Genomic DNA, 144,179 nt, shown 5'->3' on the forward strand with positions numbered 1-144,179 from the left:
TTTTATTTTGTATTTTTAATTTTTGTGACGTTTTAGCAGGTTTGTCATTTTTTTATCTTATTTTATTTTTTATTTATTTGGTTTAGTTTAGTTTTTATTTTCAGATCAACTTAAACTAAACAATAATTGAAAATGTTGCCTCAGTAATAAGTATATATATTTTTTTCCTTTATTTTCATGAAAAGTAAGCTGAGCTTTATTCACTCCTATTAAAATCTATTACAATGTCCTAAAATTACATTTCATGCAGCATGTGTGTGAATGTAAGCAGTCTGCCAAGTCGTAAAGCAGAAAGTGAACGAAAAACAAAGTTAATGGCTGGAAAAAAATGGAGTCGACTCTGAATCACACGAACGAGTCGTCCGTCGTTCTAATTTCAGTTCCGGGTCAGATTTGCATCACTAGGTGTAAGGGTGATAGAGCAATAGACTGGACCATCTGACCAATCAGGTCATAGTACACCTACAGAAAGGATGTCATTAGACAGATGAATCACCGAACGAATCATTTGAGAGTCAGTCAAGCAGCAATGTAAAAATAACTGTCTAGAATTAGAAAATGAAAGTGTTTTTACACCGTGTATGTACATAAACTTTTTGTTGGACACTCTATAAACCAAAGTAGGACATTCAAATTCACAAACTATTTACTCTCTAATCACAGAGTAGCAGTCCTCTCTAATCCATTTGGGTAGATGGTGATGGTGGCGGTGTGCTATCCCATTTTTGTCCAAACAATCACACAGTCATCTGGAAATTGAGGCTACCTATTGAGAGCCAAATCCTATTAGACGTTTGAGGAAAGATGTTTGACCTTCTTTCACGTCTCTCAAGCCCCTTTCATCAACTTGGCAGAAATCACCCTCTTCTCTTCCCCAGAGCAATTTCAAACTACATTTAATAGAACAATAACTTTCCTTATCTAATAACTTCTTTTTATTTTCTTATATGGAAATATGCTGATGTGGTCTACTTACTTTTATATACTGCATTTATTTGCCATGTCATTTAATAAATAATGCAATAAAACAACCGTTTTGGTTTTAATTGTCTGTAAATTACAACAAACGTTGCCTGTTTTTCGTGCTTATTATTCCCTTAGGAATTAGACATACTTTTTCATTGAAACTGCATTGAAACGCCATTCAACTCGCATTGAAACGGCAAATTTATTGAAACTGCAACATTACTGTGCTTAAAGGGATAGTTCACCCAAAAATGAAAATTATGTCATCATTTTCTCACTTTCCTGTCATTTCAAACCTGAATGACTTTCTTTCTTTTACCAGAACACAAAAGAAGATATTGAGAAGAATATTGAAAAACCGAACAGCCGTCACTGTTCGGTCAATAACAATTAAAAAAAAAAAAAAATTTGTGATCTGTGGAAGTAAGAAACTCATACAAGTTTGACATTACAGGAGGGTGAGTAAATCATGACAGAATTTTCATTTTTGGGTGAACAACAGTATCACATTAATACATGGGTGCCTTTTTATTAATAATTATGATCAGTATTTATTATACAAGTGTCCCTCATAAGTAAAAAGGATCAGAGATCCAGACTAGCTTACAATCGTAAATGCAGGCTCTATAATACATTCTTGCAATACAATTTTAATTTTCAGTACAGGAGAAAATAGATTCACATTGCAGAATATCTGTGTGTAGGTGGCTGATTAATGCTCTTCACACTTAAAAACTGAAGTGTGGAACTGGACAAGTTCATTCAATGACTGAATGGAGCTGTTCTGCAAATATTCTGTGATATTTGGCATACTGTAAGTTCACAAAACTTCATACCTCTGGTGGACTGTTGCATCTGAGGCCTACAGTTCTTAAGACATTGGCTTAATTCTTTGTCTGCTGTCTTTGACCATCATTTCTAAATAGTTATCATCTCAACATTTCTAAGATGACATTCCTAAATATACTAAGGGGTTTCCCACAATGCATGAAATCTTTGTTTTGTGCCGTGGAGCTCATAACCACCTCAAAAGAGCTTTTAATATGTGGGGTGAGTTGTCTGTGAGGACCGTCTCCGGAGCAGATGCATGGCCTAGGGCTGGCTGCTCTGGTATGCCCCCTTGTTGTCCCAGTGTGGATTGGACTAGTTTGGGATCTGGTCCAGGGATGGCTGAAAGGCCTGTATTGATCATGGAAGCCTGTGAGAGAAGGTCATTTCCCTGCCCTGCAGGCAAGTCCGCTCTCTGTACATCCCCAATCTCTCTTCTTAAGGCTTATTAAAGCCCTGTGGAATCTGGATTCATTCCTTTTTTCTTTTCTCTTTTTACATTTCTCGTCAGTTTTATTTCTGCAGGACACTGTCCTTTTTATTCTTCTGGCTCTTTGATTGTTTTCCAGATGTTGCATTGAAGTGTATTTTGGGGCCAAGTAAAGATATTTTTTATCTTTAGTGCAAAGTGATCGCTAAAATGTGTTAGTTTCATGTATTTAAAGGGATACGTCAGCCAAAAAAGACAATTCGGTCATAATTGACATCAATAAAATATCTTCTTCATTGTTCCGCAGACGAAAGAAAGTCATACAGGTTTGAAATGACACAAGGGTGAGTAAATGATGGCAGAATCTTTATTTTTGGGTGAGCTTTTCCTTTAACACAAATAATATGATTTGTTGTTTGTGAATTCGGTGTCATTTTCTTTCTAAAACAGCACTATTTTGTGCGTTTTCCACATCATTCATAACCTCATAACGCCTTTCTGAAATAGTCAATAGAGATAACTATGTTCCCCCAGACATATTCAACTGCTGTATTCAAAAGCTAAGCAATGAATTAACACGTGGCATCCAGCATTCAATTCATCAACGCTTTTGGATCTCGCAATGTCTGCCAATTCAGTTTTAAAGAATCAATGATTTCCATCCGTGCTATTTTACTGTAAGATCCTAGGATAAACATTCCCCCGCCTCTTGTGACCCCCTGCTCGCCCCCTTTGCGTCAAACCTATAAGGGAAAGGAAACACTTTGGCACGGCATCGTCTTCTGAAAAATATGCTTTCTAAAATGCAGGGTAAGTGTGCTGCGTTTCATTCACCAAAGAAAATATGGCACAATGCGGAAAGATGAGATCTAGTCACGTATTATTGATATTTGGAGCTTCTTTCTTCTCGAGTATTTACATATGCGTCATGTCACCATGAGCAGGGCTTTCTTTTCATACATGAAATATTGCACTCTATATCAGTTTATAAATCTGTTAAGTCACATGATTTTGAAATTTAATGTTTTAGTGAGTCAGCAAAGGTTCAATGTATTTAATTTGGTGCCAAACCAACATTTACGTTTATTCATTTGGCAGAAGATTTATCCAAAGTACTATACATTTCCTTCTAAGGTCGATTAAACCCATGACCTGCTCTAACCACTGCGCTACAGGAAAGCTTATGTACACATGAACATAAATAACCAAAAATTCTCATACTGAACAAAACTCAGGATCCATCGCTCACCTTTCTCTTTTTGTTTTAATACCAGTATCATGTGCCAAAAAATCCATGTGACTGTTTACGCCGTGGTTGTTGGAGCCTCTATTGTCCCGTTTTCCTCAGGAAAAACACATACCATACTGTGTCTATCGCTGGCAATAAAATAATACACATTGTCTGAGCTCCACTCATTGACTTGCTCTCCCTCACACACCCTGTCCTGGTGATTCATTTATTCATCGCTTCTTTCATATTATCCCATGTTCCCTATGGCGAGAGTCTCACATGTGAGTCACTGCGGCCTGCCAGCTTATTGTATCTGTCAGTGAGGACTCTGAAGTGACAATTAAACCGCCTGAAATAGCTGCGGCTCACTCTGTGGTTATGAATCGGGTTTACACTTAAGCTCACCTACTGCAGGGATCAAAGCCTCGTATTGATTTGAATGTGTTGGACAATAATAGTCTGTGTGTTTGAGGCTAATGGCTGAATGTATCTCTGCTTGTCTTCAGAACGGCAATGTTTTGTTATTACACAGTCGTAGTTTTTTAGTTTAAGGCTTTTGGATTGAATAAGGACGTGATGATAGAAGTTTACATACATAAGTTTGTTACGTTTACAATTGTGTAAACTATATTCAAATATATATTATATTACCCGCATATTTTAATACTGGACTGTGATTGGTTCAAATATTATATAGCTGCTCTATTCTCTCCTGTCATTGGTTGTAAATTCAGTGCCTCAGGTGATGTAAGATTTAGGTCGGCAGTGGGTTGTTTGCCGGTTTGTGTGGCATTCATGTACAGGATTTGGGTGCCGTGGGCCAAGTCTTACTTCGGCTGTTTGACACCGACTTGCCTGGATATCCCACCTCCACCCCCTCGCCGAGGCAGGCCATTGTGTTCCCTTTTTCTTTCTCTTTTTCTCCCTTTCTTGTTTCTCACTCTCTTGAGGCTTATAGTTCAAATATCCCTGGGAATCCCAAATTTCTCATTTATTCATGTGCCAACCCACTCTCCTTCTTGATTCATTTCTTTCTCCATCTTTTTCCCTTTTGCTCCCACACATTTTCACTTTCTCTTTCTTTCCTCTCGTAACCTCGTTGCAAAATTACAGTCTGTTATTGATGACTAAAGCACACTTTTAAAGCCAATGTTCCCCTTGGGTCACCCCCCTTTAGTTAAATCTATCAATCACGCAAACACAAACAAAGCTACAGCGTGACTTGCCAGAAGCAGAAGTTTTGAAGAGAAGGAGCAACCGTTTCAACTCGCAGAACACAAGCGCGGTGAAAGAAACAGCGAAGCACGCATGCAAAGAGAACAAAGCAATGATTAAAGAAAAGTCAGGAAGATCTCGCTGCGTACCTCAAACCCTTACACACCCCGAGGCTCATGTACTTACAGATATCTCTAACAGCTCAAATCTCTGCGAACGCTTTCCAATTGCCTGTCCTCATGAACTCATTTCACAAACAGAAGACAATCACTCATGTTTTTCCTTTATCCTCCGACTTCTCTTTGTTGGAGGGGCCCTGCTGAAATGAGATTACTGCGACCGGTGTTGGAGGATTTTGCCTGCAGGGGGTCTGGGTTCGTGAGGGTAAAAGATACAAGGAGAAAGATGTAGACGCAGAGGGACACTGAACAAAATCACATCGACGTACCGTACCCTCTGATTGGACTCTGCCTTTTTTAAGTGGGTACAATGACGACTTGAGGATCCAATTTTATTACACTTTTACAATCAAGCGGCAACACCCCTACCCACTATAACTGGCTTCACCGCAACATCAAGATGTCTTCATCTGCCTGGAGTTGCTGGAACCAATCCACAGACACTCCATATACCACCTTCATAAATAAACAAACGTACAAATAACACAGATACCATGAATTATTCAATGTTCTACCAGCGATACAAAGAGGCAACCTAACAGAATTTGACAGTGGACTCAAGATACAGATGTGGGTAGGGAAAAGTAATAAAGATTCAAATAACCTTGTTTCGGCTACAATCAGCTCAGCTAAACCAAAAAATGTTGTGCTTCTTTTCCAAGCGAACTGACACGTACTGTATGAGACTTTAAATTAGTGGCGTGCAGCAACCTAAATTGTTAAAAGTCATATAGCGTTAGCGTGGCAGGCCGCAAATTGATCCACTAAGGCTGCGGTAGTCTCCCTCAGCACTTTTAAATCACTTAACATTGCTCTGTCTTTTTATGACTGTGCTATAGGTGCTATTCATAAAGGATATATCAAAGGTGTCTTGTGCAAAGATGCATTAGAGCAGTAACCTCCCAGAGGTGCTTGCTTTGAATTTACAGTCAGGCATTATTAAGGGCACCCTTAAAGCTCTTGCACGCGATGATGTAATGAGGATGACGCAGAGACAGATGATCAGGCTAAATTGGTTCTGTCTAAAAATCTAATGAGCTCATGTCTGAATGATTGGACAGCCTGTCTTTCAGTGGTTATCGCATGTGGCTCCATTGTCACATTCAGGATTTATTGAAAGTACCTCTTGGATTATTGTTAGTGAAGTGAATTTTAGATGCAACTCCAAATGTATATATTTTAAGATGTTTTCTCAGTAGCTATTTATGTTTAATATGCATTTACAGAAAAAAAAAGATATCGTTTTAGAGACCGTTTTTCAGATTTTAATATCTTCTCTGTGTTTGGGTTAAATGATAATTTTTGTTTCATTCTGTAAACTACTAACAATATTTTTTTACCTAATTTCAAATAAAGAATACAGTATATTGTTTCTATTTGCTTTAAAAACAGATCAAAATAACAGAAAAGTTGATCTGTATTTTTTCAGATCTCAAATACTGCAAAGAAAACTATTTCATAATTTTTTTTTAAGCAGTACAACAATAATATTTGAACACATATTAACGAAAAGCTCAAATTTTTTTATATGATAAACTCGATTTGTATCAAAGTTTTTATGCATCTTGTCATCCTGTCAGTCTTTCACATTGCTGTTGGATGACATTGTCACCCCTGAGGTTTGATTTTGTTGAAATTTTGGACTGGAATGACCACAATAGATCAAGAAATACTGATTTGAAATGAAAATTCGGAATGGTCTCTTATTTTTTTCTGTGGCTGTATATATACAGTAAATTGTTTTTTAAACATAGAAATGATCTGTTGTTGGCCGTCATATTCAGTTATAGAAACATTCAGAGAAAAAGAACAAAACAGAAGTTTTCTGGATAGATTTTCCTGCGTCACACTCATATAAAGAATGTCTTAAATAGTCACTTTTTGATCATTTCAACCACCAGTTCCCAATTTGCATATTTAAAAACAAACATTCTCATACTTTAAACACATAAGAATTGCATCCGCTCTTTCGTGTTGATGTCAAGTATTGCAGAATGGCTGCTTGCTTTAATGAAAGCTGGATGATGTGACAGTTAGTCGAGTATTTATGAGCGCAGGCAGTGATCCCAGTGGTGTCAATTACTGACCAAATGCAAAAGTTAACAAAATCTCAAAACAAAAGAGAGCAATTACAGTTTATCATAAATATTTCAGCCAATTTGCATTAGAAGGGAGATGGGCTGAATATGACCCCAGAGAGATAGAGAGAGGAAAAAAGAGGAGACGATTATAGCAAGCATGCAAAATAACAAGAAAGTAAACATTAATGTCTTAAAGAAGAAAAGAATAATGTTGGATGTCTGGTTTAATTAGTTGCACACACAGCATACAAACAGTTTTGAGTTTCTAATTCATTAGTCCCCCCATATTGGTCTTATTTAATTGTGTTACAATATAGAAATGTTATCTCTTGTCAAATCTTACACTGTATTGAAGTCTGATCTAGAATTAATTTTCTAAAATAAGCATCAGACAAGCTTACAAGTGTACATGCAGCAGACATGTAGAACATGCGGTTCTATGAATCATAACATTGTCCCCAAATATCATAAATAAAACTGTTGACAAAAATCTCAGCAGCGACACCTTTAAGATGAATAACAGACAACATTTGATTGCCAAAAATTAAACTATTCACACCAACGCTCAGAAGGAGTGAGGTCATGCTCCATTTTCCTATTTGTCGCATCACTTCTAGAACATTGCCACAGGCGACGATGACATGGTCTACCCTTGCTCACAGATGGGTAATTGTAAGTGGGTGAACTATGGAATGATGGGTAGAAATCAATAACACTAAAAGACTTGTTCAGGCGAGATACCAAGATACAAAAAAATCTTCTTTCAAGAGCGCTCTTGAGACATTCTTCTGCTTCAGCTCCTTCAGTGATGAGAAACCGAGATGTCGCTGACCCAGAGTTCTCCAGTCTCCTCCAGAGGAAGAGATTGTGTTGTGCATTCAGCACGGCATGACAATATTTTCACCGTATGTAGAGACCCTTAAACCAAATGCTGCTTTTTGAGCATGCCATCATCACACAACATTACCATTTAAATGCAGCATCTTTTATAATTCTTGGGAAATGTGTCCGGCTTGTTTGAAACCCCGCACACGGGGCCCTAACGCTTACCCATCGTACCTCTATAACTGAAAACAGCCATGTGTCTCATGCCCTCACTGCCCCTCTGTTCTTCACAGGCGCATTAGAATGGATGTGTTTTCACTAATGGCTCTCTCTACACCTCGCCCCCACAATGTGGAGAAACGCTTAAAAGCCACGCCGATTCAACTTGCATGTTGATGCCAACTGTGAACCACACGCTTTTGCCTTTTTTCCACCCCCTTTTATCAACTCTCAAAACCACGTGTCATCCAGTTAGATCGACAATTAGAGAAGTTAAAGGAATTTATGCATTTGTTCTGAGAGAAATTGGGTTGGCTACCTAATATTACTGAACTGCTCTTGTTATCATTTTCTGTTACGTTGTTTTACCGCACAACATGTGTATATTTATATCTGGGAAAAATAGAAACAAAAGGAACAAAGCTGCCCAAGGGAGTTTGCACTGGTGTTTTCATATTTTACATGAGCAGCAATAATGTTAAAATCAAATAAAAAGGTGTAAATGATAAAGTGATGTAAGATGTTCTTTTGTAAGTAACTATATTTTTAGTACCATGCATATTGCAACCTACTCGCACAGCATTTTAAACGTCTGAACAATTTGGCAATTTGATTTGCAAATTTAACTTGAGGATGCTTCTGGCTTAATTGGGAAGCACCAGTGTGATGATTTTTTTGAGTGTTTTGAAATGAACACTCCCAAAAAAGATTTAGCAGAATGTTACAGGCTAACATTTTTTGTAAAAATGTATGGAAAGGAAGAGCGTGAATGTTTTTTCTTTGTGTGTTACATGATCAAAAGAAAAGCAAACAGGTTTGAAATGACATGAGGGTATGCAAATGATGACAGAATTGATGTAACGTTCTGGTTGAAGCAAAATTGATGCATGAGGGACGACGAAATAAAAAATGAATTCTTGTTGTGGAAAAATTACAAGAGGGACAACAAAATAAAAAAATGATTCTTGTTGTGGAAAAGTTATACTTTACCAATTTAGGTGAGGCTGAAATGAAAATCACTCAGAGAAAAGTCTTTGATCATTTATTCTTGCAAGACGGTCACCTGACATAAAGAACGTTCTGCAGTAAGAAACAAAGGGAAGTGGAAGCACTACCTTCATACCCTATGAGACAGCCGGATGTCTGCACTTGATCTAGCCAAATCCAAAACATCAGATCATATGAATGAGGGCACCATGTTCAGACATTATGTACAGATACAATTCTGCGGACTTGTGCATGTACTCAGTAACTTTCCATCATCCACCAGTACACAGTACTTGTGCATTACAGAAACAAAAGTCATAGAAAAAAAGAATAACAAATAATAATTTTCATGAAAAGTTAATAAATAAATCAAATTTCCATCACAATTTCTAAACAACAAATGTCATTTCAAAGAACGTACAGAAGGAGGGTACAATGAAAGAAAGCAAAGCGACACCCACTGAACAACATCCCTGAGGAAAAATTATGTAGCAGTACTGCATGCATGTTATGTCATTCATCCAAGTTTGAAGACATACAGTATCTATTTCAAAGCGGGGTTGAAAATTGTATTTGCGGGTTTGTGTACACAGGTTACATTTAAATGTGTTTATGCAACATGGTTTATAAAGAAAATGTAGATTTTTTTTAAACACAGCATATCAGGGTGATGTCCTCTTATCATCTGTATCACTTTTGGCAAATGTGGACTGTCATGTACTAAGGGCAATGTCATAAGTACTGAACTTGGCTTAGATGACATGCCCATTATTATTGTAGGCAATACATATTTAAGCCCTCTGTGTCTTTTTGCACCAGGGGTGAAAATTAATGAAAGCCTCACTTTGCGAATCAGGGCGGAAACAAATTTACACTTAGCAAAGTTCAATTTGTTGCATGACAATAGAGGTTGTTGTGCTAAACCATTATCATAGATTATTATGCAGAATGTATCTTCCAGGGTTTTATGATCCATGCAAATGGTGGCATCAGCATATCCTTGCATATTTCTCTGCCAAATGGAAGCCTACACATCTATGCGAAAACAATAATTATAATGCAAACGTTTTCACCCTCTCAACTAAGACAACCTTTGGCACCTCACGTTTTAACCCAGTGTGCGTCAAATTGGCCAGACCCGGAAGCAGAGCGATCTGTATGCTTGTCGGAGGCGGAGGGATGGCCGTAAAAGCTGGTGGGGATCGCCTGTGGAGATGTTATACAGGGTGAGTGCTGGTGAACTATCTATTTAAAAACCATAGAAGAATAGCAAGGTTATTGAAAGAGAAACAAGTTATATATTATTTCATGTACTAAAATTGAACTCTGTCAGTTTGCACAAACAGCGAGCGCTGTATGTGTGTTTGATGAGCAAGAAATGTATTGAAAACATAATTACTCACTTGGAAAGGTCACTCGGGTGGACTTTGTAATTGGAAAACAGAGCGTTCTTTCGTGAAATTATATTAAGGTCAGTTATGCTGTCATGAATATCTTTGGCCGGCAAGCTGATTAACCATACAATATTTTCATAACCACCATGATATCGTGGAAAATTAATAGTTTGTATAAATATGTTTTAGTGGCCTTTGAGATGTATGCATTTTATTGATATAGATACTGCTTTGACAGAGCAGTGATACTAAAAATATGCATTAGGAGGGTATAATCGTAACTTTTTATATCTCAATAACTTAAAATAGAATGTTGAAAGTGGCTACTTTTTAATGTCACCTTTTAATGTGCCTTTAATCCGACGTGATCCTTTATTTCTCAATGCTTTTTTTAATGTCGTTTTTGATTATAGAGTTTAAGCAAATGGTACTTTGTTGTCTTCAGAGCCTGCTGATGAAAGAGCTACCTGCTGTAAAAGTATATCAGCAGCGTGGAGGGGAAAAAGGACGTTTTTTCTTCCTCTCTATGAGCACAGAAACATATCAGTCATTTAAATGAATGATCTCCCTCGCGGTGCACAGACAGGCAGGACCCAGCGGGAGACCCTAATGTGCCTGATTGAAAATGAACAGAGCAGGAAGCTTGCTACAGTGCAGAATCATAATACAATTAGCCAGGGAAGATTGCCACATTAGTCTTCCTGCCGTCATAGAGCACAAAAATAAGGGCCTCTTTGTTTCTCTCACTCTTCCTCCTTTATTGTTCGCATCCGCAGGCCATTATTGTGATCGGACAAGAGAAAAACTGATGGAAGTTGAGAGCTTACGGGTTTCATTGAATCAAGCAATAAGGTGCATATTCGGTGTGCGTCTATGAAAACAAACATGAATCTGTTCGCACCGATTTCTGTGCGCATCCTTTCCTTCGAGTTATTTGTCACTGCAATATTTATGTTTCTCTTTGTGCCTCAAATGTTTGTCTGGAAGCTAATTTCAATTATTGATGCGATCAGATTTGACTTGTGAAGAGGTAGCAGACAGTCTTTCTGGAGTTTTGAGGTTCTCTACTGCTGGGACTGAGGCATGAAAGATCGACTACGGATAATCATTATTCAACCTGCTGGCACAAGCAATAAAATTTGTTTCTTTCTTCACAATTTTTCATTCATCCGACTCATTTTTCCCCCTTCACTCCGAGATTTCAGTTCTTATCGGTTCAGAGGTTCTGGCTGGGAGCCAAGTGTGGAATTCTTATTAACTTCCTCTGCCATAGAGAACGGTTTGAAATCTCTTTGTCATTGAATGACACATGTTAAATTGTCCTAAGTGAAGGGAAAGATTAAAATGACGGAAATGAAGTATTTCTGGGCTGTCTTTTTTTGCAAGACACTTCATCTTAGAGCAGAGCCCGTAAAACATGGGATCTCTTTTTTGTATGATTCATATCAAGCTTTTGTGCTATGGTTATTTCTCCCTCTCATTGTGTTATAGTGTGTATACCATGACTGGGCCAAAATATTGGCCTTAACTGGTTAATCATCAGATGATGTCTTTTAAAAATAATGACAGTAGACATCTTTCTTTGTTCCTAAAGAATGTTTTGCTGTTGTAACTTTTGACAATTTTTAGCATAAATTCCCGCTGGTGATAGGTCAGCTCACAAATAAGACAGTTGGAGAAAGAGCAGTATAGAGAGGGACCCGCCCTCGGCTCCACTGCAGCTCCCTCTTTTGGTTGATACTCTAGTTTAAAGTAGCCTACAGTCAGCATGCTATCTATCATTTGCTATCTGAAAGATTGCCTTCCTATACTGTATGCATGCTTCAAAAATCGGTAACACTTCAGTATACAGGGAAATTCTCCCTATTATTTGAATGTTATTAGCATGCCTATTATTGGCATATTGACACCAGTTGTTTATCAGTACTTATAAAGCGCAAAATCTGAGTGACCATACTCTACATCCTTAATCCTACCCAATACCTAAATTTAATAACTACCTTACTAACCATTAATGAGCAACAATTTAAGAGTTAATTGGGGGGAAAATCATAGTTAATGTTTTTTTAACTCTTTCCCTCCCAGCCTTTTTTTAAGTTGCCAGCCAGAGCCAGCGTTTTTCACCAAACTTGAATGGCTCGCCGTACATTTTCTGTAACGAAAAGATGGACAAACAATACGTCCAATGAAAGAGTCAGAGTCTCTGCTTGTAAACAAAATAAACCGTATTCTTCTATCTTCAGAGAAGAGTTAATCGCCCCTTATACTGAAGTGTGAGCCTAAAATCTTTAGTTTGAGTGTTTGTTTTTGTAAATCTATGCATATAATAACACTGCATATTAGGGCTGCATGGTTTATGGTATTTTAACGGTGATAACGATGTGTGCTTCCCACAATTAACTCTTCCCTGCCATTGACCAGTAATATCGTCATTTAAAAATCAACCGTTCTCTGCCCAAGACGAGTTATTACGGCAATCAGTGTTTGTACTGTTGTAAAGTAGGTGGCGCTGTTACACACCTTTGGAAAAAGTACAGAAGCTCTGAACCTAGAATGTATATATGTTATCGGTTTTTAATAATTTTTCTGAGTGTAATCTGGGCGGAGTCTTTGACAAAAAATTATATTATCTCAGCTGTTTAATCAAAGTGATGCATTTTTGAAGAAACCTACCCACATCTTAGGAGTGATAAAAAAAGATAGAAGATAGAAGTAGGCCTTTATGGTTTCTTTTGTTTAAAAGCAAAGACTCTGTTCTTTCATTGGACATATTGTTTGCCCATATATTCATTACACAAAATGTTCTGTGAGCCATTAAAGTTTGGTGAATATATTAAAAAACGCTGGCGCTGGCTGGCAACTTAAAAAAAAAACGCTGTCGGGGAATGAGAAAGTCATTGCAAAGCTTGTCTTTTAAACTGCCACTTCACAGGAAATTAAAAACACTTTTTCACTGCATTGCTACTATTTTAATACTTTTGCTAAACCCACAAAGACAAACAAGAATGGCGTCCAATTCAGATCTATAAAAAAAACAAGACATCAAAAATGGAAAAGAAAGGTTTCATTCCGAAGGTCACAACATTTTTGGGCTGGATTGTTTAGATGATTTATTGCGTGCTTTGAAATACGATGTTGAAGAAGTTCACTGGCAGCAGGATATAACACATTCATTGACTTCAAACTATAGGCCCAATAAACATGCTTAAGATAAATTAAAAACAGAAGTTCCAAACTGACAAAATAAGCTTGTTTATTAACCGTGATAAAATGTTTGAGCAAAATAATCATGATTATCATTTTACCCATAATCGTGTAGCCCTGTATATGTTGTACATACAGTATGTATAAATTGATATTATACTGACAGATGTATACACAATCGTTATATTATGTTAGAGATATATTTATAGATTATGTTGTAGATCAATGCATTGTTCTTCTCTACAATGGGTGGTATGGTTCTTTTTTTTAAATACTAATGGAGCCAAGGTTTAATGAGTAGGCAATGCAATGGAAAACCCTCCCACTAACAACAGACAGTGAATGAGACCTTATAGTATTATTTTCCTAGAAAAAAATAGCGTTAGCATTAAACTAGATTTAACATAAACTTTTTAGAGTGAAATGTACAACAACACAGAGAACTGTTATATTTTTTTTAACAGAAGAAAATTAATTATGCCAGCTGGTGATTCTGAAACAGTTATTGTTGTTCACCATACAGTAATTAGCTAGCAAGTTCACAAAGCTCTGACTAGCTAGCTTTTAGTTATTCTGAGTTTTTCAATACTTCTGCAGTTGAATGGATATTCAAAATGCAGTATGCCAAACATGAAAGAGGTTAAGCTCTCAATGAAACTTAAAAAAGTACATCAGAAAATATAAACGTGTTTTTATTTTTTAATACTCTGGCTAGGAGCTCGTTCGAGACTCAAAAAACGAAAATATATGCTGTTTGCATGAGTATTGAGTTTACAGAAATGAAAAATAATTGCAGTACCAAGGACACAGCCAATTGCTGTATAATTGGCCATTCAGTCCCTATGTTGTCAGCCTTGTTAAAGAGTGCACAAGAGAGTGCTGTGATATGAAAAATGTCTCCAAAAAAGCTCCACAGCATGATTAAAAGAAATATATGGCGGTGACTATATTTCTGTTTGTATATGTAAACATATTGAAAATGGCAATGGCCCTGGGATATTAGACAGCCATTAGTGAATTGACGAGGGCATTGACATATTGATATTACTTTTAGAGTTGTCATATCTGCAATGTTACAGTCTAATGGTGAGGGATTTACAGAAATAGAAAAATAGTCAGTTGTATTAAAACATGAAATGTGTAGATGTGTTGAGGAATTAGTTTAATGTACATACAGCAACAAATGAAGAGGAATCATTTTCTCTTTTTTTCAATTTTACGAAGGGTGTTTCATTGTGTAAAGATTAAATTTTAGAGTCTATATGCAGTCTCTGTCTGTGAAGGTTAAAGAACAATTGTTTTTTTTTATTGAGATTAATATGGGTGTTTGTCAAAACCCATGATAACCTCTTGACATTTAGCCTATTGGGACTCTTAAAATGAATCAGACACAAGCTTTTTTTTACTTACACTTTTTTTCTTTAACGTTGTGATATTCTATGATCTTACTGTAAACACACATGCAGGTAATCATAACAGCAGTACGTGTTTTCTCCCTGTAAGCTATGTTCATAACAAATTTTCCACGGTCATGACATGGTCAGCTATTCCAATACTGAGGATTGAAAAAGTATCTTCAGGGCAGATGGAACCAAATGAGTTCATGAAAAACCTTTAGCTGAATCTTCCTGCTTCATGAATATGCATATCTTCAACCACCTCGATTGTTTTGGGAGACAAATAATAATGTTGTAGCATTACAAGAAATAATATTGTGTTGTAGCACATAAATTTCCGCAAGCATATATTGAAACCTGCTGCAGATAAACAAGGGAATACCACAGCAAATTGAAATAAGGATTTATTGTACTTTTGTGAGTAGCATGTAATTACTTTAGGTTGCTTGCCCACTGTGTTGGGCTCTTTGTGTTATAAGCATTTGGATTGTAATTTGCATAGCCAAAATGATTTTGTTTTTCTCTTGTTCCTCCTTTGGCTTTATTTTTCTCACATCATCATCACGCTTCCATTTTCTTCAGTTTTTCGACAATATTATTATCAAACAGGCATTATTACAAACAGACCTGAACAGTCTGCCGCTAACAACCCCTGTCCACTAACTGCCAGACAGCGAGACTGATGAATTAAACTTTCTGATGAATTCACAAAGGATTATGAGAGGCTTTTATATGAAGGCTTGACTGAGACTTGGCCCGGTCCCAGCAGCATCACTGACAAATTTGTTCAATCCTCTAGATTTATTGTCTTGTTGCGTTACGGATAATAGCCAGCGCTAGAAAGAACACATGGAGAGACTTGCGGCTCTTAATCACGACGTGAAACGCATTGATGGCGAGGTATTGTCCGAGGTCTATTCATCAAACTTGCATCTGATGATCAAATACCATTTCCACCTGCCTGGGGAATATTTCTTAGTTAATTTGCTTCCTATTCACATTCTATTGAGGGTCAGCGCAGAGGTGCCACTGCCACAGTAACACCATCATTAGACTTTAAAACCTGCCTCTCAAAGCCATTTCTGTTATGCTGGTCATACATTTAAAGCTGGAAAGAAATACTTTACAGGTTCATTCAATTCTGATCAGAAATTCTCGGCTTACGAGGTCAAATATTCGGGCACTAGGGTTGCTGGTGGAAGAATGACGGAAAGAATAACATTAAATGGCAAAGATAAAAAACCTTCATAGTTTATCATCACCTACTGTACAGTTAGAGCAATGTAATACCTGCCAAAACATAAATATTGCTTCAGCAATGAAACTTCAGCGAATTGGAGGAATTGGGAGGGTACAAGCATACAAACGATCATCTCGTTTTCTTAAACCCAGACACTCTTATTTTCTTTGATATTGCAAGGACGGAAAACATGCCCTTCAATGTAGTGAATGTGCTGCCGTTCGCTCGTTTCCCTCTGAGCCTTTGCAAACCTATTCAATCTGCCAGACGGAATCATAACAAGCTGTTTGTCTGCCAAGAACCATCCAAAAGAAAGACATAAAGATAGAACACCATTCTAAGACAGTGGCAGGATTGTGACACAGTGAAACGTGCATGTGAAGAAAAATGGAGAATGAGACGTTTAACCTATTTTCTGGCATCGGCCCGCAGACGGGCCGTCATGGCGTTTGTGGGCGTGTCTACGTTTTTTATTTTACTTTGTTTTACATTAATTTTCGATCAACTATCATAAACTATGCATCATTTTAAAGCTAAAACACTCAAGATTCGTGTTCTGAACTTGTTTTTGTAATCAAAACACCAGAGAGGAAAGGGTTAAATAAAAAGTGGAAGGACCGGCCTTTCAAACATAAACAAAATAAACGGCACTACTTATCTTTCAACTCCTTTGGTTCGGATCAGTTCGGACGAATCCAAAAAAAAACACCATACATCTCCTTATAAGGGTCGTCTTTGAATGTGCATACCACTGTTTCATCCAAAACAATGAACAAATTGAAAAAAACTCAAAAGATTCCACTTTGTTTGCATACGCGTTTCGAGTCAACGTCCATTTTCGTATAAATATTGATTTTGATCCGTTCAAAATCATTTTTTTCTCGTAATCTACTATCTTCTGAACAAAATACGCCCATTCACGTCTCTTTTCTTCAATCACAGACTTTGCGATCATTCAAAACACCCAGGGTGCCTTACCGGCCCACAGAGGTGTCAGTCAGGCCACCTTGGTTTTTGACTGGGTAAACCCATCCAATGCCTGGCCAGAAAAGTTTTGACGAATGGGTGTAATATCCAACTATTTGGGGATTACAATGATTGGCCATTTGTGAAGTTTACGTAAACAGATTTGGAGAATATCACGTGCGCAAACATACCGTGCATCGGTGCGCTACCACCGTGCATCGGTGCGCTCACAGCGCTATCGCCATTTTAGGCCCGCTAGTACAGAGAACAACATCGCTTCGCTGCACGGAGCACATTTTAGTGAACGGATTTCTTCAAAGTCTACACCTGAACCTCTCAACCATGGATCGTCGACCACAGACGATGTATTTTGATGTTGAAAGTGCTTTGGAGGAGATCATGAGGAGCAGCGACGAAGAGCAGCAGAAGGAAGCGGAGACATGCGTCTCCGACAGAGATAGTTCGGGGTCGAGCGTCGATTCCCTAGAAGACGCCATGTTTGGTGATGGACTTGATCCCGTGTTAGATCGGTAAGTTACAACATTTTTTCTCGATTGCTTATACATTTTTATTGTGGATTAGCAGTGTATGTGTCATCATGTCATAACGTTAGCTGTTTCGATAATGAAAATGTGCATGATAAACATGATAAACGAAGCGCAGAGATTAGTAAGCGTTTATTTATTCTAAACAGTATATGTATAATACATAAAGATATTCTATTATTCATAAATGGGTAAGATGCAAAGAGTTTATTGTATCTGTGACATGTATTATTATCTTATATCAAGTGTTATTATCTTTATCTATATTATGTGAAGATATGTAGCAAAAGTATTGGTTTTACAAATCATTTATAATGCTGAGCATTATAAGCGTAAAGTATTTGACAAACAGGCATTTGTAAATGTAATATTGATGCTATTTATGTTGCTAATATTGTTTTTTATTTTGACTGAATGCTGCTAATAGTTTTTTTGTTGTTGTTACTGTGCTGTAAAATAGGCCTTCAAATGACACAGATGAGGACTGGTGTCCAGAGTCTAGTGCTGAGCTCCGGAAGAGATCACGGCAGCCATCGTCATCATCTGGAACTACATCATCTGCATCTCCATCTGCTGCAGCTGCAAATGGTACAGGTAAAGGGAGGACGAGAGGGGGGCGGGAGAGAGGGGGGCGGGCGAGAGGGGGGCGGGCGAGAGGGAGGAGGGCGAGAGGAGGGCGGGCGAGAGGGGGGAGAGGGAGATGGAGCCAGTCAGTGCATGCTTTGTCCCCCAGCACCTCACAGGAGAAATGGCACAACGTGGATGAGGATGATAAAGAGCCTCCCCAACCTGTGTTTAGGCCTGCTCGTACTCCTGGGCCACAGCTGCTATTTACTGCATCATACACAGCACTGCAGTTGTTTCAGCTGTTCTTTTCTACATCTGTGCTGCAGACCCTCATTCACAACACGAATGCCTATGGTGCTAAACTGAATCAGGGAAGAGACAAGCCATGGCATAACATCTCCGGGGAAGATTTTAAGTCTTACTTGGCGCTTGTTGTATACATGGGTCTTGTTAAGGTCTTTACCTTGACTGATTATTGGAGGAGGTCCACGATATACAGTCTTCCCTTTCCTGCTCAGATCATGTCCTGCAGGAAGTTTCTGACCATCACATCTGCTCTTCATCTTAGCGATCCTCAGGATGATGAAGAAAATGAAGAGAGGAAGGGTACATCAGCCTACGACCGCTTGGGGAAGATCAAGCCTCTCTATAACAACATTAGGGATGCCTGCAAGACTTTCTTTCATCCACATCAAAACATCTCCATAGATGAGAGGATGGTGGCATCCAAGGCAAGGTCTGTACTCAAGCAGTACATGAAGAACAAACCCACCAAATGGGGTTACAAGCTTTTTGTTTTGGCAGACTCCCTGTGTGGCTATACTTGTGAGTTCTTCGTGTATGAGGGCAAGTCAATGCAGTCTCGGAATGGGCTGAGCTATGATTCAGTTATGGCACTTGTGGATGAAAAAAGGTTGGGCGCTGGTTACAAGTTGTATGTTGACAACTTTTACACCAGCCCCATTCTTTTCAGAGACCTCCTCTCTAAGAAGATTTGGGCATGTGGCACCATACGTCCGAACAGGATCGGTTTCCCAAAGACCATCAGAAACCGACTGCCACGGAATGCTTCACGAGGGTCCATTAGATGGCTTAGAGAAGATGAGCTGCTGTTTGTGGAATGGAAAGACACCCGGGAAGTGCTGATGTGCTCCACTTTCCACAAAGCATATGAAGGTGACACAGTGAAAAGGAGGGTGAAGGCTAACGATGGGCAGTGGTCTCAAGTGCATGTGCCTATTCCCGGTGCAGTGCTGGATTACAACAGGTTCATGGGGGGAGTGGACCTGTCTGATGCCCTCATTGGATACTACAAAGTGCTCCACAAGACACGGAAGTGGTACCGTACGTTCTTCTATCACTTTGTCGATATTGCTGTTGTCAACGCTTTCATTTTGCATCAGCATCTGGCCAGAGCAAGGAACGTAAAACCCTTGACACAGAAAGCATTTAGGGAAACGCTCGTTCTGGAACTTGCAGGCTTGAAATCACGCACTGCTGCCCCTCAGACATCTGATGTTGGTCGCCACAACCCAAAACACATCACGGACGACACCACTTCTGGACGACGAAAGTGCAGACTGTGTCATCAGAAGACACCAGTGATGTGTGCAACATGTGAGGTGCCACTGTGTTTTTTGCCTAAACGGGACTGTTTCAATGACTGGCATGTGCAGACTGGAAAATACTAACCATCATTGTTTGAATGATTCTTTTATTTTTACATTGTTCAGTTTATTCAAAACTAATACTTGTTCCAGAAATGTTTCCTAGTTTAGGTCAGAGCCTTGCATAATTTCCAGTTCCGAGGAGGAATGTGAAGGGATAGAAGCAATCGCTTCTTGAGACGGTAATGGTCGAGTACGCACTCACACGCACACTTAGATGACTTGTAAATTTTCATCCTGTTTGTGAGCTATTGTGTTTCCATTATTCCAAAATAAAATGTTTATAGATTTAATCTGTTAGGACTTTGTTGTTGGTTTTGGTTGTTTGCTCTCGCTCTCTTTTTCCCTCTGTCTCCCTCTTTTGCAGTATGAGTCCTTGGCCTTACTGAATCAAATGTGACATGCTGGTGTGAGGCAGTACACTCTGTAAGTACGTAACACACACACACACACACACACACACACACAGTGTTGCAAATTTAATTTGTTCTACTTACCCACAATCACTTTCTCTTTTTTCTGTCTTTTAGTGGCTTGGGTTTCCAGTTTGTTAGAGAAGAAACCTCCTTAGTGACTGCCTTGATCAACATGTCTCCCTGCACTTTGTAAATACTGTAAATATTTTAGTTTTTCAGTTATTGTATATTTTCTATATAATAACTAGAAGTTTACTGTAGATTTGAGTAAAAAATTATTGTTACAATTACAAATGTTCTGAAATATTTGTTATTATATATATATATATATATATATATATATATATATATATATGTATATATATAATATTTGTTCAAAATAAAGAGTTTTGTTAAAATGTACAAATGTTGTTCTGAAATAGTTTTTTCTTGTGTGTCTTGATGGGCCAAGTAGTGGTGAATTGATATAAAAAATGTAGTATGAAGTGTTGACTCCTGATGTCATTTGGTTACTTGGTGTCCCTTTGGAGTCTCCAAGTGGCCTTTTTGAAAGGACGCCTAGAGATCTCTTTAGAAAAAAGGTTACAGAAGCTACATTTTGGGGATTATCATCCTCAAATTTGAATCAAACAATGATCAGACATTCAATTTTATCTCTACTGTGTTTCGAACCCTTACCATCAAGTTTTCATCCATTTTCCTCTAAGTAAACTTCATTCAAAGTAAACGGAATTGCGTTTTTCATGTATGTTTTACCATGTTTTACCATGTTTTACCTTGTTTCTTTGAAACTTTAAGATATTATGACTCTTGTGCAACAAAATATGTAGTATGTAGTTAAAAAATATACCAGAATTATGAATATAGACCATATGGTTTAAGAGCGGCAGGCGTTTAAATTTGGGTATGTTGTTTTATCAGAAAAGTTAAAAAAAATAGGGGCGCAAGAGAAGAAGTTAACTTCTGTTTTGTGTGTTGTTTAGTCCTATTCGTGTCTATTCCTCTGTAAAAGAAGAATGGCTAGAATGAGGGAAGCGGCTTGTAAGCGAGATTGTAAACCCTTTTCCCCGGCTGTTTGCCAAGGTGTGATCAGAATGTCTGATGGAGTTCTGCACCTGCTTCTACAGGAAAGAATGGAACTAAAGGTTAAAGACCAGCACTGCAAACTCTGTCAGTGTGAACCGCACTACAAGTAGAGAAGCAGTGCACATAGGGCTGTATTGACTAAGATGGCCAAATCCGTTCTGTACAGTAAATCTATATTTACATTTTATTCGCATTAGCTCTATAGAACCGAACTGACATCAAGAGAAGTGCAAGCAATTCAAATGAAAAGGATATGTGTCATGTGATTCATGTCTCTCAACTTTAGAGTTTCTCAATTGTAGTTGCTTTGACCAGCTCTGTTGTCTTTGGGTAACAAAGTATTACGGGCCAGATAGCATAGACCTGCTGTTAAGAAGAAGATTTTTAGTATGCAAAAGGGACAGCAGCTTACTATCTAACCTCACTAACTTGCCAGCTGAATAAACATTGGTCAAAATGTAACTTGTGTTTTTGAAGTTCCGAAACCAAGCCTCCATTTGTAACGATATGAATCATTGCAGCGTCAGGAGGGAAATTTATGGCTGTCATTACAATTTGAACTTCAGCGGCTCCTCCCTCTCTTACTCTATCATCTATTTTTCTTCACATTCTCTTATTTTGTTTGATCAGCACAACTTGTGCCATGCGGTTATACATATGTTCTAATTTCATCAAATTTTCCAAAGCCGCTTTTATCATAAACCTTTTTTACTGTAATAGAAAATTTGTTTATAGCACATCATAAAGCCAAAAACATCCGCTTAACTCTTCTTTGCTGACTCTAAGCAGCTTGCTACTTAGCCAGCACTAAGCTCTGTATCCTGAAGAGTCGCAGCAAACATGTGGATCCAGATGCTGAAAGTTGGCAAACAGATTGCTTTACTAGGAAACCAATAGAAGGTTCTATGTCTAAAGACATCCCGTCGATTAATATGAATTTGAAATTCAACAGATGAATTACTTTAAAAACAATATCTAAGACATCTTCATTGGATTTCATCAATCACTGCAGAAATTGCTGAATGAACATGGGGAGGAAAAGGAAAACAAAACAATGGCGTTCCTTAATCCAACTACATTGATTTGTTAGACAGTTGAAACATATTTTTTCTTCCCTTATTGAATCTGCCGATCTCAACAGAGACAAACGGCTCCAGGCCAATTGTTCTCTTATTGCTTTGAAGTGAATTGAAAATGACCACGATTAATGGGGAAAATAAAAATGCTAATAAAAATCATCATTTACCAGGATATACTGTAGGATAATACAGAATGAAATGCTGAAATGGTTTATGCCTTGACATTAGGCCTAATGATATATAAAGTAAATATAAACGAACTAAATTTACTAAATCATTTATTCAAAAAACAAATTCTTTGTAATAGTTATACAAGTAGTGGTCAATAATGTCTGTAAGATTTTTTACATACATTTACATTTTACATACATCGTTTAACCTATAATGTTTGTCTGCTGTGAGTTCATACAAAACCATACATTTGAACTTAAATAGGTGTTTACCATATGTGTAAACACTTCTAAAGTAAACAACACATTTTACACATCATGCTGCCAGTTGCTTAACGTAATTTTCACCTGCCCCAATGTGAAGAGGTATTTTCCTCTATTTCCCCAGGGAGAAAATAGGTTGTTGGCCTTGCATCTCTAATCATATGTTGTTGCTTTAAGTGGACAGTTTTAAGTTTGTAAAAAGCCATGTACCTGAGGTAACACGTGAGTAAATGCTCATTTACAACAAACATGTTCTGTGGGTTTTACCCTGTGAGTGCTCGTGTTCTCCATCATTTACTCAGGCCAACATTGATTTTCAATGTTGAGCACATCGATGCCACACCCCCAAGAGAGACAAATCCAACTTCTGACTATAGAACCCATCACAAATAATATACAGGTCATGGATATTTTGGGGAGGAGAGAGATCATTGATCATAAAGGAAACACGGGGAGCGTGAAAGTGAAAAAACTTTAGAGTTCCTCAAAATTTCAAACTCATTCAACCCATAGAACATTTGTCAGTTTAAAGTGATAGTTCTCCCAAAAATCTAAATTGGGTCATCATTTACGCACCCTGAAGGTGTACAAAGCTATATACATTTCTATGTTCTGTTGAAAACAAAATAAAATTTTTGAAGAATGTGGGAAACCAATCAGTACTGGGGCACTATTGACTACCATAGTCATTTTTCTTCCTACTATGGTAGTCCATAGGTTACAAACAATCTTCAGAATATCTTCTTTGTTGTCAGCACAGTATAGGGACCAATTCTTACTATTAACTAGTTGCTTATAAGATGCCTATTTTTAACATATTGGCTGTTTATTAGAACATATCAACATGACCATATTCTACTTCACTAATCATGCCTTACACCTAAAATTAACAACTACCTTACTAACTATTAAAAAGCAGCAAATTAGTAGTTAACTGAGGCAAAAGTCATAGTTAATGGTTTATTAATACCGAGAATTGGACCTTAAAATAAAGTGTGACCGAAAATGTATATACTGTAGGTTTTGAACAACTGGTAAATGAGAACAGAATTTTTATTTTTGGATGAACTATTTCTTTAAGGAAGACTTAAAAAGTATTTTTTGGTGTTTAAATGTTTTAGGAAGTTTAACATAAACCTAAAATCTACAAATCCCAAAAAACATTTTTGTTGAACCAGTCTATCTAATAGAAAAAAGACCAATTTGCTTCTTAAAAAAGGACACAACACGTATAAAGAGTATCCAATGGGCAAACATGATAGAAAATGTTTGCACTTCACTGCAAATGTTCTGCTGAATTATAAACACATAGTGTTCTTGTTGCTATCAGCAAAGTTTTATAATCCAGTTTCAGACACGCTTGTCCGTATAATCTGATATCCGTGACCTGCTCCTAACGCTCGCTCAAAGAGACACAAACCCGCGGCACAAATCCACACTGAAAGGCCTTCACAATTGATGCGAGCAGATTTCTCGCTGAGACCGGGTTGATAGGATAACGTAGACCTCCTCGTCGCCAACTGCGAGGTCGATAGAATTAACCTCACAAGGCATCAACAAGCCGGTCCTCTTCCCATTATTGACATCTGTATTTGGAAAGGCAGTACTTTTTGAAGAAGAGTGAACATGAATATCGATTGTGGGGGAGAGTGGAACCGAGGATGCGTTAAAAAGCTTCCTGCGGTGAAGAGATTGGACTGAATGTTTGTTCAGTGGGCCTAAGATAGTCCAAGCCTCACTGAGTAAAGATGCACTTTTGGATGCGCTTGCCTTCACAAAGTAGCTCTTTTATGACCACGGGGACACTGACCTTTTTTTAGTCTGGAGTTGTGTGTTGACTTAACGGTTTTGTTGTTTTATCTGTTGCTTGAAAGTAGTGTTTATAGAGTGCGCTTTGACAGATTATGCTGGTGGCATATTTGGTATTTTTGGTACTGATTCTTAATATTAATGCTTTGGATTAACATACTGACCACATTTTTGAGAAAATGTCCCTTATCTTGAATATGTATTATGCATATGCAACCTGTAAATGCAGAATGAGTTTACTGAACCTGAAATCATATCACACCTACTAATTATTTCTAGCAAAATGAAATTGCTTGGTTTATTGCAGATTATATTAATGCATATTAATTAATTTGGTAGACGACGCATGCTGTGGGAGGATTCTTGGCTGATATCATAGTGCTAAATAATTAAACCAGCCTTATATTTTGATGCAATTTATAATTTTTCTTTCTTTATCTTTCTCGCTCTGATTTTTGTATGGGGAAATTTTCAAATCAGCCTTTCACGCAGCCACAATTAAATGTTTCATGACAAGAAAATTGAGTCACAATGTATCATTTGATTATAATGCAAAGCCCCACGACATGTCTGTTTACAAAAATAATGTACACATTTTCATTGCAAGCAGCAAAACACATGTCATTTTTAAAACAAGATTCACACATGATTATTACACAATCAATATTAAGAAGTAAACATTATTACATTTATTTGAGGTTGCAAATTGTAACCAACAGCTTAATCCACCACTCTCTGTCGAAGCACTACGGGGGCTGATATAGTACTTAGATGTTGTCATGTTTAGCTTCTTTGCCGGAAGAGGAAACGCATACACGAAACGTGCTTTGTAGAGCAGTTAGTCCGTTTAGGGGTACTATAGAAAAAAACATAATACATGCAAGAGGTCCCACGATGTATATAGATAGAAATAGCTCATTCTTAGGTTCAGTATGTAAAGTCTTCATACCTCTGAAGACATAGTTATGTATTTCATAAAAAAATTATATATATAATGTATGTAAATATATTATAGTCCAAAAAATTACACTTTGGACATTTTTATGGTTTTAAAAGTACAGAATCCATATATGGAAACACACATTGAAGACAGCATAACACACTCTTAACCTTCACATTCAACAGCCTTTTTCTGAAATCTGATTTGAGGATTTTAATCATGGACACACAAGGCAGACTGAATAATTAATTAATCCCTCTCCATAATTCTGGGAGGATTATTTCTTAGAGACTGGCAACAAAAAACATCTGGCACAGACCCGCCTTTCTCTGTAGTGAAGCAGATTGTGTGATTTTTGCTCTTCCTACCCTGTTTGTTACACTCACTGTGCTCTACTCTGTCACTGCCACAACAATTTGAGAATGACTTACAATTCCAGGAGCTGTTTGGAAAAAACCTTTCTATGCATTTAGCATTTTGCACATGTCCAACCTGGTCAAAAGTGTATGATTAGTGCTAGCAGAAATATGTTTTTTTAAATCTAAATTCTAAGGTTACAAATGCAGTGTAAATAACAGCAATATTTGAAATACTAATAATAATTATGAATAATTTATTTGATAAAGGTCTTGATTAGCAAACAGATTTGAGAGGAAAGAGTTCATTCGAAGTAGGTTGTAGCTGAATAACAGAGCTCAAAGATAGCATCATGTAGACATAAACACCTGCTCAGGCGGAGGAGTGTGAGAGTTCAACACAACACCTGCTCTGTTGGAACATGAATCATCAGATGGCAATGTGGAAAACTTGAGAGGCTTCACAGGGTTTAATATCAAATTACACAGAATTACATTTATATAACACATGCATGTATATGCATATAATATATTGGTAGTTGACATATTGCATAGCCAGACCTTTGTGTAGCGTTTTTTTGCAGTTTAATAAATTGAAATGACTTTGGACTTTACTTCAGTCATTTACAGTTTGGTGTTATATGCGTCAGATACAGTAGTTGTTGGAAAACAAACTGTGGGCGGTCTGTGCGGTACACATGTATAAGGAAAAAATGGATATCAAAGCAAAGCACTAGTTTGTTCTTTTTCCTATTGTCTTAACCGGTCCTGGAGTATGACACATGACATTTTTAAAAGTACAAATATTCTCTTTATTCTCCCAATGTATGAAACTTTGTAAAAATCTATGCAAAACATGTAAACTAATTTAAGTCAACAGGTGCACGCAGACATGTTTGTGTCCTTGTTTGGTGTAATTTTGTAATCCTTTGCAGCGCAGAACCTAATCCTTTCTTGCATTTTTTTTCAATCTGATGAAGTCATCCAGCCTGATCTTCCCTTCTTATTGTAATGATAATGATACCCAGTCTGTTTCCTTTCATCTTTCTCTTCATTACTATTGCATCTTCAGCCTTTCACCGGATCAGAAAAGCAGATGGCCTTTTTGGTTTTGCCTAAAGTAATCCCGCTTTAAATTGAATTTAAAGTCTTTAAGTGGGTGGTCTTACATTTAGAACCTCACGTTTTTAATCAAACCTTGGGTTTGCGTTTGTTCCACTAACTGATAGCTCATGTGATGTCAAATGTGCCACATTAAGTGATCGTTTTATACTAAATCTGCCTCAAAGAAATGGCCTAAAAATGCAATTAAGGCAATTTAATATTCCCTCTTAATCATTTGTTTTGGGAAGCCTGACTTGTTTTCATTTTTAAACCCCGAAATATTTTGATGAATGCCAACTTGAATGAATACATTAGATTTGGCTCGGTGAGTATTTTCAAGCTTCATGCTTATTCTCCTGTTAATTGACTTGTCTTCTCTTTCTAAGCTCTGGGAGCAGTTTCTCTCTCGAGCTCTCCAAAATCACTTGAAATGTCACAAATCAAAATCCTCGGGACATTAAGCTATTTTCCCCATTAAGGAGACTAACTTGGTTATCAGTTTAAAGAATTTAATTACAGGAATTTGTGTAAGATCTCTGCTTGTTCATTCAAATATTCTGTCTTTACCCGCAATCGGCCTATCTGCCCCACATAAACGACTTCGCTGGTGGAAAGGTCAGGCCTCAGCTAGGCGATGACCCACTGGAAGCGCTTTCATTAGAAATCAATTGCTGGGACCTTTTCATGGGGAGCGGTTTAGCTCAGGACACTCATGAAACGCCTAGAGCGAGAGAGAGAGAGAGAGAGAGAGAGAGAGAGGGAAGGAGAGAAAAAGAGTTGGCCTGAGGGTAGCTTAAATAGGAGGCTCAAATATGAACAAATATGTGTTTAATCTGTTGCTTTTAGTACTTCAGAAGTGCAGAAATTCACTCACACATACAGTTCAGCGCTACAAACTACACACACACACACATTGTAATTCTTTTTAACTTCCTGTTCAGGTGAGTTTTACACTTTAGGTTTACAGTTCCTCATCATAATTTGCATTAGTATGCTTGCTGAGTGTGTTACAGTAATGTGTGAGGGTGCTGATAATGTAGATATAACAGACTAGGGGAGAAAAAATGGTTGAAATAGATTCTCAGAAGTTCTCTGCTGGACAGTTCTTACACTACAGTATGTGGACATATGTACTGGGACTACCTATCTAATAAATGGATCTATTTTAATAATCAAGACAAAAAATGCAACACCAAACATTACCATATCAAAGAATTTTGTTTCCATATTTGTAGAAACAGTTTCTGTTGCGAAAGGACTGTACCTGTGTACAATGGGTTGGGATGATGGGTGTTTGGCTCAAAGTTGTTCAGCTGGATTCGTGTCTGGGCTTTATACAGACCAGTAAAAATTTTCTACACTAGACTAAATTTCTCATTTTACTCTTAAACCTTGCTTTGTGCACGGCAAGAATATTTTAGGTTACTATTAGGTCCTGTTCATTGAAATTAAATTAAATATTGACCTAATTTTTTTAAAACATAACTCAAGGAACAAATTTAATGTTGCCTAAAAAATGAACTGAAGTTAGTTTAAAGCAGTACAATTATAAAAATAAATTAAAACTAAAATAAAACATTATTTTTACATTAAAATAACATTAAAAATAAACCAATACATTTTAATCACAAACGGGATATACCATAATTGCTTTAACTAAAACTTTAACTAAAATTAACACAAAATCTAAAAATAAAAGCTAATTTAAAATATTAATAAAACTAAAATCAAAACTAAAATAACTCTGGTGCATTATATGCTACTATATACGTAGATTTGTTCTCACAGAAATGACTAAAGTACTCAAACCTGCTCATTAGAAGGGGATGTCCCAATACTTTTGTCAATATTGTGTATCTGTATTATTTTTAAATTGACACTCACTTACTCAAGTGAGTGTTAAGATGTTATGGAATCGAATAATGTATAGTAATAATAAGAATAAAAGATTATTTGGTGTGATTCATAGACACAAAAGAACAACAGAAAGACAGTGTGTCTGTGTGTATTTTGTGTCACTGATTATTATCATTACAAATTTCGTTGCTATATAAGTATCCAAATTTCAAAATACCTGAAGAAAGTCTGGGTCAAAAGTGCACCCGACTATGAACGTACGACTCTCTCTTTCTCGTAAATGAAAGCAGTTTGCTCATTAACTACTGAACACAAACATCTTCAGTAGCCCCTTTGTTATTGTTCCCCACCATGGCATTCTGCAATTACTGCAGGCAGTTTGTGATATTACAGCCCTGATTATAACTGCTATTCCACTTGTGGAAGAGCCTCTCGTCATAATGGACCGTCCGGCAAAACAGCTCAGCCAATTAGGTTTCATTTAGTTCCTTATTGCAAATGTCACATCGAGAGCGAGTGACCCCGGGTCCGCAGCCCCCCTTCACCCTCCCTCACACGAAACTGGTCTTGGCACGGTCTAATACCTCTGATGCTCATACAGATACCAGGCTTGTATTCCCGCCACAGTTTCCAAGGGCAACTAGGCCAGCGCTGCCTGTCTGATCTGGTTAATGTGGCTGTAATCAAATGAGGGAAATGGCTCTTATGCAGGTCAATTATGTATCTGCCGCCCTGCCGTGGAGACGTGGTCTGAGTGGTAACATGGGCTTGGAGAGGCCAGCAGGGATGGCATCCACCCACACCATCTCTCTTCCCGCAGTGCATCATTATTCAGGCCGGGCTGGGGCGACGGCAGAACAGAATGCAGTTTGCTGTCATTGTACATGAGAAGAATAGAGGATAGCATTCGTATTCATCTTTACTTTAGTAGGAGTTTATGATGATACACTTTCTTCCTTAAGGTATGCAGTTCCTTTTCTGTCGGTCTCTCCACAGATTGCCTAGGGATTGCCTAGACTTTTATTGTCCCCTGCCAGCGAGATCATGTTGGGGTCTCCACTTAACTCCTCCCTATGGTAGGAAGTGGTCTCCAAAGCGCGTTTCCTCAGTGAGGAAATAGCAGTTCCCCAGTGGCCCTTACAGTGCCGGGCGGGTTCTCTCTGTTAGAGAAACAAGGCCTCAGCCCGTGACAGCCGGTGGCAGGGGCGTCCCACCTTTCCAAAGCTCTGGGACCACCTACCTCTCCACTGGAAGCTTACAATTTCACGCTAGCACTCGTGTCTGACACGCCCAGGCCAGTCAGCATCGCTTCGCTGGAGATTGTGACGCGGCACAGTGCCGTGGTGTTTTAAATAGGAACCCCATCTGTCGGTTCGACACAACGTCTCCTTCATGCCACAACGTTGTGTCCTTCATGCCACAATGCTTTCCGCCCGCTTTAGCAGTCTTGAAATGCTCTCAGGCTCCTCAGCACAAAAGGTGAATGAATGAATGCGGCATGCCCTTTTATAGCCGGATAGCTGGGGCGGAGTCCTTCATGCAAAAATGTAATTCGCCAAATTGATTGGCCTTTTCAAAGTCAGTCAGAATACAATAGGTTATCAGGTCAAACGCCATCTGCCGGTTCGACATAACGTCTCGTTCACTCCATCAGGGAACAGAGGTTACATATGTAACCAAGATGTTTTCTGTTACTTACGTTTTTAGAATTGAAGGTGTTCCCAAAGACTGTGGTATAGAATCCCACCATATAAATGACCCATGAAGGAATAGCTCACCCAAAAATAAAAATGATTGAAATATTTCTCACCCTCATGTCATTACTAACCTGTATGACTTTCTATATTCAGGAATACACTAAAGAAGATATTTTGAAGAACTCATAACCCTGGCCCTCATTGACTTCCATTGTTTGCACACAACGCCACAGAGACATTTCTCAAAATATCCTCGGTTGTGTTCCACAAAAGAAAGAGTCAAATACAGGTTGTGGATGACATGAGGGTAAACAAGTGATGATGTTATTTGGGGGTAAACTACCCCCTTTAGTTGAGGTTGATATTGTGATAGCTTGCAGTTTCTTTCAGCTCCATCATTCTGTACATTTGGCTGTGGTTTTTTTTGTTTCCCTGCGATTTGTGTTTATTTATAAAACAATATGCAAATTAAGTTATGTTTTCATTTCATAAAAATGTCTAAGATAGTGTTTGACATCTGTGAATCATCACTTTGGAAAACGGCAGTGGGTTTAATCACACAAACCTTCAAAAAAGTGAATTACTGTTTCTGAATTCACAGTAAGTCAATTAGCGAATGCTAATGTTTCACAACATTTACTGTTGTGCGAACACATTTTAAAACATGTCTATTATAAAAAAGGGTCCCATGACACCTTTCACCACAAAAGCTTGAGCGGTTTCTTCAATCCACTTATATTATTTGTGTCTTCATCTCTTTGTACGTAAGTCCCACAGTGATACCTGCTGTTAGTACATTTGGTGCCTCAGCTAATGATCCCGAAAACTGACAGAGGTCTGATGATCGTCTGATCTGGCATCAGGTTTGGCAATGAAGCGTGTTTGGCAGATGACTGTGGTTTTGATGTAGCCAGGGGGTAAGACATCATCTCCTTGGCTATAACGTGATCCTGGAGAACAGAAAGCCACACACGAAAACAATATTAGTGTCATCTTCATCTTCCTGCCTTTCCAAACAAACCAACACATTTTGGCGAGCTGAGAATATTTCCCCGTGCCTCATGCGGCTCTCCCAACTGGCTTCTCTCTCACGATCATTACACAGTTAGCGATTTCAAGGCGCACATGTTAGCATGCACAGCGAGCATGTCGGAACCCTGGGGAAAGCTTTTAGGACTAATGTGACAGTGTTGAGCTGACGTCCTACAGGTGAAATGACATTTGTCTTCCTGCCTGGAGACTGGGTTTGACCCCAAGAGCTCGCTTGGGAGAAAGATTGAGTTTGTCTTTTTCATGAGATCATTTCATGCCCCTTAACCCTCTGGCTCCAGGGACGGTATTACGACCATGTCTGGAGAAGTCACTCTATATGTTGATATAAGAGCGGAGGGAAAAGGGAAAGTTTGTTCGGGTATGAAGAGCCAACAGTTCTGCATCGATCTGTTTAGCCTCCTGCTGATCTTGCCTCTTTCTGTCCTCCATTGGGAAGGACACATGTTTGGTTAGCAGGACGACACTAGCGTTCACCCAGGAGGGCTTTGTGTAGCACGCTAACCCCAAGTAGAGGTGTTTTCAAAAAACTAGAGAATGTGTTATTTAGAATTGGCTCAGCAAGAGGAACTCAAAGCGTTACCCTCCGCTGATTTGATCTTTTTTAGGCATTTGTAGCATAATTGAATAGAGGCGTATATGTGTGGTTTTAATGGAACGAGAATAGAGTTTTTCTTTGTTGGTCCGAATCCAACATGAATAGAATAATAATCACATAATGCTGTCTGGCGTTAAACATGTCTTCATATCATCTTGCATCATGCACACAAATGTGAATGCCTGCACAGCGAGGAATGCATTCGTCTTTGAAGACTTTGCGCTCAGTCGGTTTGAGGGTTTCATCATTTCCATTCTGCCGCCTCCAGCTCGGACGAGGCACTCGTGATTCCCAGAGAGAAGCTGGTGCGTCTTAAGGAAGCTCTAAACAACAATTTTGATACAACAATTCTGTTGTAAATGGATCATTTACAAATGCAAATTTAATAGCGACTCGCGGCTTTCAGCATAATGCCTTTTGACTTCCATCAGGCTGATCCACGCAGATAAAGTATTCCGGCTTGTCATTAAATGTGATTGTTCCCCGAACGCCATTTCATCTGCATGTAAACTATATAACGGCATCAGACAGATATGACCGTGCTCCATCAGAAATATGATTCGCCGATTTCCTAGCCAGATGGGTCGTGTATACGAGTTAACAGAATTTTATTGTTTAATTACGGCTTGATTGACACGTAATCAGCCGTTCAGAAGACATTCCGTGGTGAAACCGTTTGCTCTGAGTTTTTAAACAATATGACGCAGAAGCTTCGGAAATATAACCGGAGCCATTGTTAAGGCCTATTTCGTTACTTGGCTTTCATTAGCATAGCTACGCTGCGCCACACTACGTGGTAAATGGGAGATTAGGGAGGCAGCTGAAGGGGATATAAGAGAACAGAGCTGTAATGAGTGTTAACCATGTAGGCTGCCGGGTCTTATTGAATAAATAAATAAGAAGATTAGGGACTGCTTAAATATCTTTGTGCACCTGTGTGCCGTGCTGGCTGAGCACCTCATAAAGCAACAACCCCGCTAATAAAGCAGCGGCTCTCAAACACATAATATTTCTGCTTTCACCTTATTCACATTCAAATATTCCCCTTATTCCAGCTCTTATCTACAAAAGGGCTCTCAGATGTTTTTCATGGGGGTTTAACATTTTATTACAAAGCATACTGTTTGTTGTTATGGTCACTTCCATCCACGCATATTAGTAGTAATGTTTTTTTAAGGTTAGAACAACATTTCATTTTGATTGATGTTGGCACAGTTAGTATAGGCGTATAATAAAAAGGAAACCCAGAGGAAAATTGTATTACTCAGTGGTTGATCATAGCCAAATTGTATGAGTTAATTTAAGAATCAATCAGGATATTTCTCTTAAAATAGCTTAGAAGAAAATAAATAAATAACATAACATAGTGCATTTAAATGCATTAATAGTGTTATTTTTCAATAAAAATAGATTGTATTGGTAAAAATATGACAAAATATTTTTTTATTGAAATGTTACATTATATTGAATGAAGAAACAGTTTTAGTTTTCAGTAAAACTAAAATAGATCAAAATTACAATTTCTACTGTAAGTTTTTTGGTTACTGGTTAAATGTTTAAGGGTTGAGAGTTCATGAGCCAGAATAACAGAAGGAAAAAAATGCGTAAAATGTACATATACATATTAAGCTGTCCCTTAAAACAGACTGAAACGTGTTATTAAAATCAAATAAATTTTAAGATAAAATTAAAAATAATTGACATGTAGAAACGTGCTCTGGTATGATCAAGCAGTGGTCTAGAGCAGAGGTTTTCAAAGTGGGGTCCAGGGCCCCCCATTGGGCCGCACAGAATATTCTAAGAGGTCCCCAGAAATATTTGAGAAATAAGACAGCAAAAGTTGTAAAATTCTACAGAAGATTATTACAGTTTAATGTCTACAAACAATATGTTGTCTTGATAGTATAAACTTGCTTTTTAAATGGTCAAGTGAAAACCCTGGTCATGTGAACCGATACATAGATGTTAATTTAATATTTACTTTTAAATCACACATCAGTGATACTGTATCTGCAACAGTAATTACTTAAGTTTGAATAGTTTTGATCAGGAATATAACAAACGTTTCTGTTTGGCCTCGGTGATTCTCACTGAATATATTAAAATGTTCATATTAACAGTAGCAAAATAACTTGTGCTTATAGGCAAAATGTGCTGTGTGTTTATATTTATAGCACACAGAAGTGCCAATTTAAAAGACTTTTGACTCTTTATATTCTTTCATAGCTAAAAATAGTTTTTTGTTGTTCGAAGTATTGTATCCTATATATAAAATGTACAGAATAGTCCAAATGGATAGCTTAGTGTTTAAAGAGAATCTTTTTAGTGTCAAAAATGTGTCCTGCTAAGTTCTTGCATGTATCAGTATTGTAGTCTTTACATGTCTGTGATTTGTTACTGTTGGTTGACTGTGCCGTGGGAGCATTTTTTTCCTTTCATCGCCTCCTGCTGTGAGGATTGTTTGTTTGACTAGAGAATCCATACGATTCTTTCTCCTAAGCTAACTCGAAATGCTCCGCTCCATTCAAAGCCCATTTTCTGCATTCATTTCATGGTCTTGCTCCTGTCAAAGCTTGAATTTCCAGGATAAATCCATTCAGTTCTACCCAGGTTTACCAGATTTAGAGAAATTTCAACATGCTAGACTTGTCTACGTGTACAAATGTGTGTCTTTGCGTGTGTTTTAAAAGTATCTGGCATTCATCAAGCAGGTGATATTTTATCGGTGGCAGGGCTTTTACTGCCAAACAGACCCATCCATCTTTATTCATCTCCAATTTCTGCTGATTCCGCTTTGACCTTAATGACAGATGTATTGTAAGTCTAGAACGTTCAGAAAATACTTACTAAGGTAGAAAAAGGTATGTTAAATTTCACTATCATGCTGAAAATATAGACCTCTATCAGATTCTTATATATGTATCTGTGGACAAGGCAACCGAGTGGACTAATGATACCACGCACAGTCCAGTCAAGTAGGATTTTGTTTTCATTGGCTGGTTGTTTCACCTCTCGGTCAAACTTTTAACTTTTCAAGTCTCACTCCACACAACTTTTAATCTACTTTCCATGCACAATATTTTAAGATTCTGCACATTTTCCCCGAGTGAATGAAGCAGTCAGTAGCAATGCATAATAGGAACTTTGTGGCATTGTTGGTTGTGAGGTCAAGACGAGTTGACATCCATTATCCTCTTTCACTTCGCTTGTCCTTGTCTCATTCTGTCTCACATTTGATTAAGACAGGAGCTCTCACAGGAGGCTTATGGAAGGATTAGACTGCATTAAAACGCTTCTTTATTCTGCAATGTAACATTTTTGGTGGGCCTGTCTTTCATCTGCGTGAATCGTGACCTATCATTTGACCTTGTGATCTACAAATGGCATGTGACTAATCATTCAGTAGCTGTAGGAAACTGATTGGCTGATGCCAAAAGGCTGTCAGTCCTAAGACCTTCATGCTTCTGCTTTAACAGGGTAAAAGAGAGCAGACAAGGACTATTTCTAAAATCAAAACATTCATTTCATTCTTTTCAGAGCCTTTCCAAAAAAGTAAAAAAATCAAGCTGGCAAAACGTCTGCTAAAATAAATTAATTAATTTGTAGAGTACTTACAAAATATTTTATTTGAACAAAAATTCACTCCAACTTTTGTTGGCTGTCAAAGGAAAAAAACATCTCTGGCCCTGGGTGGTGTATCTACAGGACCTACCAGCAGGGGCTAACTGGTCCATGCAAATCTTACCAAACCAACTTGAGGTCTCGCTCCATGCTAAACCATTTCACATTTTTTAAATGTAGTTAAAAGTATTAATGGCTTTATTCTAAGATACCTGTATCTGTTGAATTCTGCCAAACCTAAAGTGATAGTTTATATATTCAGCCTTCAGTCACTTTGAATCTGTATGACTTTCTTTCTTCTGCAGAACACAAAATACAATATTTTTAGGAATATTGGAAACTGAACAACGCTGGTACCCCATCACTTTATTACATAGACACAATACCAATGCAAGTTAATTGTTCCCTCCTTTGTTCGATTGCCAACATTCTTTAAAATATCTTCGTTTGGGTTCCGCAGAAGAAAGAAAGTCAAACAGGCTTGAAATGAGTTTCTTTAAATAATTTCATAATTTCTTCAAAATATAATTTTTGCTTGAACTTTAACTTTAAGGAAGTATGCATTAGATATAAATTCCCTGCACATTTTCAATAATAATAATAACCACATGTCCACAAGTATTTCTAAGTTATGAACTGTTCCGGATGCAGAAAAATTGGAAATTCTATTCTTGCAATCCGTTACTTGCTCACTGGGAGATATTCTACTAATACTCTACTAATGAAATGACTCATCTTGAGCAAATATACTTTTGATATTACTACTCCTAAATAGCATTCAGTAATTATGTAAATGTTAAACAATGTCTTTGCATTACTCCCTGAGGAGACATTTTGTGCCCATTTATAGTATGATGTAATCACAAATGGCCTCACAAATATTTTAACATATGCATGAAAAGTTCTCTTCAATTGGATGAAAGCCTCTTGACTATGAGTTTATTTCCTCCACAGTAACTTCAGTGTTTGTTGGCATGTCATGCAAGTTCATTGAAAACAAAATGCATGGACCTTGTTTATTTCTAATATAAATGCTGTCAAGTTAAAACAAAACTGGTAAATAGATTATAAACTAAATCATATAAGCTTTGTGCTGGATGCTGATTAAAGTTTAGTTTTGCCACAGTATTGACACTGGTTTAATAAACAGGAGTACAGCAGATGTTTAAGGTTGACGTCTGTTCGTAAAATTAAATTGTGCATCCATTTCACTGGTGACATTTAAGGAAGCCTTGGCGGATTAGAACTAATATTCGTTTGCAACAATATTTTAACAAAAGCAGCAGATATTACTCCATTTACAAATCTCTTTTTCCTAGTAATGATGTGACCTCATTATTTTTGAACTGTACACCACATGGATGAAAAAAATGCTCAGTGAAGTGTGTCTTAAGCCAAATTTGCAAAGTGTACCGATGTGCAGCTGTATCTTTTTGGGCGCACAATAAACAGACTTTTCCAAGCATTTGACCTTACTTAACCACTAATATGAAACTAAATCCTGTTAGGAACAGACTTGCTTTTAGTTCTCTGTGTTTAATTGTCTCTTTTGCAAAATATACTTGTGGCATGTGCACCTCCTTTGACATTTGATGTGAAAACTTATCAGTGCAAGTTGTGAAGCCACTTCATTCTTGTTTTCTTGTTTTAAACTGATTTTAGAAGGAACTCTCTGTCAAATATCAACAGCACCTACTTTTAACTCTAGGTCATGACTGATGTGAGGTTACCTTTCTGTCGTGACCTGGTTCAGTATTGTCATTTTTGCTTTATTTGCAGTGCAACACATTTTATTGTTTTGTTTACTTTGGGAGGGAGAGTGAAAAGGGTTCAACAGAATATCAAATCAAACCACGTGTGAATGAGACTCTCTGTCTCCTATGATCTTCTATCTAGTTTGTCATCCTCTCTCTCGCTCTCTCTCTCTCTATCTCTCTCTCTCTTTCTCTCTCTGTGTCTCTATGTCTCTTCCTCCTTTGTCTCTCTTGACTGCTCGGTTACTGTCTGAGCTTTAAACATAGCTGATTGATCTGGCCCTGGGGGCCCGGTCTTCCAGTCTCCCTACGTGTGTTTCCATCTCTCACTCAACTTAAGCCTGCTGGTAAATCAGTGCTCTGTGTCGTTGCTTATGAATCTCCAACTCTGTCCAAGATCAGCTTTCTTTCTCCATATCTACCTTTCTGACCACAGGGGGAGGCAGGATAAATCAAAGCCCCCAAAGTCAGTCGCACACACCCTCCTAGCAACCATTCTCAACCTCTGTGATTTTATTAACTCCCTATGTGAACACTGGTATGGTTAAATTAGCAGATGCAAGTATATAACTGTGGACATAGAAGGCTGTGGTTTGAGAAGAGCTGAAATGTATAATAACAAATTAAAAAAATATTTTGTAAAAGTACAGATCTACAGGTGTGTGTGGTGAGAATGTTTATAATTGTTTTACTGCTTGATAATGGTGTGCTAGTTAAGGCTTTATATACCTATTTTTATATTTTTCTAAATGTGTTCTTTGCTGTAATAAAGAATCCTGTAACACGAAAGTCATATTAGCCTGTTTTGCTTAGCATGTGTGTTGTGGATTTTTTGAGTTATTCATCGAATGCCATTAATCTACTTATACAAATTAAACCCTTCTAATATCCCGACGAGGCAAAAAAATGCAGAGGTATCGATTTCCCGAGAAAGTTGACAAATGAAAGCTGTGGTGCGTGGTATCACTTTTACTCACTGAAGGAGCGAGAGGACATTTGTCAAGCTCTGTTGAGGCTGCAAAACTGTGATAGTATGGAGGAGAACATAGCCATAGGGACAGTTCCTTTGGCTAATTAACACACACACACACTTAGAGAGAAATCCCCAAATCCCCCCACCTTACACACACACCTTCACTGACATGTTGTTATCGTATGCCATTTCTAATCTGGACGGAAAAGAAGTTATCTTTGAAATTAATTACACCAATAACAGGAGCAGCCTGCAGGACCAATAAACAGGATAATTAGGAAAAGCAATCAAGCTCTTATTAGATTCCCAGGGAAAAGACAGGACCGCTTCAGTGTTTGAAAGCTGTAAAGAAGAAAAGAAACAAAAAAGAAAAAATTTAACCGAGAAATCCAATAGCTTTGCATGGATCGGATACCACAAGTTGTAATTTTTATTTCTTTTTTTCCACTCAGATCTTTATCATAAATTTAATCAAAAACTTTATATCATTAGTTAGAAGCAGTATACCATTACTTCTATATACTGTACCTCCTGTTCAGTTAAGCAATTTAAAAACATTTGTTTCTGAATAGAATCTTGAGAGACAAGATACAAGCAAACCTTTTTTGTTTCTGCTCTTCGCAGATTTTTGACTTCATTGAATTTTCTTTTCTATAGTATTTTAAAATATGGTAATATGGTAATGTTATGTAATTTTAAGAGACAAGATAAAGGTTCAAAATGGGAATCAACTTTAAAAATAAACAGAAATGGGTTTGTGCAATCCATGTTTGCTCCATACCAATTGAACACACCTTAATCTTTTAGCTTCCCCTTTTTACATTTTGACTGTGAGTTGCTTTTGCTAACTAATTATGCAAGTTAATCTTATAGAATTGTATAAAAACTGTTAAAATTGTATAAAAAACGTAGAATATGTTTCCTGTTCAGAACCAGAGAGAGAGAAGGTAACAGATTGAGCACCATGGACAGAAAATCCCATACACACAAACAGATGTATGTGCTGACCTGGCTTCAGAACCATGGACAGGGACACACACAGCGTAGTCAACATGCAGCACAGTGTGTTGTTTCAGCACCATGGACAGGGGCAGGGTTGCACCATCCTTTCTGCCAGACCTTATAAAACCCCTAAAAAAAACCTGAGATTTGATTGGTTTTATTAGATTGCATTCCTCTTTGTGAGTCCATAATACATATTTATAAAAAATACATTACATAAAATAATATTAAGTAATATAATATAATCTGACTCATTCACTCAGCAGATTTTGAATTGTCTCGTACAAAACCTTTAAAGCATTTGGACTAGATTTCACAGCCAGGCTGCCCATGGGGAGGAAATCATAGCAAAGAAATACACCAATTTGTGTCAAACTGTTTTCAATTACACCCAGCACACTAGTGTGCATAGATATAGCTTTATGTGCTCATTGCCAATTACCAATCCCTACAGTACGAGGATGCAGAGTGAATGGGAACAGCTGGTGGTGAGGAGGACAAAACACACACACACTTTATACCACAAACGGAGTCACATTTGTATGCAGAGTATATTGATATCAGCATGATGCTACGTGGTCTCACACCAAGCTTGTGCTGGTAATATCAAACTCATGGTGGCACATAATGAGGATTGATATTACACCACACTCAGAAAGAGAGAGATGGATTGATTGATTGGAGAAAAGGGGAAGGAAAGTGTAAACGAGATAATGTTGTTCAGTTGTTAGTTTGCCTTTCAGCTGTTGCTGAAGAGAGAGCTTGTCACTTTTAAAATAAACAGAAATTAATTTGCAGCAACCCATCTTTGCTTCTTAAAATCTTCTTTAATACATGAACAAACCTAAATCATTTTGGTTCTGCACTTTTTTGGCCTTTTTTACATTTTTGACATAAGTTGCTTTTGCTGAAACTATATTGATGTTATAGAATTGCATTATAAACTTTAAAGATTTACAGTAACCATGAAATAAAGTTGTAAACTCTGTTTGGACTTTTCAAGCAAATTTCTAAAAAAACTCTTCATCTCACTGTCAGAACCGGGCACACAGAGACCATCACATCACATCATGAGACCATCACATCATGATGTGATCACAAACACATAGCCTCATTCTTTTTGACACATGAATGAATACGTAAAAGGCTCGTGACAGGTAGGCATATTTCAGTAACAGAATCAAACTTTGAAAGCCATCAGACGGACAAAGAGTATGGTAGCCATGACTGCCTTTGATGGGTGCCTGTCTGAAGCGTGGGCTTTCTGTCTAGGCTCATTTTTTTAATGAGAAAGAAAGAATTTGCAGCATGTTGGCATTTTAAAAGGAAACGTAGGGGAAAAGCATGTCGCTGTTTAAATGAAAGGATCTTCAAAGCATTGAAAGCTTATCAGATAAATATTTGTGTTCTTTGTGTCTTTATACTTCTGATTTCAATTTGTGAAGAATTTTAAAAATGTATAGGGGACATATGCATACCTGCAGGCACATACTTGAGTGTAATTAATAGGAATTTTAATTAATTTCTGCTGTTTTTATGTTGAGCTATTAAATTATAAAAATTATTTTTAAACCATATGTTCTGCGTCTCAACTCTACCTCTACACCTTTTTCTAAAGCTACCAATCATTTTCTGGAATTATTTCAGAATGTTAAGTATTATAGTCCTTTTATTAGGCTGGACATTTGGACTAATAGTGTAGGAGTACAATATGATGTCGCTGATTTATGCCATTTTTAAAATAATACAAATAAAAACAATCTGAAATATACATGTTGTGATGACATTTGACCCTCATCATTATAGCCTCACAAATGTAAAAAAAAAAATGTCGTTATATTCTTAGTTGTACTTGAGAGATTGGATTAAGATGACATGTTGTGTCTGCCAAATGAGCATACGAGCTTACATTACCATATAATCACCTAAACACTTTTCAACTATTACCTCATTCTGAGAGTCACATAACAACCTTGTGCTCCTGTAGTGATTTTCCATGTCTCCAAACCTTTTATTGCTTCTATCTTTTTAGATCTCTCTCTCTCTTTCTCTCCCTCCCAAAAGTTGATTATGCTTTCAAGCAGCCACCAGCCTGCCTGTTGTTGAACTCTCTGTTTCGTACATGAGCATGCATTGATGAACCTAAATCTGCCCATATGTATGAAGGCCTATGCCAATATGAAAGCACAAACACACACTGTTAGACTGGCAATTCAGTTTTGTTTTTCTTACACTGCTGTCTAAAAAATCTTTCATCGTGTAAACATATATTTTATATAATGACCTCTATAGTGGACTATAAGGGACCTGAAGACCCAAATAACCACCATTGTGCAAAAAAAGAAAAGCTGATTATGCATGTTTGTGTTGTATTTGGATCTTACAAATATTACATGGATGATGTCATTTACATTTGTGCATCTACCCATCAGCCATGGCCTTGCTGTTATTATCTAAAAAAAGCTGTCTCAATGTCAGAAAACAATAGTTAAAAATGTACCCTGGTTGTCTCGGTGACAGTACCCTTTAATTTGACAGTTTACTTTAAAATTCTGCCTCAGAATGTTCTTTTTTTATTCATGTTCATTTTTTACGATTAGGGTAGAGATATGAATAAATTTGGTACCCGTTTGTACCCTTAAAGGTCACTCTTTGGTACCAATATGTACCTCTGAAGTAGTACTATGCACTCTTTATTTTCAAAGATGAGCTTTAAAAAGGCTGCCACCTCGATGCCAGCTTGTGCACATTATTGACCATTTTTTTCTGACCGTGCATAATGCTATTATGCTGATGGTATTTTCTGTTCATTGTGTCTTTTCTTTCATCCAAACCTCTGTGCAAGAATACAAAGACTATTTGTAGACTTTCGATTATGATCTTACACACATTTCAACACATATATACTAAAACTTCTATTTTAGCCATCATTATGTATATGGCAGACAACCTGGGGTTGATGACGTTCTGTTTTTTAAAGTGAGCATTTTGCGTCTCTTAGTCAGGAGCTTAATTAACAGGATCTCCGTGGGGAGCGTGCGTGTCGAGCAGATGGCACAGGCTAGCTTAGACGAGATGAAAAATGCTAATTTGTCAAATGCGGCTAAAACAACCTGATTGGAGATCTCATTAGGAGGCGGTTTGAACTCCCATCTGAAGACACATCTTGCCGGAAAACACACCTTCCTTCTCTCGACCGCCTGCTGAAGTATTTTAATCTCGCTTTACCTCAGTTCTTCCCACCTAGCTCTCTCTCTATCTCCGTCCCCTGGGAGGAGGTGTCTGCTTCTCTCCTCTCCTAAACATGTTCAAACACTCATACTTCATGCAGCATGTTTTCTTCTCTTATTTAAAAAGCAGGATTAGTTTTGCTTGTTTAATAGTGTGTTTTTTCTGCTACTTTATCTAGTCTGAGATATTGTTTAGATTATAGCCTATAAGTAGTATAATTATGAAAGTAATGATCATCTTTTGAAAAGAAAGATTTTACATAAACAAAATTTTGGTCCTCCTGTCAGACAAGTTACCACTGCGTTTTCGAAGAATCAATTATTAACTCTTAAGTTAATGTTAGAAGAAAAATATAGATTTCATTTTAGCTGAAAATGTTAAAATTAAAACCGTAAAAATAAATATCTCAAAAACAGCACACAATCTAAGTTTTAAACATGTGACAGACATGTTACAGCAAAGGTTCAAACATCAATTTTTTTTGCCATTCGGTAGATTCATGTGGCTCGGCTTTTTCTCAGAACAAATGTGATGTGATACACTGCTTGAGGCATTTGTTTTAATAAATCTGTAGCAGTTATTTACTGTAACAACAGAAAGCATTAAATAGTATAAAAAGACCTAATGCACCTTGTTGAATCTTTAAAACAACAGCACATAATACAGCACTGTTTTCTTGCATAGGGGATATAACGTGGGTGGGAATGTGAAGAAGGCCAATTGCTCTCTCTCTCTCTCTCTCTCTCTCTCTCTGTTTTCATTCTACTTCAAATAACAGTGCAGAAACAACTTTTCACAGTTGACTGACAACAGAATCTCTTTATGTTACCTTGGTCTGTGGCATCTCCTTCATACACAAACAATGTCGCAACCAATCCCCTCTCTCTCATTTTCCCTCCTATCAGTTGTCATGGAAGTCAAAAAAAGCCTGTTTCCACAAATGCCAGCTTTTTCCGCTTTGCCTGTTTCATTGCTATTGCCAAGAAATGAAAGGAGTTCAGCACAAGATTGACTGTTCGGTGCACTTCTCCCATCCCACCCCCGAACCCCTATTTATTCTTCCTCAGATTCCTTTATTCCGTATTCAACACTGTAAATATGTTTTCTGTCTGTCACCGAGGCTTTCATTTGGTGTGTAAATATTCCCTTAGCTTCTGACTTAAATTCCATTAGTTGCTGTTAAACTGACCTTGATTCGCATTGGAAAAGTTATAAGACATGTACAGAGTACATCTACCTTAGTTTCAATAATAATAATAATACCAATAATTATAATTATAATAAAAGCAATAATATATTTGTAATAATAACAACAAAAACAATATTTGTATTATGTCTCTATCAGAAACAGTTTACTACTCTTTAGTACATTGTAGTAAAGCTCACTACTTTATTATAATATAACCTTGGATTTAGTTTACACACTTGAAATCATAAGTTGCTTTTATCTTGGCATACTACAGATTTAACCAACACAATCTTATGGAAAAAACCATGCAACAAATTGTGGGTCATTCGTATTCATTTCTACGATCTATGATTTGCTTTTGCGCCATAGACATTAGGGTTATAGACATTATAGAATTGTTTTTTTACTATTAATCGCAAACATTTTCGTATGATTCGCAACATACAAAATGAAACAAATAAGCCACCTTGTAAAATAGTTATGAATTCCTATGAGATCAGGTTGGATTTAACATAGCTGGTTATCAGACAGTCAACAAACTGCAGACGAAGCGAGAGAATCCCTCTGTTACGCAGTATTCTAAAACCAATCTCTGTGTTCAATTTCTTCCTGCTGTGGATGAACCTGTCAAATCAGTGTGTGTGTATGTGTGTATAAACACTCCAGGAGTGGTGCTCTGGTATCATCTTGGTATCATGTTAAAATTGCTCATGTGTCATGTTCTCTGTCTACTTGTCAAATATACTGACCTGGGGTAGGGCACAATTATTATCGGTGACGTGTTTTGTCAGCCATTTATTTGGCTCCCTATGTATTTCCAATGCTCAGTGGTGTGTTGGATTTCCCAGCATGCCCTAGAATGATGATGGTAATGGAGGAGAGAATAGAATTAAGTCACATTTATCTGATAGGCAGAGCACAAAGTGAGGTTAGGAGATCCTGTGCCGTCTGTCTGGTTGAATTATTATATTACTTTTATGCTCACATTTTTCATAGACTTTCATGAGCCGGAATATTCCTTGAGGGACAATGTCCAGAGCTGGAGCATCACGCCCTTTTGTATGCTGAACACTTCCTCTGCTGTAAGGACATATACTGTATGTATAATTTACACAGTTCGATGTATAAAAAATGATGACGTGTGTATACATGTTTCTGTCTTTCCTTTTCTCAACATGAATCAATCTTTAATGTCCAATCTGTACATTTAATACATTTACCGATAGAGAAAACAATTTATCAACTTCTTTATTGCATCAATCACCAGAAGGCTTCTGCAGATAACATCCGCTGTGATTGTCAGCATCCATTAGAAAAATAGATAAAAAACTTTGTTTCCCCCACAGAACATCCATGTGGGCAATTCCAACGTTATTGATGTGACATTTTGCGTTATGGACGTGACATAAAAATGCTCAAAGAATGAATTTGTTACGAATATATTGAACCATCTGTTTCTATTTTACTATTCCTTTGTTGATAGAGTCTAAACATAAAAAAAATGTCAGCCTATAAACAAATTTTCTACTTAAAAAAGGGATATAAACATGCATTTTGGATGTGACAAAAAATGGAAGCGTTTTTTTGGGAGACAACCAACTTTCTAGGATTTCTGTGAAATAAAACACACAATCCTGAAGCAATAATACCCCATGAATGGAGAAGGAATGCCTCTTTATAGAACATTATATAGTTACTTTAGGTTAATTTGAATGTGTCCATTTATGATGAATATGTAACGTTATGGATGTGACAATCCTGAAAATGGCACTTACCTGACTATGAAAAATCATGCACTAAAAAAAAAGGCTTTAGAAATTTGAAGAGAGATCTCAGTATTTGAACCACCACTGTGCTGTTACCATTGTATAAAATGTTGGTAAAAACTTCTTGTAAGGTTGACATTTTTACAGAATTGCCCATTTGATGCATTAATTCAGAATACTGATAAATGCCCCATCCTACATAGCAAGAATCTAAAAACAAATCTTAAAATTGTCCAACTCTATACAGTTTCAAGTACTGTACCTGCCATGTGTGAAATTCTGAGCTTAAGGCTGAATGTTTTTCTCAAAGCCCTTAAAGTTTTTATCACTTTGTATTTTCGAAGTTTTCATGCCTGATAATTTTCGCTCATTCTGAGCTCTAATTCCGTCCTATAAATCAGACTTAGTCTTGCAAGTCAGGCTTTTGACGTGGAATTAAGGCTGGCGTGGGGAAGCGTAGTTTATTCTCCAACAAAGTGAAAGCTCAATTATAACACAGTGTTCCGTTCTGCGGACGACCCTGAAGAAATTAGAGGATCCAATTTGTCAACTTTCTGGTCAGAGATTCCCTCTATCCAAATTTTAGAGACATAACTCTTGGAGGGAGTTATGAATATTCACTTGAGCCTGGGGAGTTTGCAAGACCACTTGCGGTTCTTGCCGAACTCTTTTATTAAGACACAATGCTGTGAACCGTGCAGACTTTGGCAGATGTATTAACTATTGTTTTCTCACAAGCACACAGAACAGAGTGGTAACTTTAAGACTCTGTGTGAGTTAGTGAAATTAAAATGTTCACCTTGAGCTGACTACTGAAACCAAAAATGACCAAAACATCATTTTTAAAGTTCAAAGTTTTGAAGTACAACTACAAAATCTCAACTTCTGACCTATTGGTGTGTTTCAGGCTAAAGTTGTAGGAACCATTCTTTTGCTTTTTTTGAGGCCTTGATTATATTTTTGGGGTGTTTAACAATGGATGTTAATGCTGCTAATTTCAAAAAACGCTTTATATTTCACATATTTCGAGTTTATTGTTCACTGCTGTCCTCTTCTAACAAATCAGATGGATCCTTTCGAAATGCTCTGATTGGTAAAGCCAGGGGTGTCGCTAGGGTTTCTGGGCCCTCTGGCTAATTTTTTACTCCGGGACCCCAAAGACTTATTGCATATTGCTTTCAATAAGAGACAAAAAGGTAACACTTATAGGGACCAATTCTCACTATCAACTAGTTGCACATTAGATGCCTATTTTTAGCATATTGGCTGTTTATTAGTACTCATAAAGCACATATTCAACATGACTGTATTTTACTTTCCTTATTCCCTAAAGCTACCTAACTAACTATTAATAAGCAACACGTAGGTAGTTTACAGAGGCAAAAGTGATAGTTAATGGTTTATTAATACCGAGAATTGGACATTAAAATTATGTGTGACCATGAAAAATTCTAAACCAAAATATGAATGACATTACCAAGTTACAAATACTTTTGTCCACATACAGCAAACCTGAGCTGTTACACACACACCAATAAAATTGTAACATTTAAACATGGCAAACAACAACAATACATATTTTCGAGAAGTTTACTTTCTCTCTTTAATAAGACTAGATCAAGAAATGCTTGACCAAAGCTTATAGCTTGTATTATTATTATTATTATCATCATCATGATATTCATAACAGGTTTCACAACGCAAAAATGGCGACAGATCATTAAAACAGTGAACTCGAGAAAACAGGACTGTTTTTATCAACAGGATTCTATAATGACTTAAATGAAACAAAGAGGATAACCATAGCAGATTAAGACATACATTTTGATTGATTTATTAAAGCTGTTGCAAGGTGAGAAGCTTTAATATAGATAAATGGATAAGTTTAGCCTTTGTTGCGTTTCTGTCTTTTCTTATTAGCTCATCACAATCAACTCGATTCTCTAATGCATAATAATACTTCATTGGCATATCATGTTACAAAACATTGGGGTGTGTAACTAACAGAATTGATAGTTCATGTCAATTAAAATAGCTTATAGGATAATAACACAAAAGAGATCACCTTGTTTTATAAAAAATGGATGACTAGTTGTCTTCCTCGTCTTGACTTCTCTTCTCTCTCTTGTTTCTCTTTTGATGTCCTGATTTTGCCTGCCGCTGAGCAATGTAGATACACGTACAGAGTTGTGCAGCGCCATCGCCGCTTCTCTGAATGATCCACTTATGTCTTTTTAAGGGGACACACACACCGTATATAAATCTTAAGGGACACGCACATACACACGTGGGTTCTTCTGGGCACCCAGTGAAACAAGGTCCCTTAGTGCACAAATGTGTAGCGGAATTCATATTAGCAGCTGTAGGACTGTGATGAAAGTGAAAGTAGTTTAGTGTGTAGCTAAGTAAAATGTTTATTAATCTCTGATAACCAAACACTGCTCCAGCGGCTCTTCCTCTTCTCAAAGGAAGAACTTGCCTTTTTTTTTTGCATTCCTTTGGTAGGAGGTTATTTAAAGCACTCGGAATAGTGACATCATGTACCCGGGAAATCATGTAGTCCGATTCCAGCAGTTCTCTGAAGTCCTTGAATAGTGAATTCTGTTAAAGTCATTATCACGCTTGGCATTAAACTTTGAGCTTCATCATTCTGCACGTTGCCTATTATTTATGCTCTGACAGCTGCTTTACACACTAACTAAAGGTTGAAAAATGGGATCGCGGGGAATGGGACCTTTAAAGTGACCTATTACTGTGATTTGAGTTCTTAAATGCAAGAATTTGCTGTTTTTTATAACACCTTGAAGATGTGAGCATTTTAAATGTTCACATCAGAAATTATGAGACATGTATTGTTCATTCTCATACCAATAAACTGAGCAGCAAACACACGAATACTTCTATAATATTGTTAAAATCTTGATGCTCAAATAGACATCACAGTATGTTTTGTAAGATTCAAACATTTGCCACCAGCATGATAATTTCAGTTTAGCAACAAGGACCAAGGAGAGTGAATCTCGCCTATCAATCAAGTGAAGTCAATTGAACTTTGAAGGTGTTTATCACAAAATAATTAGGTGAGAAAAATCCTGGGTGCCTGAATGATTTATCCAGCGACGTTCAGATGTAATTTTGTTTCTGCTTGACAGCCTAATTTATCACCGTTTAAAACCTAAATCTCAGAGGTTAACTACATTTCTAAAAACGGTCTGTCATTGTTTCATATGATTTTGCTTTCCAGACACTTTTGAGTTTGGTTACATTCCTATTATTATTTCAGTGATGACAACTCTCGGAGTGATAAGTTCAACCTCCATTTATTGGCATAGACATGAGATGTACATGATCTATATTTTGGCTGACAAGATCTGCTAGGCTGCTGCAATACAAAAATATTTCAACTTAATCAAAAATAACAAAGGAAGGCTGTTGAGAAAGTTAGACCCCCATAGCAGATCTCTATGAGTGGAGCTGGGGAGGAGGAGGGATAAAATAGTTTTTACGTAAATAGGGAAGCATTTCTGACACATTTGAATGAGCCAATTAGCGATTAGTTTAGAGTTTCATGCCTGAACTATATAGATATGGTAACACTTTAGTATAGGGACCAATTCTCACTATTACCTAGCTACATATTATATGCCTATTTTCTTATAAAACACATATTCAACATGACCATATTCTACTTCCTTAATCCTACCTTATTCCTAAACCTAAGAACTACCTTACTAGTAAAAGTCATAGTTAATGGTTTAGTAGTACCGAGAACTGGACCTTAAAATTAAGTGGAACCAATTGTGTCTTTCTGGTTATCAGACATGTCATGCAAATGTAATATTTTGGTAACAGATTATTAAACAGTCTTGCCCTGGCTACTATTGATCTGAAATAAATATTTACTTATACTTATATATTAAAACATTCATGTAGGGTTTTAAAGAAGCATAAACAGTCTGTTCTGAATTATATACTGTGATAAACATCGCTTGAGTTCCAAATATAATTATTTATGACTCAACCCATTTATTATGTGGGAACACTACAGTGGTTGAGGTAAGGTTGATAGTTTTGCTACACATTAATTTTACACTTGATATTGCTATTTCTTGTTATTTGCCGGAGTTTGTTGACCTTTTGATCCTAATTGCATAAAAAAAACACATTGCTTGAACAACATGATTTTATATATATGTTGGATACTAAGTGATATTTTTCAGTAATTCATTACTGATTGAGGTCACTTTAATACCCAGTCATTTTAATGCACTGAAGACCAATTTAATGACCACTAACAAAATAGTAACATGTTGGTATTTTTTATTGAGGGGCATGAGCTCTTTACTACAGTAAGATAACCGTAATATTACAAACGGCTGGTTCTGGAAAGGTTTGGCATTAATGCAGCAAGAAGTCTAACTGCAACAAATTTTGTGGCACTAAACAAGACTTTGTCAAGTTTTAAAACATGTTTGTTATATAAACCACTGAAGCAAGAAACAAAGCTCCTAGAGAAAGAAATGAAAGATGCAACGTCACTCAATATTCACACCGTCCCTGCTCGCAATAACGTTTGTTGTCAAATACCATCTCTTTGTCTTTACTCTTTCACTTTCTCTCTATCAATTTCTATCTTTTCTTTCATTTTTCTCTATAAATCTCTGCACATCTGTGACAGTGGTCTGAATTTTGAGCTAATTACCTACCCGTCCCTGAAGAGATGTAGAGGATAATTTGACGTAAAGGGAGAGCTGAAGCTAATAATCCATCTGCTATTTCAAGGTCTGTGGCACTTGTCAGAAATGTCTTATGTGTTCAGGAGAAAAGAAGATCATTTTTATGGCTACAGTACCTGCCACTCGATTATATTGCACTCTCCAAGAAAGTGTAAGACATAAGACAGTGTAATTATATGTCCTTGCAGTCAAATTTATTATGTTTGTTGGCATCAACATTTTATCAACATCAGCAGTATTGGTCAGGTGAGAAATGTGCGCTAGTAGAGTTCATGTTAACATTCTTAAACATTTTTATACTAACATGTTCTTCAATTAGAAAAGCAATTCTTCTCAATCTCCTCACATGTCTTCGGGAACAAATGGTGTGCACTGTATATTCATTCTGCATTTACAGAAAATCTGGTAAGGTAGAACAGAAAAGCTGTTTGCGTGTGGATGTATGAATTGATTTGTGGACAACAATGTAAATCTAGTATCATTGAAGTGTTTATATCTATTTATTTAGCAGATTTCTTTGTTCAAAGCGACTTACAAATGAGGAAACATCAGAAGCAATAAATCCAACAATAAATGTAGAGCACAATGCTAAGTTAAGAATATGAAATATGAAAAGATGGAAAAATTAATATGATCTACTTTAAGATAAGAAATAGTAAGTGCTTGTGTTTATGGTTGTTACTTAACTAAGTGTATATAGAAAATGTGCCTTGCTGTCAGATGTCTTGTTTAGAGAAATTGTATTTTATTTATTGTTTTAGGTCAGTTGCATTAAATCTCCCTATTCTGTGTTTTTCTGACTTCACACAAAGTAAAGTTAAATGATGCAAGTCTTTCTTGCTGTCTAGTGACATGGAGGTTGATTGGTTGATCTCATGTGTGAACGGTCCAATGGCATTTGAAAAATGGATAATGGGTAAAGAAAAATGTTTTTGAAATTATGCATTTAAAAAGATTTATTCATGTACTTTTTATTCTTTGATTTATCTGAACGTGAATTAAATAAACAGCTTTACAGTAATATATCTACATACATTTACACATGCATTTAAAAATGATGTATTTATTGTTCTATTTCTATTGAACATTTTTTCTGTTGTTTCTCTATCATGAAAGAGAAAACTCAAATTAACATGGTTGCTCTCTTTCTTTTGGACAGGTATTTACATGTTTCATGAAGAAGTTAATGGATTAAGTTTGTAATTCGTTACATGGATTACGAAATACATTCATGTCTTTGGAGGAGGCGTGGTTTAGGACGGCAAATCGCGTAGAGGGTGGGATTATAATTTCAGTTCCAGCAGGCTAAAGTTAACCTTCCTTTTAGAAGCAATACGGTGGCTCTCACATGACATAGATGTCGTCACGTTTTCGCTTGTTTGCCGAAGGAGATTTTATGAAACTCACTCTGTAGAGCATTTTGTCTGTTTAGGGCTTCCAAAGAAACAACATGGTTAATTCCATGTATTAGAGTACCTGTTGTGTAGGTAGATATTATATTATATTGCATTTCTTTCAAAAGATCCTCCAAAAAATACACACAGCACCTCTAAATAAGTCAATTAATATATCTATTTTACATTCATGCATTTGCCAGACGCTTTTATCCAAAGTGACTTTCATGGCAATATACTGTATATTTTGTTTCTAAGTATGTGCAGTCTCCTGGGATTGAACCCACGACCTTTGCATTGTTAGTGCCATGCTGTAACCACTGAGCTACAGGAAGGACAATTCCTATGTAAAAATTTCTTTATTTGCATATTTCTGTTACAATTAATACATTGTTTTTCTTTTTTTGAGCATCACTCTTGGTCCTCTTTACGATTTAACTGTCGTGTAGATTACAGGTAAAAAGTTGGATTTAGTAAGCATCCATAAACTTTTTCTCAAAAGTGACGGCAGTGCTCTGCCTGGCTCTGTCTGGATGGACTGAGGTTTCTTTTGCCAGACCCATGATGGACATGATTTCAACAATAGCACAATCAATGATAAATGTGCAGTATTATTACCAGACAATCAGAGCATTGGTCACTCATTTATCTCAATCATCCTCATTGTTTTATTCTGTTCCCTCCCAGAAAATGAATTAGAAGAACTTAATTTCATCATCAAACCGTCTCTAAATCCATTCAATACAAAGCTAACTTTGGAACATTAATCCAACTTTTCTTGTGTAGATAGACTCCAGACTCTAATTAACATGGCTGGCGAATCTAGCAAGGATGAACGGACAAAGACAATATTACTTTTGAAGAAAAAAACTCCAGTAGATACAATTGGTCAGTGTTCGAACTCATACAGTATTGTGTGTTTTTTTTCAGAAAGGTTCTCGTCCCAGAGGATGAGGAGCTTAGGTGACTCAGGAGAGATTCTTGTTGTTCATTTAAAGAAACTCTTCCGAAGACCACGTTCTGCATCAAGGCTCCTATTCACTCTTTGTCCCATTCCTTTTTTTTGCTATGACTGGTGCCCTCTTTCACAGAAGAGACACTTCAGTGATTCGTGGCTCCATGGAGTTCGATCTGGTCCTACACCTTATCTGCCCGGGGCACATTTCCTCAGGGAAATCTTCAGCACGCTACCTTGGACCTTTCTCCTAAGACGAGCCACAAGGAACAAGGCTGCACATGTTCTTCTTCTCCAGCAAGCACTCTGTTACTGATCAAGACAGCTTAACAGATAAACACTGTTTGACGTCATAGGTTCTGCTTCTTCTCATCTCTGATTCCCTTTCTTTTATTATTGGCCTGTGGGGAAAGCACAGAGTTATTGCCCTGAACGGGAGGTCAGTCTCCAATTGTCTTTACTTCCTCCACCTTCTCACTTGGGTTTGACACCGAGCACAAAAGCCTTATTTTGAGAATCAGACGAGGTGAACTGTTTTCTTTGTCAATTAGGATCAAAGAATAAGCGCAGCGTGATCAAGAATACAGTTGGGAAATATTTATTTCTTGACTGGTAACTGGTTTGCTAGAGGATGGGAGATACATTATGGATTAGGCTATGTTATTTTCTTTTGGATCTAATAGTTAACTCTACCAAATCCAATATTGCAGATTAATACTGATGTCTCTGTGAGTGATAGTTCACCAAAAAATGAAAATGTTGTCATAATTTACTCACCCTCTATTATTCTAAACCTGTATGACTTTCTTTCTTCTGCAGAGCCCAAATTAGATGCATTATAATATAATATAAAATTTAGAGGAATGTTGGTAACCAAACAACTGCTGTACCCATGACCTTCTATTGTGTAGACACAAAACGAATGGGTACCACCGTTGTTTGGTTGACATCATTCTTCAAAATATCTTCTTTTGTGTTCTTCAAAAGAAAGAAAGTCATACAGGTTTGAAGTGAGAAGGGGGTGAGTAAATTATAACAAAAATTAAAAAATATGGGTGAACTATCCCTTCAACTGGAAGGTTTTTATGGTTTCTGTGTATAAAAGGGGTAATTATGAATGTTATATGAACATTGAGGAATCATAAAAATGTACACTAAATAACTGCAAATGATCAGACAACTGTATTTCCCCATTTATTATTGCCTATTATTGAACCGTACACCATTATATGAAATGCTACAGTATGAAAACCATTAGTCTGTTATAAATGTCAAATCTTCTTGTCTGTTATTTAGTGAAGTGAAGTCTGCTTTCTAGCCCTTCTGCTCGTGTTCAAATAAGCGTAAGAAGAAACGGTTCCAATCCTAGTTTATTTTCCCCTTTAAATCATACAATGAGCATTAATTTGCATCTTATACAAATGATCAGTTGACGTTTATGTTGTACATCAGCATCGAAAGTATGATTCTCGCTACCTTTTCTGGGTTGTTTCTCAGTCGCTGTTTGCGCAGCGGCATGTGCATATAATCAGATCACATTGTGTAAACCAGATGCAATGTTTGCCCTTATTTTAGGTCGGTTGGCGGCGAGGACGCTGAATATGTAAAAGCTTATTGAACTTCTGCTTGAGTGATTTCTCTTAATTATTCAAATAATCAGATTCGAGAGGACAGAGAGGCAGAATATAATGGATTACAACAGCCCATTTCTCTGCGGACTCCGTCTCTCCTCTTTCTTCTCACTCCATTCCCGCTGATGCTCGGAGCGGTTGGACTTGCCGTAACATTTGCGCTATGATGGGTGCTGGGCGGGGGCTGAATAATGGCAACCGGGGAGCAAAGAGGTATTAGAAGAGATCGATAGCTGGCAACCCAGAGAGCCTGCCCATAATCTCAGTCAGCCATGTAGGGAAGTACATTATTGCGACTACAAAGCCTATTAACAAACCCACAGGTCGTGCATTATTGAAATGGTGCTGGTTTTATGAGACTCAATTCAAAGTTGAAAGGAAGAAAAACAGGACAAACATAAATTATGCAGTCTCTCTAGCATCTGCAAGCAGCTCCCTCTTGAAAATATTGCTTTTGTTTTGCCTTTAATTGGATTCATAGTTTGAAAGCTTTGTCAACTGGCAATTGTGTGTGTGTGTACGTGTACGTGTACGTGTATGGCCTGTGTAGATGCTTAAGCGGTGGAGCGGTATCGCCCATTAGTTGATTTTGTAGAGAGAGGAGAGAAGTGTTCCCAGAGCAGGAGAAAGTTGCTCTTTACTACCGTGGTCTGCGGCTTAGTTGTTAGTTGATATTCTTAAGAGATCCTTTAGCAACATATACATACCATTCATTATTTTATCATTACATTATTTGCTATCTTCCCTCGCTGCACTTTTGGAAGCAGAAAGTGGTCTTTTCCTTTTAACGTAGTTTGTCTGGCTCATTACTGTGTTATTTTGTGTAAATGTGCAATTGACCTGTACTGAATGACACTTGATTTGCAGAAATAAAGAATGCAATTACACATTTGCTGATAACAAAAATGCTCCAACGAAACTGAATTACAGCACAACCTAGATTTGATTACAATATTTGAAACGGTAAACTGTCTCCTGTGTCCCATACACGAGAGTTGCTGAGAGATTTTATGCTGTAATGTTCCTGGAAGAGAATGTTGTGAATATTGCTTTCGTTGGTATTTGTTGTCAACATGCAGCATCTTTAAACTAGTGTGCAATTTCGAAAGCCATAATAACTCATTTTTTTCTCCTCAAAGGTCTCTGTGAGGCTTTCATAGTTTTGTACAACACATAAACATATGGGCCAGCAGTGAGCGTGCTCATACACTTTTTCTGTTTTTTGGGTATCAAAAATACATTCTTGCAAACTATGTTGTCTTACGTTTCTAGTACAGTAGTGTTTGAGACTTGCGCACATTGGAATCATTCCTGAAGCTCCTGCAGAATGAGTTTTGATATGATTTAAAATCATTTTATGTAAACAAAAGTATTCTTTTCAATGCAGCCATAAGAAATGTTTTAATAAACGATTGACATGGAAATTCATATTGTTTGTGTAGGCTATATGGATATTTATACAGCAGTTGTTAGTACGAGACCAAGTGATCATGATTCACAGAATCTCTAGAAATTAATCTGCTACAAGCACACGGCAGTTAGTTGAGAAGCACTGTGCTCTCAATCCCATAGAGGACACAGATAGATACATATGGACTCCTACACATTTCACCTTCTTGACCCTTTATTGCAGTCTGATATTTTAATACAACAGATGTGAGGTGACATACGGCAGATAAGTAGGTGGAAAGAGATGAAATAATGCAGAATTCATGGTGCTTTGGACATACACTAACATATGGTACATTTTCCTTCAGTTTCTGTTGGTTATTGTTTCACCTCATGACCTTTTAAAATGAACTTTTAGTAATTTACTTTACTTTGATGCTAAGGAAGTTACATGACAACTTCACCTTATTCAACTAGGATGATCTTTATAGAGCTTTTTTGCTCCATAAAATCAATTCATTTATTGTAGTCATACTTTTTTTAAACAAAATTGGATCACAAAACCACTCTTAACAAGCACAGGAACATTTTCAGTAAAAGCCCAAAATACATTGTATGGGTCAAAATGATTGTTTGAGCCAAAAATCATTAGCATATAGATCATGTTCCAAGATGAAATTTTGTAAATTTCACCTCAAATACAGTATGTAAAAACAACCCATACAACAATAGGAACATAAATTTTTCAGCTTTCAGTTGATGGTTTTGTTGTCCAGGCTCACATATGCTTTATTGCTGTTGTTAATACCAAACACTTGATACAAGCAGCACATGTTGCATACTGTGTATTTACATTATTACATATGTCTTGTTTTTTTCAAAGGGTTAATTCATTGTGTCTATTATGTATCTATCTATTGTATTCACAGTACTTGTTCTTCCTACACCCATGCTGTTTAGTATTTCAATTATTTTCTGTCAAATACTGTTGGAAAAAAGCATTGTGTGTTGTTGTATAGTTTAAGGGACAGCTCACCTAAAAATAAAAAATCTATCTTCATTTACTCACCCTCGAGTAGCTCAAAATCTCTATGAATTTTTTGGTCCTGTTAAGGACAGATAAAGATATTTGGAAGACTGCTTGTAACCAAACAATTATTGTCCACCATTGAACACCATGGTAAGAAAAAAATACAGTGGTATAGTCAAAAGTGCCCCAGACCTGTTTGAACATTCTTCCACCATTTTTTCAAATATCTTCTTTTGTGTTGAACAGAACAATTACATTTATAAAGAAATGTTTCTTATTATGGCAGTCAATGGTGGCCAAGAACTGTCCATTCCTTCCCAATATCTGTGTTCATCGGAACAAAGAAATTTACACACTGTACTTGATGGTGCGTAAATGTAGATTTAGTAAACCTTTAATATTTGTAAGCAAGCATTATGGGAAATGTAGTTCTAGACAGCGTGTCTCATTATTATCAGTGACATGTTAGTGTGTAACACTTTTTCTTTCATTCCACCAAAATATTATATTTGAAAACTTTCAAATGAATGAAATTGCAATGACAGGTGTCTATGTCCTTATAATAAGGAAAAATACAAAAAACTAAAAGTCTATCTTTTTCTAAATTATTACATTTAAACACAGAGTATTTATGAAACGAGCTCGCTCATTTAGCCTGGTTTAGATGCATGTTCAATTCTATGCTCCACAGGTTAGGGCATCAGCCCAAACCTCTCCTTTTTCACTTTATGAACATCTGGTTGCAGGCATCTGATAAGCCTGGATCAGTGTGAAGAAAAAACATAAATCTGTGAGCAGACAGCCGAACGAGAGAGATCTCCCCTCCCCATCCTAATCTCCACAATTTGCCGTGGCTGATAAAATTTTAATGAGGAATAAACATAATGGGGGCCCCTGAAAGATTACCATAAAACTGAGAGGGATAACTGCTCGGCTGTGCAACAGGACCCTAGCACATGGAAGAAAGAGGTATCACAAAAACCTGCTTTTTATTACCAAACAAATCACTGTAGCATTTATTTACGCACTGCGCCATATGGCCTCGTGTTCTAAAAGCAACATTCACTTTTGATGTGCAATTTGAAAAGTTTTACGGTCTGAATGAATGTTTTAGATTCACGACAGAATATCAGCAGGGTCATGTTAAAAGGGTTTGGATTATTCCTTTTCATTCGTGCTTCTCTACACCCCCACAAGAGACATTTTCAGATTCAGTTTTGAGGATTATTTGCTTGTTGGTTGTTTGCGTTGATATTAGGCCAGGTCATTCATTGCACTGTACACTGACTGTTATGATTCTCCACATGTATTGACAGCTGTTAATGTTGTTTGTTTACTCTCTGTATTGGTTTTGTTTAGGTGTAATTTTTTAACATGAAAATTCTTTCATCGATTGTTCACCCTCAGGTTGTTCCAAACTTGGATTCATTTCTTATTTCTGCTGAACACAAAGGAAGACATTTGAAAGAATGTCAATAACCAAACCGATCCCATCCCCCATTTACTGCCATAGTAGGGAAAATAAATACTATGGGAGTCAATGGGGGATGAGATCTGTCTAGTTACTGACAAACTTGGTCAACATGCCCATGAGGGATGACTTGCACACATGCAGAGTTATACTGTACATTTCTATAAAACTAAATTGTCTAGACTCCCAAACTCATACAAGAGATATTTCTCCAAAAAGTTGTTCATTTCTTTATGGATAAACTGTTTTGTCTGTTCTTGCACATCTGCTAAGGAAATGTGGCAATGGCAGTTGAGCGCATCTAGTGATGTGACTGGCTGTTCCATGTCTGAATTTATACGGTTTGACACACAGAGCAAAAGCATATGAGAAATGCCACATATCTGTGACTCTGAACCAGACTGATGTTACATAGACATTGCCAACCAACAAAGAACGCAATCGTTCTGAGGAGTTCTTTGAAAGCTGTGACAGGAGCGTGCTAATACATCAGTCATGATTTTATTTGAACGTGACATTTTAGACCTCTGAATGAGTTAATGCTGTAATTGTGCCGGTACAATTGAAACAGCATTAGCAATTACCCTATATGTACAGATTACTTGCAAAGTGCATCTACTGTGACAGAAATCCACTGAGCAGAATGTTAACATTGACGATCCCTTTAAAACATGACTTTTACTTTGCCTTTATAACATATGTAAATATCTCTTAATTCAAGGAACAGTCAAGGCAATATTAAGCCAATAATCTCTCCATTAGTCATATCAGGTTAGAAAATTTGAAACTGCAGAAATAACGAGTATTTTGCATTAAGCGACTGCAATTGCTAATAGCCTTTGCATCTATTAATGAATTATTGATTTAATACGATTAAATCCTTTTGCAACAGCAACTGTTTTATCATAATTTAAATGATATTTTTTTTCCCACAAGAATGATAATCTTGTGTCAACATAGCAGCTGGTCATTATTGTTCTCTGGCTGTATGATTCACCTATAGTTACTCAAAAATATGTGAGATAATATATACAGTACAATAGCTTTCTCTAGGGTTTCATTTTCACAATTTCAAGCTTGGCATCCATATACTGTATATGTTCATATTAAATGTGAGGTCATTTAATTTCCTAATTACAGCTTCTATTCTTCCCTTTATGTTTAAAGTATTCATTGTTGTTTCTTATTAATATCCATAGCATGAAGGTTTTTTTCTATGAGGGGTGAAGATAATTTGTCTGCAATAGCAAACTATTTCTGCTTCAAAGAAAGAATTTCAGTATCAAGTTTAGTCTTATTGATATGTCTTTGATTTGTTGTAAAACCCAATTCATCATATAAATTATCTGTATCTGTCAATCAAACCCCTCCACCCAAATTTCTCAGTACTGTACTCACAAAGGAGTTTAAAATTTCTTTGCTTATGAAGATGCAGTTTAATCTCCAAAACCATTCTCTTTTTCTTACACATCAGAGACAAGTTGTCAAAAAATGTGTGATAGGGAAAATGCTAAAAGATTGGTTTCAATTTGCATTATTTCAATTAAAGACTGGCCTTGGTCTTACATTCCCTCAGTTTTTCTCTAAGATGTTTGACACTGTAATACTATTGGATGTCGCACACACTGTCAAAAGCTGTTTTAAAACATTATCTGCTTGACTGTGAGTCATATTCAGCCCCTGTATTATACCCTGTGTGCACTTTCTGAAAGCACCTGGTCAACCTTGGCTTGTGGCTGTGTCATAGAAATACAAGAATTCAATAGTTCTTGAATTTCAATTTCAATTCACGTCTCTTTCACATATACACAATTCGAGACAGCTGAGAAGTACTGAATGAAGAATCTGCAAATAACAGGAGTTTCTCACAACATACATGTTTACTTACATGTCCTCAGGGACTGTAAGTAAACCAATTAGCAGTGAACTATGGATTTACCAACTGAATTCAATTTATGTGCCTGAGAAAGTGTAACGTGATTGACTTTTGCTACCAATGTCATTTGCACCATAAAGTTCAAACTGAAGGTTATTTTCACTTAATCTGTTGACTGCTATTCAGTTCCAACATGCATATTACGGGTTTGTTTGTGACGGTTTGTCTTTGACCTCTTTTACTTTATTCCCTGACATGATATCAGCCAGAACACAAACCCAGCACGGATCACTCATTACAGCTTAAGCTGTGTTTTTCTGTAACCTAGCAGAAAAAATCCAGTTTTCTAGGAATTCATTGATGAAATGAAGCTTTGTTAGACTGGAACGCTCAGATTTCTCTGGGTGACCGAACTAGAGCTGAGACCTACCTGGCTGTTGCACTTAAATGTGAACTCGACTTTTTGGTTGGATTTTTTAAAAGTAGTCATAAACAAACATCATTCACCTCTAGCTGCTACTAGAGACTTTCCTTCAAGAGGGTGAATTAGAAATGGAAAGCTTGTTTTTGAAGGCAACACTCCTCTATTATAATGCTGAACTGTAATGTCATTTTATGTTTTATACTGTACTTGGCAATTCAGAGAAAAATCCGTAGATGCTTATTATTTTGCATTACTGCGTGTTCTCTACCAGTTTCATGAAAAACAACCAATTTATTTCAAATGGAGAACAATTCCAGTCATGATTTTGACTTACAGAATAAGAAAGTTCTTTATATCAACTTTAACCATTTCCTTCCAGAATGCCGTGTTGCTATTCAAGTCAGCAAAACTTGTGACAACTTTATTCATTGCACCAAGTGCATCCATTCGAGGCTGCTCCCCGATTTTTTTCTCATTCATTATCTCACACTGACCAGACTGGAAAATCCATAAATCTTGCAGATCGTTCCGCATTAATAATAAATGTCCTTTGCTCATTTCATGATGTATTGAAAACTGTGGAGCCAGCACAATTGTTAAGGTAAAGCCCCAGTTGATTGACACCAAAAGCACCCCAATCGCCTACAACCCTCCAGAATTGTCACAGGTCAAGGTGTCTTGGCTTGTCAAGGTTTGGAGATAAAAAAACAGCAATGACATTCCGGTGGTCCTCATCTCTGGAACTGCCATTACATCATGTTCCTTTTCTCCTACTTTCTTCTTTCGCTAAATTCAGCAGTCACACCGTGGACCGTTTCTCGACAGGATGATAAGGCGAGACCTGTCGACTTTCTCTTTTAATGCTGGCTGTTGAATGGAGTATTGTGCCGTGATTGGTGTTCATGTGTCATCACCATGTCAGTCTTATAATGGCACTGGGTTTCCTGGCAAAGTGAGGTGAGATAAGAGTTCAATAGGCCAATTAAGTGCCCAGCAGTGCTGTTTCCTTTCACAGAGGGTCACTGCCGCAATAGTAGACCTCCTGCATTTCTCTGTTTAGAAGGGAGATGTACATACATGCCGTTTTGTATCAAATAGCGATCTTTCCCGGCCTCATTGGGTGTATAGTCACATGTAAGGCCATTTTTATGCACTTAGTGTGTTGTAGTTTCCTTTTCAACTTAAGATAACATGGAAGATAAATTTATCCGGATCAGAAGCTCATCTCACAGCTTAAACCTTTCTTTTGTTGCCAGTCCCAGTTTATACCAGTGATGCAACTTCCCGGTGTTGATGGAAGCTGCTGTAATTACAAGGCTCTATGTTGTTTTTTCTGAGTACAGACCGGCATGGGGAATGGGACATCGACAGCCAGCGTTGGCTTGCCTGTGGGTAGTTAAGGGCAAGAAGCAAGCAGACTGCCTGATTAGGTGTAGCTCCAATGAGAGCTGAGGGAACTAGTCGCAGTGTTTCATGGGCATGTCGTGCTCCTACACTAATGGATATCATTAGCCTTAGCCGACACACTGCCCACAGCCTGTTTATTAGCACCCATTACACCACCATTGCCCCACAGCCCTATCAACCAACCGCTAGCAACCAACCCTACAAACCAAACCGTGTGTGTGTGGTTGTGTTTTTTTAAGTGATGCAAAGGTCTGAAGGATGTTTTGACAAATAAACAAAAGAACATTTATCAAAAGATTTAATTAAAAAATTAAAATGAAATTTTCCTGACGTTTTGACCATTTTGACAAATAGGTAATGGAAATCCTGACAGTATCACTCTCTGTGCTGTCAGGACTGTCAAGATAACTCATTTTGCTTTTACAGACATAGTTTTTCAGCATTTCTGCAACCCCTCCATTTCCGTCTCTCTCAATAACTGCTACATTTGGATAATGTTCAGAAAGCAACGTAGTTTTTGTGTATTTGTGTGTGGTAAATTACTTTTTTGAGTGAACTAGCCATTTTTCTGCAAGAGCAGCCACATTTACTTTAGAAACAGTTATATTGTAACTATTCTTTAATTTAGTATTTGCAGAATTAGTTCATTTTGATACCTTACTGTATCAGCTTTATCACTCAAACTATCTCATGATGACATCAGTGGGAGATCACATCTCTGCAGGCCTGAATCTTTATGTTTTTACTTAAAATAGTTCAAAATTGCTACAGTAGCTTTAACTCATTCTTGCTTTGCTTCCACTGCATATTCCAATTATATTCATGCATTCTTGCACACGCTTTTTATCCAAACATTTTAACAACACAATATGCTTTTTGTTCCATTTGGGATCCTAAAATCCCAATCTGATGGTCTGTTTCATCATATTCAATTACATTTACTCTTTGCTCCATTCTGGAAACGTAACTTTTCAACATCATCCTCTCTCATTTCATCTAATATTGTGGGATGGAGGAGATGTATACAGACCAAAGCACAATAAAGTGCAGCGGAAAGATCACAGCAGCTTTGGTCTCTGAGGTCATGTTTGCTTGTTGTGTTATCGATTATTGCATTACTTCATCATTACTAAGTGTATCCAATCCTGTAATCCCATCGGATGCTGTTGTGTAATTACTGATAAAAGATAAGTGTAAAAACATAAAAGAGATGTAAAAAATTTTTAGCTTGTCAATACATACTTGTAATTGTATAATTGGATCTTATCTGGTGTGACAATCGACTTTCACATTTAAAGGATACACACAATGGAGATTCCTTATATCAGTTTAAATGGGGCACAGCAGAATTTTCCCAAACTTCGTGCCCCAATAAAAAGGGTCTAGCGAGGCCACTGGGAAGAGCACAGAACTCAATTGAATCACACAATGAATGTCAGGACTGCATGTGAGCCTGCATACCAGAACACATAGTAAAAAAATCCATCTCATAAAGACGCACATATCCAGCATTAAGTTTAATATGTCCCTCGCCCTATTGTTTGAGAGTAGACAATTAAAGGAAGTAGGTCACTGGTTATCAGGTTATTAAGCTGCTTGCACAGAGCTGTGCTATAACATCTGTTATTGGCAACAAATAAAATGTATAATGTATACTATATCTGTTTCTTTCATTACTCAATTCAATCAGTATAGAGCACTTGGGGTGGGTCATGTGTCCATCCGATAAACGTCTGCAAATTAATGTTTAATTTCGTTTACGTGCTCTTTCTTTCATCAGATGTACTTAGAGGCTCGTCGCACAGTGTGCTCTCTTGTAAATTTGGTCTATCAGCTTTCATTACCTCACAGGATCATTCAGGGTTAAATCATGTTTGATCACTGAACAGCACAATTATTTTAGGCGTACAGTTTTAAACTTGTTTCTCCCAATAAACATTTTCTTCACCTTCCACCTTGAATTGCTGAATGCGGGGTTATTGATGCCTCTATTTGATATTTTATTATTTACAGTGCTCAAATTGAATCATGTCTTATGGGGGTCCCCACCTTGGGAAGTTTTTTCTCGGGTGGGACCATTGTTTTTATTTAAAAATATTTTTTTAAGGGTTAGGTTAGGTTAACCCAAAAATAATAATAATTTTACCTATTTACCTAATTTAACATATTTGTCCTACCAATATGTATATCATATAAAATGTAAGATTTTCCATTAATATATTTTTCTTTAAGTCTGATGGACACCTCTCTCATCCGGCTTTCCCAGTTCCCCCTTACTTTGAGAACTAATTATATGTTTATTATTATATATTTATAAAGTACCATGTCATCTATCTTGAAGGCGATCTGTTGAGGGGGGGTGTTCCAATCCCCCAACCTCTAACCCTAAAGGTGGTCCTACACACATACAACATTAAATAAATATTTTTAAAGCGCCCAGAGCACCACAAGAGAGGAGGCCTCACTGTTGTACTGTTTTGTGTCTGTTTGTTTTTGGGCAGTAATTAGCCATTAAAATGCGCCTGAGCTCTATTGTCTGTGAATGAGTTTTTAAAGCGCACTCCTGAGAACACCACAATCTGAATGAAACAGATGTCAGCCACTCTCAGCCTCCCACCACTATCAGCTCCGACAGCAAGCTCCGTCTTCATGGTTAAAGAAAAAAATATATATTTAAAACAACAAACACTAAACACAACAGGGAAGGCAACCACTGTAAATAGAAACAAACTTTTGGTTCAGCGGATACTTGAAATGGTTTGTAGAGGGTTTTTCAACATGACATCTAAAACAACCCTTCTAAGATCTAACCAGTATGCGCCGGGTTGTTTCGTAGTTTAAGAGATGCTGTGATGGAATATGAAACGCTACAGATTTTCTCTGATAAATCTGAATCTGTTGGAACACAAGAAAAGTACAATACAAAAAAAAGGGCAAAACAGGCACAGCATGTTTTATAGTGTTGCTAGAAATCAGTCTTTGTTTAAAACTTGTATTCCATACAGATGGCATCTTCTTTATAAGTAGCCAGAGCTGGGTAGTAACAGTTTACATGTAACCTGGATTACATAATCAGATCCCAAAAATAAAGTATTTGTAATAAGAGTAAACTACATTTTAAAATACTCGTAATCAGACATCAGACATTTTTATGGATTACATAATTGTATATTATTCACAGAATGCCAGTAAATTGTTTACAGTTCAGTCATTTTCCCTACATTTTTTCTCCACACATTTTTTTTATTTCTAATTGTTTACAAGTTTTTATAATACACATACCTAACACATATGTTTGTGATTCTTTATGTTTTTTTCTGGTAGAGAGGGGGTTTGAAATCGCACAGAGATGCAATATAAAGTGCAACTCAGCATATGATGGCTGGATGTATATAAACGTCTTGGTTACGTATGTAACCTCAGTTCCCTGATGGAGGGAACGAGATGTTGTGTCGAGAACGACAGATGGGGTTCGCCCTTGAGAACCAATCAACTCTGACTACTATAGAAAAGGCCAATGAAATTTGGCGAATGCAATTTGCATGCCGGGCTCCGCCCCCGGAAATCCGGTATAAAAGGAGGCCGGCGTGCAGCATTCACTTACCTTTGTTCTGAAGAGCCTGAGACCTCTCAAACTGCAGCAGAATACGATACGTGTTCGTGGCATAAGGGACACAACGTCTCGTTCCCTCCATCAGGGAACTGAGGTTACATACGTAACCAAGACGTTCCCTTTCTGTCGGTCTCTCGACGTTGTGTCGAGAACGACAGATGGGGTTGCCTATGGAAAACGCCACAACGCTATATCGCGTCACAATCTCTAGCGAAGCGACGGTAACAAGCCTGGGCGTGTCATCTCGAAGCTTTCGTGAGACTGTAACCTTCCAGTGTGGTGGTCGGGGGGTTCCAGAGCTTTCTTGGAGAAAGATGGGTACAGCCCTGACCGGTAACTTTCACGGACGGGGCCTTAGCTCTCTATAGGCGAGAGGCCGTCCAGATCAGTTTACACCGGGTAAGCGCGACTCTTAATCAGAGAAGCGCTACAGAGGCCACCTCCTACCCGTGGGGAGGAATATGGTGGATATAGGTATGGTCTCGTCCTTGGAGGAGAACGCATGGAACGTGCGGACTGAGTAGTTAACCGCGAGGTGGAGGCCCACCTGGGGAAGCTCATGGGTTACCAGGAGTGGGAACCATTCTCATGAGGATACATCAGACGGAACAGCCCACGGAGGGGGTGTTACAGACGTCCGGTAGCACTAGGTCCGGTTAGAGCTATCTGTGATAGCTCACATGGTATCCCGGCCTAAGGGGGAAGGCTGCTCTGCCCAGCCAGCCCCCAGGGGGTGCTTGTTTGGTGATGGATGGAATGCCTATTCTTAACCAGTGTCTGGGTAAGAAGGGAGGCTGGTGAGGTACCAGTTTCTTAGCGATGTGTTCGGGTAAGAAGAAAAGGTAAATAGCACACTGACCCAACCTGTTAGAGGGTGGAAAGGTGCTTTCGCAGGCATACGCCCCCCCGGATGCCAGTCCTACTTGTCGCCACGCAGGACGTGGGCTGACACCGGGTTTACGCGAAGGTTGTTAACCCTTGCGAAGGTGTTTGGGCATAGCCCAACCCGCAGCTCTACAGATGTCTGCTAGAGAGGCGCTTCTGCCAGTGTCCAGGAGGTGGCTAAACTCCGTGTGGAGTGAGCCCTCACTGCCAATGGGCATGGGAGATTCTGAGATCGGAATGCCGTCGTAACGGCGTCCACGACCCAGTGCGCCAGCCTCTGTTTGGAGACAGCCTTCCCCTTCTGCTGTCCTCCAACAGACACGGAGCTGGTCAGAGCTTCATAGCTCTGCGTGCGGTCCAGTACGTACTGGAAACAACACTAATCGGGTTGGGTCTTCCTCCCCTATGGGGAGCGCCTGCAAGTTCACCACTTGGCCCCGGAGGGAGTAGTGGGAACTTCTTGGGCACGCATCCGGGCCTGGGTCTCAAGATAACGTGAGAGTTTCCAGGGCCGAGTTTAAGGCAATCCAGGGACACGGAGGATGCTCGGCGGTCCCCTACCCTCTTGAAGGAAGTGAGCGCCGTCAGGAGGGCCGTCTTACTCTATGAGGAAGATCGGAACCTCCGAGGGGCTCTTTGGGAGGCCCTGAGGCTCCCCAGGACCACTTAGGGTCCCAAGAGGGTATGGAGCGGAGATGAGGCGTATTCCGCCCTCTCGCTGCTTAGGAACCTGGTGACCAGGTCGTGTTGCCCTAGAAACTTTCCACCGACTGAGTCGTGATGAGTGGCAATAGCGACTACATACACTTTCAGTGTGGAAGGGAGATGTTAGTCTCCAGTCTCGTGAGAAGGGGAACACAATCCTGATCAAGCACCTCAGTGGGTCTTTCTCGTTGAGAAAGACACCAGGACGAGAAGAGGCACCGTCTAGAGGCGTGTAACCGCCTAGTAGATGGGGCCCTAGCCTGGGTGATGGTCTCAGCCGTATAGGGGGAGTAGCCATCTTAGGATCTTCTCGTCCCGTCTAGAGACCAGACATGGGTGTTCCAGAGGTCTGATCTGGGATGCCAGAACGTGTCCTTCCCCTGAGAGAGCAGGTCCTCTCTCAGGGGAATGGTTCAGGGGGAGTCGCTGTCCAGAGCATCGGCTCTGAGGCCAAGTGCGGTTAGACCGGTGTGGTGTAACCAATAACACTTGGTGCTCCTGCTCCCTGACCTTGCACAGAGTCTGTACAAGAAGGCTCCTGGGGGGGGGAAGGTGTGCTTCCGCCCATCCCCCGGCCAGCTGTGCGCAAGGATATCCAGTGCCGAGGGCAAGGACTATCAAGCTGGCAAATGGTGGTGTTACGGGAGGTGAACAGGTTTTACCTGGGCCTACCCGAACAGCCTCCAAATGAGCTGGACTGCACGGGGGTGGAGTCGCCACTCTCCACGAGGCATAAACTGGCGAGAAAGCACGTCGGCTGTCTAGTTCAATTTGCCCGGGGTGTGTGGCCTGCAGGGAACGAGTCACCTGTTGACTCCACCGGAGGAGGCGTCGAGCAAGTTGTGTTTAGCTGCTGTGTGCGAATGCCACCCTGACGATCTGTATTCGCTACAGCTATAGTGCTGTCCTCGGAACAGCACGTGCATGTCTCGCACGAGAGGCCGTAGCCTGCTCAGTGCAAGTAGCATAGCCCACAACTCTTGGCAATTGATATGCCAGCGCAGGCGGGGGTTCGTCCAACACCCCACCTGCGTGCCCGTTGCACACTACACCGCACCCCTGCAGGGAGACTTCAGTCGTCACCACGACCTGCCTCATAACCTGCTCAGAGGGACCTGAGTCCGTCGAAAAAGTCATAAAGACTAGGGGTTATGGTGCGTCGGCAGCAGGGCGGCATCACCATGCGCCTGCTGCCGGTGTGCCACGCTCTCCTCGGAACTCGACTCTGAAACCAGTGTTGGAGCGGTGTCATGTGCATCAACTCGAGGGGTATTAACCCGCGAGGACGCCATGTGTCCCAGGAGCCTCTCAATTGTTTCAGGGGGACCGCTGTCTGCCTAAAATGTTCATTTCAGACAGTTCAACACTGGTTGGGCACAACTGCGGACAGGTGTGCCGACATGGTGACAGAGTTGAGTTCCATACCGAGAAAGAGGATGCTCTGCACTGGGGAGAGCTTGCCCCTCTCTTGGTTGACCTGGAGTCCCAATCGACCTAGGTGCCGGAGCACCAGGTCCCTTTGTGTACATAACAGATCTCGCGAGTGTGCCAAGATAGGCCAGTCGCTGAGATAGTTTAGTACCCGCTCGCCTTCCTCCTCTCAGGGAGAAAGGGCGGTCAGGGACAGACCGAAAGGGAGGACTCTGTACTGATATGCCCGCCTCTCGCACGCGAACCGTGGGAACGGCCGGTGTCGAGGAGGATCGAGACATGAAAGTAAGCGTCCTTCAGGTCGATTGCCACGAACCAATCCTGACACCTCATAGATGTCAGGACGCGCCTCTGTGTGAGCACCCTGAATGGCAGCTTGTGAAGGTGCTCTGTTCAGGGTACGCAGCCTTTGGGAACAACCCGCCGTCTTTCTTGGGAACGATGAAGTGCGGGTGGTGACCCACTGAACATCTTGGTTTTGAGGGACGAACTCGATGCCTGTTTTGCCAGAAGGGTGGTGACCTCTACCCGAAGTACGGAGGCGTCCCTGCCTCTGACAGAGGGAGAGATGATGCCCCGAAACTTGGGTGAGTCTCTGGCGAACTGGATCGAGTAACCAAGACGGACCGCCCTCATTAGCCAGCGAGACAGTGTGGGCAGCTCTCGAGCTCCCAGGGACTGTGACAGGGTGACCAAGGGGACGGTCTGCTTCATCATTCCCACGGGGGGTGGTTCGTCGGCTGGCGGAGCTAACCATGTCGTGGGGAGTCCCCGGAGGGAAGGTTTGCTCCGCCTACTTACCTGCCTGGCGGGACAACGGCACGCACTGTCGGTTTGAGAGTGGTGACGGCTGTCGTATGTGTACGACCTCACGCCTCGCCAGGGTGTGAGGTCGGTTCGCCGAGCACAGTCCAGTGGAGTGTGCGATCGGCTGCAAGTAAACCCGGGGAGAACAGAAAACTCAGTGAGTAAGTGGGCGCCAAGCCCTAACAAGGGCCCGGCTTTGGTGACGAGGCAGGAGTCGTCCCGTACCGACCGATCAGAGCCGTGGCTGTGAAGGTTCGGGCCCGATGTTGTTCTCCCTGGGGTCTTCCCGTCAGTGTCCCTTCTCGCGAGGAGGTTGCTGACGGGGTGGAGGTTTCCCCCTCGACCTCTGCTTCCGGGGTGCCGCCTGTGGGGGCACAGGAACCGGAGCCGATGTCGAAAGGGTCCTGGGTTGCAAGGAAGCAGACGTCACGTGAGATCTCGGAGGCCTGTAGGCGGCCGAGTCGCGGCGTGAAAAAAATGTGGTTAATTGCCACTGTCTGCTTCGCCGTCAAAAAACTGCTGAGCGCAGTCCTCGACGGTGTTACCAACAACCCACCCTGCGAGATGAGTGCATCAAGAAAGCGGACTTCCTTGCTGTCACTCTTCTGCACAAGGTATAGCCGGGGGTGTCTCTCCTGGACCACTACCGTGGACATCGTCCGACCCAGGGCCCGTGCCGCCGCCTTAGTCGCCCGTAGAGCGCTGTCAGCGGTGGCACGGAGATCCTGCATTATACCCGGGTCGGCCTTACCCTCGTGGAGCCCTCTCAACGCCCTGGCCTGGCGGACCTGCAGGATGGCCAAGGCATAGAGAGAGGAGGCAGCCTGGCCCGCAACATCGCAAGCTTTCGACACCAGTGATGCCGAAGTCTTACGTGCTTTGGACAGTAGGAGTGGTCGATCCCCCCCCAGGTGGTAGCCGTCCGCGGCACAGGTGCACCGCAGGCGGACGTTCCACCCGGGGGATCTCGACGCAGTCCTTTGGCTGCCTCACCATCGAGGGAAGTAAGGGAGCCAGAGCTGGTTTCACTGGAACGGTCCGTGAGTGGAGCGTTCCAAGTTTTACACAGCTCCTCATGCACCTCCGGGAAAAACATGGCACCACACACCATTTGCACCGCGCACCGACCTCGGGAACCACGTATCCCCGGGTTAGCACGGATGACATCACTTCTGCTTCCTCCTGAACTCGACCGCTGGGGGTGGAGTTTGGATTCGGCAGAGTCGGATGCCACTCTCCCTCCGATGCTGCGAGCGACATCTCATCTACGTCACACATCGTTTCCGAGTGTGTGCGTGAGGATCCGGACGGTATGCCACCGCCGGTTGGGGAACGTTCAGAAGAGCGAATCGGGGTGCGATCGGCCCGTGAGCACTTGGCTGGCGGGTTTACGTTCGCAGAGTTCCCCATATCACTAACGCTGCTAACGTGGGTGGTCATCGGGGCCGTAGCCACAGATGTCACAGCCCGGGTAGCAGACGAAATGGTGACTGGTTCCCGTAGGAAGACAGCCACCCGTGACCGCAACTTCTGAATGACAATCTGCCCGCAGTGCAGGCAGATGTGTCAACGAACGCTGCTTCAGTGTGCTGGACGCCCAGACACCTAATGCAGCGATCGTGTCCATCCCCCTCCTCGATGAGGGTGCCGCACCCAAGAGAACAGCGGGACATGCCGCGCTGGAGAATGCTCAGTCAGTCCTGAAAAGGACTTTTAGAAAAAATCTCTAACACCTCCGGAACCGCAGAGACGCCCAGGGGAAGGTCGCTGCAGGAAGGGACGATCCGCTGTAACACGTCGTAGCACCAGAAATTAGGTGCATTTTGAAAAATGTATCTTACATTAATGTAATTTTACGTATATTTTTATGTATTATAATATGATTTAAAAGTGGCAGAGCTGCGTCAATTCTAATTTCACCATCAAACTCCATTGTGCTGATATCACAAGACCTTGACGAGAAACACCCCTGATAGACATCCTTTCATTTTTAAGGAATCTCATGGGGAAAACAATTCACTGTTACTATCAGTAAACACTAACAACAAGTCATATGAGTGTTAGTATTTTGTCTTTACTGTACTTTATAAAGATGTTGAGTTTTTTTCTGGTGATTAAGAATGGAATATTCTTCCTCGTTGTAACTGTCAAAATAGTACAAAATGATCCTGCTTCAATATAAACTCACCTAAAGGATTATTGGGAACACCATACTAATACTGTGTTTGACCCCCTTTCGCCTTCAGAACTGCCTTAATTCTACATGGCATTGATTCAACAAGGTGCTGAAAGCTTTCTTTAGAAATGTTGGCCCATATTGATAGGATAGCATCTTGCAGTTGATGGAGATTTGTAGGATGCACAAAGCTCCCGTTCCAGCACATCCCAAAGATGCTCTAGTGTGTTGAGAGCTGGTGACTGTGGGGGCCATTTTAGTACAGTGAACTCATTGTCATGTTCAAGAAACCAATTTGAAATGATTCGAGCTTTGTGACATGGTGCATTATCCTGCTGGAAGCAGCCATCAGAGGATGGGTACATGGTGGTCATAAAGGGATGGACATGGTCAGAAACAATGCTCAGGTAGGCCGTGGCATTTAAACGATGCCCGATTTGCACTAAGGGGCCTAAAATGTGCCAAGAAAACATCCCCACACCATTACACCACCACCATAATTGCATTAATGAGAAATTGAACAGGTGTTCCTAATAATCCTTTAGGTGAGTGTATGTAACATCAAATAAGATTTGAGTCAAAAGTAATCTGAATGTAATCCAAAAGTAGTCAGAGATTACGTTACTGACTACAAATTTTGTCATGTAATCTTTAATCAGTAACTGATTACAATTCATAAGTAATCTACCCAGCTCTGAGTAAAACAACATTTTTGAAGTCCCTGAAGCGTTTGAAGTTAAGTCTATCAATGTAGCGCCAAACAGAAAGGATTACTCCTGTCTTCGTTCTGCCATTTGACAGGATGCCAGGGGTTCCAAGCTGAGTTTAAATCGCACTCTTGTAACAATCCGATAATAATTATCTTCCCTGGATGAGTCGTACAGCAGCTGAAATGACTGCTGGTGGGGATCGAAGTGTAGAGTAAATTATACAAATTGATCAGAATAACTGAGCTACACAGGGGTTCGACCCCTAATGCACGAACTGGCTTTCTGGGACAACAGCCATAATAGCAATATTGAATGCTTCTGAATGTTTTTCCCAAATAAAGTGGGGAAATTTCACACAACATTTGCGTGCTGCTTCCTGATTAGTTGTTAACTTGAATAAAATGATTTAATTGCAGCGTAAAGAGTAGAATACTGGTTGGATGCCTCGTGTGCTTGTGTCTCACATGGTGACATCCTGCCAATCTGAAGCAAGAAAAGAAGACGAAACGCTGTCTAACTCTATCCAAAATAAACAGCTTTTTATGTGAAAATCGATGCTTGTTAGCAGCGTTTCAGAGTTTAGTTCATGTGCAAAAGATGTTTTGTCCTGTTTATCATCTTCCGCTTATACTGATATTGATATTCTGAGAACAAAGGACAAATTATAGTGAGGGTGAATTGTTGTCAAACAGAAACGTGATTGCGAGGAAAAAAGAAAATAATTGGGCAGCATGAGATAAAAGACGTGTGTCGCTTTTGCACGCCGGCAACAGGAAGCAAGTCGTACCATTAATCGCTTTTGATTAACCATATATCTGTCTCTGACAGTAGTGTTTATAATCTCTGAAAAGCAAATGCGTAACCCAACTGGTCATAACTGGTATTTTTTTTAATAGTTTCTCATACACATGAGTAAGTTTGAAAGGAAAAATAATTAGATGACATTAGCTCATGTTGAGATTAAACCTCACCAGGAGATGGACACAGTGGTAGGTGGAACCACAAGCAGTATGAGTTTTGCTTTCTTTGTGAAGAGAATAAAGGGAAATCATTTTCACAGTATTCTAAAAATTGAGCCGTAACACACACACACGCACACACACACACACACACACACACAAAACACTGTGAATAACAACAAAGCAGAGAAAAAGGCAATCTGTTTCCTTTTCCTCCTCCCACAAAAAAACACCTAGACATATGATATCTCAGTATGATTTGTAAGATTTTCAAGTTTACAAAACTACAAGTGGTAAAAGGAAATACAAGGGCTTCTGGTAACTGTTTTGAATCATAATATCAACATAATTCAGCCACAGAAAAAGCAACCAAAAAGACCATGGGTTAAGTGTTTTGGGATCCAAACAAAACTATCGCTTGTGATCTGAGTTTCCCTGTGCAGTGATTGCAGTATTTTGAGAAGTTTGCTACAGCAGGTGTGAGAAGAGAGGCTACGCTGTTTTAAGAAGTGGATGGGTGATGAGTGTGATAGAACGTGGTTGCCATTCATCTCTTTGCCCAACAGTCCTTCACAGGGAAAACAAAACAGAATAAAGCAGATGTGCCATTAATCCTCGTTTTGACAGCCGCATGACTAAAACATTCCTGTGCCAACAAAAAATCATCTTTTTGATTGTTTGTTTTTTGAAGCAGACTAATCCAACTACCATATACGCCAAAGCATTGTCTAAATGAAGGCCATCACACATTGCAAATATATTTTATTCTTGTTTTCTATAATCTGCATACTTTCTGAATAGTAATGAGCTCCAGCTGTACAAACAAAGAGTGTTTTTTTGATACTGTGACATTCAGCATTCCTGTGTGACAGCAAGTATGTGCTTTAATACATTGCTTAGTCTAGATGATATAAATATGAAAACATATGGAAATAAAAACCTTTGCGGTGTGATGCTTTATAATGTTTTCCTGCTGTTTGGGTTTTGTTTTGTAAACCAAATCAAGTCCTCAGAAAAACATTTATTTTGCTTGCATCTAGTGTAATGTGTACTTAGTTAGACTATACACTGCAAGAAAAGGGGTCTAATTTAGATGTTCAAATCTGTTATAATAAACAATTGGCACATTCATCTTTGTTCAGTGATGCATGATAGGATGCTCTCTCTACCCAATTCGATTTCCATTTACGTTCAGAAAAGTTGAGCACACAGTGAAGAAGAAGCGTCTAAAACATAACTGGGAGTCAGTGCTAATGTAAAAAGCTTAACATCAATAAAGCCTAGCAATATTCAGCGCTCCATTATTTATTTATATATTGTCAGTGATTGATTTCGTCTAACATGTGCTAAGGTGTGATTACTGCCATTTAATTAGGTTCCCTGGCTTGTTATAGACACAGAGGATTTACTTTACGCAAACAAACCCGTCAAACAATTAACATGGAAACCCAGGAATGAGCCCGGCTACCTTTAGCCTCTATAATGAGACAATGGCAACTTTCAACCAATTCAGCTTGACAAATCTATTTCCGTTCTCTGTATTTTTCCTCATTAAATCTTTTATTGTCTCACCGGTGCCTTAAAACTGTTTCAGCCATTGGATATCTTCAGTGTCACTGGTTTCCAGATGCAGTCATGTTTGAAAGTCTGGCCGCTGATGAATCGTTTGGCACTGGTCTCACTAGTTCTTTTTGTCCTTCCCATCGCAACTGTCCAATTATCTTATTTTTTCGTGGCGAGAATGTTTCTGTGCAAGCTGACTTGTTGGAATAGGGTTGCAGGAGATGGCTGGTTTCCTTCCGATGGAAGATGCTCTAGTGGATAACAAGCTCCAACTCACTGTGTATCTGTGTTAGGACATGGCTCTGGGCACTTCGCAGCCTCTCTAATATAACATTCTTTGTTCTTCTAGAAAAAAAAACTCATAACATCTGTGTTCAGTCATGGTTCGTTTAACGGCGTAGATGTAATTTACATCACAGGCCTACTGTATGGTTCCAGGTGACAGTAGCTTAAAGGGATAGTTCACCCATAAAAAGAAAATTCTATCATTTGGTCACCCTCTTGTCATTTCAAATCTGTATGAAGTTTTTTTTTCTCTGCAAAATACAAAACAACATCTGAAAAATTTGGGTAACTAAAAAACGGCGGTATCCACTGACCAATCCGTTCTGAACATTCTTCAAAATATCTTCTTTTGTGTTCTTCTGCAGATGAATGAAACTCATACAGGTTGAGAATGGCAGGAGGCTGAGTTAATGATGACAGAATTTTAATTTTTGGATGAATTTACATGAACTAAGATGAATAAATACATTAGAAGAATTGTTCAATGTAACAAATCTCCATAAAAGGGAAGGAAGGAGTCGGGAACCGGCAAACATTTAAACGGTTAATATAAATAATAACAGCCGCCGGCCCCTCACGGCCGACCGCCGGCGAACAAAACATAAATACAAAACACAAGAACATAAATATAAACTTAACACAAGTTCGGGCCCGGTCCTCTCTCTTCGGCGGTCCGGTCGCTCGTTCCTTTTATATGCTCCCTATCTCCTACGTGAATCGAGCCCGGTGTGCGCACAGCTGGCGCTAATTCACAATTACTCACCGGACTCGAACCACGTTCTCGCCCCACCTACTCTACTACATTCAACTTAAGTGCATTTTCATTCTAATGCATAAACAAATAACAACCTTATTGTACATTTTTTTCAAGCCTCAATTTAAAAGAAAGGCACAGGGCTGGTAAAAACTATTTGTGTATGTGTCATTCATTCCCCTTCAATAAACCTCTTGAGCTCTTTCATGATCTACCGAACCTGCTATTCTGGTATTTTTGTCTTGTGTATCTCAGAAAAACTGAGAAATATTTGACATAATACACAGTACATTTTATGACCTATAATTGACCCCATGATTCACCACAAGATCAAGAATGCTGAGCATCATCTGTGATTATACTTGGAGCTGATACTGTATCGTTACTACTTGTGACAGTTTACTTGCGCTGTGGTCACCGGCTGAGCCTTTCTGCATTGTTTATTTGGGCGGTCGGGTCTGTTTCTAACTCTGTGGTAAGTATTGAGCTACTGTCACTCCTGTTGTTTCTCATTTCCATTTCCCCTCCCCTTACCCTGACGCCGCTTTAAATGTTTGTCATTCGGGACACAAAAACACACTTTCAATTAAAATGGAGACACTCAGCTCACCATTAACCTTACGACTCCGCTGTTTGACGTTATGTAACCACAACTGAAGCCATTTCTCACAGGAGATGGAGGGGTGGGAGGTTGAAAGCGGCCCAGCCTTGAATATATAATTCCCCTGAATATGTTTGCTTTTGCTGTTTAATTTACTTTTTTCTTACACAGGTCAGTGAGCCCCTAGTCAAACGCATGTGTATGGTAATGGGGACCAACAGGAATGTGCCTGTTGTGTGTTCATGACTAACTCTTTTATCATGACTAGTGCACTACTTTTCTCTATGCAGACCACACGTGTGGTTGTGTGTTTGTGAGGTTAAAAAATCACACCCACTGATGCCTGGATATTTTTCCTTACAAGCAAATATTTAATAACAGATAGATGTTGATTTGAATTTAGAGGTAAATATTGGGTATTCACAGATGAATATAAACAATTACCAAAACACTTTGTGTCGCAGCAAGGTGCTGATTATTAAGGGGGCTAGTTAAATATACATAGTGGCTTTCATTTCCCGATCATCATTTTAGCTGATTCCGTTGAACCATTTTTAAATTGCCATTTGTGTTTTTATGTTTTGATATGACTTAAGTACAGCCGACCACTTTTTCGATTTAATGAGTTTATGATAAGACGGAGACATAAAAGCAGGCTTTTGTGTTGCATAGGGACGGAAGTAATGAACATCGATTTATTGCTCAGTTTTCCATTTTGGGCTCTTTGCCCAGGCAACAGTGACAAATTTTCGAGAGAATAATCCCGGGCTGAAGCAGTTACAGGGAGCGGACACTGTAAAATGGACATTATGGTTCAAACCTTTCAAAAAGTTTGCGGTCAAATGTTTGCTTTAATGCTTTTATGTGTCGTTGTAATTTGTAAGCCTACGTGTTCCCATGACAACCATGTTCTTCAGAGTCGTACTTCATTTATGCTTGTGGGTGTGTGAGAGATAGACAGTTCAAAGGATGTATCATCATTATTTTTGTTCTTAACCGACAAATATAGAGAGAGTTTTAATTACACGCCAGCCATATTTTCAGAAAGAAACATGTCTGAAACTCAGCTGTACACAGACATGTGAATTATTTCAAGAATAAATACTGTTAATCGCAGATAAACATAAATCAGGGCAATCATCTGGATAGGCACTGTGATGACATCTTTGATGTAGTCTGCTCATTGGACTCAACAAAGAGACAGTCCATCTGAACAAAAAATGCAGGCTGTGAATTTAATGACAGCCCTGACAAGAAATTACACTCAAAAGTTTCAGGTTTGAGAACTTACTGTATATAAATTTCTTATGTGAGATACTAACTTCATATCCTGCAATCCCTTTACCAACACTTTCAGCAGGGCATGGTGTAAGTACAAAAATTCATTCGATTCATTTTTGGATGTTAATTTAGGTACTAACCCCAGAATTAAAATTGAATTTATTTTTGAAACAGCGGTGTCCCAGAACATGGTACAAATGACCTCACATGGTAAAAAATTCACGGGGCTCAGACATTTTGCACTTTAAATTAGCTTGTTTTAACATTGCATTAATTAAGGCTACATTTATAAATAGATTTGTTTTGCTTTGAACAATTAGTAAAATGTGTTAATTACATAAATGACACTTTTCTCCCAAGCAGCTTGGAACAGTTGGAGCACTATAAGTCTTTTTTATTACAATTTTAACTTAATTCCATTTTTTTATTTTAGATTTTTTAAATATATATTTCAACTTTTTAATGTATATATTTTCAAAAACTATATATAGTCTATATTTTGTTTGCAGTCAACATTCGGAATTACATTTCACTATAGGTTGTAACTGTGAATGTGACATTTTTTTTAACAAAAACAGAATCTATTCATCCTAGGGAGACAGTAACATGAGAAGTTCTTCAATATAACATCGAGCTGAAGGTGAGATGTTGTAAAACAAGAAAAAATAAATAGTATAATGTTTGCAAATAAGTATAACCACATATTGTTGTGTCTTTTGATGGTAGATATTGAATGTTTTTTAAGTGGGTGGTACTAGTACTGTAGTAGAAGCAGTACTATTTAAATATATACATATGTACAGTATTTATGTATATCTGACATATTTTACAAACATACATATACTGTTTATGTTGAGGGAGGCACATGTACCGGTCTGATTCAAAACTGCTGTTCCTAGCATGATTTTTTTCCGTCACTTCATAACTTGACCACCAGTAATGAAAGACCGTGACTATGTAAATGTGTCCCGTCTTTTATGTAGTTGTCAGATTATGTGCTAAATGGATTTCCACGGCACAGTTTGAGTACAGTGTGTCAGGGTCCTAAAAGCTCAGCTTATGTTGTCTTCAGCCACTCAGAATACAGTTGCACGCTGAGATAATACTACCCTCTATTGGGCGATGAATGAAACTGCTTAAAACTGCTTAACTGCTTTGTGCACAAACAGTGAATCCACATGACAAGGTGACCAGAAGCTCTGGGCTTTGTGTGGTGAATGTATGAACATAACAGATAATATATGATCACTCACCGTTGTTTTTTAAAGGTATATCTAAAAATGCTGTTTATATTCTGAAAATGAAACAGGGGCTTTACTGTAAATCCCAGGAGTTTCAAACTCCTAAATCTCTCCATTTGACCGCTTTGCATCTGTTGACCATTGATTTGTCTCTGCTGACCCTGTTTCACTGTTTTTCATCGGTCAGATGAGCTCTGGTTAGAGAAGGTAAAACAATGTTCAATTCTGGTGGTGATGGAGAGGGTTAGACTGAATTAGAGAGGAAGAGAGGTTAAATGAGATCAACTAACTCTGAGACTATAGTGTTTATGGTTGGCCAGGCTGTGTTTATTTATGTAGCCTACGGTCAAGTCAAATTTTTCTGGCAGTGCAATAAATTAAGAATATTATTCTTGATATGCACAGATTTTCTCAGTAGCCTCAGCAAAGTGTGATGTTTTTGTGTTTTAAAATGTCTTTAGATATCATTGTGTTTATTATTCAATTATGTGTGTAATGTTAAACAAAATCAAAGGCTACATAGTTGGTTAAGTTATCTTCAGCACTATTATGCTGTGTTCACACCAAACGCGAAGCATCGTGTTCCTCAGTCTTTTACTCATGGGAATTGTTCTTTATTCTCACGTTAGTTCGTAAACAATGTGCAACAGGGAGTGTCTTCACGTGTCTGTATGTGTCAAACAGATGGTGCCAGTGCTGTTCACGCAAATATCTCGCTCGACTTTAAATTTGTGCGAAAGACGCATTTGACATGCTTTCGAGAATCGCGATTAACATCATTTGTGACGCCCTGCGCGAGTTCGCGTCTATTCGCGTCTTTGCGTGGACTTTGTATGTAATCTACTTGCGCAAATTCACGTTTGGTGTGAACGCAGCATTAGACACTTCAACTGTCTCAAAAATATAATTAGTTTCTTAATTATAAAAAAACAAAATTCACCTTTGATAACATGCATAGACAAAATGTAACAAAAAATACGTTTTTTATTTTTTCTCAATCGAAGATAGTGTTACTAAATTGGTACTACAGCAGAGATTAAACTGTCACCCTTAAATACGAATATTACATAATTTTGAAAATGAAATTAATGGGTTATTTTTTTATTCATTTTACACATAGCCTACAGTAGATTGTTGGACTCTTTGGAGTGTAAAGTCAATTGCAACAGAAAACAATGGTTAAATGCTTAACTCTTATTTTGCATGTTCTTCCAGTTTCATCTTGGCAGGATTCACAGACACAACCGATGGGTTTAAATTTTTAATGAGCAGGTAGAACTGCGAGTAAAACTGAGAAGCAGCGGAGTTAATAGAACTGAAGTGAAGTACTGTGAAATGAAGTACTAAATATCTCCTCCAACACAGCTCAATCACAATGGCCGCCTTTTTAGAGTTTCAGACAGAAAAAGAACAATAATCTCCCCCAATTGTACTAATACATACAAGGACAATGCCATTGATTTTAATGAAAGGCACAGTCCCCTACTTCGTTTGGCTTGAGATATACAATATTGAACCGGCCAGCCGCAAATGCACATTACACTCGATTGTGCATTACAGCATCGATTGCTATGATGGCCGCAGAGCTATCAAAGCAAGTGTAACTGGGCTAGAAACTATGATTACTGCCCCTCCCCTCATCCCAGAGGACAGAATTTTTGGTGGCTGCTTTTAACACATCCACAAAAAGTCAACGCGCAGAAAGTCTGTCAGTTAGCCTTTAGACTGATAAATCCTGGCCTACAATGGGCTTGTCCTATACACTGCCAGAGGCATACAAGAGCCTGTCCAAAAGCTTTCAATCTTGCCCCTGGTTTCACGTACAGTGTAGTTTTTATCCTGCTGCCTTAGTTTGTCTTTCTTTTCTTTTCGATTCTTTCATCTGGTCTTTTATGTGACCTTGTCAGGTCTTGGCAGGTAGTGTGTAATTTCCTGGTCAGATTTAGTCAAAGACCCCAGCGTGGTGTACAGTGGAGAAAGTGGAAGCGTGCAGTTGTTACCTTAAGGAACTGTTTCTACCCGATATGACCCATAAAATTTGCTTGTGTAACTTGAAGTTGGCAGGTTAATAGGCTACATTAAATCATATTTCTTAAAAACAGCTCATTTTACCACATGACGCACATTTTATAATGCATGAGAAAAGTGTTTGTGTCTAAGCACAGATAAACTGGGCCATTTTTAATTGTAATAGAGACTGTTTATATTAAGGTATTTATTCATTCATTATTTCATATGTTATGTTTGCTGTATACTTGCATTTGTTAATTTAGTGATGCATCAGTTATATATTTATTAATGCAGTGGAGCGTCACTAAACTCCGCCTACTCGCGGTGAGTTGTGGGTAATATCAGCCGTTAGAATGTGCATCATTCTGCACTTCGAATTTCTCCCGGAAGTAGTAAACCATCTGGGAATCTTTGGAAAACTATTTTCAACATACTACGATTTGGGACATACTTATTCTACTTTCGAATACTATTAGGATGAATAGTATGCTGATTGGAATGCAGGGCCTGTGTTGAACCTTTTTACAGATCACACAAAATTGTGTTGTAAAGTTCCACAAGATATATAAAACACTCAGCATGTGTTTACATGGTAAACGCAGAGAAAATCTGAAGGGACTACAAAAACATAATTTGTCGTAGGACTTTTGATAGTTCTAGGACCTTGAGTAGGCCTACTATGAAAAAGTTTATCAAATTTGTAGTCACTCTGTTTATAAATATCCTGTTTATAAAAAATTGTAGCAAGCATGAGAAAATACGACATAAATTGCAAGACAAAAAACGAATCACTAAATGCTATCTCGTCTGTTAGTCACTTTGGATGAAAGTGTAACAAAATTACACATGAAGCTAATAAGTCTAGGATATTATCATACAGTATTTTATTTATTAAGATTTGGTTTTGCAATGTTGAAACTGATCCATCAGTTACATGCAGTGTGTGCAGATATCAAAATTCCCAATTAATACAGTATCTATCTCAAATACTGACAGGGGAATTTACAAACTCTCTGCCTATAACTGTTACATATACATTTCATCAAACACTGTGACTCCTCTCTGCACCACTTTTGCTGCAAACACTCTAAAAAAGGATCCTTCACCTTTAAGTGGAAGTCAGTTCAGAGTATTGATCTTTGAGGTTCTGGACCTGTGCACAGCTGTTGTATTTGAAAACATGGGGATTTTTTTGAGCTAATGCATGGCATCCCAACTGAGCGACCCCACTAAACTTTGCTTGTTTGTCATGCTTGACCATGTCTTGTGGATTAACAAGGGCCGATCAACACAGATTCACTTTGCAGCATCTCACACGGATCACAACGCTGACTTCCTGTTTGTGTGCCATAAACTGACTTGACAAATTTATTGAGTGGCCCGCCGTTTATGGAGGCAACAGAAGAAATAGACAGTGAGCAAGTGAGGGAGGTGAAGAGAGCGAGACAGAGACATACTTGAAGCTGCGGATGAGCCGTTGGCGCTGCACCATGGTAACCGTGAGCACAGTTCAATGTCTTTGTATACATGGAGTGAACAACCAGGCTAAACAAAAGGATCTAAACACTTCAAAGGCTTTGTGGCTGCACTCTTCTTTTACCTGTCGGACTGAGCAGGAATAATGCAGTCTGTGAAACAGCATTACATGCAAACCTTTTGTACAGCTATCAGACTTATATTTAATAGTTTCATTTCATTTCTAGAATTTGCAGTTGCATCATCATTCAACTACGGGTTTGTCAATCCACTGTCCAATCCACCAAAGTTGGTGGAAATGGATTCTCATTTAGTCTCAAAACAATAGTTCAGTTTTCTGCTACTTTAAATTTTGACCTTGAAGCTAATGCTTGCACATTATTCCTCTGTAACTGGCACAAGCACCCTTTTGGTTTGCCTGTTATTTTCTATTTTTTGCAAGAACTGCTAAAATATTCATTTTTATGCAAAGCACACTTGCAACAGTGGAATGGCCGTAAAGTAGTGGGCGAAATCCAAAATTGATTACAACCGAAGAGAAGGGCCATAAATCCTCTGATATATTAAAGAACAATTTTGTCTCCATTGTGGAACCTATAAAAATTCGTAATGTCCTATCCCACCCCAGCTCTGGTAAATTATAAAGGTACTTATAGGTTGACATGTTTATGTATATTCTCATACCTCCCCTGCAATGAGTCAATTAGCTCTTATTCCCGGTCAACAGCTCGCAAAGAAAAGACCACAGCAATTCCAGTAATAGCCAGGGGATGGGCGCCCCGCGAAAGATTTACATTTCATGCGGTCAAATGCCATTTTCTTTCCTTCTGCTTATTATTTCCTCCACGAACAACGAGTGTCTGATATTTAATGCTGTGTAATAGGTACTTTCTTCACCATTTCGATAGCGTTTTTTAATTTTGGTTAAACACATTGGTCACTGCATGCACTCTGTCAGTATGCACTTTGATAATAGATGTTGCCCATATGAAGGCTTACAGTGTTAATCAGAGCATTCTATCTGTTAAGACTTTCAATATTGTTTTAATATGGTTAAGAGGTGCTGAAATGAATAAGGCATGTTATTTTTACAGGTCTGTAAATGACTTGAATGATAGCATTGTTTATTATTGTTCATTCATGATGTTACATTTATAATTTATACGGAACGTCATGTCTTTCTGTTTATAAGAAGGTTTTGTTTTAGGTTCATTGTTTTGTTTCTTTTATATCACCATTTAAAGCTTGAAAAGTTAGTACAAAAACAAAGTGCTTGTCGCTGAATTTGCTTTAAATTGCTGCTCGGACTCCGATTGTCCCCCTTTCTTCATTAGGGCAAGTCTGAATAGGTCCTATTAATTATTTCTGACACCTCGCTGTTGTAAATTGCATGCTTGACACATAAATAGGAAAACAAGAATTGCGAGGACGGTGCCTAGAAATATCAGCAAAAAAGAAGAGGTATCTGGAAATTAATCACACTGTAAATTGTAAGTGGTTAAAAGAGGAAGAAGATGGGCTTCTATTCATGTCACCCATAATTTACGGCATGAACAAACACATTTACAAAATGCACAACACTTGAAGGGCGGAAAGGGACAGTTCATCAAAACTACTTCTCTCAGAGAGGAAATAGATTAAAAGAAAAAACTCTTTACTCTTTCCAGCTTACCTTTGAAAAGCTACATTATGGACACATTTCCTCCCATGATGCTCAGGGCTTTTCACAGGGAATAATGGCCACTGAGTGTGTGACGTGCACCATAAATCAAACAGGCTCATGTTGTGTTTACCCTTTAGAGATGGGTTGAGACTTGCAGAAACAGTATCTGCACCGTCCAGCTGTTTCCCTTTTTCCGTTCCTGCCACTAATCACGGCATTCAAACCTCTCCACCATTGTCCACTTCTGAGTTTTGCCAAACTTCATCCCCGCAGTGTCACTCTTTCTTTAGGTTGCTTTCTCCACCCCCTCTCGTCTATGCCGCTTACACTGTAAAGATAGGGTAGCAGACCCACCGTGTTCAGAGGAGGTGCTGACAAGTTCCATGTTGAGGTGAAGTTAAACACTCAAGTTACTTTGACAAACATTTGGTTGTCAACAGATCTTGTGGCTGAAGTAGATCTTTAGGAGCAATGAGGATTATGAACTGTGTTTGAATATAGGGTCACGCTTTAGATTACTGCCCGCAATGTACCACATAATTAACCAGATTTTACACCGTAACTTATTGTAACAGTTTCTGTAGGTAAAGAGGAACGATATGCAAAGTTTGGGAAATTACAATACCAGGAAATGTAAAAAATATTTATACTGCAAGTATTTTAAAACTGACAATTTTGACTTGTTTTTGATTATAGGATTGTTGGTCACAAATAATTGATTTGAATTACGTGTAAAATGTGCAAAATCAATGTTGATCTCTTGAGACTCTAATCAAGTATTTCAAGAGTGGTTTGATTTGGATGATTATATGGCATTCCGTCATTAATATTTTTTGGAATTTTACTTACTCCTACTGTACCCCTTAATTCCCCAAACTTTGTATATTGTTCCCCTTTACCTACAGATATTTTCTGCTGTAAATCTTGTTTAATTATGCAGTTCATTGCGGGCCATGATCTAAAGCATAACCGAATATAGTTATTTATTAAAACTGCAGGTTAAATGTTTTTAAAACATTTAGTGAGCTGAGACCGCCACTAGTTCCCCTTCAAAAAGTTTTTGCCACAGTGCACTGAGCTACTCTAAATAAATGGTGATTTATTGCCATATTGCTATATAGCACAGTATGGTTCTTCAGCGGTTTTATACAGCACCTCAGTCATCCCAAAGAACCGCTGAGGAGCAACTGAAGCACCAAAATCTGGTTCTGTATAGCACTTAAAATGGTTCCACTATGATTACAAGAAAAAAACACTTTTAGTGCTATGTACCATAATTATTTTTGATTGGCAATTAATAAGGAGAAAGAAAAATGCTCATTTTAGGCCTTCATCACCTCTTGAATTGCAAAAGACTACCATAATACAAATAATAAAGAAATGGTGTTATATCTTTTTTCTTGGGTATCTGGCAATATATTTTTTTCCATGTGATCGCCCTGATGATCTGACACCATCTAGGGAGCTTCAGGTACAAAAATACACCTCTCTGAACTGTAGACATCTTTTTCACAGCACCGGATCCAAAAGGCTTGGCTAATTGGTAGATCCACCAGGGAGCCCTTGACTTGAACACTCCCACTGAGGAGCCCATTTGCAAGCATGAGATTCATCTCCAGACTTCCACTCATGTCCTTTTTCCATCACAATGGTGCCGTTGTTGTATCCAGCGCACAGAATGTGCTTCGAGATCTGCAACCTGTTCTCATGCCTGCATGTCCACAGATATGAGCAGTGAACATTGATAAACTGTGTAAATAGCTTTCCGTTGATATTAACTTTCAACTTTTTCAACATTAATTTATTTATAAAGCACCAATTGATTAAAACAACACACCGACAGAACAGTTAAAATCAACAAAACATAAACAACCTGATAAGTTTTCCTAGAGTAAATTACAGCATAGAGATAAATAAACAAAGCTCAACTTGTTGCAATTAAGAGCCAACGAGAAAAGATGGGTTTCTGATTTAAACTCTTGCATTGTTACAGAAGATCTAACATGAACCAGTAGGCTTTTCCAGAGCATCTGCAAGAATAGCAAAAGGCCCGATCTCCTCTTATTTTTAGTTTAGCACGAGGGACATTTAATAGCCACTGGCTCGATGACCTAAGCGACCTTCCAGGATTATGAATGGATAGTAAATCAGACAGGTAGACAGGAGCTAACCCATACGAAAACAAGCAGCAGAACTTTAAATCAATTCTTTAGCGAACTGGCAGGCAATGCAAAGGTATTAGTACATGAGTAATTTGGTATCGATAACGCACACCAGTAAGGAGCCTAGCAGCCCCATACAAAGAGAGTTAAAATGGTCGAGCCTTGTTCTGATAAAAACATGAATAACCCTTTCAAAGTCCTTAAAAGAGAGAAATGGTTTTACTCTAGCTTAGACTCTCGGAAAGGTGGAAGCAACTGTTTTAAGTACAGTATTAATATGTTTATCAAATTTGAGTTCACTGTCAAAATGGACACCCAAACTTTTCACTAGTGGTTTAACACAGGAAGACAAATGGCCAAGTTTTAAGCCTTTTAATGTAAGCTAGTTTTGTATTTCTTCAGCATTGCCAGATTGAGTTGGCAATCGAGAAACAACATGCCTTGGATTCAAATGGTTCAACAACTCTTGTCCCTAAAGAATGCAAATGTAGTTACTTTAAATATATTTCTGAAATGTGCTATGTACACTGGGAGGAACCATTTGTCCAGCTTTTAACACCTAAAAATTGTGGCAAATAGGATTAACATGACTTTCTTCTCTTTAAGTCTAACAAAATCTGATTTTTTTCATGCACAGTCGGTTAGCACTTCAAGACAAGCAAGTTTGACAAAGTTAGTGTGGGTAATTGACAAGCACAGAAAGACTTCAGTTTGAAGTGGTCTTGCCTGCCGGGTGGCTCATTCTGCCTGTTTGACTTGTAGCTTGCGATCGATGGTCAGGCAGACCTCAGGGGAGTGCTAGGCTGCAGGGCACAGATGCAACAGAGCCCCTTTTGTTATGTTTCCTGGGTCTGGTTCTGCAAGCAAGGGTCCCGGTGGGTACCAAAGGGGAAGAAGATCAACTGGACGAGAAGTGGAATACATTTTCTGTATTTCTCATCAACGAGAATGAACACCCACTCTCCACTCTAAAACCCAGCACAAGAGCAATTTCTCAAAAGTTGACACGGTGAATCAGGTTCCCCTCCTTCTCCAACTCCGCGAGTCCCCGTGGGCAAAGATTTCTATGACAATTCATATTGTAATGAGACAGAAAGTTATCCGTTATTAAATACTCACATGACGTGATGAAATCATTGCACTGAAGTACACATGGGACAAAGATACGGATGATTCTTATTTATTTTCACTTCACCACATTCACCCGAAAGGTGTCCTGTCTACATTTTATGTAATAAAGTTTGTCTTAAAAATATATCCTCTCTGACATTGACTATAATGTATTCTTTAACATTCGTCTTAGGTTTGTTTTATAGTTTTCTTTGATGTAATATTATATACAGGGTATAGAGAATGCAGTTTATATATGGTTAGAAGCAAGGTGTGAACTGAAACCTAGATTTTTTTCCCCCCATGCAATGTAAATTGTCATCGAGACTTTTTATTATAAATGTTACGATTTTTTAGACTTGTGACGTGTACATGTATTATACAACTTTTTGCATTTTATTTTTATTGTTTTAGAGCATATCAGTGTGCCCTTGGTTCTTATTAACCATCAAGGAACTTGATAAACAGTTTTAGGGATCTGCAGAAATCAAAAGTAACCCCGCTGTGACATCTTGTGTGGCAGCAGGAAACAAACAGCAATTACATGAACACTATTATCGTGCAGGCATGTTAGCTAGGGAACATCCCTCCGTTGTACTCTTCACGGGCTGACCTCTTTCTGCCTGAGATGATGAGAGACCCCTCCAGCACTAGAAATCTCTCCTTTCAATATGGCTCAGATGAGATATGAATTCACGTTTGTCTGTGATAGCGATGCCTTGGGAGAAAGCTAATCATGAGAAATGATAATAAAGATTTAAATGAGTTGCTGTAGTGGGATCACACAGGAACGCCTTGTGAATAAAAGAGTTTCTAATTACTATTAGCGGCAATGCAAGTTGGTTCAGTTCTGTATACGATTCACCTAGGCTACGAAATGTTTGTCTTCTAGGTAAGATAAATTTTAATTCTAAAAGGTATAGGTCTGCTAAAATTTCAATTCTGTTATCATTTATTCATTCTCATGTTGTTCAAATCCATGAAAGAAGATTTTTAGATAAACGTCTTTTTTATGTGTCCATACAACATTGAAGTCAATGGAGGCCAATGCTGTTTGGTTACCAATCTTCTTCAAAATATCTTCTTCTGTGTTCTTCAGAAGAAAGAAAGTCCTACAGGTTTAACAATGACACGAATGCACAATTAAAGAATCGTCTTTATGATGTTTTGTAGTTCTTGGTATTAGGTCCGCTTTCATGGCACTCTGCAGGTTTGTGCAAAATCGGATGGTCCATATCATCCCAGCATGATTTGGAAACACTCTAAAGAACATGTTAGCGTTATTTTAAACGGAATAAGCTCAATGCCATTATGTGATCCACGCAGAACTTGTGCTTTATAGACAGATATGCAAATTTTGTTGTCCCACCAATTACAGCAGTTTATGATGTGAACAGTAAACTCCAGATGGTTGGAAGAGGGTTTAAACAAGCACTGTAGTGTAACCTTTATTTATCAAGTTAAATGCAACATAGCCTTTTCCGATCATTACATGGCCAGATTGTTCGTTCAAATTGCGAAGAAGCAGAAAGGAAGATGACTTGTCTATTTGACTGACATGTAAAGCAAGCAATTTCAGTTTGGTCAGCTGTTCTGTGTAGGGGCCATGTAAAAAACATACATTTTGGTGCAGCACTCCCTTTTACTGAAACAGAGGAAATGATGTAGAGCCTTTAGGTACAGTACAAAAACTAGACGTTTACCAGGTCGAGAAAGTCTTTTGCTGTTTTATGTGTGATATTTATCAGACGCTTATCCAGCGGACTGTGGGCGGTCCGTGGGTGTGCCATCTGAGGATAAGACTAGAGGAAGAGAGACTTCATTTCCACTTACAGACCTCACAAAGGCATTGCATTTGAGTGTCCCTGTGAGAGGTGAAGAAAAATTGTGATGCTACGTCTAAATGCTTTAAGCAGAGGAAGAGAAACAGTTGCCAGACAGAGACCAAATAAAAAGCTCATTTTCCCCTCGCTGTGGTGTGTACACACAACGTCAATACAGACATGAAAATAATGGGGCCGATGCTTTGAATTGCATTTGAAGCATCTCCAATATTGCTTTGGGGTATAACAAGAGAAAAAGACGGTTTGACAGGGTGGAAAAGTTAAAGTGGAAACAAGAAATGAGTAAAAGGAAGCAGGATTGTGCTGGCATTAAAATAAGAAGGCAAACTAATACAAGATGATATAGTATTTGACACTTCCAGCACATACCTGTCATGCGCATTTTAATAATTTACCAAATGTCATCACAGAGGCTTTAAAAGCCATACGATGTTGTAACTCCCCACCTCTGGTGACAGCCGCACAACACGTGTATCTTTCTGTGTATATCCAACCAGGCATCTTTAATGAATAATATATTGGCACATCACAAGCTCTAAGTGTGATTGAAGAGAAAAATAATAACTACAGTCTGATTAGATAGGGGTGTGGCTTAATTGAAGAAGAGGAAAAAATCCATCAAAATTTTCATTCAATACACATCATAACCAGAACGTGTGAATAAATGTGATAACATTTATCTATATATGATGTGTGTTACTTTTTGGAACAAACTCTAAGCAGACTTGCTTTTTAAAGATTATGACCTTAGCACGGCTCCGGCTCCATAGACTATCTTTTGTTTTGTAGGCACAAGACAATAAAAACAATAGGGTATAGGAATGACATTTTATGTGTACAGATTTTAGTCCACACAAGTAACACTCTTTGCAGATTAGCTATAAAAGTGATGCAAATACTTGGTGACCATAAAATCCATAAAATCGGTTTCTGTTTCTTTTGTACATTGACTAAAATTTGCTGGCAATTTGCATGTAAAAAGATAGCTTGTTAAACTGTTTTCATAATGGCCTAAGAAGCAGCAGGCAGAACCATTCCGGTATCCCAAAACACAGGTTTAAATTTTGAACTATCACAATACAATTAACACACATTTCAATGAAATCCTAATAAAGCAATAAGCCCTGTGAAGCAGTGGGTTATTAAAGCAATAAGCCGAAAGAAGCAGTGGGTTACAGTGCATTTTATAACAGCTAAGGGCGTATGAAACCCTTAAGCTTTTATAAAATGCACTTGTAACCCACTACTTCGCAGGGATTATTGGTTTTACAAAACCAAACCAAAAACAAAAAAAAATGCAAGTTCTCATAAAATAAGTAAATAAAGTGATATTCAGGCTATGTAATGGGGTATTTTATAATGGCTTAGAACTCGGCTCATCCAATCAGAATCAAGAACCAGAACTGAGATTTTCACTTCGTCAGGTGTTCGATAGGTCATCTTTTGCATTTCTGCTTAATTCCACACTAATTATATAAATCCATCTGCAGCGTGTGACACTGTAAACAACAAAATATTGATCTTTTCCCTTCTGGTTTTTGGGTCAGCGATTTTCTTTTTCACAACCAACCTGGATAACAAGTTGGCTGACAGCACAACTGCCCTATTCCGGCTCTTTTTTCCAATTATTTAATGAAAATGACATCTTTTGTTGACCAGTAATTTACTCTGGCCCTCATCTAGACCCTAGTCTGTTCACAAGACTAGCTTCACCTTAAATCGCTAGTTCACTTGAAAAAGAAAAGCTGGTCATAACTTTCCCTCAGGTTATTCCAAACCTGTATGCATTTCTTTGTTCTGCTAAGCACAAGGAAGATATTTGTAAGAATTTCAGTAACCAAGCAGATCTCATCCTCCATTGAGTCCCAAAGTATTTCTTTTCCCTACTATGGCAGTAGTTCCAGTGGAATAATCTGAGGGTGAGTAAATGATGACAGAATATTCATTTTTGGGTGAACTTTCCCTTTAACTATATTGATCAGGTTGTTGTTCTGCTTGCTTTTTCGGTATCATGTTGCATCATGTTTTCCAGCCCAATCAAATCAAATCTCTTTATTTTCACACATCTGTGCTGATCTTAATCGAATCAATTTATTACTTCTACTACATACATCAATGACATAGACATTATAGAATGTAGAAGGAAATAACCAGTTGTCAGTGCATAAGCCACTGTCACTAACCCCTGCATGCGCTCATCTCTTTCAACCCCGATGCTCCAGAGGCACCAGGGAAGAGAGAGCTAAAACTTAGCATGGTACCATGGGGATTACTCTGCTCATTTGTAAACAGGCTTTCATAATAGCGCTAATTAAGCATCCCGGTCAACGTACGGCGCATGCCGTTCAAAACAAACAAAATTAGCCGTCCATGAAACTAAACCCAGTGGCCTGGTTAAATTTACGGAGCTGGGAGTAGAAGGGGAGGGAAGGTGAGCTCCCAATGGACCACACTACTGATTAACTTCAGGAGGGGCGTTTACTTTCTCCAGGCCCAGTCAATAACAAGCGTCTGTTTTCGAAGTCAGCGAAGCAGCGGCAGTCTGCAGGCAGTTATTGTCAGTTGAGCGTGTGCACATCTCTTCCTTGTGATTTGCTCTACGCACTATTTGCGATAAGCGGCGCGTGTTAAATTTAGCGAGGAATGCTCCCTATTCTACCCTCCAATTTGTTTTGTCAAACCTGTTTGGAGATGAGCGAGAAAAGAAAGAAGGCAATAAGATGGAATTTTGATAGTAAACATTTCTCATGTATTCTCCCTAGCTTGTCCGCTTTTCCATAAAAACAATATAAAATGTGTTTACCACACACCAGTCACAACCGTACAAGTATGAAAATAATTGTTTTTCACGCATTTAGGAGACACTTTTCTCTAAAGCGTTTAACAGTTTATTTGAAGAGTAGTTCACTTCAAAAGTTGCCCCCACCGACTTTCCATATTAAACTGAATTCCTTCTATGAAAAGTCAATGGAGGCAAATTTTGAAGTGAACTACTCCTTTAAGGTAAATATTTACATTTACATTTAGGCATTTGGCAGACGCTTTTATCCAAAGCGACTTACATTGCTTTATCCTATACATTTTACATAGGCATTTGCAATCCCCTGGGATCAAACCCACAACCGCAACGCTCTTACCACTGAGCTACAGGAAAGTTAGTGTGGTTCCTGGGTATCAAACTAGCCTGTGCATTACCATTTGAGCAACAGTTTATAGTTCACAAGTTCACCTATGCAGATAATAAAGTAGTTTTGAGTGTATGCGTATTTGGCGTTCTGTCGGGGTGAGGGCTCCGAATCCAGCATTAGCCTGAACCCGAAACACTCCACCACCCTCTTTTGTGTCCTGCTGGAGACGAGGGGCTCCAGGCGAGGAGCCGGTGTGGTGGTGGGATGCTTGAGACTGAAGAGAGAGTGAAGGTAAGACGTCTTGACTATTTATAGAGACTCTCTCTCTCTCTCTTTTGAACTGATAGGTCGATTGCTGTGATTGCTGATAGCCGACCAGCCGAGTTGATTATCTGCTCCTGCTCCTCCCGAACTTAGTTAATAAAACATCATGCGTTATTTGTTGTAAACTTTCTGTTGAGAAAGTGTGTCCTTGATCAAAATTTGACATGCTTAATGTCAGGACCTGACACAATGAAGTGCACGTCTCAAGTGTGTAGCACAGTAGTGAACATTGGAGTATTAGAGAGGTTAAGTGTGCTTGTGAAACTGGACAGCACTCGACTTTCCAACTCCATCTGGAGTAATTGTTCCTGGATGGTATGCTGCTTTGAGCACTAGCAGAGCCAACCAATAGCCAACAAGGTCAAAAAGATGGTGTAGAAACGCTCTCACACATATATCCCAAACACTACTGGTGACATTTTTGACAATTCTAACATGATTCTGCATTTATCAGTGTTTAAATCGGGTTGATGCAACTGAGTGAAATGCTTGGAAATGGAGAGAATCAGAACAGGTGAAGGTGTCAGTCAGACTGAGATAAAAAGAGTGCCATTGTCATTATGGAGATGTGTCTGGAACTTTCACCTTTGATAATCAATCAGTGACTGAAGTAATTGACATTGTACATTAAAGGATTTGATTCTTTGACATTTTGACAAGCTTTTAATGTTAAGTTAAAGAAAAGGGCTCATCACGCTCAACGAAATTAACTTTTAAAGTCACCTTATCTTTTCTTGACCACAAATGGTCATGTGGACTCTGACATGTGGTTCTGACATCTTGGACATGTAGTTCCAAACCAGACAGTTAATAATGTGGGGCTTCAAGGAAAGGCGATATGATGTAAGTTGTGTTCTCCTTTTACTGCAGCTTTCTTGTAGCTCATCTGGATAAGAATGTTGCTGGTCATGTCCCAAGGTCGTGACTTTGATTCCTACAGACTCCACACACTGCACATACAAAAATATACAGCTTCAATCCCACTTAATGTATTAGCTTACACACACAAAAAATGTCCTTCCCTCTTGTTATTTGGGAAGATATTTTGAAGAATGTTTGTAACCGAACGGCAGTATCCATTGACTTCTATTGTATGGACACAAAACCAATGCAAGTTAATAGGTACGTTGTTTTGTTCCCAACATTCTTTAAAACATCTTATTTTGTGTTCTGCAGAAGACCTACAGGTTTGAATTGACAAAAGCACAAGTTAATGATGACAGAATTTTCATTTTTGGGGGACCTATCACTTTAAGTCACCTTTTACTTTTATTGTGTGAAAATTAAACCTTTGTTTCTTCAGGTGGTGTAACGCTACAGTATAATACCTCTTGGGTGAAGCAGCACCATAAAAGTGTGTTCTGATTTTCTCTGGAGTTGTGATATATTGCATGATTTGAGACTCTCTTAAGGCACATATGTACGCTTTATCTCGGCTCTCTTTTTATCAGGAACTGGCGCTATCTGTGATAGAGGCACATCTTTAACTGCCTGCCTCTGATTATGCCTGGGGTTGCCATGGAAACAGCAAAGCGTTGAAATGGGAGAACAATGCCGTTGAATGCCAATAAGGAGAGTCGGTAAAAATGATACACGCCGCTCTCTTTTACAGCATGCCAATCTACATCACAGACAGCGGAATTCAATGTCTGTCCCACTGATTACAAGACAGGGACTTTGATACATGGGCAGGGAATCGAGATCATCATCCAAACAGCTTGTTTATCCAGTGATGATTGTCTTTCAGTTACATAAATGTTATACCAATATTATTCTGCTTGAATGTATTTAATGAAAGATGATTAAAGGCTTTTCAGATCTTTGTGGCAAAGGAAACTGCCTCTCATTTCTGTGCAAAAAAGACTTTTGAAGAACGATTTCTCTCAGGAAATGAAAAGGATAAATGTTTCACCTTGATGCGAGACGCCGGTCATATAATGATTTGCGTTTCATGGGCTCTGACTGTGAGAGATTAAAGTCACATTGACAAAAAGTAACTTTTAAAGCAGAAGGATGTGTGTCAGTACTTTGATCTGCTTTAAAGATGGGGCATTACAAAGAGGGAAAAAGTGATGTCCTTCCAAAAATGTAGCTTGACAACATATAATGCCAACGCCAATTAGATGGATGAGGACAATGCAAATGCAAAGCATTATTCACATTCGATAAAGTGTAAGATGGTTTAACTGAGTACATTTTGCGAACATGCGATTGGTGAAACTTATTTAGCTTCGGTTATAGGGTACATGAGAAGTCTGAAAGCATCAGCCATTGGTGCATTAAGATGAGCTTTGTGTGTGTGTAGTTGTATATGTTAACCCAAATTTATCTTGGCTAAGAGATGAGCGCATATTGGTGTGGGCTTAGTGGCTTTCACAGTCTGGAGGAAGAAATTAAGAATTTGTGATATCATTAAATTCATTGGCAAACACAGATACATTTGGGACGTATTTTCTCAGATGGTTGGTTTGTAATCTTGGTAATAAAAAAACATCTTAGGGTAAAACCAGCAAGAAAATCTCTTGCTGTTTCATACAGAAAGCGTGTCTGTTTTTTCAAATGTGTTGCATTGATCATTTGTAGCTTTTATTTGCGATTAGTTAGTTGACCGTTTCCCAACATATTAAATAAACTAGAATTGTTTCTCATACCTCTGCTAAATTCTTATACAATTTCTCATCACACTGTCAGCGGTCGGAGTCATTGCGTTTCAAAGTAATACAGTATCTGAGTCATTGTACATTTTACAAGTTTTATTGAATTGATGTTTCGAATGTCGAACCACACCAAACACAACTGCTTCCTCAACGAAGAAAGATATAAAATCATGAACACACACCACAGCCATTAGCAGGCAACCTTTTGCTGCTCTCTTTTTTTTAATAAAAAGGACCATTTGTGAGAGAGAAATAAAGCAAAAGAATAGAATGATGGGGAGATATTGCCTTTTCTTTTGTGGTGTGATATTATCAACTTGGAGCTGAATTTGATTATTGCTCCCAAGAATATTACACACAGACAGAATTAGATTGGGTAACCCCCTTCATACTCCCTCCAAGAGAAAGATAACGGACGAACAAAAGCAGCTTTGGATCGATCACTCATGATAAAAGCAAAGGATATAGATATAAACAGATTAGAGATGACAAAAAAGACGATATGTCTTCATTTCAGATCTTCCATTGACACTGTCCTGCTCCAACATGAACAACAAACCCCTAACCACCCCAACCCCACAGACCCACTTTAACCCCTCATGAGTGAGTGAAAAAGGTAGACCCCTATTTCATGGTGGCCAAATGGACGGATTGAAAGCTCGCTGGCTTATTCTAACTTCTTTTTATTTTTCTTTGCTTTCGTTTTATTACTTTCACAGCTGCTGGTACAACAGGATGAGTCCCAGAGCTCAGCTATAGCCCTTAAGAGTGCAGGAACAGCCTCAAAACTGACAAAAGACATCCAGTACTATGAGTCCATTATGATTATCTCCTCAGTCATAAAAGGACGGCTGTGGGATAGCTAAACGTAATCTATGTGACAACAAGAGATTTATCTTCCTCATCTGTTTGAAACATGTGCCTTTATAAATATGTGTGTGTGTCCAACACGCAAACATTACATAACTTTGATTTCAGCATTCAATCAATCTTGTCATTACTGATGTAGCACCTGACATCCTTGAAGGCAAATTATTATATTACTATGGGAGAGAGTAAGTGTGAATTATTTATGGACAGAAGTTTAAGAGCTGCAGTATTGCTCCTTGGCATGCAAGTACTACAAAAATTCATTTGGCAACATCCTATTCTGATTAGCAATTAACAAGCGTTTAAAAGGCTCTTAAGCATACAGAGCTGCCCATTATAAGCCAAGTGAATATCTTGGGACACACACACATTGTTTGTTTGCACAGTTTGATATGAACGTTTTTGTCCATCCACCACAACACAAAGCACACCTGCATTTATTCTGTTCCCCGTCTTATTAATAAACGGGAACTAAATTGGACTGCGACAGCATTCTGATAGCTGTTTGTTTGTCACTCCACTGTATATCTTAGTTTTATTTAATTTGGATCAAGCATTCAATCCATGCTTAAAAAAAATACTCGCTCAATAGAATCTTTAACATTTATTACATTAAGCATATCACGACATACAGTATTGGCCATTGTTGGCAGCCAACAAATGTGCCGCTGCTTTTGATTCGCTGATGCAGCAGCAATTTTGTTTATTGAAAGTTGTATTCAATACTGTTATTTTTTTTGTTGAAAAAATATTCCTAGCTGTCACTGGAATGGTTCTCTTTGAAAATATCTACAGTATAACTATGTATAATATGTATAAATAGATATGTTTAAATTTGGTACCAATGTGCACCTCTGAGGTGCTAATATGCACTCTTGGGGACAGCTTGGGTGACCATTTTCTTTTGACTAGGAACGGTGGGTTTGAACCCTGAATCAATGGACAAACATTCTGAAAAATTCATACTTTTTGTATATTTCGTTTGATCAATTATTTTCTGCACCATATTAAAGCAATAAGCCCCACGAAGCAGTGGGTTACAGTTCATTTTATAATGGCACGACGCGAAGTGGAGAGCCTCCTTTGCTATTATAAAAATGGTTATTCCATATGCCTATCAAGGTTTCACAAAATGAAGTAAATAAAATGATGTTTAGGCTATGTGGTCAGCAGGTATATATATCAGGGTATTATATAACGGCTTAGAACTCCGCTCAGCCAATCAGAATCAAGGACCAGAACTGACCGTTTTATAATTACATATAACCCACTGCTTATCAGGGCTTATTGCTTTATTTGCACCATACATTTTTGTGTAAAAGGCAAAGGCAAGGTCATCACGAGAGTTTAGAGTTTTTCCACCTTCCAATATAACATGTTGACTGCAAATAATATTCTATTGGTGGTTAATCTCTTCTCTTTGGACCAGCACAGGTTAACGTTCAATCACCACAAGGCCAGAGCAATGCTGAACGGAGCTACGAGTAGAGTCAGATGTTTCTTTATGGAGCCCATCATCACTCGGGACTAGTCCCATCTGAGCCTTGAATTTGAGTGAGGGAGAGAGAGAGACTGGATACACGCTGACTTTAAACAACTTTGTGCCTCAGCTAAGAAATGAGATTTATTGCGTCTCTGATCACTATAAATCAATACCAATGACCCACAAGAAGACAGAGTTCTTTTTGGTGAAATTGTATTTGTTCATTTGGGCATTGTTCTCATTTTCTGCGTGTCTATCAATTTGTGTGCGTTGCCGAGTAGGATTTGAGTGTTTTTGATCAAGGTTGACTTTCAAAACTACAGTGCTTTCACGGTATGCATTCTCACATCTCTGTAGGCAAAAACAACAGAAATGCTTCAAATGAGGACAACAAAAAGAATTATTCATAGTTGTAATTAGTTTCGCATCATTTGTAACAAAAGCGAAAGACTTCAGAGTCTTGCAGATGAATGTCACTCCGAAAAGATCAAATAGTTTGAGGCTTTTTTTCCTTTAGACAATCATCCCTTCAAAGACCCTACAGGAACAGAGTATTACTATGAAGAGGACTTGTTCACTGTTTAGGGATGTATCTTGGTTTTAGCTTTAGAGCAGACATATTTTCAGTCGACAAGCTTTATTGCCAATCTTCTACTCCAACTATTTGTGAGCTTAAGACGGATAAATATATATTTTTTTCTATATCTTTCTCTAAAAACATTGTTTTACCCTTATTTGGGCAACCTTTTAAACAAAACAAAAGCAAATACATTGGCAAGTACTTAACCACATGTACACAAACACGCATATAGAACGTTCAAGCCTGCATGCATGTGCGCTAAATGTCCATAATCCACTGGCAGTAGTAAGCGGCTTTACTGTGTTGTTGGATTTCTTGACTTCGGTGCAGAATGTGTCTGGCTTTAGCAGAGGGATAGATGCTTTCTGAGAGATTAGGGTTGGACCTGACTCTGAGCCATAGACAAAGATTCTCTATCTTTCATCTCTCAGATCCAGAAAATGGAAGCAGTTTGTGGTCAGAAATATTAACTTTCTGATATGTTTGTGAAAACTTTACTTACTAGCCTACAGTCTAGATACAGGTTTAAAGTATTATGCAGGTTATTGTTAAGCTTTTAATTGCTTTTAAGTAAAAAAAAAACATTAATAAAACTCTTATTGAATTATTATCTATTTAAAAATAATGAGAGTCATGACAAACACACATAATTGCAAAACAATTGAATAAGGGTTTTACTAATGCACGATAAGGAAAATTGTAGCTTAATCCTCCAAGTGGCATGGCCTTATAGACTAACAGTACTGTTTAGCATGTTGACAAAATGTTTAGATGCTCTCCAGCTTGTACGTCGCTTCGGATACATTTGTCTGCCAAATGAATAAATGTATATGTAATGGGACTAAAGACTGCATTTTTAAATACAAAATATAATTTTATAATATGTAATTATTGTATTTATGAAATTCACCCATTAGCTCGTATTCTTGCCCTTACAATTACTGTAAGTTTATTGTAGCTGTTTTATTTTTATTTATATTGCCCATGCACATTCATACTGTAGCTCTAGTAAAAGTACTGACCTCAAATGAAACTGACCTCAACACAACTTCCAATGTTGTTTTTATCTTTCCAATATGATGTTCCTTCATTCCTCATGCTCCTGTGGTGAAAACGCCTCATCGGAAGGCAGCAACACACAGTGGGTAATAAGGACTTATTCTTTATGAGCAGGAAGAAGACATTCTCACGAAATGAATCCTGCTCCGGTGCAGCATCTCATGGCTGACTTTAATAAGACTGCTGATTGAGATAAACAGACTTGATTGCTTTGATTGTTTTGTCTAACTGAATCGCTCTGAAGCACTTAAAGCGTGTTTGATGTTCCTAACGACAATGATGCTATGCTTTTAACCTTTTTCTTCAAGGAAAGCTAGCTATCAAAAATGTGATTATGTGTTCACTAGATTCCGTTTTTTATAAACAAAATAATAAAACAAATAGATAAATAATAACATAATATAAAATAAATATTTTACAATTTTACACCTATAACTTCTCATACATTTACAATTAAAATCGCCTAATTGCATAAGTGGTAATCTTATGGACTGTGAGTGTTATTATTTGCCATCTCTACTGTAAACCCATGTTTAGAAATTGCATTATTTTAAAAACACTATTTAAGAAGCTCAATAATAGGACAACTTGATCCATGACTTGTGTGTATCATGTGTGAGCATAGCAAATATCTGGAGACAATAAGCCACTCTTCAAAACTTCCAACACTCACTTTTACACCCTGCTTCTTGCAAGCTGTAGATTAAAAGAACAGGAACAATGTGACTTTTAATGTTCTACACAGTAAGTCTACTAACAACACCTGAAATCAAATGTCACTTGTAAAAGAGTGTTTTGCAGAGCTCTTTCTGGTTTTATAGAGAGATGAAATGAGATATGGGGAATGCAAAGGAACTAAGAAGCAAACTGTCAGTCACCCAGTTTGAGGGCTTGAGAGCTGTGATGAGAACTTGTCTTCAAAAGAAGACAGCAGGAGAGAGAGAGCAAGAGGATAGTTTTTCTCTACAGAGATCAAAATTAAGGGAACCACATGGCGTTTCCTTCCATACTATGAGCAGTTGGATTCATTAAACATAATTATTAACATTTTAATCTTATGATGGAAACTAAGATAATTGTTTCATATTGTATTCAAGAAAAAAAGTGAAGGAATCATATTCACACATGATATCAGACGTATGCACTCATGATGGATACATCTGATTTATTAATCTGTTAATAAATTCTCAGGACAAAACTACAGCAGCTTACATCATCTTCACGCTGCCAAGTATAAGCAGTTCTATCATGAAAATCAGTGTGATACTGAATGCCTGCGATTATGACTCCTCTGTAAATACATTTTGTCATTACCGTCACTTTAATGCAGTCTCGGTTTTGCTTATGCACTGTTAAATGCTCTGAATAGTAAAATCTAACCAGAGCTTCGTTGGCTCATAATGCACTGCGGGGGAGTCCTGTATACAGTGCATAATATTAAAGTAAGATATGTTTCTGACCATGACTGAATCTGCTCTTTGTGAAGATGTTACACTTTGCTATTAATGATAAAACATTTGGACTATAGCCATCACTTTAAAACTCCAGACGCACAACCTTTAAGCCCAATGCACAGCTTTTTGAATTATTCATGCCGGCAATCTCTTCAAACATAGTTATGCGTTTTTAATCTATGAAGCCCTTTAATAGTAAATGACTTAAACTCCCACCATGGCCTCTAATATTTTCATGGCATGTTTCTATGACGATAAGTACTCTAAAGCACACAAGGGCTTCTGCGCTTTGCTTGATGGCTCAGGTCAGTAGGGTAAAATCTATGACAAGTCAGGCCTTGCTGGTTTGCCAGAAATAGACACTAGCCATCCAATTTAGCCGCACTCGTTTATACACACTGCCTAAGCTCTTCGGTGTCCTTCAAAGCGTGCGACAGCTTCGCGTTTCCTTCCGTGTATGTCACAAAAACATGACTTCCCTGAAAGACACCTTACAGTAGTCTCTGGCACACACTCACACACACAGATGAGTGTCTTACTGCTTTTTTGTGTTTGCTTTGCAGTCTGTACCAGCATTTTGAGGAGATGTATTGGCAGACCTGTTGCAGGTAACAAACGCAAACCGTGAAAAGCGTGCAGGCGTCACTTTCCAGTTAATTCTGAGATGGTGGTGAAAAAATACAAAAAGGAAGTGTGAGCGCTTACGTATTTGTTCACGGCGCCAGCCCAAAAATACCAAAAGCAACGTGCACACGTTTTAAACATGCATCAGACAGTTCAGAACGACATAAATCCGGTGCTTGTGAGGGGTCTCATTTTCTCAGCCACCCACTTATTAGAAAGGAGTCATTTTTCACACTGAGGTAAAAACACATGGAGATGACTGTCAGATGGTTTACTGTGAAGTGTTGCTTTTGCAGTGCGCGTGTGGGAAAGTCTATACGCTCCTTTCATGCAAGGCTTTGTCCATGAGTGTGTGTGCGTCATGACAGAACCATGCAAGGTGATAAAAAATGTATGTGATAATGGTGCCAAACCTATTTCTGTGAAAACACGTTATGATTAACATAGGCACCTATGCTGAGGGTGGTGACGCTCATTTGGGCTACTCCTCCGTTGTCACAATGCCCCGCAGGGCTGAACTTATGCTCCGGAGGTACTGATCGAACGCTTATCCAATGGGACTATTTAAAATCAGACATGCCTTGTCTATCCATATCCCCGGCATCGCCCCGTGGCACAGACTCCACAGCAATCCTCACCAGGCAGCACCTCCTCACCAGGTGAATCATGTGGATATATTTTTGGTTTGAAAACTATTGAGATGGCAAAAACCCAAGCAGGAAATAGAAAGAGGTGCTCCAGAGGGCTTGTTAGTTACTTTTTTTTCCGTAACATACCAACATAGCCCTTGGCTAAAGAAATGGATTCAAAAGAACTGTTACCTACTGTATACCATCAATCCCCCCCGACCCCCCGCCTCCCGGTGGTCTCAAAGTCAACAATAGCCGTGATGAAGCTCACCTCACAGAGAAACAGATGAACCTCTCTTACCTCCAGCCATTTCCTGTGCCGAAGCACATGTGCGTCTCTCATCCATTTTTAGGCTCGTGATTAATGAGCTCGAGCATTCTTTTCTACTTTTTTCACACATTTGCCCCAGAAGGACGTTGTTTTTACACTGCTGTGAAATGACACGCAGCGCATGAGCCAGCGAGGCTCGTCGCGTTTTTTTTGCTACTTTGCTAGCGGTTCTACAGACTGTAAGCCCACTTAATGGGTAGACGGGGTGACTCCGGAGGGGTCGGGCAGGGTGAGCGGAGCAGCTGAAAAATGTTCTCCTGTCCTGAAGGTGGGAGAAGAACAAAAAACAAAACGAGTGCCCGGGGATATGAAATATTATCACTGCTGTTGATTGAGCTTATTTAGGTCTCCTAGCGTTTCAGCCGCATCAGCTGTTCTCCGCCGGTGCGATTTGATGACTGGGAGTAAACTCCACCTGCTAAATAAAACCATGCGAGCCTCCTCCACACTTTTTTGAATGCCCTACACTTTCTCTGCTATCCTACAGGGTTTATCCAGCATCTGTGACCTCCACAGCTCTACTCATTTAACATTTTAAAGGTTGCATACTCATTTCCAGGACAAAAAGCGAAGGGAGTCATAAGCGAAAGACTTGCGGTTTTAATGTCACCTGACCTGAATGAGACCCGCGACAGGGAAGATGAAAAAAAGGGCTATGAAATGCTAGAATAGCCTTCAGAGGCTGGCAATGAACTTTTCGGTTCTATTATATTTGAAGTTTTTAATAACAATAATTTTAAAAGAGCTGTAATAGGCTTTTATTAACAGGAAAGGTAATTACACTAACCACTGAGGGAAAAAACGTCAATTCTGCTATCACAGAATTCATTTGCGCTGATCACACATTCACTTCGAAAGCATTTAGAAAGCGCTTTCACAATGCAGCTGACAATTCACAACATTAGACATTTCGGGACGGTATTGCTAACCCATCACAATCTTCATTTTATCTTTTGTGTGGGAGATATTCTTAAGTACCATTTCTTAACCTTATTAAAGACTGAAATATCATTAAGGCATCAAGTCAAATGCTCGCAATGGACTATGACTTCAACGCCTGCAAGGGAACAAAGACTGTATAAAAAAGATGGAATAAAACCCCTAAACTTTGTCCTTCAGTATCGCATGTTTTCTTCTTTTGTACCTCACAGTCTCATATTATTTTAATATTCTATAATATTGATACCCTCGCATTCATCTATACTGTTATGTGCTGATGCAACATTATTTGGATACCTTAGTTGCAGTGAAACAGAGAAAGTCATAATTTACTCTGATTCGAGACTATCCCTTTAAGCTATAAATTATGAATGCAGTGTACCAAAACACGGTCACAGCCCGAATCGCATTTATCAAAGTAATGGAAGGTATGACACACAACACAACAATGTTACAGCATGATTGCACAAACATTTTTTTAAAGAACTACAGGCAGGATGGAAAAAGAATAGCCTCTCTTCAGAGGAGCTTAAAAAAGAGAAGTTGCGAAGATGTTGGGTGCTGTGGTGAAACCTAATGATTAGGCTGCTGATCTGGTGTAAGCAGAAAAAAACAAAATTGCTGATTCTGACCTCTGTTTTGGTCTCCGTGCTTAAAATGTATGCCCACGTAGAAGTCCCACAGGGAGAGGCTGCATGCTGTGTGTGTATGAGCTCAGCGGGGGGGGCTAACACAGCCAATAGATCTAAGAAAAGAGGGTAACATCTCCAGAGAGCACTTGCCCCAAAGAAGGTAAGCCGAGGCAAGGAGGCCAAAAAGTTGGGACTTATCCAGTAAGACCTGTGTGAATGATTCTATGCAAACCCCAAGGGATCTGCTTTCAAACAAAGAAATAAAAATTGAAAAGAAGAAATGGTGGTAAGGAATGGTGGTCGTAAGAAAATAACCAGATGATATTTTTCATCCAGTTTGCCTTTACAAAGAACAGCAAAATGTAATTTCATGTCATGAAAGTAGTAGTTTAGTATTCTAAACCACTAATAAAAAAAGAGATAATTTATGAACTTTTCCTAAATACGAGTAGGCCTGTATATAAATTACTGTTGTATTGATTAAAAGAGAATATGAACTTGTTTTCTATTCGTATTTCAGGTCTGGAAAAAACACATTTTCTGTTATTTTCACCTGTCTCTCCAGTTTTCATTTTCTATTTTAAATATTATTAGGAGTTCACAGAATTACCAAAAAAATACCTATGAATTGTAAATTAAGTAAATTCAAAATCATTTTGAAATGGTTTCTTAATATTTTCACGGGCTGTATTTTAAGTTGGCCTTTTCTGTTAAATGTTTTTACAATGACAAAGTAGCTGTTTTGAAAATATGTCTGTTTATACAGTAGGCCTAGTTCACACAAAAAACTCAGCCTCTTATCATTTAAACACTGGGAAAATAACATGAGAGTGTTGCATTACTTGTTGAACAATCCCTTTAAGGCTTTCATCAGACCGTCTTATCCAGAGTGATTTACAAACAGTGCTTAAAAGTACCACATTTGTCTAAGCTTTGTAGGAAAACATCCTTTAAATCTGCCAAAACCCCAAATTCCATGACTGCTGTGAACACTTCCGCTTGGTGGCAGACAAACTCCCTGCGAGCTTCTCTTGTATCTGATACTGTGTGCCTACATGATAGCGAGTGGAAATTTTTCAAAACTGTGCATCGCTTGAGGTGCTGGAACAGAATTTTTGTTTTTGCAAACACAATTGTTTTGAAAGTAACGCAGATTAATCATTCTAAAGTGGCTGATAACAAAGCATTTGTCAGGGGAGCAGGGACGTAAGAACGGCAACGCTGCCGTTGCCTGTTGGCTTGTGGGACTGCTAACTTCAAGCAGACAAAGTTTTCTTTTATGCGGGGTATTTATGACTCCATTAGGAGTCGAGGAGAGATGCTCCATCTTCTTTCACAGCACACTGATCCCTGACAGCTGCTGTTTTACTTTAATCTCGCACTACACTACATTCACTTATCATCAATACCCCTGTTTCCCTGAAAATAGAAGAAGATGGCAAACCAGGCAAAACGTGGAATCAAAGCCAATAACAGGATTGTTTGCCGAGTTAAAGAGACAAGAAAATGTCAAAAACTGAGGTAAGGTCTGTTTGTCAGTGTGTTCAAAATGTAGCGAAGGAAAAACGTGATTTGTTAAACAGAATTGTGAGTTATGTGGTGCCAGTAACACCGTGGCATGGAGTCCTGCAGACAGCGACGCACTAATGTATTCTTTTGTGTGAGCAATATCTGCAGCAAAGTAAAAGGTCTTTGTTCAAGTGTTGTTTTCCCCATTTCAGGTTCTTTACTATTCACGCTAAAAGGCTTTTAGTGAGAATGGAGAAGTTCACAGTGAGGTCTGGTTAGAATACAGAGGTTACAGAAACACAAGAGTAGAACAGTAAGTGCAAGTAATAACTAATTGGACTCTCGCCAGTTCCATTGAGGTTTGGTGGCAGCCCTTCCTGACCTCATTTTACTTATGTTCATCTCTCTCTCGCTCTCTCTCTCTCTCTGACATATGGTATATAAAGGAATATAGATGTACAGTATATCTAAAAATATATCTCTCTCTTTGGTTCTGTGTGAATAAGCTGCTCCACATTAAAGCCTGCTATTGTCTTGTGTAAAAGTCATTTGAAATCAACTTTATATCCATTCTTTTTGCTTTGTTTTTAGATCATTTTGTCTTCTGTGTGATGACTATTTTCAAAGTTTGATTTGAATTCATAACTTTAAAGGTAAAGTGTTTGAAATTTAGCGACAGCTAGCGGTACGGTTGCAAATTGCAACCAACGGCTCACTCCATACCACCTCCCTTCCTTTCGAAGCACTACGGTGGCTGACCTAGGACTACGTCAGCAAAGTTTGTCCGTTTAGGGCTATTGTAGAAGCAACATGGTGAATTCCATGTAAGGGGACCCGCGGTATATGTACATAGAAATAGTTCATTCTGAGATAATAAAAACATAACAATTCATTGTGTAAGGTCTTAACACAACTCTGAAGACATAGTTAAGTATTATATTGGATTTCTGTCAATGGATACTTCAAAATGACACACTGGTCCTTTACACCTAATTGACTGCAGTTTTAACCTCACAAGCACTGCGATGCAAACTTCACCCTCATATTCAGCCTGTGATGCTGTGTTGTCATATGGTGTTAATCACATTAAACATCCACTGTTATTTATTCACAGATATTATGTTCTGTTAATTCTCCACACATAACTTAACAGGTTCAACATCTGGGAGTGCATTTAGACGCTTTGATGTGACAATAAATACTGTAACCGTCTGCTCTCTTTGTGCTTACAGACAAGGTCAGAGATTTACACATGACTGGAGTGTTTCGAGCAGAGCAGTTTACTTGCATTTAGGAGTCACTTCAGATGGGGATTTTTTGTGAAGTAGAGTAAGAAACAGATTCTGGAGCGGCCGGGTGAAAGTGAAACATGCATCCCCACTGTCAAGCGCAACTCTTCCCCTTGATGTTAATCCTCTGAAAGCTGTTTTCTGCTATGGATTAGTGCCAGGGGAGCAAGGCTTAGTGCTCTCTGTGAGATGGAATACCTTGGAGGCCTACAGGTGCTTGGATGTAGAATGACGCATTTGTGAAATAGAGAGAAGTACTTTTCGGTTACAATCATTCATCACTGAGTTAATTCATTAAAGAGACTGTTGGGGGAATTGTATACACTGATGTTTTGTCGAAGATATGCAATATTTTACCCCACTGCCTGTATTGATATTCTCGTGGCAAGAACCAATTTTTTACATACTGAAGATGCTTTCATCCATGCATTGTTTTCTCATTTATATTCAAATTACATCCAAAAAGACGTGCTTAAAGCTTTGAAGTCCAGTTCAGATCAAGAACAAAGAGCATGCAATAGTCATGATTTTAAATAACTGCATTTCAAACACCAAGAATCACAATTCCCTCCTGTTTCCACCCATTTATTTTCCAAAATACCAATGTTTTTTACTGGCTCCTCTAATGTCTTTGAGATGCCCTCCTTTATTTGACTTTTTTGAAAACCTCCTAAGGTAAAGGATTGTACTACATCTGCCTCCCAACAGTTCTGTGTTCTTTTATACACAGTCAATGAACTGTGTTTTATGCAAGATCAGCAGAGTGTGTCCTGAGTGCACATACAGAATAGGTCATGGTATTAATAGCTTCCGGATGCTTCTTTGTTGTCCTTGATGGCGAATTTGCCACACTCGTGTTTATTTTGGCCCACGCACCTGGTGCGTCATGGCACACAGCAATCCCTGGGGTTGAAACAGGGGGCCGTTCAGGCTGTAATGCATTGCTCCGTTCACCTGTTAGTTGGAGAAAGATGCATGTGGCCTCTGTGGCACAACAAGATGGATGATCAGTAAAAATCCGCTAGCCTCGGCTACCCTGGAGGTGACCCAGACCTGTCTAACCAATGGAAGCTTCGTAACCGAGGGGTCATGAAGAGCATTGCCACAGCCACTTACAATGTCACTGTAACTTATCTGTTATTGTATCGTGTAGACAGATTGAGGATCAAAAGGCACACTGGTGACTGTAAATGATACAGTGCTGCAACAGTACCAATAATTTTTTTCTGGATGTCTTCAATGGGCATCATGCTATTTGCACGCACTCAGGAAAAATTCTCTTGGTGATTTGTCTCTTTCAAAGTTTCACTTTATGTGCACTCTTAAATACTACTGTATCCTCCATTCATACATTTAACAATATCGAATTTGTATTAAAAAAAATACATTTACTGAAATGTCTTATAGCCAGTGGGCCTATTATGAACAATGAATATTACTTACTATGAAAATGTAGTAACCATTAATATTAACCTCTCCATTGTTGTGTATGATGTTTAGTAAATGTAATGTTTGTCCCGCCTCTTCTCTACTCTGATTGGATGCTGTGTATAAAGGACGGCGACGAGATCTGCCGCCGCGTGCCGCGTTTTACCAAAGTAAAATAGGAAAAAATTTATTAAAGAAAGGGCAAAAGAACTCTCATAGAAATATCATTATGATACAAAGTGCAACAAAAGGCATTGTCGTCAGTTTGTCTAAAAGAATACACACCTTTACATGCGGTTTTACACACTATTTACACGTGGTATGGAGCTGGTCTACATTTTGTCCCAACTAACATTTTGAAGATTCAACATTTTTTTTAATTTACAAACCATTTACGCAAAAAATATTTCTGCTCGTGTCTCATGAATGAGGCCCAGTGTTTTAGATACATTTAAGTCTTATGAAGCATATGACACAGTTTTTTCATCATATACTAAAATATGACTAAAAACGTCACTATTCAAGTGCTTATGACTTCAAATCATTTATTTGCTTAAAAAAGAGACCAGAGTCATTGCGCAATGATAATGAGAGTATAAATTTATAAGATTGCTGCTGAAGTGCTTTCACTGTTGTATAATAGCAATAATCACAGTAATCACACTCCACAAAAGTGAACTGTTTATCTGTAGAGTCTAAAAAAATGGAATCAAGCCAACACAATGAGATTTGTATCTAAATTATTTCGTGTCAGTTAGCACAACCTTTTTTAATGTCACTGAGTACGAATTTCTTCTCCTGTCACTCAGCACAACTTTCAATACACAGACTGCACGTGTATTAACATTTATATATGTATTATAACCTGATATTAAAAGAAGTTGTACATATTTTAGGATGTGGCTAACCAACATCTTACTTCACCCCAAACCCTTAAATCACAGCCACAAAGGCAAATTTGTTAAAAACGCAAGGTTCACAAGGTGGCAAAACAACGATAAATGGCTCTCCTCACCCTGCCCCTAAACCGAACGTCACAAGGGAGAAGTCCAATCATAACAAACCATACAATGAGATCTTAGGAAATAGGAATTCACATGAATAAACCACCTTGTAAAATAGGAATTAATTCACATTAGATTGCGTTGGTATACATTTCTACATATGTAAGATACCTCGTATTAAAATACATTAGATTGAAAGTCATCCTGGGTAACATGAAAAAAGTTGTGCTGACTGACACGAAAATGGGGTTAATTTGTGTCAGTAAACAAGAATTAATAGATAACAGTTTTTGACAATGTCACGAATTCCTGTCAGACTGTGTTGGTTGACATCACTCAAACTCTAATGGAGATATTTGTGAGATTTCTGGGTCCTTATCTCAGAGGAAATATCCAAGACTCAGGAGACCTAAGCAAAAGTTTCGATTTGCTCTCCATTTAACCTCATCAATTTCTAGAAGAAATAATCGAGATATTAGAGATCGCATTTGTGACATCTGTGATTTCTGTTTAATGTAAGGATATAAATTTACATATATATGACAGTAGTGTATGAAGTGAACGATCGGCAATGGAAATCATGGGTAGGAAAATATAAATGATTAGAAAATAATTGAATAAATTCACCCAGGTGTTGCTCCTGGGGAAAGGGGGGGGGGGTTGCTTCTAACTACAGAGTTGTTTAATTAGGAGCCCTGCTGCTTGTTAATGAGGGCACTAACAAGGGCAGAACTGGCGCTGTGGCCCAGGACTGCAGCTGCCCTGCTGGTCATTAATAGGAAACGGTGTGTCACAAATGTAGTGTCTGGACTGGACGGCGACATCAGCGACACAGAGGCTGCGGGGTGCCAGAGCACATGCTCTGCAGGGACGGTAAACATTTACACAGCACGTAGACCTTTTGAGGCCAAAAGCCAGTATTAATTGAAGGCTAGCAGAATAATCATTGAAAGTGCAGCCCTTAATTCTGTAGCAGCTTTTACCAATTTGTTTGTTTATGTTGACATGACATCTCATAAATAATATTGATTACATGGGAAAAAAACTGCTACTATTTTCATATTCATTGTTTGTCCTGTTTTTATGGAGTCACTGCTGCAGTTTATAGCCAACTTCCACAGTTCCTCTCATTAACCAGCGCGTTATTAAACCCATTTATTTCCACTAGAATCGACTGGGGACATTTAATCCTGTACATGGGTTTGTTTTTCTAAACAAATGCACCTATTTACAATTCTACCTAAATTTCTTTACGAATTTAAGAAAAAAGATGCAACTAGCCATGGCTATATTTGCTGTGTAACATAGTTTACAACATAATTCACTATTCTTTAAGCCTGAACCATACTATCATTTTCATTTCATGATGACATTATAATTTCATAGATATCTGGCAGATTTAAACATTAAATCAGAGGCATTTAAAAGCTAAAACTTTAAAGGAGACATGAAAATCCCATTTTTAAGTGCTATAATCGGGTCCCCGGTGCATCTAGCAACCCAGAAAACGTGAAAAATAAGAACCCAGTAAGTTTGTTTTGGTGTGCCTTTCCCTGCAAGCATGTGAGAAATTGAATCGTTCAGATTTTGCTCCGGTTGTGATATCCAAAGCGGATTTTATTATAATGTTTCCACCCGTATTCTACACAGTTCCACACACCGCACTCCCCCAGTGTTGGTTTCACAAGTGACAGCGCTGTACTATGCATCCTATGTAGTCGCTGCATAGAGTCCAAAGGAGAGAGCAGTGGATTTATTTAATTTTTTATGGAAATCCCTCAGAAACTATAAGTAAATACCTGCTTGTTTGAGAGAATCACTTCAAACCGGTTAGCTTTTTCAACCTGGGACAGTACAAACAGGATTAACTTCAAAGTTGTTCCTCAAGAGGGATCAAGACCGACTGAATGAGACAAAACTGCCGATGTGAGTAATATTTACCAACAGTATGAATTGACGTAAATGTAGCGTACAGCTAAAAGAAAAAGTATGTGAACCCTTTGGGCTTACTTGGATTTCTTCAAAAATTGGTCATAAAATGTGTTCTGATCTTCATCTAAGTCACAACAATAGAGAAACACAGTCTGCTTAAACTAATACCGCACAAACATTATACTTTTTCATGTTTTTATTGAACACAACATGTAAACATTCATAGTGCAGGGTGGAAAAAGAATGTGAACCTTTGGGTTTAATAACTGGTTGACCCTCCTTTGGCAGCAATAACCTCAACCGAACGTTTCCTATAGTTGCAGATCAGACCTGCACAACGGTCAGGAGAAATTTTGGACCATTCCTCTTTACAAAAGTGTTTCAGTTCAGCAATATTCTTGGGATGTGTGGTGTGAATCGCTCTCTTGAGGTCATGCCACAGCATCTCAATCGGGTTGAGGTCAGGACTCTGACTGGGCCACTCCAGAAGGCGTATTTTCTTCTGTTGAAGCCATTCTGTTGTTGATTTACTTCTATGCTTTGGGTTGTTGTCCTGTTGCATCCTCCATCCTCTGTTAAGCTTCAGTTGGCGGACAGATGGTCTTAAGTTTTCCTGCAAAATGTCTTGATAAACTTTGGAATTCATTTTTCCACCGATGACAGTAATCCGTCCAGGGCCTGAGGCAGCAAAGCAGCCACAAACCATGATGCCCCCTCCACCATATTTCACAGTTGGGATGAGGTTTTCATGTTGGTGTGCTGTGCCTTTTGTTCTCCACACATAGCGTTGTGTGTTCTTTCCAAACAACTCAATTTTGGTTTCATCTGTCCACAGAATGTTTTGCCAGTAGTGCTGTGGAACATCCAGGTGCTCTTTTGCAAACTTCAAACGTGCTGCAATGTTTTTTTTGGACAGCAGTGGCTTCCTCCGTGGTGTCCTCCTATGAAGTCCATTCTTGTTTAATGTTTTCCTTATTGTAGATTTGTCAACAAAAATGTTAGCATGTGCCAGAGATTTCTGTAAGTGTTTAGCTGACACTCTAGGATTCTTCTTTACCTCATTGAGCATTCTGCGCTGTGCTCTTGCAGTCATCTTTACAGGACGACCACGCCTAGGGAGTGTAGCAACAGTGCTGAACTTTCTCCATTTGTAGACAATCTGTCTTACCGTGGACACATGGACATCAAGGCTTTTAGATATACTTTTGTAGCCCTTTCCAGCTTTATGTAAGTCAACAATTCTTGATCGTAGGACTTCTGAGAGCTCTTTTGTGCGAGGCATGGTTCACATCAGACAACGCTTCTTCAGAACAGCAAACTCAAAACTGGTGTGTGTTTTTTATTGGACAGGCCAGCTTTAATCAACACATCCAATCTCATCACATTTATTGGACCCCAGGTTGGCTGACTCCTGGCTTCAATTAGCTCTTGGAGAAGTCATTAGCCTAGGGTTTCACATACTTTTTCCACCCTGCACTATGAATGTTTACATGAAAACGAATAATGTTTGTGCGGTATTAGTTTAAGCAGACTGTGTTTCTCTATTGTTGTGACTTAGATGAAGATCAGAACACATTTTATGACCAATTTATGAAGAAATCCAAGTAAGCCCAAAGGGTTCACATACTTTTTCTTTCAACTGTATATATAGGAGGATAAGGTTAGCATCTGATAGCGAAGAGTGCCAAGTCAGAAATGGGCTAAATAAAACATTCAAAGCCAGTTTTAAACTTACTGTATATAAGTGCAGATGGACAGTTGGAGTTTAACTGTTTGAATGTTAATACATTATATGCTTTAATATGTTTGGCTACGGCAAGCTGTTTGTTTTGCTATTGAACAAGGGGGAACACTGCAAGTAAGTTTAGTTTTAAAGGTCTCTAATCATTCGTTCTTAGGCTGAAAAATCATTCACAGCTTACTAATTATGCTTTCACGTTGTGTGTTACGTTATAACTTGTCAACGACAAGGGCTTAAATCCAGGTTCTTCCGATGAGATCTGCAGGTGCGCAATCCATGGATTTTAGGCAAGCATACACACACAATGTGAGCACTGTTTGCTCTGACAGATTGTTTTGTCTCCACACAAATGATTTGAGACGTTTTAGACGAAACTAACCGCAGAGGAATTCAGGAAATATAATTTAGCTAAACCATTCCCATGGCAGTACTACACGTGTGTTGTGTTGACAAGCCAGACGGAGGGGGGGTGGGGTTTGCTTTAACTCATTATCATTTAAAGAGACATGCACTAAAATGGGTTGCTGTGAGCAGAGCTGTTTTGGATGAGGCAAGAAGGGGTTTGTTTACTCAGCCATTGAGTGTTTTTAAGCAAAATATGTTCCAGACATTTCATGAAGACCCTACTAAATCATACCAACTTGTTTAAAAGTGGTCGAATGAGGAGGCTTTTAACTAGTTCACTTGGTAAAATTAACGTTTTTGCTTTGCTGCATTTTTATACTTTTTCCAATCACATGAACTATTGCCAGCTTTATCTTTTTATTGCGATATTTTGTATAGTTTTAAATAGTCCATCCAATCGTTTGTTTTGGCATCATTTAATTCCCATTTACATTTAGTAATTTAGACACTTTTATCCAAAGCGACTTATAAAGAGTTTAGGAAGCAATAAGCGATATAGCTGTGTACTCTCTAATAATAAAGGATTGTGAGGAACACAAAAACATTTCTCTGTACAAAGTGTGCAATGACCTTCCAAAACTAAATCACATTGTATCACATTCTCTTTGAAGCCAAGTTAAAGAGAGAGAAAGCAAGGTCGTTTATTAACCAGTCTGAACCGAGCGGACAGCTTTAAGAATGGAAAAGAGACTACCAGAAAGAGAAAAAAGTATCCCATTTCATCTCTGCAGGAACATGACAGAGGAATAAAAGCTATACTTAAGTTCAATGGGGCCTGTAAGTTTCCCTTCCTCCCACAATTTGTCACAAGCTGAGAGGTGCATCCGATTGGTACACTCAGGTGTCCGGACTAGTGCCTGAGGGGCTCTTTCAGGCACACAGATGCGATTCCGCATCACGGTTCAACGGGTCAGCATGTGCCATGCGGGCTTGTTGTAAAGCCATGTTACTCGATGTAGGATGCCACCTCTAGTTTTCAAGATGTAGAAGCAGGCATAATTGATTTTTCTCGCTGCTTTACAATAAGAAGGTTGAAAATGGAAGGCCAGGGCATGTGGGTGCAGTATGGTTATTTTGTTAAATTTTAAATTTGTTAATTTACTGGTTTAAAGATCAAAATCCCAAATGTGTTTATACAGTCACTGATATGGTATGGGTGGGATATCTTCATACACACGCTGTAAGCGGGGAACCAATCACGACAGACCTGGTCAGCTTTGACAATCAAAATTTAAAAAAACAATCATTTTGTGAGAAGAGGGCCAGCGGTCAAAAAACTTGAAATATTTTAAATATAAAGCATATTTTGAAACATGAACACTATTAAACACCCAAAAAACAACATCACAGCTTCAAAAACAGAAAAATATGTAAATATTCAATGAATTTGGAGAATGTCAAAAACAGGTTAATAAAATAGGTTTTATAATTATTACTGCTATACTTTAACTGTGAATGCAGTAAGCGCACAAATAAAAACTATTTCAACCACTGTTATTCTAGTTAACCAGCATTAACTTTCTAAAAGCTGTTTATTCCAGGTTTCAACGAACCACAGGGTCTTTATGTCTTTGTCCTGCAGGAATTTAAAAAACACTGGACAGAGCTAAAATATCTCTCTATCTCAGACACGCACAAACAAATATTGGCATCAGTCTCAAGGTTTTCAGAAAATACTCCGAGCACAGATGGAATTTGAATTTTTTGGCATAAATGAAAACATTATATTTGGCACAAGCAATGCATCACAACAACTGGATCTTATCCTAACCATGATGCATGATGATGATAGTATAATGATTTGGGGCTGCAGCCTCAGGGTCCAGAGAGCTGGCAGACATTTCGGAACACTGAATCGTATTCCAAAAAAAATGCATGTCTCTTCAAACTGGAGGCCTTGTTCCCCCTTGGATTTTTGAGCCAAATGGATTTTGAATGCTCCTTGCGAAAACAAAATGATTTGTACCTTTGATAAAAAAAGTTGAACAATAATTGTAGTTTAGAAGGGCTCTTGAGAGCAGGAGGGGATCTGAGTTCCCAGATATCTGCCATGGAGATGAATAATGACCCTACAAATACCATTCTCAAGGTATTATAGACCTCAGGTGGTCTTTTCAGATAAAAGATAAATGGGCTAAAATTACCTAAAGCCTATACAGTATGTAGGATTTTCTGGTTAAAACCAATATTATTGTGAATGATTTTGTGTTAAACAGAATCTGACATAAGGATGAGTTTACATTAAAGGTCTCATTGTTACAAGACTACAGAAAACTAAAAGGGTTTACAACCATTCTCCTACCGCTGTGTTAGTCCAGCTCTCCTGCAGTCTGCTAGTTCAACCAGCCATTAAACCAAATCCACTACCACCTCATTCATCTCCGACTCTGGAGACACATGCTGGGACTTTGAGTACCCCACACAGCTCACACTCTGCCCAGTGGAAGAAAGAGTGGAATGAGGAATCAGCAGAGGGGAAGTCAGCGGAGAGGGAGGGGAAAAGATTTCAGAAGCAGGGAAGGGGGCTTGCAGGAGTGTGCGAGGCTCTCTGGTTTACAATGCAGGAAAAACTCGAACAAAACCAGAGATTGCTGGAGTGCAGAGTAATGGTCCAATGCAAGACCCCCTTGTGTCTGCTATTATTTGAAAGCTAATCTCTCTGTCCATCAGGTTGTCTATTATTGTATTTATCCATCCTTCTAATCCACCCCCTCTCTGTCCCTGTTTTCCCATTTCCCCTTGTCTCAACCATTGCTCATCCCCTTCTCTTTTTTTTCTTCACCCTTGTCACCAGATTCGTTGTTTAAGTGCTGATTAACTCCCTGTGTGGTGGAAAGATGGAGGGGCCGGTTAGGGTTTAAATTAAATGCCCTCTCTCCTTCTGCAATCAGCGCCCCACTGCCATCAACTGCCACAATCTGTGGCAAACCTCTTCAAAGTAACAGCATCTCACAATCTCCGAATGGGAACTTCTAAACAAGGTCATCCTTATCTTGTAGGGCACCAGGCAGGAGAGAGATTGGGATGATGTGGGTCTGTCAAGGATTTTCACACCAGAAAGTCTAAAATTTGAACTGATGTTTTGGATCGGTTGTACATTTGCCGAACGGATCAATTATGTTTGCTGTGAGCTTATTTGAAGTTTATGATGTTTCCCTAGAAGAAAATGTTGCTTTTTCTCAGAGTGTTTGCCAATGATATGTTTACTGTAGATTGTTCTCCACAGGACACTTTTTAATCAGAGACCACATCCATTTAATAACTCAAGCAAATTGAGGTTTTAGAGGGTTTTTTTGTTGCTAAAACTATATGTGATTTCTTAAAAAAAAATGATTGATAAGCTTCAGTTTTTTTTATTTAATGCAATCAGTAACTTATTTGCATCATACTTTTAGGCTATTTTAGCTGAGAGACTTTATACATCAGCGATTTAGTAATTCTTTCAAGTAATTCATGCCCTGAACTGGGTGGGACCAGAGTTATTATAGTTTTGTTTAATTTATTTTTGTTAATATTTTAAATTCTATGTTTGTTTCGATTGTTTTTCGTTAATTTTAGTATTATTTAGCAATTTTGCATTTTTATTATTTATTTGTTTCTTTTTATGTTGCTTTATATACAGATTTTGTTTATTTTTATAATTAAGTGCCTTTATTTCTGTGTCAATATTTCAATTTAGCATTTCGTTTAGGTTTTTCCAATTATTTTTAAGGCCAATACATTTTTTTTAATTAACAGAAATATTTTCAACTTTTCACATTTTAGGGTTAGTAAAATAACTAAAATCACCTAAACAAATAAGAGAGACATACAAATATTTACTGGGTTAACTGCAAGAACTTCACTAGAAACATCAAGTTTTCTTAATAAGGTCTTAATTAAATACTAAGGATACATGTTTGCACTGAAAAGAATGACAAAAGAAACGATGTTAATACTCACAGCACAGCACTTCATTAAATATTGGGTTTATCATATGACATTTAGTGGGTGTGAAAAAACATCTTCTTTTTCTGCCCCCATCAAATTTACGCATGACCTCTCATTTCTTCATTTTGCTGTGTAATCAGCCACAAACTCACAGTTTGAAATGCCAAACTGAAGTGAAGAGACTGCTTGACTAAAAAATGGGTTTGGGATCAGATTGATCTTCTTAGATCTCAACAAACTGCCCCAGGCCATAAGGGCAACAGTAATGTGACTTGGATACAGAGCCACAATGCTTTCAAATCATAGATGCTCCATTACCCAACTGTATTCTGGGTTTTTTTAAACCGTGGGATTCATTGAATCCACTGTAATTTTCAACAAATACAGGCATGAATAATATAAGAGCGGTTTGATGGATTTTATATATGCATGAAAAAGTTAAGACTGATTGGTATGATTCGGGTGCAAGGTCACACTCTCTTTTTTCTATCTTTCAGATACCCGCAATGTAGATACGGAGTCAACAGATAAGAGCAGGACTTCAATGTCAGGTACTGTCTGTGTTCAAGCATATAAACCTACAGAGCTTTAATATGAAATCGCTACAGTAAACACATTTTAATGGCCTGCACATATCGAGAGAGGCTGTTGGTTCTGATAAGCATAGCGTTTTTGTCAGTATCGCTCTCTTTCTCCAACTCTCTCCCTTTTATACTAGAGGAACTCTATACAAGTGAGAAAAGTTTGAATCTCATTTCAAAAACAGTTTTTATTGCTGACGCTGCAAATGCTAATATTGAATTTGACTGAGTTTAAGTTGACTAATGGTGAATGTTTAGTTACTGTCGACGGATGAATGCATCACTTCCAGGTGAGCCGTGTCATATATTTTACTCTGCTGTGGAGTCAGGATTTGGAAATGTGCTGTTCAGATTTGGTAACAAAACATAGCTGTAACTGAAACCGAAGCATCATGAATGTATAAGGCAATAGCAGTAGTCCAGTTATTTGCTATTTTTATGATTACTTTACTTTTGATGAAAACATCTGTTAAGTGCATTAATTTAAATGGTTCTTTGATTGATCATAACATCTTAAGTAATGCTTTTTTATACAAAATTGTTAAATCCTGATGACGTTATGAGTGAGAACAATGCCTTAGTTTGAATAGATCTCTCTAATCTATTCATACCACTGAGCTATAAGAGCTTGCCATTGAAATCAACCATGTTATACAAGAGTTTTTGAACAAGTCCATGCTAGGTTCATGATGGGGTGAAGTAAGTTTTTGATGGTATATGGCAAGGGAGTGTTTTGAGTGTTCATTTGTTTGTGGTTCATACAGAAGTGTGGAGAGTTTACATTAACTACAGACAAAAAAAAAATAAACCTTCTGTAAAGAAACCAGGGAAGTGTAAGCTTAGACTGGAGCAGGTGAAAGTATAAAGGATGAGGAGGAAAGAAATGTGCCCTTGTGACAAACAATGTGTCAAGGCTCTGGTGTAGTTTACTCAGAAAAGCAGATGTGCTATTGGCCAGAAGTATACTGTTTTGTATTTTGATACAAATGTACATTCTTTCTTAAATGAAAAAAATCTGAAACATACTTCATGTGCTGCACCAAATAAACAATCACATTTTTCAAAATAAATGATGAGTTTGACAATCGACTTTTAGGCATAACTTGTTTTATGAAATGGCCGCAAACCACAGCACGTCTCATTGAACCCCTCCTGGTGGATGCAAAACCTACCTGTATACCATGTGAAATAATTTTTAGTGTGAAGTACTGTAAGTCTGAAGTATGGAGTTTCAATAAAGACCACACTTAGTTTGCTAAATGAAATCTCAGAGATGGAAAATTTGTAGTATTAAGAAGTATAAGGGATTATGATGAGAAATTGCGTGATTGTTCTACCGTTCTACCGTTCAAGTCAATCACGCATCACCGCATATTAAAGAGCTTCAAAAATACATTTATAATTTGTATTTATATATAATAAAACTTACAGGAGAACTTGTTGCATATTACGTTTTTACTTTTGGGAGCTATGCTCTGTTAGCATCTCGGGCGTGACTTAAAATTACACGTTTTCCTGGGATAGTGGTTGCTGGATCTGACCGAAGTTCCGAGGTCCCATGTTTTCCATATCTGATGTTGGAATATCCGAAATCCCAGTTGTCTGGATTGTGGCATTAGCGCTCCCTCCCTGTAGTATGATGTCATTACTATTAACCACCAATACAAAGACACTTTGACTCAGAGTGGTAAAGTACCAGTAACATTTGAGAAGTCCCTGTGCACAAAAAATTATGGTAGGCCTACGCTAAAGATACAAATAAACTGTGTACCGGTGCGTACCTGCCCACTTCAAGCACTGGTAAAGACAGATTGAATATCTCTTCCTCTCTCTCTCTTTCATGAGCTTGTAGTAAGAACAGAGTATATTGGTGTGAGTGAGTGTATTTTGATTTCTGAGATAACTCTGTCATACACTCCAGCAGCAGAAAACCTCTCAACAGCCTGAGCTGGTTAGAAAGAGATGTGGTTCAGGCAGCTGGGTCAAAGGAAGAGCTAGATTAGCTCTCTCTGTGTACTGATAAGGGCATTAGAGACAATAAACACCGGTCACATTTGTCTGATATGCTAAGAGGAACTTCTCTGTTGAGAAAATTTATTCACTTCTAGATGAAACCAAAGAAAAAGGTATTACATTTTGTAGAGAAATGTTGAGAAGCTTCTCTGATGTGGTCAGAAGAATAAGCAACTACATTGAGTTATTGCCCCAGGAACAGTTCTGTCCTAAAAAAACACAACAGCAGTAAGAGAAGGCAAAAAGACTGAAAAAGAGGCTAACAAGGGGAGAAAAACAAACAATCAATATGGCAGACATTTTTTTCTTTTCCTTTGATCGTCTCTCTTTCTCATCTCTTACTGTTGGAGATCTTTTGGCTGGCATTTCTTTTAATGGTAATGGAATGAGGGGACAGCGAAAAGAGTGATGCACTCTTAGAATTGGACTTTGAAAAAACAGACATCTCTTTACACAAACTTTTTGAGGTTGACTTGGGTTTGTGCTGGAAAAGTAATTGTACCAATGAGATGAATGTTACTCCAGGAGTTGCAACTCTTTTCCCTTCTGCTGTACAAGCGCTTTTATAAGGTGAAGCCAGGTTACATTTACTGAGGGCTAGAATGTGTGTCCTCCATTTTGTTTTGTGAACATCTGTTTTCATGTGAAATAAAGTTGTTACTTTCTATTCATCTCTGAGGCTCCAGCTACCTGGCCCCAAAATGCCACACTTACTGTACATCCCCTCAAAAGTGCCCTCACTAACTAAAACCAAAAAAAACCCTTCAAATTTCCCAGCGTACATGGAGGTGTCCTCAGGACTTAGTAACTATTTCTCCCTAGGGCAGACTCACAGCACTTTCTGGAAAGATAAATATTAAGATCGGCCACAGTGACACAAGGGACGACACTTTTTCCATTCCATTCCATTCTCTACCGCTTATCCGAACTACCTCGGGTCACGGGGAAGGGACGACACTAACTGGCTAAATATTTTGACATCGCAAAAGACAGAACCAGGGCTCCACAAAGATCACTGCAGTTCACAAAAGGTCTAAATTTCAGTAGTCCTGTATGTAAAAATATGCAGAACAGAAGGTCAACTGAGAAAAAAACTACATTCACATAAAATTATACAAGAATAAACAAAACAGTTTTAATCTTATTTTTTCATCATAATTGTCTTATTTACATGCGTTTTTTTCTAAATCATTTTGTTAGTCTTTGATAAGTAAAGAGGCTTTAAAAGTCAAAGTCTCACTCTCCTTTGCTGTCGTTCTCTCTTCATCATTATTCTTCCTCGGCTCCTACCTGCATGGCTCCAGATTGGCACTTATGAAGAGAGTCTTGCTAAGTCTGACATCTATTACAGTTAAAGATCTCTCTGTCAGCCTCTCTCTCGCTCCGGGGCCAAGAACAGCTAATGATTCCAGCCCTGCATGCATTTAAGAAAGAAGAATTGACAGCAGACAATTCATCTGCTCAGTGTGCGAGCGTGTGCTTTGCTTGTGGTTGGGTATGGGTGTGACTGATTGGAGGTTTATAATTTAATGCACTGCTTTCAGTACTTAATATCACCCTTTTTCCTGTCGCAGTTTAAATTTCCACTGTACTTGTCACTTGAGTAGGGAGCCAATTAACCGCCTTGTCTGCCTTTGCCATCACAATACGCATGCAAGGAGGATTATTGGGTTTCAGAATGTGCGCAGTGGCAGTGAGTCTTTGTGTTCTCAGTATGCGATAAAAGAGAGAGAGAGAGAGAGTCTCTTTCTATAACAGTCATTGTAAGCTATTGTTTGGAACGCTATATGTGGAATTGGAATTCGAGATGTTGTTTCTACAGTAGCCTTTAACGGACAAACTGCTCTACAGAGCGTGTTTCATAAATACGTTATCTCCTTAGGCAAAGAACCAAAGATGTGATGACATCTGTGTCCTGTGTCAGCCTCCGTAGTGAGGCAGAGAGGGTGAAGTATAGGCATTTCATCCATCACTGAGCATTGGCAATTTTGGTTTCCTTACGGTACCGGGTACTTTCTCGTTAGTATAGAGAACAATGCCACCGCCCGTGACGGCCATCGGTATGGCCTCTCAAAGTATGCTACTGGTTACCGATCCCACTGGAAGATTACATCTCGCAGTAGCTCTCACTTATGACTCGCTAGTCCAGTCAGTGTAGCTTCACTTGAGCTTGTGATACGGCTCTGTGCCGTGGCGCGTCGTATAGGAACCCAGTCGGTCTCTCAACACAATGTCGAGAGCCTGACTGAAAGGGAACGCCTCGGTTATGACTGTAACTATCTTCCTGCCACAATGCTTGGTCGGGCCGCTGCACGAACAGGAGATTTCTCTCAGGTTACTCATCCCAAAAGATAAATGAATGGGATCCGCCATCTTCTTTTATACCCATATGCACGGGGTGGAGACTGGAGTGCCATTCGCCAAGTTCATTGGCGTTTTTAAATTCCTCTCAGAGATTATTGGTTCTCAAGATCAAACCCCAGTCTGTTAACACAATGTCTCGTTCCCTCCAAGACGTTATAGTATTAGACACTAGCCGAACTGGAAATTAACTGGGAGTCAGGCACGGGCGCGTCCGATGAAACGAGGTATGCATATTTGTTTAGGTCTTCATACACACAATCTCTAATCTGGGTCATTCAAGTGCTGGCTGAACCTGAAACTGTGAAGACATTAACTGAAGGAAAAGGAAACAGTGGACACTTCATAGGGACCCTGTCGATTATAACTCATCTTCTCAGTTTACAGGTATCATTGATTATTCCATCACGCTTACCCATGTGACCTCGAGGGCAACTGCTCTGAAACCTCACAACTTGACCCCAAACATTGAGGAATTATTAACCTGTCCGATGTTGTTCGATAGATGCTGTGGCAAAAGCAATTCAGCTTGACTATAAGGAAACACGTTTGTTGAGCTGGTTATTTAGGCCCGTTTGTTCAGGGACTTGCTGTTTTAGTTTGACGCAGATTCTCTGGAGCATACGAATGAAACAGATGGATCTTAATACTCACTCTTTTTCTAGTGAGCTTCATGGGGAAAAATGTGACCTGCTCTATTAGTTTGACACACTGACACAGAAACACTTTCAAAATCCTAATACATCATCATGTAAATAGGACATTTCATGTAAATGGGAAAGTTTCAGTCAAGATTTAAATGATCATATCTCTGTAACAGTTTAGAGTGAAAACATAATTTTAATGTTATAAAGCTTAGTCTCTTAATGATGGTCACAAATGAATAGTAAAAACACCACAGAAGCCGTCACTCTCTCTCTCTATCTCTCTCTCACACACACACTCTTTCTTTACTGCCTTCAATTGCTAAATCTCTAGCTCAGTTAGTGCTTGTAATCTTGTGCCTGTTTTCTTGTGGGTGTTTCAAACGAGTCATATATCTGGCGTTTCATGGAAAACTACCTCATTAAAATGTAAAAGATTGAAAAAGCAATGCCCTTCATAACTTTGCCAAAGTGTTACGAGTCTTAAAAGACACGCAGGATAAATATGCAATTTTGTTATCTTAAGTACAGATATAAAGTGTCTGCAATATTGTGTTGTACTTTCCTTTTCTCTATAATATTGGTTTTATCATCAGACGTGTAAGAGGTGTATATAAAAGAGGCTTTTCATACCGTCTCTCTCTTTCGCCATCTGTCTCTCTCTCTCTCTCTCTTTGACGTTCTAATGTGGCTCCTACCTGGTGAGAGAAGACTATATCACACACCTACAATTCCTCCTACACACTGCTTACGAGGTCACCCAGGAGTATTACATCATCGACCCCTTCACCTTCACCCTCACATTGAAACGCGGGACTCGGATGATACATTCAAAGCGTGCTTTCAACATTTTCAAGCTTTTCTCCAAAAAAATACAGCTTGATAGAATTGTGAGCTGATAAGCAGGGAGATGCCCACATTGCTGTGAGACTGCCGTGCTCAGCCGCAGCATAATGTGTGAGATGGCCTAAAGGGTTGCTAATACAACACGAGCAGAATGCTAACTGAATGTTAAGCGTGGGTTCTAGCATAGTGACCCAGGACAGAGCCACGTGGCCCTTATGAACAGTGTGTGGGAAGACATTGTGTGTGTGAGAGAAAGAGAGAGAAAGAGAGTGCAGGCAATATACGCCCATACTAACTATGTGAGCACATATAGAAACAGATGCTCATGTGCTACTGTGGTCTTTATATTCGATTAATGGTTTCATAAAGCTTATGTAAAAATTCATACTTTGGGTTGATTTAAAAGAATGGCAACTTTAAGCAGGTATAGTGTCGTACACAGAAGAGTCTTTGAATTAAACATAAGAGTAACTGACACATAAATAATTCTGTACATGCCCATTACAATGCACACTGTGTACTCGCATGTCAAAGCTAAACGGTTAATATACTGTGTCTATAGTGCATTAATGTGCTTGGGGAATACAAAGCTCATTTACTGAGAAACAAGGTAAAGATGGAGAGAGAAAGGTCCATCTATAATAGGGAGCCAATGACAAGCCAATTAAAAGAAGCGAGAGAGACCTGGAAGGTACCGAAAGGTGAAAGTGGGAAATGTATTTTACGGCCAAGCAGACGAATGATTCCAGTATTCAGCTTTTTTTTATCTTTTCTCTTGTTTTCTTTCAAAACCAGAGACATTCGCTCAATACACCCCAGTTCATCCAAGTCAGTGGTCCCAAAACACAATCGCCTGGCCCTGCAGGCTTTCATTTCTATCATGACTGCAAGCCCATCGCTCGCCTTCAGACATTACCGTTATTCATTTTGGAACAACTGAGGGATTTTCACACTTTATTGCCCGAGGTGGTAAACACTCTTGAATTTAGACTATTCCCATCAGGGTTGCACCTTATCACCACAATTAATATGTTGAACCGTAATTACAGTATTCATCAAAGATTGCCTTGTGTGTGTATTTAATTTCGAGAGCGGAGTGGCATATCGCAACATGTAGCACCGGTGTACGTCGAAGCAATATGTGTGTGTGTGCGTGAGTGTAAAATGAAGGTCCAGTGACCACGCTGCACCTTTGTGGCATGCAATATGTACGTGTGAAATAGATGTTCTTCTCTCTGTTCCATTATCTCCTGTTCAAATCACAGGTTGGCTTGGTGATGTGAGCGCCCTTTCCCCACAAAATGACAGGGAATGAAGGAGGGGGCAAGGGGATGCCAGCGGCCATGCCAGCTAATGCTTGTGGAAATTGGCGCCTGACTGCAGAGTGCACAGAGAGAGAGAGCCTTTAATTAGCACCCAGACTGACAGAGCACTGGCAATCAGCCGTCTCTTGTTTCTCCCGCTGCTTTATGTCTCTCTTTTTACCCCTTCTCTCTCTCCATTTCGGTTACTATTTTTCTGTTTGTGACACGGTTTTATTGCTCTGGAAATCTCTGCCTGCATGTATATACGTATTTATTTAAGTTTGTATTGATTGACTGTAGGGGCCTCAATTGTTTCTTTGTTGTTCCCCTAGAAAGCATGGTGAATAAATTGAGAGCAAATGGAGACTTTTGTTTGTAGTCAGACTGAAAAAGACAGTTTATGCTGGGTTAGGTATGTTTTGATGCTGGTTTATGCTGATTTAAACTGTTCATGTACTGGTTTGAGCTGTTTGTGTGCTGGTCCTTAGCTGGTTTAAAGCTGGTCATGTGCTGGTTTTAGCTGGTCATGTGCTGGTCCGTGTCTGGTTTAGCTGGTCATGTGCTGGTAGCTGGTTTTAGCCGGTCATGTGCTGGTCCTTGGCTGGTTTAGCTGGTTATGTGCTGGTAGCTGGTTTAAACTGGTAATGTGCTGGTTTTAGCTGGTCATGCGGTGGTGCTTGGCTGGTTTAGCTGGTCATGTGCTGGTAGCTGGTATAAGCTGGTCATGTGCTGGTTCCTCACCATCTTAAACGTGGTCAGGACCCACTTAAACCAGCACATGACCAGCTAAGGACCAGCACATGACCAGTTTAATCCAGCACATGACCCGCATAAACTAGCACAAACCAGCAATGAAGCATCTAAACATACCGAACCCAGCATATGCTTTCTTTTTTCAACAGGGTGAGCACTGTGCGTATCAAAGATTTGCTAACCCACACAGTAAGTCTACACAAGACATTTACAGGCAATCTGTTTCCTTGTCTTTTTTATGTTTTCTTAATTTATTCTAATGTTTGGAGAAACATCTTAGACAAAGTTAAAGTCCATTAGATCTCCTAAGCCCCAGTATAAACACTGTACATTTTTCTCTGGGTAGGTGTTGCCTGTGGTAGGAGGGGACAGCATGTTTAAATGAAAGCTTCACTACTGTTTTAGGCCATGTTCACTTTTTGACTTTGTGACTCTTCAGTCTTGATCTTCGTGTTATGTGTGCTCCGATTATATATCTCTCTGCGTTCTCTCTGCATCTCTCTTACTGTGCCTTTGGTCAGTTAATATGAAATTGATTGCACTCGTGGTTATATATTCCACACACACGCACATACACACATGGGCAGCGTGGGTTTGGCTTGCATTTATCTCGCAGTTGTCCGGGGGCTATTACTGTCTCATTAAAAGCTAAGCAGTGTAGGAGCTCTGGCCGATAAATCAATCAAGCGCCCTGTCGCCACTGGAGACGGATCAATCCTGAGGAGACAACCTTCCCAGTATGCCTCATCATGCAATGAATCACAAGCAGTCGATCAAGAAATACAGAAGCTGTGCCTTTCGATAAAAGTCAGATATGCATTGTTTTTAACACAGATACAAGTCCACAGGAAATTTTCCAAGATACATACAAATGTATTTTTAAACACAACAAAATTGCCTGGAGGCACATTGAATTTTGTGGGGGACAGCTTACTTATTATTGACTAATCATTAGAACTTGTGTCTCGCCATCAGTAGTTTTGGCAAAAGCTGGAAGTCGTTTTTATGAAAAATAATAAATATTTAATACTTTTAAATAATACAAATCTGTTCCAGACTGGTATGATTTACCCTGGAGGGAAGTAGCCTACTTGAGTAAATTTACTCAAGAACATTTTTCAAGTATTTGTATTTTTTTCAAGATTTTGCTTCACTATGTTATACAGCATATATAAGAGTTTATTACTTCACTACATTTCATTAATAAATGTATATATTTTTACTTTAATACTTTTCTTTCTTTTTTATCTTTTTTACAATGTAGATTTTTTTTTTAAATAGTCAACTGAACCAAATGTCCAACTTGATTTGTTCAATCTATTTAAAAATCTCAACTTTTGGGAGTCAGCAAAATAAAAACTTTTTTTTACTGTGTGAGCTGTATCAGACAGTGCCATCAAATGGCATCAAACATAGTCTTTGGAAAACACTACTGTCATTTTCACACTCTCACAACAACCCATCCAACAAAACATCAACTTGTTAGCAGTTGGCGTTTTGTTGTGGCAGTGTGAACAAACATTCAGTCACAGACACAAATAATGGCCGTGCTGCACTCTCATGGTAGAGATCAGCTCGCATTGGCTGGAGAAAACTGAGATAAACCGAGTGAAATAATCTGTGTTGGACTGCTCCCCTCCTTGCATGTGTCATGAGGCATTAGATGCTCAGTATGAACGCCGTTACCCTATAGAAGACAGAAAGATGGGCAGAAATGAATCATGGGATTGTGTAGTGTAGTGGCAATGAAGTGTACAGTAGGTTTGAATTGTGAAGAGAAATGTGGTTTTAGATTCAAGATCCATGGTGCATTTCTCTAGCAGTAATTCTAAAATATGACAATAATTTACACCTACAGGGGAAACATTGTTACCTATTTAATATTTTTATCAAGCCAAATATTTTTATATTTTGTAATGGCCTTCCCCTATTCCTTGTTCAGATTGCTCCCATGCCTCTTAGAAATCTTTGTATTTATATTCCTTTTGCTTTAGAAAGTATTATTTTTTACAAATGATTCTGTTCTCTTAGTTCTAAATGTCAGATATTATTGATTCTTTCCCCCTAAACCTCTCCTGTACAAGGTAAACATGCTTGTTGAATTTGAACAATGCATGTTATGGATGTACGCATGGATGAAAGCTAGACACTTGTTTGGATGCTGACAAATCTGAGGTAGATTTCAAAGATATTCTGCTGAACATCTACCTAGCAGCGAGTTAAAACAGTAAGCGGACATCAATGGGAAACTAGCGGGTAACAGTGTAGTTTGAGTTTTACCAGGAGAGCAATCTTATCCCTTTTGCTTAAATGTGGCAACATTTGGCCATCAGAGACCAGCTTGAGTCGGCATTGTTTCGTTGCACAAAACCCCCAATTTATTTCTCTCTCAATCTTTCCTTTCTTTATGCCTTTATAATATGCTGATGGAGGAAAAAAGACAAAAGGGAAACAACCTCTTTTTTGCTCCGATGCCCAAAGGAAATAACTTGTTATTCTGTTTCAACCGACTTGACGTTTTTGCTGGATCAAACACCTTATCATGCCTTGCACTATGGGGAAGATGGGAAAATAGAGCGAAAAAGCGAGTAAAGTGCTTACTGATCACTGCAGGTGTGTAAATGTTGCGTCCAATCACGCCGCCACCACTTTGCTTTTATAATCCCGGTGGCATTCAGCAGTTGTAATTAATGAGTCCTGTCCACACTCCTGGGGTTTTAATGGTAAATGCGCTTCCACAGTTTCCCCAGCAAAGCAGAGCAAAGAAACTCCGGAAAAGGAAGTCAAGTACAATTTCTGAATTGAACTTACATTCACAGATGACTATCTCTTTTGCTCCCACAGCTTCAAAAGTCAGAAATGGGCATACATTTAAAAAATTGTGGGCACAGAATGCATGCTAGTTACTTAAAGCCCCAGTAAAATCAAAATGAATGTTTTTCTACCTTCTATTAAAAATAAGTTAGCCTTAAGGACGTCAATAAACTGATATGCTCCTACCTGCTGACAACATTCCCATTCAGAAGATATCTGAACCGTTGAAATCTGAAAGTTTGGCATGTGCGCTCAAAAAAATCAAGAAATTCCGTGACAACAGGCTACACCTCAGCCTCTCGTCAAAGTTCTCCACCAATCAAATCGGCTTTAGAATCTGAAGAGTTCCGCCCCGTTCACTCTGAGATCACTCTGCACTTCATATCAAGCACTTGTTCGCACATTTATTATGTCGTACATGGTGAATGACGCACAGTGCACTAGATGGGAGATTGGGGATGATCCAGATAGTGTAACGATAAACATTAAAGTCTTAATTTTACGTTGGTGTCACGCGAGCAATTGCACGTGAGTGTCCTCCGGTTCAGAGACATGATAACACAGAGCTGATCATATGCATTGATCATATACGCACAAATCCGATGAGGAAACAAAATGTAGCTGACCCGTTTCAATTCTACATAGAATGTTGTATGATAATACTCTATTGAAGAGATTGGACATCGCAGCCTTGATGAGTAATGGCCTCTACATATTACACAAATTTTCATCTGTTACGATGTCACTGTGTCAGACTGTGCGATTTTGACTTTGCAAATCTATTACATGTCTTTGACAAAACAATGGCAGACTATGTGTGTCCTCCCGACGAGAACAGGTTTTCGTCTTTTCAACATGGGTGACGTTGACTGCGTATGTGATTGAGTAGGTAGTAGTAGTAGTACTATAGTGACTGACTTATGGAAAGAAGCGGCTGCACTGTTAAAATAAATAATAGACTTGGGAATTGAAACAGCGTGTTTTGTACTGGCTGCTTTGGCATCAGAAAAGCGCATAAAAAGAAAAAAATCCCAACAGTGGATCGTTCCTGGATTGCAAGATAGGGAAAGTATGGGTTGTCCATTCTACGGAGAGAACTTGATGTTAAGTTGTGTTATGATTAGAGTCAGCAATTATTCGCCAACATTTCACTTTTTTTATTCTATCGTGGTTGTCTGAGGAAATATCATACATACAGGAGTACTGTTGCCACTTCGACAAACGTTTCCTCCATTGCATGGTATCTTTCACATGTATAAATATATATCAACGCAATCTGATGGGAAATTTATACCGGAAGCTCATTCCTGTGAATAAGGTGTTGGTTAGCCACATCCTAAATATACAGTTTACGACTTCTTTTAAAATCTGGTTATAAATATATAAATGTAAATACAAATGCAGTTTGTGTATTGAAAGTCAAGCTGATTGATATTTAAAAAGGTTGTGCTCACTACACGAAAAAATTTGGTATATTCTTGTCCATGAAACCGAATGAAAATTCCAAATTTCATGTCTATGCCAAGGACTGCCGTGAGATTGGGTTAGTCTATTGCGTTGTTAAATGCAGCTTTGCCAGGTATGCCTTAAACAAAATGCTATTGGTTGGTTTAAAAGGGGGTGGGGTCACTCCATAGGTCTTGTGCTTTCTGCATTTTTCATTCAAAATTACATCGACACATCAAATAATGCTGCTCGTTCCACGGCATTGCAGAGGGGCTTTAAACATATTATTTAGATTTTGTAATTGACCAAAATAACCAGATTTTTTTGATAAAGATTTCATTGTCAGAAATGATTTTAAGGATTTCTTTACTACACAAATAAAACGTTTTTTCTGGGTATTCCACAGCCTAGCTGCTGAATGTTCAGTACAGAATCGCAGAAGAATTGAGTCAGCACCTTGTGACCCAGTCTGAACAAATATAGTAAATACAAGTATACAGTGAAGTTCTGAAAGCTGGAACATATTCAGAAACAGCTTGTATCCAAGGGCAATGCTTTTAGTATAACCTTGTGTATAGTGCATAAAACCTTGTACTGTCTGAACAAACATGTAATGAAATATGGTCAGATTGGTCATCTTATCGAATCAGATTTTCAGCCTTCAACCCAAGGAACACACATCCTTTAATGCACTGCAAGCTGTTTTTAAGAAAAGAGTCTGTTGAATGTATGCATGTAAATGTAAGTTTTGGTGCTGGGGGGTCACCAATAGCATGTCTGTATACTTGAGTTATTCAGTTTTAGCGTAGTACTGCTCTGTATGAACCTAGAACATGAATACGACTTTGAGGATGAAGTCAAATGCCTTTCATGACCGCATTCACGAACCTGATGTTAAGATGTAAAGGACCCATTAGGACCAGCTCCTAATGCAAATTCCTTTCTCAGTCATTTAAAAGCTTCATAAAGACAGATGGTCATGTAGTCTGGGATTTATCTGCTATATAATGAAAATGATTACAGCTAAACTCAAGATTTACAAATGTAATACCCAAATAAACCAGAATTTACATACTGCTACACTGTAAAAAACAACTTTTTTTTTTTTACGTTCAATTAAATTGGATCTATAAGTCACTTGTTAGTCAAATTACATTAAACAGACTTTATATTTATAAGTCAAATTATATTTAGCGGACATACAAAATGAAGTTGAAATTGGTTAAACTTGTTAGTTATAAGAAATGCAACTAGATTTTTAAGTCAGTTTAATATAATTAAAATTTACTTTAATTGATTTTTTACTTAGATGAAGGGATGTAACGATTCACCATGAGACCGGTTGAAGAGCGAGTATAATAAGTGGTGGAGGCAGAGGGGTGTCCAAGGTGGCACTGAACACCCCCTGACATCCAATTGCGTCACCCTAAAATTTCATGCAGAGGCGCAAGAATCTGCAGCCGCCTGTCAACCGCAATGCATTCTGGTTAGAAAATTTGTCCAACTTTTATCAGCACTGCATCCGCGTAACAACCACATGTGGCAAACTAGGTCAGTCGCGGCAGTTACGCAAAATCTCATTGGCTAGAATGTTCACGTGTATATTAAGTGTGACATGTGTTGCGTGTTTTTTGTGACACACTCTGTTGCGATTATACTCACACAAATAGTATTTTTATATTATCTTTTATGTTTATTGTATGGATATTTGGATAAAAGTGTCTACTAAATGACTAAATCTCAATTTAAATGTAAAAGTCTGATGTAGGTTCAGCGCCCAACAATAAGCATGAAGTCTTCGACCTGAAGGCCATCCCGTAACTCTTCCACCCGCCTGCAATCGGTAGATCTCGCCTAGCGGTCTATGGGTCAACTTGAACAAGCCTTTTATTTTGACGTTCGGCGGCAGTGCTTGTACAATGGTAGTCAAAAGAACTGTTTATTTTTCTACATTCTTAAAAATTTCTTCTTTTGTCTTCAACAGAACAAAGAAATGTATAAAGCACTTATTCTACTATGTAAGTGTTTAAATCAACTATGGCCAATTTGATCCAAAAACATTGCAACTGTGGGATGTTGTGCATGTATCCTAGAGTTTGGAGGAATCAGAGGAGAGATTTTTATCATCTCCATACTGATTTACAAGATCAATATCTCTCCTTCTCTTCCACATGTTCTCTCAGATATAAGTATATCATTTATTCACTCAATTTGTTTGTCATTCTTTACCCTCGTTCTTCTCGTTGTACCCTAAAAAGTTTCAGCAATTGCCGTTTGAGACTAGAGAGTTCAGTACAAACGCTGTTGTCACTTATCTTTATTGTTGTCTCCATGCACACAGTATGTTGCCTTTCTTATAGTTTTGACATTTAATGTGTCTCTCTCTGTACAGTATGTGCGTGTCTAACATTTTGTTCTGACATAATTCCATTTTGCTGAAATTTGGTTGCTCTAACCAAGCAGGAGAAACATACTCATTACATTCTAATGATGTCAGTGTGGTCTGCAGGCGTGTCAAGGTATTGTTTAAATAGCCCTATGCTGCTGGTCCACTATGTCAGCTTTGTGAGCTCATTTCAGACAACCTTGTGCTTGTGTGTGTGCGTGTGTAGAACAGGCCTAGAGTTGTAATAAATAGGCTTCTGTAATGACTAACATCCATGTTCTGCTTAGCTCATATGAGGCTGTTGGCATGGGCAGCATGTGTCACAGGTCTGAGGGCCACGTCACTACCCAGGGGCCCCCGCAGTGCCATTTAAGGGCCTGCCAGCGTTATGCCGCAGATCCCAGATCAGGGAATCAAGTGTCAACCATGCTTCACGCTGGGCGGCAAAGTTATAACGACACAATGTGGTTCCTTTTCACCCCCAAGCTCTCTTTGCTTCAGCGTCTTATTATTTCTCTGTGGAATGAGAGAGAGAGAGAGAGAGAGAGGTAGTGGGAGAGAGACAAGCAACAACTTCGGCCTTGTTAATGCTTGCTTGTTAGAGCCTAGACTGGCTTCTAATAGCCTGGTACCAAACTTTCAGTATTCTTTTGTAATTGGCAGGTAGCACAGCAAGCCTGACAAATGAGTGTCAGCTATCAGCCATTCCTAGAGTACACATGCCAGGCAAGTGGGGAAATCAAAATAATTTAAATAAATAAGGCCCGGAATGCCAGGATTGCACAGTAAGGAAGAGAGAGAGAGAAGGTGTGCGAGAGGGTTCAAGTGATAGAAATGGAGGTGATGGAGATGTGAAGAGAGAGAGCGAACGAGAGAGAGAGAGTAATGTCAAGTTAGAATGTAGAGCTTGTAAGCCTGGAACAATTATTTGTGTAAAAACACACACATATGAGTAGAAATGTTGAGAATGAGATAGGCCAGATATAGGACATGCTGCTATTTAGAAAGGAGGGTGCAAAAGTCTGAGATCCCATTCAAATGACTCATTTCCAAATTCAAAAAAAAAATTAAGACCACTATGGCCACTTATCAGGCTCCCCGTGACCCGAGATAGTTCGGATAAGCGGTAGAAAATGGAATGGAATGGAATGGCCACTTATAGAAGTAATGTTAAGTCTTCCAAAAGTTATTTTAAACCCAGCATTGGGTCAAGCAGGGAACCCAATCAATGAGGTAAATTAACGTGGAAAATGTTTAGATTTGACCCAAAAATTAGTTAAAACAACCCGTTTTGGGTTAAAACAACCTAGCAGCAGTTAATTTACAACATAGTGATATAAGTTCATCCTTTTTGACCCAATGAAAATAACCCTGCGTTTATTTAGCCATTTATAAAAATTGGCAATTGGTGTGAAAAGACCACCTTGTATTTTTTTTTATTCCTTACAAGATGCTTTTCACAGGCACAATTTCATAGATTTCATGCCACTTCATGCATAAAATAGGAACAAGCAAATTTTCTAAATTTAAAACTTTTTCTTCAAATTGTCCTACTGATAATACAATTTGTAATAAAAAAAAATGCTGAACTGGTGGTTTCACCATTTTTGACCCCACTACACATACAGCCGCGGAATATATTAAGAGTTCATTCCGAATTCTCTTTAAGCATCATTTATTGATGTATTGTGGCCATTCCAGTCCAGTGTATTTTGAATTTCAACAAAATCAAATGAGTGACTAAAGTCACCCAGCAGCAAAATGTCAAGGACTGACAGCATGACAACACACATTAAAACTGTGATATCAAATAATTACAAAAATAGATCTTTTATAACATTTCCTCACTATATATTCAAATATTTGTGTTATTTTGACCGGCTTCTTTAGTTTTCATTTTCAGAGTATCAATGCAAAAATGTTTGCATAAAAAATCTTTGTTTTTGAAATTTAAAAGAAATACTGTTAGTAGTTCACAGAATAAAATAAAATTTATCATTTTACCTAAACGCATATCTATAGAGTGAAAATGGTCTTTGAAATGGTCTCTTCAGTTTTTCCATGCTGTATACATGTGACATGTAAACTCTTAACCCCTAACTACACACAAACACAATCTTCTCTGTTATCTAAAATAAATGTGGTTTTTAGATGCTTCACCTCAACACCTCTGTTTGCTGCACCGCCAGACAGTAAACACCACATCATGCATTCCGCACACATCATAAAACCGTGAGCAGAGGGCAAAAGATCAGCAGCTCAACAGCCTCAAGAGTCTGGCCTGAATTCTGGAGCTGCATGTCTTTCTGTTGGCGCGGTAATAGCCAACAAGCTGAACATGAGCAGGTGCGTTTGCTGACATAAAGCATACGTCAGCAAAGAGCGGTCTGCACCTGTCCTCCGCTCTGAGCCCGAACCTACAGATGCGACAAGGAAACAGATGTTGATATTGAGGATGAGGAGTTTAAGGAAGTGGGAAAAACAGGAGAATTGAGGAAATATTGACATTGGGGAGAAAGAGGGTGAGGTTAAGGTAAGATGGATTTTAGTTGGATGGAGGTGTGAGTGTCAGTCTGACAGCCTATAGTGTGGTGACAGAGAGGAGGTGTGTTATGTGTTAATAACAGTGTGTTGTTGTCCCAGTGACAGCAGCTAAAGCTACACCCACAGCATCCGTGTCATAGCTCACAATTGCAGGATGCTTGATACCTGACAACCACAAATCTAACCATTCCTCTCTCATTCTCGTTCCCCTCGACATCTCCTGGCATCGCAGCTAATTCTGTCCCAAAGGACCTTTGCCTGGCGACTGGAGCGGCCTGGGTTTTTCACAACAGGATTTAATATACTCCCTCAAGACTAAAAGACAGAAATTAGGATTGTATGTGGCATATCTTCCCTGAGCTTTTTCCCAGGCCTCCTCTCAAAAATGTATGAAACAAGTTCTCACATATACATCTGCGGTGCAGAACAATGGGAGAAATCTAATGCCTGCCTCACACCCACACACAATTTCAAGTGCATACACACACTCACAATTAAATATTAAATGGCCCTCGAAAACCATTTCCCAGCTCTTGTTTTTGCATGCATTTGTTGGCTTTCCACTTGAACACATTCCCAAGCCGAAGCTTGCTATAATTTCCATCAATATTCAAACACCACAGTGGCCTGTCAAGAGGGACCCAGCATGCACAGCATCCCTTAGGACGACTCATCCCTTTCCCCTCTCCTCCCTGCTGTAATTAAGTCCCTGATTGGTTGGGACCGGATCGGTGTCTCACACGTAACCTCAAAACCCTTTCAGTTTTCTTTTTGCTTCTCGATTATGACACAATTCCTTATTTAAGGGTCACCTGAAGCTCGGCAGTGCTGTTTATTGCTTATTGTAATTGGGAAACTTTTACTGAGTAGGACGTTATGGGTATGTAGCATAAATTCATTTTCTTGCTTTCTGTGTTATGGCTGGATGTCGGCGCAACTATGCATGCAAATCATATTGTCGAGACTCCAGAGGGCGTGTGAAAGCATGTTGACCATAATTCTTTTTTTCGCAGGATGGGCTGTGGAGACTGTCTAGGCAGAATTTTTAATTCTTATCTCAATCGCGATACGTCTCTATGGGATGCCTTCTGCTGTATTCGGAACGCAACCGCCTGAAGTGATAAAGAATAAGATAAATTATGAGACAGGTGCTAAAGTGCAAGCTCCCTGAAGGGAAACCTGGAAAGGTTTGAAAAGTAAAAAAATCAGATGGATGTAGACACAAAGATAACAAATACAAAGAAAGTATCATTTTTCTGTAAAGAGCAAAACTTTATTGGTCATACTGTACAAAAAGGCCTAAAACTTGCCATTGGTTCGGCCAACATTGCTCTTGTTACCAATCCAGCGAGCAATGTTTTGATTTCTAGGAAAATCCAAGGTTCCTCATAGTGATCTCCTATTTTATCTTAATATGCTATCATAATTAATGTTTCAGCATCCAAATTTTACACATCCGCTAAATAAAATAATACTAAATCCACATAACCTGACCATTAGTCAAAGACAGGGAATCACATCTTGCCTGTATCTTTGATAAATATAGCAGAAGCCCCTAATTGACTTGTTTTTGTTGAAAGTTGCATCTCTTCTGAATGCATCAGTTAGGAGAATGGACAAAAAGCATTATTTGTAATAAAAATAATGTCCTCTAACACTTAAGCCACTATACTAGCTCATCCTCATTCTCTTTTCACTCTCTACTGGATTAAGAGATTATCAGAAAAATGACGAACAAAGCATAATTTTATCAGTTTATTCAGTCAGTTCTGAGGTTTTCTCACATTAATCTGTTTTCGCACATGCTCTCACCTCGCTAAACATGCACACGAATGAAACCCTTCTCCTGGACTCTGCAAGCATTCATTATTCCTTTAAACTCCTGTACTTGTGTTGAAAGCAAATCCACGGTCTTTGTGATTCTGCTAAATAGAGATTTGTGTCAGCGGAGCCGTGTGCTTTTACAAAGCTTGATGGATGGGATTAGAGACAATTGCACTTGTTGCATTTTATCTGCAGGTTTCTCCATTATCAAAGAGACCCCTTACAGAAAACTCTGGGTGCCTGTGGTGATGCCTTTGTGTTTACTAACCCCAATCATCCTGTTGTACCTCTGGAGGTATCTGTTTGGCCTGCCAGGTTACAGAAACCTGTGAAATTCCCATGGCTGCGAGTTCAAGGCTTAGATGATGAGATACGGTATGCATGCCCTGGTTTCTTAAATGGACCGCATGCACTAAAATGATTCTAGCGTCATATACAGAACTGTATTTCTCTTAACAGTGAAAGTAAATGGGGACTCGAAACAACATTGTATGGGAAAAATTAACCGTTTTATGTTTGGCACAAGACAAAGTCAAGGAACGTGGAATAACAAACAATGATGAGGAAACGTCGAATCACCTCTTTTAAGGCTTATTCATATGGGCTACATATGCAATAAGCTTATATTTGTTTGAATGATAATTTTATGATGCTTAACATGCTTCATGTATTGCTTGTAGAATTCATTCAACCATTAGTGAGATGGATCTGTGTCCTACTTTTTACACTATATAGCTGCAGTCGCGAGCAGATTAAGAGCATCACGTCGCACCGTATGTGGAATTTTTTTATACGTGCCCTGTCATCACATATTTCATGTGAGCTGCACTTTATCTAAGAGTTTGGGGAGCCGAGCATCTGGCTTTGTTAGCAGTATGAGGTTTATGCTGACAATGTTTTTAGCACTCTGAAAGGGTCTCGTTCACACACGGTCCTGCTGAGTGGATGACACACGTATGCCTGTTCCGCATTTCAGATAATGAGGAATGGTTCAAATGACCAGATGTGTGTTTGTTTACGATTGTAAGAGAGATTGGGGGATAAAACTGTACAAATGTATACTTTCGAAATGAAGATAAATCTTTGTCAAAGCACATCACTGGAGTTTTAGGATTGCATGTGCATGCAAACACATCTATTCATAGGGTATTCCGCCTGTGATGCTGGGATAGTCTCCAGCCCTCCCGTGACCTTGCAGAAGACAGGCAGGTTTGGAATATGGATGTGTATGCAAACTAGTAAAACAAGGCAATGCAAATCATTGGTGAATTTTGAACGGGAGAATTTCACCCGTAGCATATCATTTTTTTGGGGGGGATAGACTGAAGAGTTCAGATGCAAAAGCCACCTCCATAAAATATTAGATGGCGATGTTGAATAAATGTTCTCCACACCTAGTAAACAGTACGTTACTCAAATATTTTTTCCTTAAAAACTTGCTGAATACCATACTCTGCCCGGTCGCATCTGAACTCTTCAAGTAAACGAACAGGTGCTGTTAGTATTGGGAAGAGATTCTATAAGAGTGGCCTTACTGGAACTTTTGAGAATGTATAACTTTCTTTCATTTAAGTTTCTGAGCATTCCTCGCAAATAACCCCATGTGCTAAAAAATGATGTTCAAGAATCAATAGACCACATGGCCCTGTGATCTGGCCATTCTAATATCTCCCTCCAATCTCCACTGGTTGCATCAAATTTTATGGAGAAGGTCGATTGCAGTAGATGTATGAGGGTGAGGATTGGCACCTGGGAAAGAGGCAACCACAAATGAGGCACTTTGAAGTGAGGCGTTTGATGCTTCAGACTGAGAATGGAGGGCAACAGTGGGGAAAAAACAACCATCATGTGGACTTTGAATTCCCACTTCAAAACTTGAAATATTGCACAGAGCGAGATGATTACATGTCTCATCTTTGGTTTAACTTCACAAAAGTATAACTTTTTTAGACTTTTAAGTGCTGGCACAAGAAAGTAATTGAATTTAGAGAAGACGCGGTATAGGGAGAGTCGGTAATGCAAACGAATTAATCAAACGCTGTTTTGTCACAGTTCACATGAACTTTAAACACAAATGTATGAAAACAGCAACCAAGTTAATGGCATCATTTACCAGCCATTCATCTTGGCTTCTTTATCGTGGTGTTAAGAATCCATCTGAGGCTTTGATTAATCTTCGCAGTCAAAGATTACTTCACGTTTCAAATGTGTAGCGCACAGTTTTGAAACCACCCACTCCAAATTCCTTTCAGTTTGTCAAGGCCATATTTTTGTTTCGGTTTTGTGCCTATATATCAGAAAAAGTTGCATTGTGAAGAGCAGATAGAAGTACTTAGACAGTTTACAGGTTTACTCTCCCTCTCTCTCTTCGTCATTAGCCTCTATTTCCTCCAGGTTTTTGATAATGAATTCTCTTAGTGGATGTTCTCCTGTGGACACTCCAGAGTTGGTGTTGCCTTTTGAAAGTCTACACTTTACTTTCGGAGTATTTTCCTCTCTGTACATTATGGTGAAAGATTCGCTTAAACCCCATTACAGGAGTGGATATCTGTTGATTTAATGGAAATATTTTGAAAATTACAATCCTTTGCTAGTGTGAACTTTTGATATGTAAGACTGTTTTGCAGGCTATCAATCATGCAAGGATATGTCAAATAATCCATAGAAAGACTGAATGTACACTCAACTAGGTCCAACAGTCAGACTATATGGAGAATGAAAACTTGAAAGAAATCAGCTTACTGTTTTGACACAAACATATCAATCAAGTGAAAGCAACTGTTGTAATTTTCCAAAGAATCTGACAAGTCGATTTTCTTGAGCTGTGCAGTTCAGAAGATTAATTCAGGTTCTCTTCTTGGCCAAAATGTGGTTCCATTTCAGACATGAGAAAGTTTCAGATTGCTCAATGCTCTGTGGGTCATTTTCAGGTCCTCCATAGTAGACCAAAACGGAATATGAGTGCTTTTATTGTGTTCTGTGTTTACCTGTCTGAAATACAATTTATTTCCATCCTTTTACATAATCAAAGTAATCACTTCTACAAATAATCACTTCTCTCTTCATTTGCAACTCAATAGCTATCGCTGCAAAGGTTCAAGGACACATCAAAACCTGTGAGACATTTGGTCTGAAGAAAACTTTCTTCACTTCCTGAATACACCTGATACTACCGGCTCTGTTTAAAAGCCCTGATGTCTTTATCTATTCTACATCTCTCTCTCTCTCACTCCTTTCACTTCTAACTTCAAATCAACCCCTTGCATTTTAAATGCACCTGTTTTTTTTCTTCTGCATGGCCCCAGCTTCAAAGCACGAGGACCTGTGTAGCCTAGGCGACCGGCTGTGGTTGTTAACGTCGAGACGTGAAAGAACAATGGGCGCCTGGGCACGTCTTTAATGCCCTGCGCTCATGAGGCTCATTCAGTTCCTTTTCAAAATCGTCAAGCGCATTGTTCACTCTCTTTTATACATTTTTCTTCTCTTGCAGACACATCCTGGGGTCTTAACCTCTAGGAGAGCAAGGAGACAAGGCAGTCACCGTCAGATAAAGGAGGGGAGTCGTGGCGTGCAGTACGGGATTTACGTGGCATTCTCGACAGTCAAAGCTATCTCCTCTGTGCAGATTCAAAACATTGCTGCTTCTCTGCAATGTGGAATGAGAGTTGAATGATTTTGGGAAGCCAAAATTCAGTACCATACACAAATGCGCTTTTCACTTGAGCACTCGTGTAAACCAGTACCTGAATTTCAATGTTTGTTTTTTTTTACTTTTCTTTCCTTTAGCGGGGAAATTGCAAATCGTGTGATCAGATTTACAAACAAAAAATTAAGGAAACATAATGATGCCGATTACCTTCAAACTTTTTCCGTCTCCTCCATCTCTCTCTTTGCAGTCATACTGTGGGGAAATCCAAATTCTCTTCAGTCATGTGAATTCTCTTTGTGTTGCTTCTTTCTCTTCTAGACAGAGGGATGATTGTTAACAAGCAAGGCGGGACGAGAGCCGTTAGGGAACGACGCCAGGCCGGTGACGCGAGTGATAATGAGTGTCAGCTGCGCGTTGCACCGGTCCCGCATCTCTCACGGAGGAGATCGGAAGCATAAAAGGAGTATCGTCAGGAGTTTATGACGAGAGAGGACCAGGCCTGGACACTGATTTGTTTAGTTTATTTATGTTTGGGGAGCCGGCATTTAAAGTTGTTAAGTGTTCGCCAGTCCCCTCCTCCTTCCTTCCCAACTCTGAATTGTGTTACACCTAACAAGCATGCCGAAACATCACATTAACAGGTGGGCCTTACGCAAAAATGTTTGGTTTCTGATTATATTAGGACATAAGGCATACAACTCTAATAGGACTTTATAGTAGATTTGCAAATTAGTTTTCATAAGATGTCAAATTGTGTGGAAATGTCATGACTAATGTAACAGCACTCGGCCATTTAATCAACAGAAATGCTCAAGTCAGGTTCAGTGTGCTCTCTTAATATTTGATTATAGCACAAGCCGTAGTGATTGCTAATTCATCACTGTGCAGGGCCATCGCTGGGGTCTTATAAAAACTTAATCCGGGGCCTGTGGATTTAAGCAAAAACCATTCCACAAAATATTGATTTATTTTGGCGAAATTTGGCGAAAACGCAGCATTCTTACAGTAAGTTACTGTGATTTCAGTGTCAAATCTACAATAACCTGTTAAGAATAAAAATTTTACTTTAACAACTGCTAAATATAATTTCCTGGCTGTCCTTCTGAAAACTCGGATGTCCAAATTTGCTGTTTTTCAGAAAGTGTAAAACACTGTGATGTCAAAGCTGAAAAGCATTTTTTAAATGCTTTCTATTGGTTAGATATTTGCAAAACCCAGTGACAAACATTGTTACTAATTATAATGATTTACGAAATATTGACAAGGTTTCAGACGGACAGAAGTGATTTGTTTTATTATATTTGTTAATTTTTATGTTTGAGATTGAATTGATCTATCCACTCTCTTACACTGAATCACCATCACCCTCTTTTAATACGTGGCTGCCATTGTGATGACAAAAACCTCATCTCTTGAACATCATTAATGGAATTGTTTTTTTTCAAACGCTACGTTTTATGGATCACAGCGCCAGGTGAAATTAAAATGCGAGTGATTTTACATGCAGCCTCATGCAGATACTCTCTTCCTCTCTCCACCCATCCTGGTAATTATGGTTTCAAGTGGCCACACATACAGACAAGACCTATGCTTTTCTATTCCAATGGGTAATAAGTAGACCTCTGTTGCCATGGAAACAGTGGAGTCCAAAAACACATCCAGACCCCATAGGAAAAGGTTTTTGTCGGCTGTAAACACACAAGACATGAAACACCCATCCTCTCACATTCTCATGTCCATTTACAGGCCCAGATGGCCGAGAAGATATGCTGGGGAACATCTGTTGATGTTTAATATTAGATTATGTGTTTCTAGAGGAAGGGAGATAACCGTGAACATTACCAACAACATTTTTTTTAATCTTATAGGACTACATGTAAAAATACCATATCACTGAACACATAGGGAATCAGAATTGTTTTAATTTAATAATGTATTACTAAAATGACATAGTATAAATACATGTAAAAATGTAACAGTTTCAGCCAAAATATAGTTTGAAAGGTTAGGGATTTTTTTTTTTGCTGAGGTTGTGTCAATGATATATATATTATTAAATATTGATTTGGTTGTGTGTTTGGAGCATGTATGGCGAATGTAAAGTGTTCCAAGTTCATGTTTGAATTGTCAGCGTACCAGCATGTCAGGGATGATGCTGGAACTAAACGTGGGGTGTATACTGACAGGTTATGTTTTTATTTATGGATCTAATAATACAGCCTAAAACGCACAGAAAAAGGATGTATAAAAGATAAAAGTCAAGGCACGAATACAGATTGGAAATTTGCTACATATCTCTTCAACCTCCTTTCTGCACCCCAACAGACCCTCATGTTTCAGACGAGGTGTCAGTCTTGCACCTTTACACTTCTGTCATGTATTCACTCCCTTCTCTCACTAGTTACTCACGAAAGGCGAGATGATTTTTTTCACCTCTTCAATTCAAAGCCATTCTTGTCTCTGTCTTCATAGATGCTTTTCCAAAGCATCTATGCTGGTTAGAATCATGTGCCACGAAACCTATAGATTGGCAGAGAGAATGAAAACAGAATTCTCGCTTCTTTCCTTTTAATGTTATCTTCCTTGCATTGCTTGAACTCAGGGTTAAATGCTGGTGGCCCACGTGCAGATCTTTGCTAGTAATGGGAATTTCAAAAATTTAATGAGGACTCGAAGGTCACGCAGACAGTTCTGAAAATCAAACAGGAAAGAATATATCTGCCAAGATAGAAAGACAAATATATAAATAAATAAATAAATATGGAAAAAAGTGCCAGCGGGTTATAAATCTATCCATCACTTGGTCTTGATGACAGTAATCTGAAAATCTTAAGCCTACAGACAGGTGTTATCCGTCAGGACAGATATCATACTAAATTACAGTGCCGAAAAAAGGGAAAAGTCTTTTCTGATGGAATCGATAATCTGTTCACCAAGTATCATCTTATGTGTGAATCCCACAACTGTTTGTTTCAATCCTTTCAGAATCAGTCTCATAGGATTGCATGCTAAATAACTTCAGGTTGTCCACTTTGATCGCTGTGAAATGCTGTCTACAACAGGCTAAACTTGTTGACTTGTACCATGCAAGTCCAATTTTTTAGGTTTTACCAAATTCTATCAAGCTAAATTGTTGGCATTCTAGTATTATGTTTACTAAAATCGCCCAATTGACTCTACACCTCTGTACCGGTATTGTAGCAAATCTTTTGTAAACTCCCCCAGTTCTTTAAAAGTACTTTACCCCAATTGCTGTTTTGAGATCACTTCACAGGTTTTCAATGGGATTTTAGATTTCAATGGAGAATTTAGACCCGGCTTATTGCTGGTCACTTAACTCTGGTGATTTTTGTAGTGGTTTAAGGGTAACTGTCCTCATGAAAGACCCACGGATCCTGCTTTCTGATAGTTTTTATGCTGCTCCAGACACTTTTGAGCGCTCCTATAATTTAATCATGCAAGTGCACGTTGAAGCACTCAGTGCCAACGGCAACAAAGCAGCCTCAAAACATCACAAAACTCTCAATTTTTAACCTTCGGGAAGGTGTTATTTTCTTTGAAGGCTTTATTTTGC

At 38.7% G+C, this 144,179-nt stretch overlaps 2 protein-coding genes across 3 annotated transcripts; both read left to right on the forward strand.

The window, feature by feature from the left end:
* Positions 1-16,604: 16,604 nt before the first annotated feature.
* On the forward strand, positions 16,605-18,635 carry LOC130438481 (bromodomain and WD repeat-containing protein 3-like). The gene is made up of 3 exons (XM_056770412.1): positions 16,605-17,692; positions 18,168-18,514; positions 18,601-18,635. The coding sequence occupies exons 1-3, from the start codon at positions 17,505-17,507 to the stop codon at positions 18,633-18,635; spliced, it is 570 nt and encodes a 189-aa protein (XP_056626390.1). The 5' UTR covers positions 16,605-17,504.
* Positions 18,377-20,648, forward strand: LOC130438033 (piggyBac transposable element-derived protein 4-like). 2 transcript variants are annotated; one of them, XM_056769782.1, is made up of 2 exons: positions 18,377-20,371; positions 20,472-20,648. In XM_056769782.1, the coding sequence occupies exon 1, from the start codon at positions 18,715-18,717 to the stop codon at positions 19,963-19,965; it is 1,251 nt and encodes a 416-aa protein (XP_056625760.1). In that variant the 5' UTR covers positions 18,377-18,714; the 3' UTR covers positions 19,966-20,371; positions 20,472-20,648. The 2 variants fall into 2 exon arrangements, with proteins under 2 accessions (XP_056625760.1, XP_056625759.1); XM_056769781.1 differs by having other exon boundaries at positions 18,377-20,367.
* Positions 20,649-144,179: the final 123,531 nt, after the last annotated feature.

This window comes from Triplophysa dalaica, chromosome 16, assembly GCF_015846415.1.
Source record: "Triplophysa dalaica isolate WHDGS20190420 chromosome 16, ASM1584641v1, whole genome shotgun sequence".
NCBI classification, from domain to species: Eukaryota; Metazoa; Chordata; class Actinopteri; order Cypriniformes; family Nemacheilidae; genus Triplophysa; species Triplophysa dalaica.

Excerpts from the sequence above, each read along its gene's own strand:
- LOC130438481 (XM_056770412.1), top strand. The coding sequence starts at position 17,505 with ATGGATCGTCGACCACAGACGATGTATTTTGATGTTGAAAGTGCTTTG. Across the intron at positions 17,693-18,167 it reads CTTGATCCCGTGTTAGATCG|GCCTTCAAATGACACAGATG; the intron begins GTAAGTTACAAC and ends GCTGTAAAATAG. Across the intron at positions 18,515-18,600 it reads ACCTGTGTTTAGGCCTGCTC|ACCCTCATTCACAACACGAA; the intron begins GTACTCCTGGGC and ends TCTGTGCTGCAG.
- LOC130438033 (XM_056769782.1), top strand. The coding sequence starts at position 18,715 with ATGGGTCTTGTTAAGGTCTTTACCTTGACTGATTATTGGAGGAGGTCC.